General features: G+C 38.4%; 12 protein-coding genes, 1 long non-coding RNA gene and 2 pseudogenes across 13 annotated transcripts; 7 read left to right on the top strand and 8 right to left on the bottom strand.

The window, feature by feature from the left end:
* Nucleotides 1-9,688: 9,688 nt before the first annotated feature.
* On the top strand, nucleotides 9,689-12,438 carry LOC112200509. Its single transcript, XM_024341547.2, has 4 exons — nucleotides 9,689-10,538; nucleotides 10,877-11,117; nucleotides 11,697-11,814; nucleotides 11,918-12,438. Exons 1-4 carry the CDS (start codon nucleotides 9,934-9,936, stop codon nucleotides 12,007-12,009), a joined length of 1,056 nt encoding a protein of 351 aa, XP_024197315.1. The 5' UTR covers nucleotides 9,689-9,933; the 3' UTR covers nucleotides 12,010-12,438.
* A 4,223-nt stretch (nucleotides 12,439-16,661) lies between these two features.
* Nucleotides 16,662-17,605, top strand: LOC112199977 (X-linked retinitis pigmentosa GTPase regulator-interacting protein 1). The gene has a single exon (XM_024340976.2). It carries the CDS (start codon nucleotides 16,796-16,798, stop codon nucleotides 17,492-17,494), a length of 699 nt encoding a protein of 232 aa, XP_024196744.1. The 5' UTR covers nucleotides 16,662-16,795; the 3' UTR covers nucleotides 17,495-17,605.
* Nucleotides 17,606-20,333: 2,728 nt separating this feature from the next.
* On the top strand, nucleotides 20,334-24,348 carry LOC112199569 (annotated as a pseudogene).
* Nucleotides 24,349-29,542: 5,194 nt separating this feature from the next.
* Nucleotides 29,543-32,966, top strand: LOC112200384 (glucose-6-phosphate 1-dehydrogenase 2, chloroplastic). The gene is made up of 9 exons (XM_024341413.2): nucleotides 29,543-29,985; nucleotides 30,220-30,452; nucleotides 30,542-30,636; nucleotides 30,796-30,910; nucleotides 31,126-31,331; nucleotides 31,418-31,688; nucleotides 31,768-31,997; nucleotides 32,103-32,303; nucleotides 32,461-32,966. Exons 1-9 carry the CDS (start codon nucleotides 29,799-29,801, stop codon nucleotides 32,708-32,710), a joined length of 1,788 nt encoding a protein of 595 aa, XP_024197181.1. The 5' UTR covers nucleotides 29,543-29,798; the 3' UTR covers nucleotides 32,711-32,966.
* Nucleotides 32,967-34,421: 1,455 nt separating this feature from the next.
* On the bottom strand, nucleotides 34,422-43,054 carry LOC112199568 (TMV resistance protein N). Its single transcript, XM_024340566.2, has 9 exons — nucleotides 42,561-43,054; nucleotides 40,856-41,966; nucleotides 40,149-40,433; nucleotides 38,801-39,916; nucleotides 38,023-38,709; nucleotides 37,300-37,922; nucleotides 36,195-37,142; nucleotides 34,802-36,115; nucleotides 34,422-34,709 (listed from the first exon to the last, which is right to left on the bottom strand). Exons 1-7 carry the CDS (start codon nucleotides 43,052-43,054, stop codon nucleotides 36,275-36,277), a joined length of 5,184 nt encoding a protein of 1,727 aa, XP_024196334.1. The 3' UTR covers nucleotides 34,422-34,709; nucleotides 34,802-36,115; nucleotides 36,195-36,274.
* A 2,446-nt stretch (nucleotides 43,055-45,500) lies between these two features.
* On the bottom strand, nucleotides 45,501-54,758 carry LOC112199566 (annotated as a pseudogene).
* LOC121052627 lies at nucleotides 48,822-49,954 on the bottom strand. The gene is made up of 3 exons (XM_040517979.1): nucleotides 49,274-49,954; nucleotides 49,013-49,196; nucleotides 48,822-48,908 (listed from the first exon to the last, which is right to left on the bottom strand). The coding sequence occupies exons 1-3, from the start codon at nucleotides 49,628-49,630 to the stop codon at nucleotides 48,835-48,837; spliced, it is 615 nt and encodes a 204-aa protein (XP_040373913.1). The 5' UTR covers nucleotides 49,631-49,954; the 3' UTR covers nucleotides 48,822-48,834.
* Nucleotides 54,759-59,848: 5,090 nt separating the features above from the next.
* LOC112199847 (ACT domain-containing protein ACR4) lies at nucleotides 59,849-63,088 on the top strand. The gene is made up of 7 exons (XM_024340820.2): nucleotides 59,849-60,188; nucleotides 60,399-60,444; nucleotides 60,547-60,661; nucleotides 60,761-60,828; nucleotides 61,373-61,972; nucleotides 62,107-62,211; nucleotides 62,310-63,088. The coding sequence occupies exons 1-7, from the start codon at nucleotides 60,115-60,117 to the stop codon at nucleotides 62,652-62,654; spliced, it is 1,353 nt and encodes a 450-aa protein (XP_024196588.1). The 5' UTR covers nucleotides 59,849-60,114; the 3' UTR covers nucleotides 62,655-63,088.
* A 3,607-nt stretch (nucleotides 63,089-66,695) lies between these two features.
* Nucleotides 66,696-69,611, bottom strand: LOC112197541 (photosynthetic NDH subunit of lumenal location 5, chloroplastic). The gene is made up of 7 exons (XM_024338269.2): nucleotides 69,456-69,611; nucleotides 69,131-69,355; nucleotides 68,884-69,034; nucleotides 68,684-68,772; nucleotides 67,777-67,831; nucleotides 67,358-67,443; nucleotides 66,696-67,163 (listed from the first exon to the last, which is right to left on the bottom strand). Exons 1-7 carry the CDS (start codon nucleotides 69,468-69,470, stop codon nucleotides 67,011-67,013), a joined length of 774 nt encoding a protein of 257 aa, XP_024194037.1. The 5' UTR covers nucleotides 69,471-69,611; the 3' UTR covers nucleotides 66,696-67,010.
* Nucleotides 69,612-69,729: 118 nt separating this feature from the next.
* LOC112197540 (4-sulfomuconolactone hydrolase) lies at nucleotides 69,730-72,793 on the top strand. Its single transcript, XM_024338267.2, has 10 exons — nucleotides 69,730-69,925; nucleotides 70,030-70,101; nucleotides 70,323-70,402; nucleotides 70,941-71,040; nucleotides 71,127-71,180; nucleotides 71,476-71,553; nucleotides 71,660-71,757; nucleotides 71,846-71,903; nucleotides 72,296-72,417; nucleotides 72,500-72,793. The coding sequence occupies exons 1-10, from the start codon at nucleotides 69,755-69,757 to the stop codon at nucleotides 72,651-72,653; spliced, it is 987 nt and encodes a 328-aa protein (XP_024194035.1). The 5' UTR covers nucleotides 69,730-69,754; the 3' UTR covers nucleotides 72,654-72,793.
* Nucleotides 72,794-72,959: 166 nt separating this feature from the next.
* LOC112197539 (protein ESSENTIAL FOR POTEXVIRUS ACCUMULATION 1) lies at nucleotides 72,960-80,243 on the bottom strand. Its single transcript, XM_024338266.2, has 11 exons — nucleotides 79,890-80,243; nucleotides 78,990-79,052; nucleotides 78,796-78,869; nucleotides 77,720-78,553; nucleotides 77,532-77,625; nucleotides 77,306-77,452; nucleotides 76,406-77,197; nucleotides 74,129-76,309; nucleotides 73,964-74,036; nucleotides 73,714-73,856; nucleotides 72,960-73,576 (listed from the first exon to the last, which is right to left on the bottom strand). Exons 1-11 carry the CDS (start codon nucleotides 79,963-79,965, stop codon nucleotides 73,239-73,241), a joined length of 4,815 nt encoding a protein of 1,604 aa, XP_024194034.1. The 5' UTR covers nucleotides 79,966-80,243; the 3' UTR covers nucleotides 72,960-73,238.
* Nucleotides 80,244-90,595: 10,352 nt separating this feature from the next.
* LOC112199841 (BAG family molecular chaperone regulator 6) lies at nucleotides 90,596-91,745 on the bottom strand. The gene has a single exon (XM_024340808.2). The coding sequence runs from the start codon at nucleotides 91,651-91,653 to the stop codon at nucleotides 90,790-90,792; it is 864 nt and encodes a 287-aa protein (XP_024196576.1). The 5' UTR covers nucleotides 91,654-91,745; the 3' UTR covers nucleotides 90,596-90,789.
* A 380-nt stretch (nucleotides 91,746-92,125) lies between these two features.
* On the bottom strand, nucleotides 92,126-95,957 carry LOC112199839 (5-methylthioadenosine/S-adenosylhomocysteine deaminase). The gene is made up of 10 exons (XM_024340805.2): nucleotides 95,427-95,957; nucleotides 95,134-95,306; nucleotides 94,741-94,899; nucleotides 94,480-94,629; nucleotides 94,242-94,385; nucleotides 93,786-93,942; nucleotides 93,525-93,697; nucleotides 93,318-93,373; nucleotides 92,873-92,975; nucleotides 92,126-92,698 (listed from the first exon to the last, which is right to left on the bottom strand). Exons 1-10 carry the CDS (start codon nucleotides 95,635-95,637, stop codon nucleotides 92,609-92,611), a joined length of 1,416 nt encoding a protein of 471 aa, XP_024196573.1. The 5' UTR covers nucleotides 95,638-95,957; the 3' UTR covers nucleotides 92,126-92,608.
* Nucleotides 95,958-100,940: 4,983 nt separating this feature from the next.
* LOC112197970 (protein SMALL AUXIN UP-REGULATED RNA 10) lies at nucleotides 100,941-102,167 on the bottom strand. Its single transcript, XM_024338956.2, has one exon. The coding sequence runs from the start codon at nucleotides 101,692-101,694 to the stop codon at nucleotides 101,191-101,193; it is 504 nt and encodes a 167-aa protein (XP_024194724.2). The 5' UTR covers nucleotides 101,695-102,167; the 3' UTR covers nucleotides 100,941-101,190.
* Nucleotides 102,168-103,900: 1,733 nt separating this feature from the next.
* LOC112195913 lies at nucleotides 103,901-106,024 on the top strand. The gene is made up of 4 exons (XR_002934844.2): nucleotides 103,901-104,133; nucleotides 104,728-105,225; nucleotides 105,317-105,414; nucleotides 105,545-106,024. It is a non-coding gene; the product is annotated as an uncharacterized LOC112195913 (long non-coding RNA).
* The last annotated feature ends 1,183 nt before the right edge of the window (nucleotides 106,025-107,207 follow it).

Below are 107,207 nucleotides of genomic sequence, written 5' to 3'. Positions count from 1 at the left end.
CCATGACCTGTAACGCTAGAGTGCCACTCTCTATGGTGTTGGTGCCATGCCTACCTCCGTGTAGGGTGGCCCTATGTCCTTCCATAAGGACGTCCATCATTGCAGGAATGTTTGTAGCTGATATGTGTGATCTCGTCACTTTAGTGGGGATCGAGATGTGACATAGTGGGGACAAACCACAACAATTCATCTCATTCCTGTTGAACATCCGTGTTCTTATCTCCCTCTAACGAAGGGAATACTGTCTCATCAAAGTGACAATCCGCAATTTTAGCTGTAAAGAGATTGCCTAGCAAGGGTATTAAGTGGCGGACGATTGTTGGAGTCTCATATCCAACGTATTTGCCCATTCGCCTGTGAGGATGCACTGTGGCGGTGCAATAGGCACATAAATAGCTCAATCAAATGTGCGTAAGTACGAGATACTTGTACCCAGTCACTAGTTATAATGTAGAGAGAGATTGAGTGGCAGTGGGTTGTAAATGAATTAGCATAGCTGCATGCGATATTGCATAACCCCAAGCGGATATAGGGAGATTAATGCGCATTACTAATATCCAGACTACCATCGTAGTCATTTCCACGAGACCATTTGGAATATGATGTCCAACATCAGTCCCAGTGATATGCAATGATCATCGAAAGTCTTCGATGTAAACTCTCTAGCATTATTAAGTACAATTAACTAAGTGAGATTATCTGGGGAGTGATCCCGTCGTCATATGATATGTGCTAGGAATGTAGTATAAGCAACATAACAAGTGGACAATGGCACAACACGTGACCAGTGTGTTTGCGTGTCAACCAACATCATGAAATATTTAAACATCCGCAAGTTGGTTGAGTTGGTCCAATGAATCCCCTTAGATTCTATGTAAGAACAGAATGAGTATTTTCGTATCCTTTGCATAGGATGGTCTCGGTCCTAATTTCCATAAGGAACAGGATTTGAAGAACGAGTGAGTGGCCTTAGAAGCAACCAATGAGGATTTTGGTTGGGCCTGAGCATCTGTAACGCTATTAGAAGCAAAGTTTGGTGATTGCAGCATTACTTTGGGCGTCATCACCATGATGGACGCCATCCATGGAGTTATGGATATGGACTGTGCCCTAGGCTGGCGGTGGACAGCAGCAACGGTCGTCATACATAATCCATGAATCAACCTTTGATTCGTGCTTCGTTTCGCTCGAAAGAATGAATGTCTGTGTGAAGTCTTTAGTTGATAGAGCATCATATCATAACTAGGATGACCTATCCTGTAGTGACAAAGCCAATATATTTCTAAATCTAAGAGATCTTCTTTCATAGTTTCATAACTTTATTGGATTTAAGCCCCATTTGGAATTGCTTCGCTTTTAAAAAAATCAGCTTTTGTTCAAAATTTTAGATTTTATTGTGTTTGGTAAATAAATAAAAAGCAACTTTAATTGAAAGTTATAGATCACTGGCAGCAAATTTTAGAAGCAGCCTAGAGGTTGCTTTTAGAAGCTGTTGTGGATCAAAACACACTCTGTAGTTGTTTTATGTACTGGCAGCACTTTTAAAAATATTATTTACCAAACACGAAACTGTTTTAATTCACAGCTGATTATTCTCACAACACAGTTGCAGCAGTTTTTTTAAAAGTCACAACAATCCCTAACTAGCCCTTAATAGTTCGAATAGTGATGACGTAAAGTCCACTAGAGAGACACATAAGTTTCTCTAAGATGAGCATTTATTCGCTTCATTAGAGGTATTGCAAAGAAACTCATTTCCATTATGTACATGCATTTTCGCATGGAATCTTTTGGCTCGAATGGCTCGATAGGGTTCAATTCGCCTTAGGAGAGAGTTTCTGTGACCAAGGTGCCATTTGGCAAGGGAATTTGGGCTATTCTATGTCCTTGAAACTAATCTTGAAGGCCCAGCCATCATCGTCACAGAGGAATATGTAGGCAACATCTCTAATAATGATTGCCTATGGCGGTGAATGGTGTGCGTAATCACACTATCCGCAAGACATTGAATTTCTCTATGATTCATTCCTCAAAAGCTCAGAATTGAAATAGAGTCATAATGAAAAGGACTTGAAATTTATTCATAAGCTAACAGAGTACATCATTGTTTCTGAACCATTAAGAGAATCTAATCCAAGTACTAGCTAATGCAAAATAATGGTAGTAATTTGGCTTCATTCGGAAACTCCAAAATAAATATGACCAGGTGAGTAGAGAGATGTTAGTGGAGCAAAGCTCGCTTAAGTACCACTTATCTCAAAGCCTTCCTAGACATCATACTCACTTTGGATGAGCCTAGTTGAAGAAGAACTAAACAAATGACATTTCGTACAAAATATATGGCAATTGCCTATTACATCGCTTGGAAAAATAAAGACTTAAACAGAATTGGCGATCTATTGATCCCAGTCATATTTGAAGTCTTCAACCCTTCACTCTAGATCACCTTCTTGATGTTCTCTTGCTTCACAATATGTTTTGTAGGCGGTGACAATATCTTCACAAGCTCTACAAATGTGTGCCCAATGACCGGATACTCTACATCGAGAACATACATCTCTTTGCTCAGACTCCCATGATTGAGGTGCTTTGAAAGCATCATTAGAATGGCTCTTAGTATTGGTGGCGCCACCAACATGGCCAAAGGCATTGCTTCTCTCTCTTTCCATGTTGACTTATTCGGTTCCGTGTCTGCCTATTTTGGCGGTTACCTTCCTGAATAGAGCGAGAATATGGACCAGAACGTCCAGAATTGTCCCTAGATTTAGGGTTTCACTCTTGGAGCATTTCCTTAGGGGTGCGACTGTAATTGGACTCCGGAATATGCTATGTTCCCAAAGGTCTCGAATTATAGTTCTTCACAAGAATTTTTTTCATGGTTTTTAGCAACATTCATGGCTCCAATGAGCTCATGAAACCTTGTGATCCATCTTGCAGTAACATCAATTCGATAGTTCTTAGCAACCATCAAAGCAGAGACGGGGAAGGTAGAGAGAGTCCTCTCAATCAACATCACATCTGTGATATCTTTTTTCATAGAATTCTATCAATGATTTAATGCGAAGTGCTTCTCAGTTGTAGTCAAGAACTATCTTGAAATCATAGAAGAGGAGATTATGCCATCTCACATCTAGATCAGGAAGCAGGGAGTCATGGATGTTGCCAAAACATTCTTCGAGTGAGACCCACAGCCTTCTGAGGTATTCTTCATTCATATACTCGTACTGGAGCAAATCATCCATATGACGAGTCATTAGGATGATGGGTTTCGCCTTATTTGCCTCCAAGGTTGTTCTAGTTGGTTCCAAAGCTTGAACTTGCTCAACAGTTAGCACGTCCGGGCTAGGCTCAAGAATCTTATTTAGGATTCTTTGGGCCTTGAGATGCTGGCGGACATCATGAACCCATTTATGATATCCATAGCCAGTTGTTCCCAATGGAGCGAAGTCCAGTTTGTTCAGGTTACTCATCCTAAAAGAGAACAAGAAAAAGGGTTAGTTTCAGAGCGGAAAAAGCTACCACAAAAATAATAGAAATTTCTTAGCATAGTTGCTCCCAAGAAATTAGGAATTTCTTAGCGTAATCGCTCCCAAAAAATTAGAAATTTCTAAGCTTAATCGTTCTCAAGAAATTCGATTCCAAGAGGTATTGGATTAGATCGAAACAATGATGTGTGTGGTCGATCGTATCTTCTCAACAAACTCTAAGTTTGGAGGTCTCAACAAGCTTTAAGCTTGGAGATAGCACGAACCCCCATAGTTCAGCTTAGATCACCCTATGAAAGAAGAATTTGGGGGGGGGGGGGGGGGGTAGAAGAAGAGAGGATGCAAGTCCTGGAGAAATTTTTTTTTTGAAAGTATGGAAAGCGGGAATGTTTGATAAAAAATACCTAAAAATAGGTAGCCGGAAAAGTTTGCTGGAATCTGATTGAAAAACGTTAGCCGGAGGTCGGTCTGGTCACCGGTGGCTGGAGGTGGCCAATCGCTAGTTGGAATTAATTGGAATTGGCCTGAACTGCCCTAAATAGCTTCTGTCCAGTTTTCTGCTTGCCGTTTAGTCACTTAGGAGGCCGGTTCAGTCAATTTTAGACTGGTTTTTGAGGTTCTGCTTCCGTTCCTGAGATTGAGGCGCTACTGCTGACAAAATTTGGTGGCAATCGGAGGTCCAAAAGGCAGTGAACCGGTGGAAAACCTAATTCTGCTTCCGGGGGCCAGTTCAGTACTTTTTGGCCTGTTCTTGGGATTCCGTCGCCGGTTCTGGACTCCTGTGATCAATGTCTTTAAGGTGTGAGTCAGAGGCAAAAAGGGCTTCAAGGTTTTGTATTTGAATTTAGGTTTTGGCTATTTGTTTCAGGATTAGGGATTCATGCTGATAACGTGTTTTAGGAAAACTAAAATTGGAATGCAGAGAGAACAGTGGAGAGAATTGGGAGAATGAGTTGTGCTTTCATTGATAATAGAAGCCTCTTTATATAAAGGATTACAAACATAGAATCAGAGTCTTACAAGGAAACATAATCGTACAATTATTAGGATATCTCCGAGAATAGCTGTAAGACTAATCCTATTACAACTCAGACAAGTAACTAAAGTTTGGGCCAGACACATAATCTAGGTGTCCTTAAACAATTATTAATTTTTATTTTTAATCTAAAGGGTATTTTAGAAATTTCAAAATGATGAAGCTTTTGACACCAAATTTTGACTTCCATTTATAATAGTGGAGATGACAAATGGAATTTGACATTTCTTTGCTATTAATTTCTTGATAATCACTTCAACTCGGTCTCCATGTACTTCCACCATTGCTTCTCAGTTTTTTCCATGTCCAATATATATGAACTAAGATCTCTAACAAATATACCACTCAAACCTAGATCTCTAGCAAATTGTAACCACACTATACCATTATTAACTTTGCTATCGTACAATATATTCATAAAGCTCTGGTCATCTATTCAGCTTGTTGTTTTCTTAGATGAACATGAAGCCTATTCTCATCGGTACTTACATTTACATTTATGCCTCGTTTGGTTCCCGAAATTGAGCGTTGGGAAAGGAAATTATTCATTTCTTAAGTCTGGTAGTGCCCAAGAAATTGAACAACTTTCCTTAAGAAGGGAAAATATGGGAGAAAGCTGTGAGTGAAGGGGGAGGATTCAGTGCACCGACGTCCACTTGCACCGACATAAATGAATGGTTAGATTATATTAAATACACTCTTAGGTTATTAATAAAAATATTAATTATAAATATCAAGGATTGAGATCATCTTATAAGTGTTGGGTCATTTACACTGTCGGTGCATAGAATAATTTCCAGTGAATTCCAGTGAATCCTCCCATCCTTCAAAGGATTCATTTTCTTTTTTACTTTCCTTGCATTAATTGTGCAATAATTACATTATATAAATATATTTATATTCTTATTGAAAATTTTATCTAAACAATTTATGAGACTTGCATAACTATCTATTTTATAGGGGTGTATTCATTTAAGAGTCTACAAGATTTTTTTGTATTTTAAAAGTTATATGGTATTCAATTGAGATTTTAAATAGTCTTTTAAAATCTTGATGTATTCAATTAAGATTTAAAATTATCCATTCAAATTTACCGATATTCAAAAGTATATGGATTTTTAAGGATTTCATTAAATGCTGGATTTTGGAGGATTTTGTAGTGCTTTCTATACATATCAAAACTCAAAAACAATTCAGCCACTTCCTAAGAGATTTTGATGGATTCTTTCTCACTCAAAAAATGAAGAAGCTCTTCACTAAAAAATAAAATAAAATAAAATGGAGAAGCAGGCCCTCAAGGCCTCAATAAATGACACTCATCCATTTTGTCTTAGACCTAGTTTCCCACATACTATCCGCCTCTGCCTCTGCTCTCATCTAATAATTTTTTATTTTATTTTTATCACTATAGCTCTAGAAGCCTTAATTCTTCTAGCTAATTAAGCTCACTTTTAATGGTATTTTTAAGATGATACATACATACATGTTTCTTTTGTTATTTAGATAAGAAATAAATTATGTCTTTAGTTTACTACTTTATTTTTTGTGTAACATTTTGGCTGGTTAGTTTTCTCATATTGTTCATAAATCATTAATAACAAAGAAATAATATGAAATTGTCGCCGAGGCCAGTACTTTCATCCCGTAACCTCGTTATACAAATGACGCGTGGTTTGCGTATACAATATAAAGAATGGTAGATTGCCATACTTTTTTGTCATTGATATAACATTATAGTTGGATCCATACATCCATTGCTTTATTAAAAAAGAAGAAAAAAAAATTAACCTACCAAAAACATCATAAGAACTTGTAAAATCTAAACAAATACTAGTAAATCAATCCATTAAAATCAATCATAGTCCATATAGAATTTAAACAATCTGTGGATTAAGTAAATCCATATATTATAAAAACTTAAACAAAATCTTTTAAAATCTGAATTGAATATACCCCCTTTTTTTTTTTTTTTTGAATAGAAATTGATATCATTAGGATCAATAGTCGGTAAACTGTCAATGGCTAGAGTCTGACTGTACTTACAACAAGATAGCCGGCATGAAGATCCAGAAACTCTATTCTAAGCAAAACAGACCCATTACAAGTCGATGATAAGCTCGCTAAAATTAGCGAACTTATAAACAAAGAAACTCCGTGTCTTCTAGGGCAAAATCATTGACTAGCATCCCCATTAATCAGGCGCACAATTGCGGTACCAACATAAAGCCACTTCCTAGCAAAAAAAATAGGAGCACCTCATTATTTATAAGCCGCTTGAAAAAACACCAATCTTATTTCAGATAATTACCAACTCCCGCAGAAGTCATGATCCGCAAATGATTGGTCATGGACCATATATCAGCCCAACTGCCCAAGAAGGTCCACCTCTGAGGCCAGGCCCACTGTCACCACTAAGTGATAAATGAGGGTGGCAAGGCACCCTCCCTACTAGCCCACAACATAGGGCCCAACAACTCAAACTTGAGCCCGGGCCCAAAGACCCAAGCCCAAACCTGAGCAAAGTGAGCAGAAACCCTAGTATACTTTTGCCCATCCATCACCGCCGCCGCCGTGGCCAAAATTTATGGCGCCCGACCACTCCAACACTGCATCTCCGTCAAGCTCCGGTTCCTCAACCTCCCTCCAGCAACAAAAATAGTCGGAACCAAGAACAATTCCCTGCCAAAACTGGCTGATCCGGGCACATCAACCAGCCCTGGTAGACGATCAAACCCAAATAGCCCTACACAGCGGTCGGAACCAGGGAGATCGAAGCCGATCACCTGCACAAACAATCCCGATGCGTACTGCAATCCAAGCCCGGCGTGCACCAGGTCTTCTACTCTTGGAGCGCTTGGAGGCCCGCCTTGAAACAAGACCTCAATGACAAGAAGCCCCATCTCTGCCAGGTTCGACAGAAACCGCCGCCTCTTTCCCTCTGCTCAGACTCTAGGGTTTCTAGAGCTGCTAGACCCTCTTTGCCGTTTTTCTTTTCCAGAGTCTGACTTGAATATACCCCCCTTAATGATTAGAATATAAATCTATTATATTAAGCCAATTCCAACTTGCCATGGTTAAATTTTTGAAACTCCTATTATGCTTTTTTTTTTTAGAATAACTCCTATTATGCCCTTTATTGATTGAATTGTTTAGAAAATCTATTATATTAAGCAAATTCTCACTTCTCATTATTAAATTTTTAAAACTCCGGTTATGCCTTTCATTGACTAAATGTTTAGAAAATAAAAAAATTATATTAGAAGGCTAAACTAGTAAATAAATCAAATCGGTTATTTCCAAAAAACAACAAATAAAAGATAAGAAAAAAAATCCCACTTTGGTAATCGTAAGTAATATTATGTTGCCTTCAATTTTAATTTCTTTTTCTATTTATTTCACTTATATATATATATATATATTTTGAAATAAGGGTTGTGCGGCTGCCCTCAAGTCTTGGTTAATGAAACTGATGAATACATAAGGGGGGGACATAGAGCCTAAACCCCATATTACAATGCACCTCATGAGGACCTCCCAAATAGTAACAGGAGTCTATACAATGACAATGTATTCCAATATGCACCAAATAACAAAGAGTATCATATTGACTACTCCATTTGCTTTACAAGAATAGTGGCATATCGAAAAGTTAAAGCAATGCCATAAAACTAGTAAAGTAGCTTTTCCAATATGTTGACAACCGAAAAAAAATCCGACGACACATCGTTTCATCCTATCAACAGGAGGTTGCAACCAATTCATGATCCACCGCCTCTCTAGGGCAGACAACACATACTGAGTATGCAGACAAGGACACATACCGAGTATGCAGACAAGGACAGAGCTCACATTTCCTTACCAAGAGTGGGAAAGGATTTATTGTAAATATAATACACTGAAAATTAAACCCAAATATTGAAAAAACATAATACCTAGAACAGAACCACAAGCAAATGCCCAAACCTACAGAAGAGGCCCGGTCCCACATGAGAGGCTTAAACCCATAGGATATGCCCACGACATCGAATTGTCATTAGCCTCCTGCGTGTGCCCTTGGAAACGGACCATTGCCGAAGTTGGAAACTATAGTAATAGCGGCTGGACCACCCGACAACAGAGGTCGGCACCTTGCTTCCACGACCACTTGGAAACAGAGGTCGGAATGCCCGACAATAGATGGTGATCCCCCCGTTGTTGTTGAAATTCAATGGTAGCAAACTACTCCTGTGAAGACATTAACTCCACCGTCGCTCCTTCCCCTGTCGCCTTGGATCCTCACTTATGGACTGACAAATGAAACCTACCCGTCCGACAATGACGTGCGTCGCCGAATGGAACACAAATGCAAGATGTGCAACCAAGTTTTTCTCTTCTTCAGAAAAAGCAGAGCAAACTTCCAGAGCGGTTTTAAGAGAGGTGAGTTAAGAGTTAAAACCAATGAAAGCAAATTGGTAGGAGCGGAGCACATGCTAAGTGGCTAGTAGAATGATTTATTTTCCTTTCCTTACACAAACTAAACACTAAATGGAAACAAACATATTTTTTCGTTGCTTTCCTATAGTTTTCAAACAACAGAAATGAAAGTTAGTGTGAAGTTTATTTTCCTTTCTCATAGGAAATATAAAATTAATTTCTTTTTCTTTTTTTTTTGAAAGGGGTTTATTAATTTCTTTTTCATGAACCGAAGGAGATTTTAAAGAAAATGTTGTTACCGTTAGTATTTTTACTTAAAATGACCTCAATAATCGATATATCATTACCATTTACTCTCTACCTCGATAAATAAATAAAGAAACAATAAGTTCTGTACGATCGCATCGTAGACTCCAATGTACCGTTGCAAACATCATGATTTAAAAAACGGTTTTCAGGTTTAAACGTTTTACTATTCATGAAAATCAGTCACCAATAAGAAGATGCCACGTCATTCACAAACCGTTACATCAAAGCTGAGTTGTCAAACCATAATTGGCTCACAGAACTGGCAGGGAACCAGATCGGCTGAATCCACACGTGTCACACCAACCCCGACGAATTTTCACAGCTGAGCAGCATATGCCAACTACCACCAACGTCTAGTGGGGAATATTATATTTGGGGAAATAAAATATGGCTGACTGGCTCAGGTTCACTCTCCACGCTCCTCCGGCCTACGTTAGCAGTTTAGCACTTCTCTCACGAATGATCAGCATTCTCCTAGAGGTCAAAACCGCCTCCAGATTCCGCCACGTGTCCACATTGTCCCGCTCGTCATAAAATCTATCCGTTAACCCTACTCTCTCTCTCTCTCCCCTCCCCTGCAAGTTCAACGGAAGCGGAAGAGGAAGAAGAAGAAGAAAAGTAAAAATAAAGATAAAAACTGAAAAAAAAAAAAAAAAAAAGATTGGAAATTTTTGGAAGAGGAAAAGGGAAATGGGGAAACTACTATGTGATTCCACCACGGTTGCCGAGACATTCCAGACCTCCTCGCCCACCGTCGCCTGGCGGGACCCGCCGGCCAAGTCGGCCCCGCTTCAGGAGGAGGAAGACCTGATCGAGGCCGTCGATCTCGTTGTTGACCAGTCAACGGCCGACGACGCCTGGGGTGCTGTCGTGGGCCTGGAGGAGCAGCAGCGGCGGCATCTCCAGCGGCTTCACGCCAAGGGCGTTCTCTGGAAGCATCCTGAGGCGGAGGACGGCGACTCCTCGGTCGTCTTCAGACTGTCGCACGGCGGAGAGGTGTCGTCCGACGGTAACTGCCTGTTCACGGCGTCGCACAAGGCGATGAAGGCGGCGCGTGAGGTCGACGCGCGGGAGCTGAGGAGGCGGACGGTGCGGAGGTTCTTGGAGGACTATGGATCTGCGAGCGCGGAGGAGAGGAACGTCATAAACGACGTCATTCGGCATCTCTACGCGCCTGATCTGAGGGCCGGGTGGGGGATACACGTCATTCAGGAGGTCAAACTTCTAGCTAAGAAGGACGAGCGCGTGCGTCTGGACTCCGCCATTGAAGAGCTTCTTCAGCTCGGAATGCAGAGGTAATATTTTCTTGGATCTATTTCTTTTATTGATTTGAAATCTAAATCGTATCGTTGTTGTTTACATTGTTGAATATCATCATCGTTAATCTTGCTTTAGTTCAATAGAAAAATCCAGAAAAAAAATGGGATCTTTCTTGAAATATAGATCTGAAGATTAAATTTGTTGTCCAAAGATTTGTATATTGGGCTTGCTCGATCTCTGTAGGGTGTATTAACTATTAAGTTTGATTAGCATTGTATTTGTTGGTCTTAAATTTTAGGATGTTAGAAAAACTGGTTGTTGGACTGGATTGTCTTATTGATAGTGTTTGGTTTTTGGTTTCTTTTGAGTGAAGGGAGCTGGCGGCAGAGTCTATTTACAAAGAGAGATGTATCTCAGTGAGTGATGGACCGAGTTGGGCCAAATACATGTTGATCTCTGGTTCCCTGGATGATGAATATGATATCATCACGTTGCAATACACGGAGGAAGGCTTATTAACAGTCGATGAAAATAGAGAAGGTCATGCCGCGGCTTTTGGAGATGATATAGCAATCGAGTGTCTTGCAACAGAGTTTAAGCGAGAGATATATGTGGTAAGAAAATTTTTCACTTGGCTTAGATCTGTTTTTGTTTAAACTCTTTGAATCCATGATTTTGATTATTGGGAACTCATCTTCCATTGATCTCCTTCCTGGAAGCTGTTGCATGTTTCCTTGGTCGTTATTTTTTCAGTAGAATCTGTTGGGTGTAATTGTACTTCCTACTTGATTCTTTACTTAGCTACATCGAGTAAGGGTTTAGTGTACTCAAATGTGTAGAAGGTTGTTGATGTTCAAGAGAGTTCTAATGGTGGATGAGGTTTCACAACCAGATCCATGGAGTAGTTTTCCATGTTGTCTAATGGTGAAATCTTATCACATTTTTTGTACTGAGCATGGCACTGTAGTGTCCTCTCTTCGATAGTTCTATGTGGATAAAAAGATAGAGCTATTCTCAGTGCGAGTGTTGGTACAGTTTTATACCTACCTATGTCCATTTGATTAATTTGCCATTTTATTGCTTCATTGGGGAATTGGTACATTGATTGATTTCTGCACAGTTGAAAAGTTTTGAGCTTGTACTAGACTATCCATCATTTTATTAACGTGTCTTGCCTGGATTCACAATTACAGGTTCAAGCACATGGATCAGATGCTATGGTCGATGAGGAAAATTGTGTTTTCTTCCTTCCACACCGACCAAGGACTCGGATTTGTGAACCACCCTTCTTTCTTTTCATGAAAGGAACAGGTAAGAAACAAAGTTCTTTTCCTCTGGAAATATACATGCCAGGCATTTGTGGATTTCTTTATTTTTTCTCTTAGACTACATTTCTGAACATTTCCTCATACAGGTTGGTGTGGTGCTGGTGCTGATCACTATGAACCCCTGATTGCCCATCCCTTGTCCTTTGTTTCCCAGGAGAAGGTGGCTATGGTTCTCTGAGGGCACCTATCCTGCAGTTTTGTGGCTTTAGAGAGATTGAGTAGAAGTAGTTGTTCTATTAATTTGTTCCTTTAGTGCTTGGCATGCAATCTAATTCTCCCGACTCTTCTCTGAGTCACGAGGAGAATTCGATTATTGCATAGCATTCATTTTTTGTTAGCTAGAATTGATCGATTATCTTTGACTCCAACTAGCAGGTTTTGGTTCCTGGTCCTGAGCAAACCCTATGGTACTCATAATGTTTCTACCGGCTGTTTCTTTGTTTTTTCTGTTGTTGTTGTCGTCTTTGAGTTCTTTTCTTTGGAGGGTGCATATATTGCTAGGTGCTATTTCATCGAAGCTGCAATAGTGCCTTTCTGTTGTATCTTTAGCCTGGAGTCTATCATCATTTTAATGAAAGTGACTTGTGCTCTCTCACGTCTTGCCAAACTTCTGTGTTATAACTCATTCTGCGTTTTACAGATATTAAGAATTGAATGTTCCATTTTTGTGAAGCCAAAAATTCTAGGTACTCGGAATTGTAATGATACCTGCAAGGCTGCAACAATGAAGACAGGGTCTGGAGGAAGTTCTTTATTGTTTGATTCCCAATTCTTCAAATCATTCAAAGTAGGTCCGTGCACTGCTCAAAGTTTCTTTTTCAATGTTAACCAACCTCTGGAGGGGCTGAACGCCTAGAGCCTCACGTTTAAAGAGTTCCTAATTTCTAAATCAAATTTGTTCAACATGATTGTTGTGACATAAAAATGATTCAAAAAGACACCTCCCAACTCCTATGGCTTTTTGTTAAAGAGATGCTGGAGTAAGTGTAGCATATCACGTTTCAAATTTTCCCATCACCGTTTGTTTATCTGAATTGGTTAATATTCTAGAGTTCGAAAATAGGAAGCTGCTTTATAGAATGAATCTTTTGCAGAACAATAATTATATATATATATATATATATATCTATCTATCTATCTATACTATTATTAAAAGAAGAGGGTTTGTTAGTCAAAATCTAAAATTTTGACAGAATTGACCCTAGAATATTAATAAACTAATCACATGGATAATTAATACATTTACAAAATATATATATATTTTTTTTGAGTGGTTCTAGTTGGACCTCCAAATTTGATATTTGGACCTTTAATTTTTTTCAGTTATTAATTGACTTTGTCAATTTATATGAAAAGACAAATAAGGACAAAGAGAGAAAAATGAAAAATTAAGTAAGTAAATAAATAAATACTCTTCTTACCTCCTCCAACCAAATATAACATTCAATTAATTTTTTTTTTCCTGATATTTCCTTATATTGCCTATATAGTTTTATAATTTACTTAAAACAATTAAGTAAAAATAATAATTTCTATACATGGCCTATCATTTATTACAAAAGGTAAATTCAAAATAATCTGATTTGAAATTTTCTTAAACTAAATTAATTGAATAATATTACTTGATCTTCCAACCCAAAACCTTTGAAATCTTTCTTTTAGCAAATTTAAAGGGGTTCCAACAACATATCAAGATCGAGAAGCAACCATCAGATTTATTTTAGTGGAGGAGAGACCTACTCATAAGAGAGCAATGTCATGTGATTTTAATTCATTTTTCTTCTCGTGGTTGAAGATGGAGATAAAAAGTAGAATAACAGATTGTTGTATCTCATGTTCAAGGGTGTTTTGGTAAAAATAAGGAGGTCTACTTAGTTTTTCAAGTATTTTAAAAAGTAAATTAGAGGTGTACTAAGTATGAGAGGTCCAAATAGCGAATTTGGAGGTCCAACTAGAACCACCCATATTTTTTTAAATTGAAAGAAAAAAATATCCACAGCCCACTTTTTTCTCTCTCACTTTCTTTTCTCTACAATAACTAACTTTTTTCTTTTTTATTTTCTGAAGAAAAAAAAATTAATAACTTGCACATGCAGAGCGTGTGTGGAAAAATGCTAGTATATGTTAAATTAATCACAATTACAATCGTGGAACTGGAGAAAAGTTTCCTGACTATCAACATGAGTTGAGATTAACCAAGTATGGTTAACGTAAAAATCGAGAGCAAGGCAAACAGTAAAACGTATGGATTGGTTGTTTCTTTACAAAATTGAAATGCACTTCTTCGGAGAAAACTCAAAAAGAAAGAAAAAACAGTACGATTACATGTCTACATGCTGATAATTAAGTCTGTTTTTGTCCAAAAAAATGGGTTGCTCTACTCGCCAAGGTACTTAATTGTGGTTACTTATAGTGACTCAGTGAGACCTTTCAGATGGCAAGTTTATGGGAGCAACTTTACGTGAAGTTGAAAATAGAGAAATTAATTTTAACTCAAATAATAAATAAACTATAAAATTACTATAATATCCTTCATTTATAAAATTTATTTGTTAATGTTGATGAGAATAATTAACCAGCACAGTACCATTTAAGTATGAGGTCGTGAGTGAGATTAGTTGTAAATATGATAAAAATAAAAAATAAAAAAAAACAATTAACCAAGTTAGGGAACGCAAAGCAGAGGCTCTTTAGATATATATTTATATATCGATTTTGGAGTGCATTTCTCCAGTCTTGGACCCTCTTCCCAGATTTGATAGGACATGGCTGCATGAGGCCGGTAATTGGGATTATCGGTAGTTTGCCGCTGTAAAGGAACGCAGGAGGCATCATCTCCAGTCTAGGGTTTTTTTTTACATCAATGAGTCTTGTTCTTTTGCGAATGGGCTTGGGTCCTCAATTGAAGGATCGAAAAAAAAGAGTGACTCCGAATATTAAAATAGTTTAGAGCTTCTCAGCTTTGAATATGTCATCAATGGTACCTGCAAACCCTAATGTTGATCTTTTGTTTTTCCATAATTCCATTGGGTTTGTAGGTTAGGTTTGGTTGTGCTTTATTGTCTTCAAAAATAATGTCTTAGGTAATGATTCTTTTTGATAGCCTCATCCAGGTTGAGCCGTTCTCTGTATAATTTTCTGTATTAATGAATGAGTTGACATTTTTCTTATTATAGAGTAAGTTTACCATTTAACATTTAAGTAGATAATACAGAGAAAATGTACCTCAAAATTAAATCAAATGTTTTGTTCTCGTTATGAAACCCACTTTTTTCTTCTTTTTTTGTTTTGTCAAAACCACTGTTTAGTGTTTGCTAGCCAAGTCCTGTTTAGTGTTTGCTAGCCAAGTCCTGTATACTAAAAGCATTGCTTTTGTCCTTGGTCTTTGCCTTCATTCATCACCAACAATTACATGGACTCCACTCTCTCTCTCTCTCTCTCTCTGTTTTGAGTGAAGAAGTGGAGCTTCTTTTGTATGGAATCTGTTAAAACGTCCATTTAGTAAAAAGCAAATTATGCCATTCATTGAACAATCTTTGTGTTTCCACAAAATCAAAAAGTCACAAGTATATTGTCTCGTATATACTTTGCTACATATGGTCCAAACCCAATTGAATTTGTATATTCACAGAGATATATAGATCTTCAATCAAATAAGGTTGCTTGATAAAATAGCCTTGCTTTTTGCAAATCCACCACCATGCAGATCGTTTTCACCTAGTTAGGTTTAGGCTTAATTTGGAGTTTCCAATTTTTCTTACGCCTTATTATATTAGAGCACTGTGTACTAATTAAGTAGTTCTTCCAAATAAAAAATCTGTGCTCTCTCTTCATATTCGTACGTGGTACAAAATCATACATACAAACACCTAAAACGACAAATGAATAGTCTACGGTCTTGCACTGTATGCATCTCTTTTCAGAAAGTGTCCTTCAAAACAAGTGCGAAGTGCCATATAGCTAGGCGGCTAGGCCTCACTACTCAATTATAAGGAGAAAAGCAAACCAGAACCCTAGCTAAGATGGTATTCTGGGCACTTTTACAGCGAGTCTGTTTCTTTTGTAATGCCCAATTAACACCTTAGGTGGATAGCTAGCAAGTACTCTGTGATGATAATTAATCACTTCTCGAGCTTCTGTTTAGATGTATGGAAATCACTGGTGACAACAGACGAATTACTAGTGAAAAAAAAAAAAGATTTACCATGCAATGATTAATACTAAACCCAGAAAAAATAAAGTGAAAGATGCAAAGTCAAATTTATATCGAATCTCGGATTAAACAATCTAACATACTATGTTAATATGTTATATGCTGACATGCGATCTATATATGACAAAGCTATACATTTGAGAAGGAGGATTGAGTTTATGAAAAAGAAAATGGAACGAGTGATTATGAGAAACAGTATAGTTTTTTATTGTTTATTTTCATTAAGTAGGTGTTATATAACAAAAGATCATGGTTCGAGCGCATGTACGTCACAAACTGGACGTACAATAAACCACCTATGTAGAAAGGCAAAAACCGCTAGCTAGCCCAGCTTACACAAGTCTTTGCTGATGCAAATTCTTTTGTGTTTCTTAGCTGAGAAGAGGAAAATTGAAAACCATCAGCAACTTGGAAAAGGAAATGTGGAAAGCATACGGAGGCTGAAAAACAAAAGCACCCAAATGAACACATTCTCAACCTGCCTGTATGGCTTTTTGCAAAAGCAAACCTTCCCCCCAATACATTATTCATAATAATATTCATAATAAAGTAGCATGAATCCCTTGAATCCCATAACAAAATATCCCACCACCTTCCCCCCACCGCACCACTATATATACCTCATTGTTTCCAGTTCTTTACGTTCAGTCAGATGTGAATCAAAACCTCATTGCCTAATTCAGTGATCTCCTCAATCGGCTCCTCTCAAAGGGTCAGAGATTCATTAATTTTTCAAATCTTTGATTAATTAATGGATCCCATTAAGGCTCAAAAGGTTCGAGCCATCAAGCGCTACAAGAAGAGTGATTCGTTTTTCCAGAGTCTCATTCTTCATTCCCTTCTTGCGCTAGCTTGCAGTTTATTTTGTTCCTACTCTAACTCGTTTCCCAATTCTTTTTACACTATCAAACACCTCTTGTTTAATTCTCTTCCCAATACTTGGTCGTGGTTCGTTAACCCTAGCTGCCTGTTCGTGGTAGTCAATTTCATTGTGGTGTTCCTTATTGGAGAATCGAGGATCAGTGGCAAGCAATCCTCATCTCCGGCCGATCAGGTTTACGATGAGTATGTTGCGAGGACTCGAAGTCTTAGGGGACGTCCTTCCACGACAGTTCAAGAGATCAAGAAAGAAGAGAAGATCGTAGTGAAAATGGATGGCCCGAAGGAGGACAATGCTAATGGGATTGAAGATCGCAAAGAAGTTGATGAAGTACCACTGAAAGAAGAGAGTGATGGTCAGGATGAAGATTTCGAAGAGTGCGAGGAAAATGTTATCGAAAATGAAAAAAATGAAGAAGAAGAAGAGAAAGAAATGGAAGAAGAACACGAACAAGAAGAAGAGGACGCTGTAGGGATACCGGCTGAGGAACTAAACAAAAGGATTGAAGACTTCATTGCAAGGGTTAATAAGCAAAGGTTGCTTGAAGCTAGATTTTTAATTAATTTGTAGTACAAGAGCTTGATCGATATGTTTGGGGTACCCAAAAATAAACTCCATCGGTAAATTAATTAATTGGGCTAATTATTTTGTGGTTTATAATTTACTGGTATAATTTTGTCAGTGATTTGTAATTTGCTTCTCTCTTCTTTTTTTTAACGAATTTATAACGGAATAAATATCATTTTTCTGTGAAATGATGAAATGGGAATTTGTTCCCATATATTCGTGAATTACATACATATACCTAATTAGTAATTGAGGCTGTCTTGGTTACTATTTTTTCCTTATATCTGCTTCATATTTTTCTTGTATGAGGATTTTATCAATAGGGTGGTGTATGTATTTGGCTATTAGCTTAATTAACTCGATGGTGCACAACAAGTAAGCCATGTGCTGTAACCTATAGCTAGCTAGCTGTTAAAAGGGTAGTAGTACTGCACAAGCCAGCAACCCAGAAGCTCGAGCAACTTGGAGGTTCAAAACTGAAAGAACGATGTCATGCCCACCATTCATGGTCACCAAAAGAAAGTCAAAAAATTGACAGAAAGGTATGACGCTAAACAAACACAACTTAAGTACAACAAAAAATGAAAGTTGTTTTTTTTTATTCAAATAAAAAGTGAAAGTTGTTATTAGAAAGAAGAAGATAATTCTTTCTCACCAATATAGTTTTATGCGGGGCAAGAGGTGTATTTTATGTCAATGAACTTTGTTTTATCAGACTTTGCCTTGACCTAAAATAATTCTAACCAAACTTACCTCATTTCACCATTGATGCTCAGATGCTCACTTATTTTCTTCAATTAATTTTTTTATTTATTTATTGTTAATCAAATTCTCTCTAATCACTGTTGTTGTTGTTGTTTTTTTTATTTTTATTTTTTTTATGTTGAACTCTAACCATTGTTGTTCATAAAGATTGTTCATTTACCTTTTGTTGTAATATGTTTCTTCCATAAAAAAATTAAAAAAAAAAAGACTTTTCGTCTACATCTCTCATTAACTTTAGGCAACTTGCAGTTATACAATATATCATATCCTTACGCAAGATTTATACAGTAGGCCTCTACAAGTATCATGAATAAGATCTGAATCAGAGGCACTTTTAACTTCAAAATCTTGGATACCAATTAACTTATTTGGAAACATGTTTTAATATATATTAAAAACATTCTCATTTCCTTTTTTGACATAAATATTTGATAAAATAATACAATAGCTGCATGTATTCTAGAGTTAGGCCGTTAGGGCATGCAGTCGGCCTTGGACCCATTTAAATCTGGAGGAAATAGAGTATTATTATTCTCTCGACTAGATTCGGGAATTTTGCAGGAAATGAAGGACGATGGAACCCTACCACCACTAGCTAGGACCATGCTGCGTCGATTTTGACGTCCAAGTTCCTTAGCACCGAAGGGAGGAGAAGGCGAAAAGCATGCAGTCACTTCCAATAAATTATTACTCCCACCGAACACGCAAAACCAGCATGTGTTCTATATATTCCTCCACACAAATAGTTCAAAAATCGTTTTGTTACTTAATTAATTACTATTTGAATATACAGATGGTTTTATTTTGTCTGAAAATACACAAGTGATTGGTTATAGCCTCCTCGAAATGGTGCATGTGTTTGATAGTTGTTGAGTGTCTTAAAAGATTCTAATATTGAATACATAGATGGCTTTGTTTGGTTTGAAAATACTAGGTGATTGATTATGGCCTCCCCGAAATGGTGCATGTGTTCGATAGTAGTTGAGTGATATTAAAGATTTTAATTTTATTTATTAAGAAAAATTATTAAGTTTTTTGTATTTTGTTTAAAAATGAGTTTCATACTTGAAACTTCATTCACCATTTCACTATTTTGGAGAGATTGAATCAACTAGCTAGGTCTCCTTCAAATCTATTTTAGTCATACACTAGGTGTTTGTATTGTAAAATTGCTATTCAGCGAGCTATGAGATGAAAAAAGTTACAGAAATTCTGAAAACATTACTAGGAGAATTTAAACCCTCCCTTTAAGGTACGATACTCGGACCACAAGCACATTCATGACCTTATAGTACTCTCATAATTTGACATAGATGGTTCTACGTACCTTTATTTACATACCGTACTTAATTTTGTGACATAATATTGGCCATGGGTTTCATGGCCGGCTTCTGATACATTATTACCTTAATTTAATTTCTAATGGTGAGCTACTGAGCTTTCCTTGTATACGTAGGGATCGAGGCAGCTTCTCATGGGCACAGAATCAAATATTCAAGTACAAATGTTGAGACTGATACCATATCATGTTCGTTTTATATCCTTAATTAGAAAAGCATATTCTCCAAATTTTTACTCAAGTTCTTTATGAATTGCTGAATGAGGTTCACATGGTACGCAAAAGTAAAGAGAACCAAGATGTAAATGGAAATAACGTCAACGATTACATTATACATTTTGACCTTACATAGCGATTCCCATTTACGCAAATTGAAAAGCTTTGTAAGTATTGCCTACACCAAGATTGACAGAAAAGCTACATAACCAGTTACCATATGATATCAGCTTCATTCTTGTACACAAGATTCTAATATCCACACACTGAAATGAAATAATAAATTGTTCTTATTGACATAGTAAAGAGTATAAGAGCATTTTTAGCAATACTAGCTATATTTTAGTTAAATTTCAGCTAAACTAACTTTTTAGCTATTTTGATTAGCCACTTTTAAAATACGTTTGCATCAGTTCTCTCTATTTTAGTTAGTTTTGAATTTGTATTATTTTTTGAATGAAGATTAAAGAGTTTAAATGTATTTAACCACTTGGTGTGGTAAGGTTGGTCGAGTTGCCTAATATGGAACCCCCATGTCTAGAGTTCGACTCCCAACTCGCACAAGTTTGTGGCCAGCAGGTTTGAAGGGCCTTCGGGTTCGTGCGCCTACAGTGGGAGATTAGTCTGACTTTACTGGGATACTCTCGTGGACCTTGGTCTAAATACTGACTTGGTGGATGTGTTACTAACTCGCTGACGTAACGTAACCAAGGTGGCTTGTTACCTCACTCCCAATATAAAAAAAAAAAAAGAAGTTTAAATGTATTTATAAATTACATATAATAACTCAAAATAAATGTTTTAAATTATAGAGAGCCTCATCTCGATCTCTATATTTAGGAGCGAGATAACTAAATGTTTTAATAGAGAGTCACTTAGAAGTCTAGTGCAGCTACTAAAATAGATAAAAAGCTAAACATGCTCTCTAAAATAGCTAAGGAATCAAGATAGAGAGTATACTAAGAGCATCTTTAGCAATGCTAGCCATTTTTTAGTCAAATTTTAGTCAAAGTAGCTAAAAAGTCATTTTGGCTAGTCACTTTAGAATTACGTCAGCATCAGTGCTCTCTATTATATCTAGTTTTGAATTTATAATATTTTTTAAAGGAAAGGTTATATAGTTTAAATGTATTTAAAAATTACATAAAATAACTCAAAATGAATGTTATAAATTATAGAGAGTCTCATCTCGCTCTCTATATTTAGGAGTGAGATAGCTAAAAGTTATAATGGAGAGCCACTTAGGAGTTTGGTGTAGCTGCTAAAATATATAAAAAGTTAAACATGCTCTCCAAAATAACTAAGGAGCCAAAATAAAGAGTCTGCTAAAAATGCTCTAACACATATTAACTTATGCAAAAAAAATATAATTCATGAGTTTCTTTACTTTTGCTAAGTTCTAAATGAAAATTTTGCACGGCACATTATGTATTGATTCTTATGTTACATGACATCATCTTAACTATTAGTGTCAAATGTAATTTCATGGCTATAATTTTTTAACTTGTTGATTAGGCTCTGATTAATAATTTATAATGTAAAATTATTTAACTATTCTCAAGATACGTGAAAATGAAAAATAACAAGTTTAAACTTTAAGCTAACTACAATTCATCACCTAACCTCATAACTTTCTCTCCCTCCCACCACCACCACCCCCCCCCCCCCCCAAAAAAAAAAATCTCCGAACCATGATTTTGAGTTCTGACCAAAAAATTGTGAACTATTGGCCTATTGCACATGAACTTTGACCAAAATCGCATATTCTTATTTTAGCACCAAAGTTTTCCTACCATCAAATAATTATTTTAAAGGGTGGTTCTAGTTGAACCTTCTAATTTGCTCTTTGGATCTCCCATCCCAATTTTTTTCAATAAATTTCCTATTTTGTCCTTGTTTGTATTTTACTTTTTTTATATTATATTATTTTTTTAATTTTTTTTTTTATACCTCCTACTATGATACATGCAGTTCCTTTGAACATCAATTTTTTTTATCTTTGTCCGGTAAGGAACTATATACATAGAGAGGAGATCGAGGAAGGATTAATATATAACCACACTACCAAGTTTAAAGTCTAAACTCTATACATGGCATGAAGGGCCATCGACAGTTTCCTCAAAAGGGATAAATACCAGCATATAGTAGAGTATTTAATTGAGAACTATAAGTGCAATTGTGTTGGAGTACAGACGAAGGGCCAAGCTGGAGGCTACGTTCTCAACCCAAAAACCCACAAAAATTTATGGGTTCTTGCATAATTTAAAACCACATGCATATCTCAAGTGATGTAATACGCTCTTTACTCGTTCTTCTTTTCCTCTTTAATTTCTCATGGCTATGGAGTTATGAAGTGCATCACAAATTTTGAATAAAAAAATAAAAACTCTATGATTCATATTTGTCAATTGGCTAAAAACAATTGGAAGGAAGAGAGTATTTTTAGAATAATGACTCTTGCGTATCAATGGTATTCATTCTATATATTCAGTTTTTTTTGTTATAATTATAATAGAGGGTTAAAATAGGGATTAAATTTTGACAAAAATTTAGATAGATCCAAAGAGAAAATTGGGAGGTCTGAATATAACCACCCTATTTTAAAACACTTATTGAATTGATAGAATTCAAGATTCGCGAGACAATTTTTTTTTAATGAATTTTCAAAGTCAGAAAAAAATAAAATTTATTAAAAATATTGTTTGAGATTTCGGTGCGTAGTAAATTGGAACATGTTCTAAAAATAAAACTTTGCAAATGGTGAGCTTATGATATAGGAGAATTTCAAGAAAAATTGTGTTAACAAGATGTAACATGTTTCAACGTGCTAATGTGTTCCACGGGCGTCCTGGGCCATGACACCTCCCTACAGACCCTACGTATCAAACTATGCAAATCCTCATTTCTATTCAAATTGTCACATTTCTGAATCTCACTATCTTTATATTGTGTTCCAATTGATACAATACCAAAATCTCTAATCGATTTTTTTCTTTATGATTTTTCACAGTCAGAAAGTAAGAAACTACATAATAAAAAATAAAAACTCTTTTCAATATGTCAGTGTTCCACAAGTTTAATTATATTTTTAAAGTCATGTTCTCTGAATACTAACCTCATAGTACAAGTAAATTTCAAACTTTAAAGGATATATGAAATTCAAAAGGTGATCTCGTGTCACATCCGCACATGCCAAAACTTGTCAATCTTGATATTTATTTAAATTCATCCATGCCATGAACTTACTGTTGGTAATGCATGATTTTCAAAATGGTATTCCAATCTTGAAAATATCAACACTTTTTTTTTTTTCAAGACTTTCCTAATTTTCTGACTTTGAAAAAAAAAACCTTCTAACGCCAGAGAAAATGATCATTATTTTCTTTCATGATAGATTTGGTTTTTTATTAGTGTTCAGAGAATTTCGAATTTTACCAAATCCTATTATGACTCCTCAGATATGTTGATATTTCTCTTGCCAAGTAACAATTTGACAAATATACAATAGGCGTAAAAACCATACTTATTAATACATTTTTATTTTGGGGAAATGATCGGGGCCGTGACGACTTATCCAATTTCAGCTTCAAAATTGCCCACTTCCTCCACTAAGAGTTTTTTAACCTCATTTACCGAATTTAGTATTAAATGACAATTTTAACCTTCAATTAATTATAAAATTACAGCTTCACTCTCTCTCTCTCTCTCTCTCTCTCTCTCTCTCTCCGGCCGAAGGTAGGAGGTGTGCGAGCAAGCTCCCGCCCACGTCACGTGCAAGGCTGACGATGCAACGCTCTGCGTCACCTGCGACTGAGAAATCCACTCTGCTAACCCCCTCAGCCGCCGACACGACAGTTCTGGTGGCTCCTTTCTACGACTCGCTAAACTCGGACTACTCAACCACCGTCAAATCTGGGGCTGCGGTCAACTTCCTCGATGACCGCTACTTGTCCGACACAGATGGAGACGGGGAGACGACTGAGGTCAGCAGAGAGGAAGTTGAGGCTGCTTCGTGGCTGCTCCCAGATCCTACAGATCTGAACTTGGGGCAGTACATGTTCTCCGACATGGATCCGTATTTGGATTTGGATTACAGGGCAGTGGATCCGAAAGCTCCAGATTAGGAGGAGCAGAACAGTAGCGGTACTGACAGAGTGGTCCCTATGCAAAGCAAGACTGTCCAGCCTCAAAGCTTTGAAATGGAGTTGCCAACTTCCAAGCCTTTCATCTACGGCTACCATGGCCACTATTTAAGCCAGAGTGTAAGACACTTCCTCGATCTTTGTGAATTGGTTACTGCTTATTATCGATTTGATCTAACAATGTCTCTCTTTGTCAAGTATCATCATCCTCTATGGATGTTAGCGTCGTGCCAGATGGCAACATGCTGACGGAGCTGTTAGATCCCTACCCCAAGTCTATCGGCGATCAGTTAACGCATCCGACGGTTCAGATTTCATCGGCGGGACGGGAAGCTAGGGTGTTGAGGTATAGAGAGAAGAGAAAGAAACGAAAGTTCGAAAAGACGATTCGTTAATAAGATTATTGGGAGGCAATAATATGATTATTGGGGGGCAATAATATGATTATAAATTGATCAATTGTGCCTGTAGTGTATTCATTTTGGTTTTGGGAGTTTATACAATTCACTGGACGGTAATAATATGAGTATTGGGGGGCAATAATATGGTTACTAAGTATTATTAGGGGGCAATAAATTTAGACACCGGAATCTGGTTACCAGTCCTGTAGCCGGATTCAAGTGAACGGTCGCCTGATTCCGATCACCTGTCGCGGGAGTCCGCGGCCGGCCACTGGTCACTTGAGCACAGCAAGGTGGAGGATAACTTTTCTCTCTAAGTGAGAAAGAAGGAGAGGGCAAAAAAGTCCCAAAAATAAATAAAAAGAATAAAAAAATTAATTGGGTAGTAGGGAAATAATCCCTTAGAGTGTTTTGGATAAATGTGGTTAAAAAACTGTTAGTGGAGCAAGTGGGCAATTTTGTTGTCACGACCCCTTTTATTTTTGGTTAAACAATTATTGATTGCATTTTGATGTTTCTCCAAGTAAGAATTTGAGTTGTTAATAAAAAAGAAGAATTTGACAGATATGCAATAGACTTGAGACTTAATTACATTCTGATTTTTTAATAATCATTAATTATGTTTCATAATTTAAAGTATATCATTTTTGGGTCTCCATTTAGTAAAGAATGGAGGATATTGTCATGTAGTGCTTGAGATGGACGCCAAGGAGGTAGTAGACTTCCTCAATTCTACATATAAAAGTTGGGTTGTTGATGGAGCTTTTTTGGCTGCATTTAAATATCAATTTTCTTATTTTGTTGTAATTAAGTGTATATTCTCACCCCGTGATTGTAATCAATTAAGCGGCGTTTTTGGTAGCCAAATGCCTAAATATGCACTCATGTCCCTTAACTCTCACGTTTGGGTATGTAATAGTAAATAGTCTATCTTGGCTGAATTATGAACTCTCTACTGAGGTTTAAGTCCCTTATGAATAAATAAAGTCTGTTCCAACAAAATAAGAATAATTTAGTATTTTTGTTAGTGTTCAACCATTAATCTATTTATCCATTATTATTTGAGTTAAATTTAAATTAGTAATATAATTTGAAAGACAGTAAAATTTAATGCCCGAGTCACTAAAGACATTCTCAAACAACAGAAAACTGAATTTACGTAGACCTATGTCAAAAAAAAAAGATGAATTCTCAAAATTTTCTTATAAATTAGACTACAAAAGGAGGGTAGATAATTTCATCTCATTCCTTTAATCCTCGTTTGGTTCATAGAATGGGAAGTTTGGGAAGGGAAACTTTATCCTTTCTTTTGTTTGACATGCCTAAGGAAAGGAACAACTTTCATGCATGAAGGAAGAGTAGGGGACTAGGGGAAAATGGATCCTTCCGCACCCCATGGGCAGGGGCAGAGCTACCCATTAGCCAAAGGGTGCCCTGGCACCCCCCAAACTTTCTGAAAACATGTTAGTTTACTGTGTTGTTAATAGGATTGAAGCGTTTAGCTCTATAATTATAAAGGTTTGGCCCCCCTTTTCCAATAATATTATCATGACACGTTACAACTTACAACTAGTTTGATTTTGAATTATACAATTCTCTTCTCTCGACTGCCATATGTTGGAAATTTGGTCGATGGATGTTATTTTTGTCATCAGATTTCGTTTCCTACAAAATTCCACAAATACAATATTTTATTAATAAATAAATATAATCACATTAATGCCATAACAAGCTGAAAATAGAAGATCAACACTTATTTTTTAGATTTGCGAGCCGCCACCCAATGATTACTTTAAAAAGAGTTTAAGGTTGAGGCGTGTAAACACTGCCCTTAAGAGTAGATTTCACCCCTCGAAGACAATGTCTCGGTGTAGCAGGTTTATGGCGCCCTACCCTCCAGGGTACAACAACCTCAATCCTTGTAGGTGTACACTCACAATACTCGGATCGTATCGAATAGCTTGAAACTTTCTTTTGGTGGAATGTGTAAAGTTATGGTATGTTAACATTTCTCATACATCAACTATTTTTACCCTCTAAGAACTCATGTTATCACTTTGAGGACCAATATTACTATTTTCAGGACTCATATGGTAAAATAAGAAAATTTACCACTTTAAGAACTCATGTTACCACTTTGAGGACTAATATTACTATTTTGAGGACTCATGTGTAGGGCTGTCAATTCCGACACGACCCGATAACACGACTCGAAACCCGCACGAAATAAAGCGGGTTGAACCCGCACGATTAAAAAGCGGGTCAGCCACGGGTCAACCCGCCATGACCCATTTAATAAATGGGTCGGCCACGGGTCAACCCTCCAACACGAAGTGAACCCGTATAACCCGATTATGCTATATTTTATCCTGAAATTTTAGACGTTGGGAGTATTTGATCATAAGATTAGACAATTTGAAATATTTTTCTTTATAATTATTGGATTTAATTATTTATGAATTATATATAATTATTTATATTCTTCGTCTTGTGGAGTTTTTAGCAAATTTAATCAATTTATGCATTTTTTTAGTTAAATGGGTCGCATTGTTAACCCTTAAATGAGTCATTTTGTCAAACACAACACAACCTATTTATTAAATGGGTTAAGCGGGTTGGAAACGGGTAACCCGTTTAATAAATGGGTTGGGTTTGGGTTTAAATTTTTGACACGATTATTAAATGGGTTGGGTTTGGGTTTGTATCTTGTAACACGATAAATACCTTGACCCGACACGAACCCAACCCGACACGACCCATTGACAGCCCTACTCATGTGGTAACTAAGAAAATTTACCACTTTAAGGACTCATGTTACTACTCTGAGGACTAATATTACTATTTTGAGGACTCATTTTACCACTTTTAAGGCAATTGTATGCATGCCATACGTTAACACATTGTAGAATTTTCCTTGGTGGAATAGATAAATTAAAGGAAACACATAAATACTTTGAGCTCGGAAAGGAAACAAAGGAGATTGAATTTCTGTTGTTTTTTTATTTATTTGGAAAGCTAGAGATTATAAAGGACAAAAATGATTAATGCAATAATAATTTGCTAATAGCAATTAAGCATTGTAACTTATGTAACAAAAATGAATATATGACATTGATTAGGAAGAATCAAAACGGAAGGTATCAAATAAGAAATGAACCAATATAATTGCAGAGTTAATTTGACCAAATGAATGGTATATGAATAAAACTGATGAAATCTTTATATCAATCACAATCAAAGAGAGTTAATGACACAAAAAGAATTAATGGCTATTACTAGCTGCAAATAACAGTTCAAAGGAGGTTTCAAAAATAGCAGGTATTAATTTTGAAATATTCTAACTAAATTCCAACACCATATTCATCATCAAAATTTAATCAATTCTAGCTTTTGTGAATTTTATTTGCTTTATATACTATTAGTTCTACATACATTTATATTTAGTCATGCGTCGATACATAATCTTAAATGAAATTTTACAACAGATAGACAACTTTAGAGTTCAAAATTATGCATAAACAAGAAGTTCAATTTCAATTGATACATAATGTTGTCAATCGATTTGAAATTGTTACATTTTTTTCGTACTTTAAATCTCGGCCCCATAAACCTACAGTTTTGGCTGCTCCGCCCCCGGCCCATGGGGTTTCACTTTCTCTCCTACTTTTCTTGCATTAGTTGCACATTAATTGCCTGCTCTAAAGACTACTTTTAGCTATTACCAACTTTATCAAAGAAACTTTTGAATATTGAATTGTTCATATTGTGATAATAAAGATACCATTGGAAATTATTGTTACTTACTTTCCTATTTATGCACAAATCAAACATTGGAAAAGAAAATAAAATACATTTTCCGGTTACTTTCACGGCATTCCCAGACATTGGTAGGGAAATTAGTGGCAAATTTATTTTTTCATGTTCATGGAGAAGACTAAGAAACAAATTTCTTTTCCACGGACCAAACCAGACCTTGGGATTTTGGCTCCAATCCATCATAAGAAGTAAAAGTCATATTAATGGAATAATTTTCATTCCAATCCTAATTACCTTCTTCCCTTGAGATTACCATTGCCATACTTCGAATTTTCTTGTTTACAACAGATATAGTCCCATAATCATCACTTAAGTTGACATATATCAAGAGATAAACATTAAAAAGCCTACTTCTCTCTCTAGCCTCAGCAGCTTCTACCCTTGTCCTCTTCTCTAGTGTTTCAAGAGTGCTCGTCCGGCGGTGACCCAACGTCACTGCCAGATGAGTAGTGGTCTACAGAGTTTAGCGGTGGTTCTTGGGTGTTTAGACGGGGAAGAAACTGACATTGGTTGGCCGACGTTCATCCCTCTTCGATCCGCGTTGGCGGCATAGATGGTTGCGGCAAAATTCTGGGGACGATGGTTGGAGGTTGGGGAGGCATCGTTGGCATCCAGTAGTCGGCGGGGTGTGTTGGGTATCCCATACCCGATTGGCTTGGGCCTTATGGGAATCTAGTCAGTCTCGTTTGCTTAGATGGCAGCGACGATGAAGGTGGTGTTTCCTGGAAGGGAGGCAACGGGGGTCGTGGCCGTTGCTCGGGCATACATGTTGCACGAGGTGGAGATGGGTTTGAGTCGGGTTGGCCTTGTTGGGCTTCGACCTTGGGCTAGGTTCCTTTGGACCATAATTGAGCTGCTGATTGGTCTAGCAAAGTTTATTTTCTGGTAGATCTATAGGCCTTTTCTGGTAGATCTAGTGGGCTTTGTCCCAACCTAGTTCATTTTTTTGCCTGCAATTGGATTTTGGTCTTTGTCTGCTTAATTATTAGTTTCTCTAGTTGTACTCTAGGCGACTATATTAGTATAAAGGAGATTTAGGTTGTGAGGAATTGAGTCCTTTTATTTTTAGGCTCGAATAAGTGAGCTTATTTTGTTTGCAATTAGGGTTATCGGTCAATTTGTTTGGCGACTTGTGTCATCTATGTTTTTAGTATGAGACAACAATTGATGTAACTTGTCTTCTAGTCATGAATAAATAATGAAATTATCTATTCTCTAGAAAAAAAAAAACATATATAATCCCATAGAAATGAATTAAGGCGGCCCATTACCTCTGAAACATTGGGCTAACCAAATCTGCTTACCAACTTCTTCGGCCTACGTTCTTAATACCAAGGATCAAATAAATTAATGACGAGATTAAGACCTAATTAGAATCAGGAATCAAATTCGACTTGTCCTTGTATGGGCATCTGTCTCTTCACATCATAGGATTGCTGGCAGAGACAAACAAGCAGCCTTTCGGAGATCTCAAGGGCCTCACCACAACAACATCGTCGACCCCTCGATGTTTCCCAAGTCCTCCTTATTAACATCTCCTCCTATTCGCCAACCTCAACAAGACCAAACTCCTCCACTCCAATTTGGCCTCTGAATTTCTCAATCAAGAAAACACACAGAACCCAGAAATGGCGACCCTTCCATCCACCCATTGCTGCCGTACTTACTCCTCCTCGTTATCGGAGTCGTATTCTTCCGTACACAGAAGCCTCCAGAGGGTGGCCGTTTCTCCGAGTCCGCAACGTTTCGTCTCCGCCAAGGTTTCTCTGCAGTCTCAATCCGTTTCGCAGCAAAATGTTGTCAGCATGCAAGATGGTTAGCTCATTCACTCTTTTCAATGCACTGGTTTTCTGGGCTTGTCTTGTTTGTATTGCCTGTGTTGACTTGAATGTAAAGTTTCAGTCTTTATTTCTTTAAGTTTGGGTCTTCGATGTGTTATAGCATTTGGGATTTTAGTAAAACTAAGCTGTTGTTGAATTTGGACTTGGAAAGCTTGTGGCTTTAGAATTTAGTGTGTCTTATTTGGACTTATGTTGGTTGTGTGGGCAGTGGCTCCAGCAGTGAAGCCTGTTGAGAATGAAACTGCTTTCAAGAAATTGAAAGACGGGTTGCTGTCAGCTACGTCTGGGTCCGTGGAGGAAAGTAAAGACGCAAGTGGGTTTAGTTTTGAAGAATCTGAGTCTACTGTGAGTATTACTGTGGTTGGAGCATCTGGGGACCTTGCAAAGAAGAAGATATTCCCGGCTCTTTTCGCACTTTATTATGAGGGTTGCCTCCCTAAAGTGTGTGAATTTTTCTCCTTCTCCTGTTTATTATTGATTTGCAGGTTTAGATCAATCGGTTAAAAATGAATGTGTGATCTTTGTTGCAGCACTTTACTATTTGTGGTTATGCTCGGAGTAAGATGACTGATGCGGAGCTTAGAACCATGGTTAGCAAGACGCTTACTTGCAGAATTGACCAGAGGTGAGCACTGCTTCATTCCTGCTTTTGTGGAATGGGGTTGCTTTGCTTCTTATGTACGGTGTGGAAGTTCTTACAATTCTATTACTGTTTTTTATCTTGTTGGTTATGGAATGTGTTTAAGTTAGTTGGTACATGACAAATTGTTTTTCGAAACTTCAGGGAGAACTGTGGCGAAAAGATGGACCAATTTCTTGAAAGATGTTTCTACCACTCTGGTCAGTATGATTCACAGGATCACTTTGCTCAGCTGGACAAAAAACTAAAGGAACATGAGGTAATTTCGGTGTGTCTGAGCTTATTGGTTGGCCATTATGATGAGCTTAGTGATAGAATGTTGGCTAGGCTGTTATACTTTGCATGGACATTCATTAATCGGGACAGACTTGCTCATGATTACATTTTGTTATTTCTCATTTCAATGGCATTCAAGTAAATTTCTCCACATCTTAACTGTACTCTGTTTAGACTGACAGTGAACTGCATGTGTAGGCTGGAAGAATTCCTAACCGCCTGTTCTATCTATCTATTCCTCCAAACATATTCATAGATGCGGTTCGCTGTGCAAGCTTGTCTGCTTCATCTGGTAATGGCTGGACTAGAGTTATTGTTGAGAAACCATTTGGCCGAGATTCAGAATCATCTGCTGCTTTGACCAAAGCCCTCAAGCAGTACCTAGAAGAGGATCAGATATTCAGGTAAATTTTTAACCAAACCAGGTTGGTTTTGATCATGCAATTAGTGTGGGCCATAATCTAATAATTTTTTTTCCTTCAATTAACAGGATAGACCACTATCTGGGCAAGGAGCTAGTGGAAAACCTTTCAGTTCTTCGCTTTTCCAATCTTATTTTTGAACCCTTGTGGTCAAGGCAGTACATAAGGAATGTGCAGTTAATATTCTCTGAAGATTTTGGCACTGAAGGGCGTGGAGGGTACTTTGATAATTATGGGATAATAAGAGACATAATGCAGAATCACTTGCTTCAAATACTGGCGCTCTTTGCAATGGAAACCCCTGTCAGTTTGGATGCAGAAGATATTAGAAATGAAAAGGTAATGAGGCTGGTTTAATGCTATGTATAATATGACTTTCCTCTTTTTTCCTATTTTTGAATTGCTTGCTCCATGCCAGGTCAAAGTTTTGCGTTCCATGAGGCCATTGCAACTTGAAAATGTGGTTACAGGGCAATACAAGAGCCATGTCAGAGGAGGAATTACTTACCCGGCCTACACTGATGACAAAACTGTACCCAAAGACAGTTTGACTCCAACATTTGCAGCAGCTGCACTCTTCATAGACAATGCAAGATGGGATGGGGTGCCTTTCCTAATGAAAGCTGGGAAAGCATTACATAATAAGAGGTCTGTTCAATTAGGTTGAGATCCTGGTTCTTGTTTTTTGTGCTTTGGTTTGCACAGATTGATCTATATGTACATATATAAAATAATTTTTTCTTCTTTTGCCAGGGCTGAGATAAGGGTACAGTTTCGGCATGTTCCTGGAAATTTGTATAATCGAAATATTGGAACAGATCTTGATCGTGCTACAAATGAACTTGTAATCCGAGTACAGCCTGATGAAGCTATCTTTCTGAAGATCAACAACAAAGTCCCTGGTTTGGGAATGCGGTTGGACAGGAGTAATTTGAATCTTCATTATGCAGCCAGGTACTTTAAAAATAGGTTTTCTGGAGCTTTGAGAGTATGAAAATCGTTCGCTGAATATTGTGATGAGTGCTTTTGTCATTCTTAATGACTTTTCCTTTGTTTTTGACTTGGGATGAACAATAAAATGCTTAAAGATAGTGGTTGCCATATTTTGTAGATATTCAACTGAGATTCCAGATGCATACGAGAGACTTCTGCTGGATGCTATTGAAGGGGAAAGGAGACTGTTCATCCGGAGCGATGAACTAGATGCAGCTTGGGCACTCTTCACACCTTTGTTGAAAGAGATAGAAGAGAAAAAGATTATTCCAGAGTACTATCCTTACGGAAGTAGGGGTCCTGTTGGGGCACACTATCTTGCAGCAAGATACAAAGTCCGGTGGGGTGATGTTGGTCTGGATCAATGACTTTGAATCGAATTGTTTGAAATTTTCACTCGGTTAACTTTGTCCATGGTACATAGAATTTGGTGCTAGTAAATCGACTAGCAGTCAGAGGTAGGAATATCCTCCCAGTTTTCGTTGATTCTGCTCTTTGTTAACATCTATTTATATACAAGGTTAAATTAGATGGGTGCAAGTGTTTCTATTGTCATTAACATTCACGTTTTTTCCCCCTATGTGAATGAAAAGAGTTCTTTATTGGAACCTCTATATTTGCTCATATGACCTCCTATTCTCTTTAGACCTCCGATATACTTTTTAAACATCTCTCATGTTCCTAAATTGACTTTCCTCATGTAATTTGCATGTAAAAAACTCTCAATTACTCTCCATCCAAAATTTCCTCACTACGTTGATTAATCTGATAAACGTAGATCAATTGGCCAACCAAAAAATTGTGAAACACATTGTTTTTTATATTCTTTTTCACAAATTCTAAATTTGTAACTAACAGCTCTACTTTTCTTTTTAGACGAGTATGTACAACTAACTCTTTCTACTTTTCAATAGCAATATCTTTTTGAACAAGTATGCACAATTAAAGTGGAGAGCTTAGATTATTTTTTTTAATTGTTGGCTTCTTATTCAGCCAATTTATTGCATGTACTAGCATTTTGATTCGCAAAGTTTGAGTCCAGCTACGATTATGCATCTGACTGCATAATTTTGTTGTGGTATAAATATAGCCAGTTTCTAAAAAAAAAGAAAAAACATGGCGAGCTAGTTTGAATGTAGTTTCCCTTATTTTTGATGCATATTCAAAAGCTTTCATCAAAAACAAAAGTGACGAAAATCTGGGAACTGAAAGTTGAAATGAATAAGAAAAATATTGCATATTATTTTCATTATTAGAGAAAAATAAGGAATATAATTTAATTTCAAAGAAAATGAGGTCAAGTGAGCAGATTTGGAAGTCTCAATAGAAAAACTGGAATGAAAATGATTTTCACTCTTCTAACTAATTGTAAACACTCCTCATTACGGGAACATACTTGGCCTAATGAGAATGAGAAAAATTAATAATAATTCATTATTCCACCAGTACAGATAACAGAAGTAAAAAGGAGATAACCGGCTCCTAGAAACTACACTTCATACTCAAATTGCTTTTTAATCTTTTGATCTCAGGTTGTTGACGATTGTGACTTTGTGAGCAGAAAAATTAACCATAGGTTAGATTCCTCACCAAACTAATACTGAAACGTTTTCTTTAGCATGAACAAAATGGTTAAAAAGTCAAAGAAGTAGGGTTGCAAAGCAAACAAAGTGAGGAAGTTAAATAAGAAGTGAAGTGGCAAAGAGGTCACGTTAGAGAGAGCCGGAGTCCTTATGCTGTACCTGCCTTGCTTACTCCCGAAAAAGAAGAGGCGTATGTGTGAGTTCGGAAAGAAACGAGACACAAGAAAACCTCTTTGATTACGATTAAAAGGAACAATCCGAAAGAGCAAAAGATAAACTCTTGGGTCATTTTTTTGGTGAACATGATCAATCCCTTCGATCCTTGTAGTTATGTGGCAGGGCCAGGCAGGTTGAATAAGAGAGTAACTCGGTGTTTCTTTCCCACTGTTAGCACCGAATGTATTTCACTCATTCTTGTAAAGCCACTCATCAGTACATGTACACAAGTGACCAAGAGAAATGATTAAAACAAATCATGATTTACAGAGTGATTCTGGAAGAAAAATCATTGCATTCAATTGGATTGATAAAAGAATTCAAATTTAATTTGATTCATAGTGTGTCACTATCTGCAGTTTGATATAAGCTAACAGATTTCTCACCGAGTACATGAACAAACCAGTGAAATTTTTAATTTTTCAAGCAATACAGTCCTCAAACTGATCAAATGCACATTTTTATGAGAAAATCGTCTGCAACATGACCCTGCCTGGTGCTCGTTTACTATGCTTCTGGCAGTAGCAAAATTTCTTTCCACGTTTCAGCAAGTCCACAACATTGGAACCTTGAAAAAGAAACATTTAAACACTATATCAGTGGGCAAACTGATCAGCAAAAGTAGTAGGAAGGTAAACAAGGTCTGAGCAAGACAATCACCTAGTAGTAACTTATATCCCAGCAGTACATTTACCAACCAGACACCAGCACTCCTTTACCCTTATCAATTTGGGGTCTTTCTAATATACCACTGTGCGGTCCCCCAATGACACACTTGCTGCTAGTACTAGATGATTCGGTCTCACCCCCAACATCAGGCTTATTTTCTCCATTGTAATGTTCAGACAAGGAGGTCTTGCAGTGCATAATGGTTTTCTTGAACTCTTCCACATCATGTTGATATAGAAGACGAAGCCCACACTTGAGCACCCCCAAGCCTTGATGATCACTTCCAATAGAAGCCTCCAGGTTAATGCACTCATTTGACTGATGACCCAAACTCAATAACCTTTGTGGTATGTAGGATACCCATAAGAATCCTCCTAGATGCAACCATTTGAATTCTTTGTTTTTGGTGATGTAGCAATGGAAAAAGTCCGTACTACCGCTATCAGTTTCCAAATAACATGTAAGGTGGTGATCAAGTTTTTCAGAATCCAAATGATCAAGGCTGGCATTCGAAGGGTCAAGAACTGAAAAGTATGCGCACAGAGCCAGTCCTACCCAATTAGTATTCTCCTTGTATAGATTTGATGGTAGCGGGATTTTTACCGAAGGGCCATTGCTATGATGCCCGAACCACTCTACAATATCACTTGGAGGGAAACAAGAATTGTACGTCAAGGCACGGTCAAAGTCCTGATCCCTGATACCATTTGCACTACTGGTTTCTCCATCATGATTATCGGCCAGTGTTCTACTAGTTCCATCTGCCTCATGGTCTTGCTTCTCCTCATAAAGATCCAACAAAGCGGTCTTGCAAAGCATTAAGGTCTGCTTAAGCTCTTCTTCATCTTGCTGATATACAAGCCGGAACCCACACTTATCCACATTAAATGCTCCATGACCACTTACAATTGAAGCCTCCAGGCAACCACATTCATTCAGCTGATCTGAAAACCATGTTCGTGGTATATAGGAGAGCCACATAAATCCTCCTAGATGCATCCATTGAAATTCTTCATTGGTGGTGCAATAGTCATGGAGAGATTCCAGACTACCTCCATCATCCTTTTCCAAATGACATGTAAGGTGGTGAGGAAGTCCTGGATCCACATTATTGGCAAAGTTGGCACTTGAATTCTTCAGAGCTGCAAAGGATGCACAGAATGCCAATCCTATCCAATTAGCATCTCTAGATAGATCTGGTGGCATCAGGATTGTTATTGAGGGTCCATTGCTTTGAAGCTCGAACCATTCTGCAATCTCGTTTGGAGGGAAACAAGAATTATAGATTGAGCATCGGTCAAAGTCCTGAAAAAAGGAGACACATCAAACATGGTGTCCCAGAAAAAGAGAGAGAGAGCAAAGACTAATTATTATTATTTTTTACCTGGAGCTGATTCTTATACAATAGTATGTTCGCGGAGGGATCAAAGTCCTGTTGTTGAAAACCCTTCAAAAAGCTTGTGACTATTTGTTTAAGCATGTTGCTTCGGAGATGGTTTTCAAAAGAGCGATCAAGGTCCTGTTGTCGAGAACCCCAAAAGATCTTGTAATGCTAAAAGAATGTCTCTCATCTTCAATGAATTGGCGAATATGATCCTCATTGTCGTCAAAAAAGGAAGTGAAGCACTGCACTGTTGCTTTCCAGTATTTTTGGACCTCTTGGTCATATAGGATGCGGAATCCGCATTGCTTTACAGCCAAGGCTGGGGAATCACTCGTAAATGAAACCCCTAACTCAGGGAGTTCATTCAAGTGATCCTTAAAATAATGACCCGGTATGTACTGCAGCCAGACAAACCGTCTAAGATATAACCACATAAATTTGTTCTTGGGACTGGTCCCAGGCAAGCTGCCAACCTCTAAGCTACACGGTATTTCAGGGCTCAAATGAAAATTGCAAGCAAGTCTGGGATGGTGTCCTGAATACAAATATTTGAGGACGTCAGCTCGAGACGGCTCAACTGAAAAAACCGCGCACACAACAAATCCCAGGAAACTCTTATCCTTTCTGAGATTTGTAGGTACTGGGGACACCAGAGTCTCAGATGATTGTTGTTCTGTGAACCACTCCGGAATTTCCTTTTGATAGAAAATACCAGAATAGCGTTTTGAGCAAGAGATTATGTTTCGACTGAGACATACAGTGACCGATAGTTCAACAGGAAGCCTAAAGAAAAATTGAAGCAAAAGGTCAAGGTTTCTTTTCCACTTGATCACTGAATGTTTTTTCTTAGGTGGATTGACTGGAGTTTCAGAAAGTATCATCAACTCAATTTGTTGATCAGTGATTACCTTTGAACCTGTTGAAGAATTTTGCCAATCTTGAAGCATCCTGCGATCATTCAAGAAGGCAATATGAAAAAGAAAACAAATACAGCTAGCTAGCATACATTAATTAGGCAGAAAGACTCCATGTATGACAATGACATTGGCCACAAAGAAAATATGTGTCTGAAGTTTTGAAGTATCATTGTTAGAGTTAATGGTACCTGTCTTTTGCTTGTTGAAGCAAACTTTTCTCCATGGTCAAATGTACGCCAATCTTATTTTCTTCCAAAATAAATGTTTTGTCATCTTGTCCGAAGTAAGCAAATGGACTGCGTATAGTGCAGTGAGTAATAGTTTGGATTAAGCCATTCAAATCTTGCCGGTATACTAGACGAATCCCAGACATTTGAACCTCCACACCTGGAGTGAGGGATTCAAAAGAAGCTTGAATGCGATCACCGAGGTCTTCTGGAAAATGTTTTCGAGGTATATGAATAACAAGAACTCGCTCTGACCCCATAAAGTTGTCTTCACCGGGGAACTCTAATGTTAGGTTATGCTGCGGACCCATTATTCCTCTGGAGGTAAGCAAACGACAGTTAACGGAAGAATACTTTACAGCCAAAACACCTGGAGGAGGCAGAGTGAAGGCCACAAATAGGGAAAACCCTACCCATTCGTTATCGCTATGTAAAAGTGGCGGAAGATACATGCCTACTACTCCCCCAATGCTTTGGTCGTTTAGTGAAAGGACTACACTGCCGATGCTTTGATGAGTAAACCACGGTAAAATTGCTCTAAGAGAGAAAATGAAACCATAATCATAGCTACGTGCCGATTCCAGCTGCAATACACAGACATGCATGGTATATTGGTATGTACTCATATCAGTAATTATATTTAAGTGAGTGATTTTGTGTGTCGACAGAGAGAGACGTACGTACCTCAAATATTTCTTCAAGCAGCAATGCCTCTACCCTTGTTCTCACTTCATGGCCTTCCATCCTGGTTGAACTTAAATTTCTGAAAATCTGGCGTTCAAATTCAATCAAGAAACTTGTTTCTGAAGCAAAAGGATAAACTTTTGACTGATCAGTGCACTTGCTCGATGATGGATTTGCCAGATGCCCCACTTGTTCATGATTCCAAAGGTGAACCAGAGTCCCGACAAATTCTGGCACGTCTGCCGAGTACAATAGCCTCGCTCTACATGCTACCACTTCCACCCCTGTTCTTTTGATGTTGATTTTAGCCTCGATGAAGCATTTATTCAACCTTTTCACGAAATGATCTGCTGGTATATAAAGCAAATGCTGATATGTCTCACGACCATCGCGATCCGCGAGTGGATACTTTAGGGGAGGATCTTCATCATTTGTGAAGATGTCACAACTGTAATTTCTCTTGTTGAAATATTCGGATTGAGGATCTTCTTCTGAATCCACACTGTCATGCACCTCCGATTCAATAAGAAACCACAGAGCAAAACCAATCCATTGACTTTTCCCATCCAAGTCTTGAGGTAATGGAATTTTTATTGACGAATTAGTACTTTGACGACAGAACCATGAAGCAATATCAGTTTCAGCCCCAAAAAAAAATTGAAAACAACCACCCTGAGAAAATAGCTCCTGAAGAAAGAACATGAGAGAGAAAAGGTTCAGAATTATATAAGAGAGACTGGCTAAATAAGAAAATGAAAGTCTAGTGAGAGAGAGAGACCATTAAAAATCTTCGGATATTTTGCTGGTTAAGGTGCTGATCCGCTGTCGGAAGGGGATAAAATTTGTTGTATTTGCAATTTATAAAGCTAAATCCCAAAGCAGTTGAAGTCCATACTATTTCTTGAAATGTTTCATCCAGGAGAGGACAATTATCTGAAAATATACCTCGTATACTTATAGGAAGTGATGTTGGCAATGATTTTAGGTTTCTACAATCATTTAAATGAAGGTCTTCAAGCTGATAGAGTTGAGAGATGCTTTGGGGTAATGTCTCAAAGTTGTTTCCACTTAAATCCAGATACTGCAACGAGGATATGCAGCCAATGTCATCAGGGATTGATCCTTCAAGCAGATTGCAATCGCTTAAAATTAATTTTCTTAAGGAGCACAAACCGGAGAATGAAGCAGGCAACTGCAAACCACTGGAATTGTTGGATGCTAAATCTGGTGGCAAGAAGCAAGAAATGAAGGTCGGCAAACACCATGAACTGCGTTCAGCAGGCAAATCTCGACATCCGGCGCAAGATAGTCCTGTAAGATTTTTCAGAAATTGAATGGAGGGAGGTACCTGCCTTATAGCACTTCTGCTTATGTCAAGCACCTTCAAACACTCTAAGCTCCCCAAGTTTTCTGGCAACTGGCATAAATTTGAGCAGCCTTGAAGGATGAGAGTTTGGAGTGATGTAGACGTACAAATTACGTCTGGAAGACTCTGAAGGAGCTTGCAGTCTTTTAAATTGAGCAGAGAGAGGCTAGTCAAATGCTTAATTGATGTTGGTAGCTCTACTATAGCTGTCCCATCTAAATGAAGTTCCAGTAAATTTTTCATGTTTTCTCCAATTTCCGGAAACCTTTTCAGTTTGGAACATCCTGAAAGTATGAAAGTCATGAGAGATCCCAACTTGATACTGGGGGGAAGAGTGGTAAGAGATTCACAACCCTGTAGATTCAAGGAAATGAGCCCTTTGAGATCTCCAATTGATGGGTGAATATCAGACAATCTTTTACAACCTTTAAGGATTAGCCTCTCCAGCTTCGGGACTTGACTGAAGTCAAGGGTCTTGGTCAAGAATTCACAGTCACTAAGGTCTACAATTACCAACATTTCCAGAGGCTGTAAACAAATTAAAGAAAATTAACATACAACTCATAAAAGGAAGAAAAGTTGTCGTTCTCGCAAACTTGAAAATTATCAGTCTTGTTTGGTGTTCTTTGGCATAAATCCCCTTGTTTACTTTCTTTATTTCACTCAGAGGTTTCCCGCTATTAGTCTAAGGTTTGCCCCAAGATAAGATCTATATCAATGTATAAGAAATAAGCCTGAGGTGAAGGTGAAAAGTCCATACCTGCTTGATATTTTCCTCCCATAGTCGCTCTATTTGGCTTTGAGGCAAGTGCAATTCAACAAGTTTATCCGGTCTAAAACTTGAGGGCAGAAATTTTAAAGGATATCCATGCCATTCGAAGAAGCTTAACAGATCCGAAAGAGTGAACTCAAGGCATCCAGACAATATCACATTCTTAATCTTCAGCAGTCTTAAGTTGCGCATCTCTGAGAAAGGGTCTGCCTTCAAGTGCACTCTGGCTTGTTGAGGTGAGCTGAGGAAAATACCTTTAACAAGTTCTGTCCCCTGACGGCCAAAGGCCAAATATAATAACTCAACATATTAATTTTTATCAAAATAATAATATAAAACCTACAGATCTTTGTAAACAATACATGTTAGATTTTAAAGATAGGCATGCATTGCATTTTCAGATTTTTTAAATTCATTTTTTTTTTTTTTTAATATGTGAAAGATTAGTTTGCCCATCAGTGCCATATCAGTAGACAACAAATTCAAACCATCAATGAAAATGTATGAAAATTTATGATGGAGGTAGCGTCAAGTTATAATAAGTAGTATATGCGTGCGTACAGGTATTGTCACTAATTACATCTCAAATCAAAGCTCCTTATGATATATTAGGAAACAAGACCAAAAAAAGAAAACTAATTATCAATCAGAAGTTCAGAACCATGCAAAAAGTAACAAAGTTTAACTAATATTACCTTATTGTTCTGAAGGACAGGAACAATATCTGTATGATCCCACAACCTGCTGCGTTCCCCTAACCATTTGGATTCTTCACGGACTATTTGCTGGCCAGTTTGTTGTAGTAACTCGTGCATCCACAATTTTCCTCCTACAATAGTTATCAGGGATTTCTCAAGAAGGCTTGGTATACAACACTCTGGATAGAAGCCACAACTTTCAAATATCCTTCTTACATCAGTTTCATTCTCTCCTTTGAAGAAACAAGCAATGTCCAAAAATATCTCCTTTGCTGCCATGTCTAATCCAAAAAAACATAGTTTTAAAATATTGAATATTTTTTCTGGACCAGAAAAGTTGCTATCTCTTAATTTTTTCAGTTCATCAGACCATCTTTTCTTTTCAACAGACCAGTCTTTCGCATTTCTTCGGTATAGGTATGAACCCAAAACTACAAGAGCCAGAGGAAGGCCATTAGCGTAATCTGTAAAACTGTAAGACAACTCAAGAAAATCATCAACAGGATGATCTTTCTTAAAGGCTTTCTGACAGAAGAGGAGAAGAGACTCACTTTCAGTAAGCTTTTCAACCTTGTGTATTTTGGACCCATAATTCTCCAACAACTTTTCATCTCTTGTGGTTATGATGATTCTACTACCTGCACCGAACTCTTCACTAGAGCCCTCTCCAACTAGGTCCACTATATGTTCCAACTCCTTCACGTCATCAAGAATGATAAGCACCCTCTTGTTACGCAATCTCTGCCTCACATTATTGAGAATCGCCGTGGTTACTTTGGTCTTCAACAAGTCATCAAAAAGTTGTTTCTGAAGATGGAACAAACCTTTCTTTTCATAGTCCTCTCCAACATTAGCAATGAAACTGCTAGCTTCAAATTTCTGGTGAATATTTTCAAAAACAACTTGTGCAATGGTTGTCTTACCAATTCCAGGCATACCACAAATGCCAATAACACGAAGTTCATCCAACTTGCCTACACCTAGGTCTGATTCAATTTCCCTCACACGATGCATCCCAACAATATTTTTGGAGTGACAGGTTGGGAATGTGAAATTCAGATGACTAGAAATATGTTCCACGATTTCTTCAATGACCTTTGTCTCATGCCTACAAAAAGGTGTAGCACATCAGGAAAAACAAAAATGACTCTCAGAGAATTGCTTTTTCAAAAAGAAAGAAAAAAGAGAATAATAGTAATAAAATTTTATTGAAGAAAATATAGAAATGAATAAAAAGAGGTCTTGGAGATAAAAGTCAGCATGACTTTGAAAGTATGAGACAATATCAGTCAACAAGATAATCCATTCTACTAAATCTTGGATAACCTTTGTTTGCTCTCTGACAAAAATAAGTAGAACATCATGTCATTTTCCTATGCGCATATTTTTTGACAATTTTTTTGAGCCAGTGAAACCAATACAAAAACAAAGAAAGAAAGAAACGCGAAATCTATGATGCATAATTCCAGCTATGCCATGCTCATATTTAACTAACTTATACTCTCTCTCTCTCTCTCACACACACACATGCCATACTCATATTTAACTAACTTATACTCACACACACACACACACACACACACATGCCATACTCATATTTAACTAACTTATACTCTCTCTCTCTCTCACACACACACACATGCCATACTCATATTTAACTAACTTATACTCTTACACACACACACACACACACACACAGTACCTGTCTTTTAAATCCCATCCAGAGAGGTTTGCTACTTGAGTCAAAGCTTGCCTCCATGTTTTCACCTTCTCCCTGTTGTCTTTGGAAAGTTCATGTCCAGCAAACGCTGCCTCAAAATTTCCTGTCTGCTGTCGTACATCGGTTGGTCGCAGGTCATAGAAGATTGGCAACACAACAAGTCCAGAGCTATTAGCGCAATCAACAATCTTGGCAAGTTCATCCAAACACCAGGTGGAAGAAGCGTAGTTTCTTGAGAATATGACAACTGCGATTCTTGATTCTTCAATTGCTTTAAAGAGTTCTGGTGAAATGGCTCTCCCCCTTTGGAGTTCTTCATCATCCTTGAAGGCGAGGATTCCTTTCTGATGTAAAGCTGTGTATAAATGATCAGTAAAATTTTTGCGAGTGTCACTGCCTCTAAAACTCAGGAAGACATCAAATTTGCATTGATTGGTCGAAGGAATAGGTAAGCGTGAGGAGCTTGGGGCTGCCATTGAAAACAGACCAGTTAATCGCCCTATTTGTGGCAGCTCTGTCAAGATACTAGGTAATATGCACTAGATATACAAGGCTTGTATTCAGTTACATGGAAATATGCTCCCGGATTATGGCGGACAGAACAAGGACTATGAACTACATAGAACATATAAAGAATCCAAGATGTAAAGCTGGCAGAATCACGACGATTATTATGGATTACAAAAGACCAAAAACAGTAGCAGCAGTATGGCGTGATGTTTAAACAATGAAAGCGGCAATGCTGATTAGTAGAGAGAAACAGAACTGGACAAAGTGATGCATTGGATGAAACAAACTTTATTATCTAAGGCTACAACAAAACCGAAGCTAATTTTCTAGTTCATAAATACAACCTATCACATTCTCAAATGATTTGATAAATTATTTTCCAGAAAAAAAAAGGGGGGGGTTTTGGCTGGCCGGAGAATACAAACATTTTCATTGCTGCTCTCTGGGGTTTGTGGATTAACATAACTCCAATTACTAGTGTACATAATTGGATAGTGATTTGCCTGCTGGATATTCCTTTGGAGAAACCAGAACAGTCGTGGTGATCAAAGTCGAATTACCTCTTGGGTTTCTTCAGTGAGTTGAAGAACCAGTGCAGTTTGGGATTGAAATTCACCGCTTCACTGTAGATGGGAATTGGGGTCGGCTCAAATTCCAGATGGGAAGGTTTGTGGTGGAAAGGGTCTCTGTTTTGAGGCTTCATCGTCAGAAGAAACATTTCGCATTCCCAAAGGGTTTTATGAGAAACAACTGGAGGAAGCTGCGATTCTTGTCTCGGTTGCAAAGCCGGAAACTCACATCACTGACACTTGTGCAGCCAGACTCTGTTTGAGCATTTGTCAAGGCCCAAACTTTTGCAGCGATTCTCCACCTGTCATGTGAATCAAGGATACCCAGGTCCAATCCATTTTTTTTAAGAATGGCAGGAATTTTCTACGGCATTTCCAACGATATGAATTACTTTTTAGTTAAATTTAGTTAAAGATGTGAAACATAGTTATTAATTTAACAATGTTGCTCTAGCAGCAGTAGCTAAACTGACATGTGGACAAAAAAAATATATATATATAACTTTTGCTTTAGCTATGTAAGATTTTCTAGCTAAAATATAGCTAGCCATTTTAGTTAAAACTAAATTTAACTTGACTATAGCTAGTCTATTGGAGTTTATTTTTGTTTTAAAAATAGTTATATATAACTAAAAATTGAATTTAGCTAGTCTGTTAGAAATTAGGCGGTCAGATCATTAAGTTGTTACAAATTAGATATCACTCCTCTCATTACATGTGGGGTCTAAGTATACCCACTAAAGTTCTAAATGTACCCAGCAAAGTTCCAAGTATACCCAGCATTATTATTTTTTTTTCTTTAATTTATGACTGATTAAACCAACCAATTTCCCCAAAATGCCCTGGAAGACAATGTACCCAGCAAAACAAAAATCGTGCTCGTTCATCCCCATCATGCCCTACCCAGATTTCTGCACAAGCTCAACGGTAGGCAATGAAAATTCAATTTCAACGGTGGATAAGATTGGACAAAGAGAGAACAAAGAAGTTGCTCAAAGAAAGGAATGCAATGCTGGGTTTGCAGATGAAGGAGATTGAAAAGAGATGTCAAATCCAGAAGATGATTAGATGGTTGAGATTGATGCTGATCGGGTGTTCAGATTGAATTAGCTCTATTATCAAACCATTGTAAGCTCCAATTTCTTTTACATTTCTGTTTCATTTCTTAGTTTCATCTTTTGCTTATGCCTCTTGGATTTGAAACAGAGATTTTCTCCGATTCAGTCTCTCAGAGAAAAGGAGTAGCAAAAGAAGGCCACTGGTACACCACCAGTTAAGGTAATTCATACATCCCCAAATCTCATTGTTTATCTTCTAAGATTTGAAATGAGATTGAAACTGAAATCATACATCCCCAAATCTCATAGTTTATCTTTTAAGATTTAAAATGAGATTGAAACTGAAATATGAGTTCTTTGTTTCTTGTCTTTCAATTTTTCAGATAGAGAATTTTGAGGAGAAAAGTGGCATCAGTAGGTGAAAGCACACCACAAGCTAAGCTCCGTATCAATCGATTCCAAAATTGTTACAACAAGGGATATTGTGATTACCAAATCTGTTTAATTTCTCTCAAGAGTGTAGCACTTGATGATATTTGAGAAAGAGAATAGAATAATACCTCATTATGTTTATGTTCAGGTTCGTGAAATTTGCAATTGAATGTTTAAACAATAGTTGGGAAAATGAGTTTGTTTAATTAGACATAAATTAAAGATAATAAAAAATATATATATTTTACTGGGTATACTTAGAACTTTTTTTTTTTTAATACATTTAGAAAAACCCTTACGTGTAGTTTCAATTCTCTAAATTATAATTTGTATATCAGCCGTTCCGTATAAACACTCCTGATTACAGGACATACTTAGCCTAATAAAATTGAATGAAAAAAAATCATTATTCGGCTAGCACAGCTAACACAAGTTACTAAATCCAATCGAAAGTGCCAAAATTTTAGTCACAAGTATATTGGAGACAGGTGATGTCCTTCCCTCTCATTGTAACACGCTCAAAAATACATGGACATTAGTACTGCTCGAACAATTATTGCATCAAGTTGATTCGAATGTAATAAAAGAACAAATTCCTCCTCACCGAAAAAAAAGAAGGGAATGTAACACACCAGTGAAGTTTTTAAAGCTGTAAGCCTGTAACAGAGCAAATGCGCTCACAGCAATGTCACAAGAGAAATCAATAGCCACATCGTCCTCCCTGGTGCTGATAATCCATAAGCAACTTTGAACAATTTTACCCCCAAACCACAAGACGGTTTAATCTGCTTCGTTTCATGTTGAAGATTGTCGATGAGATCGGAACCTTCAAAAGTAAATAAAAGATATGGCCCATATCCATAGAACATTAAAATCGCATCTAATTAAAATCTACCATAAAAATTACTATTTCGGAGACATTTTGGTTCATGTCCTGATGTCCCCCTCTTCTTTTGTTTTCTCGTTTTTAATTAATGAAATCTACCGTGATTGAGACATTTTTACCGAAAACAAATCAACTGTGATACCTTTAAGAAGAGCATAATATGAAGGAGAACTATATAAGCACCTGTAGTTTATTCCAGCACTCCTTTACCCTTCCTATCAGTTAGGGGTCCTTCCAAACTTCCATTTTGAGGGTCCTCAATGACAATATTGTTGCATCCAGTTCTACCCGATGATCCAGCCTCGCCGCCGATTTTCAGGGTATTGCTTACTCTTTATGTTGTCATGTTCAGACAAAGAGGTCATGCAGTGCATTGCATTATGGTCTTCTTAAACTCCTCCACATCATGCTGATATACACGACGGATACCACACTTGCGCACACTAAAGGTATCGCTTGCGATTGAAGCTTCCAGCTTAATGCATTCATTCAACTGGGGTCTAAAAACATGCACGCGGTATGTAGAAGAGCCAAATGAATCCTCCTAGATGCAACCACTGGAACTCATTTTTAGACGTTGAATAGTCATGGATTGATTCCAGACTAGCTACCTCCATCTGTTTCAAAATAACAAGTAAGGTGGTGAGGAACTCCAGGGTCCGAATTGTCAAGGCTGGTAGCTAGCTAGGCGATCCAGGACTTCAAAGTATGCACAGAAAGCCACTCCTATCCAATTAAGAGTATCGTCTCCATATAGATTTGATGGTAACAGCATCATTGTCACTGAGGGGCCATCGTTGTGATGCCCGAACCACTCTGCAATATTATTTGGAGGGACTAAAAGTTGTGTATCGAGCCACGGTCATACTCCTCGTCCTTGTAACCAATTGTAGTATTCCACTAGTTCCGGCTGCCTCTCCATCATGCATGGTCTAGCTTTTTATATCATTATCTGGCAAAGAGGTCATGCATGCAAAGCATTATGGTCTGCTTAAGCTCTTCCTCATCCTGTTGATATACAAGCCGGAATCCACACTTCTCCACGCTGAATGCTCCATGACCACTTACAATGGAAGCCTAGCCTCCAGGCGACCACATTCATTCAGCTGATCCGCAAACCATTTTGGCGGTATATAGGAGAGCCAAATGAATCCTCCTAGATGCAACCACTGGAATTCTTTGTTGGTGGGTACAATAGTCATGGAGAGGTTGTAGACTACCTTTGCTTGTTTCAAAAAAACACGTAAGGTGGTGAGAAATTCCGGGGGCCAAATTGTTGGCAAGGTCGGCAACTGCATTCTCCAGGACTGAAAAGGACACGTACGTAGAAAGCCAATCCTATCCAATTAGTGTCTCCATCTAGATTAGGTGGTAGCGGCATTGATATTTCAGGGCCAAAGCAGTGAGACTCGAACCACAGTGTAATCTCATTTGCAGGGAAACAAGAATTATAGGTCAAGAAACAGTCAAAGTCCTGCAAAAGAGGAGACACATTAGAAATGGAGTCTACAGAAAAGAGAAAGGGAGGGAGACTAATTTCTTTTGTTCTTTACCAGGAGCTGATTCTGATCCAAGAGTATGTCTTTGCGATTTCCATCGGGTGATGTGTTTCTATGATGGTCTCGGAAAACATCACTGAAATATTGGCGAATGAGATCCTCCTTTTCAAAAAAGGAGGTGATGCAGGGTATTATTGTTTGCTTCAATTCGTCCACGTCTTGCTTGTATAAGATACGCAAGCCACATCTATGTACCCCCAAGACTTGGGGAGAATTACTCGTAAATGAAGCCAAGAGTTGGTGTTTTATATTCAATTTACTCTCAATATACTGGCGGGATATGTAACAAAGCCAAATGAACCCTCTACGATACAACCACATGAATTTAATCTCGGGAGCAGTGCCACTCACCTGGGCACGACAGAGAAACAAATTGTCATGAAGTTCACAACATTGGTAGTGGCATGTAAGCTCAGGACAGACATCTGAATCCAAATAACTGTGGACATCATTTGGAGACGCATGAACTGTAAAACTAACGCACACAACAATTCCCATCCAATCCTCATTATTCCAAATTTGGAGGAAGTGGGAACATCAACTTACTTGAGTGTGCATATTTCTCTGTACCGAACCACTCGGGAATTTTTGTTACAGGGAAAGTAGTTGAAAACATAGAATAAGGATCAAAACTCCCCAAGGAATAGTTGTCCTCTCTTCCAAGTCTGAGGGTTATTGATACTCTGGAAACCCTTAACAAAGATTGAAGCAAAAGGTCAAGGTTTCTTTTCCACTCAATTACTGAATCTCTATTCTGATTGAGTGGTGTGTAAGCCACTATGGATAAATGAATTTCTTGATCAATACTAATGAACCCTGAAGGCTGTGGGAAGGTTGAAAGCGACCTGCAATCATCCAAAAATAAAATGAATAAATGGAATAGCCGAGAGAGCACACATTAACTAATCAGACAAACAGAACCTTTCGAGTATATTTTATGTAGGATATAAGAATTTAACCTTTGCAATGGGAAAATACCACATTTCTCCAACAATGGCTTGGAGTAGTTGCGAGATTTAGCAATTTTAACCAAACTTGCCTCCATAATTGTAATTCCAGTACTAGTGCCGCTAGGTTGCATCTTCTCTGTTCTGTTATCCCGTCCGCAGTAGACAGGCGGGCGGACTGCTTATAGTGCAGTCGGTAATGGTTTGGATTAGCCCTTTCAAATCTTGCTCGTATACCAGACGGACCCCACACATATCAGCATCCTTTTTTCTACCTGGAATAAGGACATCAAAGCTAGCAAAAACTTGACCACACTGAATCCATTGTTCTGGGAAACGTGCACGCGGTATATGGATGATACAGATTCTCTGTGATCCAGAAGATTCATCTTCAACAATGCATGTTGCTAACAAACGTACCGAATATTCTCCAGTGACGGTAATCAAGTAACAAGCACAGGAAAATGTTGAACCTGGAGACACAGTGAAGGCAGCATAGACAGATAATCCTAGCCATGTCTTGTCCTTGTACAAATCCGGAGGAGAATGAGGTAGTAGTACTTCGCCCCCTAGGCTTTGATCACTAAACCACGGCAAAATTGCTTTGAGTTTAGGAGATACAGTGAAACCATAATCATAGTAACCTGCATTGCCTCCCTGTAATATAGATAAAAAATTTCAGGAAGTATAAGATCAAGAAAGAGAGACACAGAGAGCTAGAGTGGGACACGTACCTCAAAGAGTTGGTGAAGAACTAACTCTATGTTTCTTCTCAGTTCACCGACAACCTTGGTTGAACTTGAATCATATCCGGGAGGTTCATTTTCAATGAAGAATGGAGTTGGTTCATGAGAAGGAATTAGCTCTGCAACTTGTTTAAGTAGTTCCAGCTGATCAGTACTGTTCTTTTCTTTTTGGAAAATTCCGCTAGGTCCAGAGAAGAAGCACTCTGTGCTGATACTTTTGTCCGGGTTTCGCAACTTATAATCACCAATAACATCATGGTCCGCGGGACTGTACTGCTGGAGTAGACTCTGAATAAAGTTGGGCACATCGTCAGAGTATATTAGTCTCGCCCCACACTCTTTCATATTCACCTCTGGTATTATTTCAGCTCGGATGAAGCCTTTATTCAACCTTTTTGCTCACTCCCGTCTTGGTATGTAGAACCAATATTGGTATGATCCAGGTCTAACAATACGGCAATTATTTAGTTTACGCACCAGGGGACTTTCAAAAGAATCATCATCATTTGTGTAGATATGACAACTGTATTGGTAACTGCTCTTTAATATGCCTTCCCTTGCCTCTTCCCATTCCCGTTGGTTTTCAGTTTCATCCACATTGCCATGCAATTCATAAGAAACAAACAGAGCCAATCCCATCCATGTACTGTTGCAGTCGAAATCTGGAGGTAGCGGAATTCTTATAGCAGAGCCACTACTCCGACGGAACCATTTTGGATTGTCAAATTTTTAGTTTCAGCAATTATAAAATAGTCAAATCCATAATCGCGGTAGATATAATCCTGAAAATAGAACCGAGAGAAACTCATCAAAACGAGAGAGAGAGAGAGAGAGAGAGCAAAAAGATTTTTGAAGTATTGCCGGAAAATATGTTCTTCAGATAAGGGAGGAACTGGAATTCTGTCTTCTCCTTCACCGAAATGTAAATAAGTAAATCCATGGGAAGCTGAAGTCCACCGCATTCCATCTTTTGTTCCAAGGAGAGGACACCCTTGTGCAGATACACTTCGTAGTCCTGATGGAAGTTGTGGCAATGCTTTTAGGTTACTACAGTCTTTCAATCTAAGCTCTTGAAGCTGAGAAAGTTTAGAAATACTATCAGGTAGGCTCTCAAAATAGTGTCCACTTAAATTCAGATAGTTCAACAAGGGTAAGTAGCCAATATCATCAGGGATTGCTCCTTCCCATAGATTGCAATTCCTTAGATCTAATCTCTCCAAAGAGCATAGTCCTGAGAATGAAGTCGGAATTTGCAAGCCAATGGAATTGGAATTGCAATTAGAGTGTGCTGAATCTGATGGCCACAAGCAACAACTGATCAAAAAGGAGCACCATGAATTCGGTGGAGCATGCAGATGATCACCTTGACATCCAGCAAAAGATAGTAGTTTAAGGTTTTTCAGAAGTAGAATGGAAGAAGGTATTTGTCTTATACCACTTCTGCTTGCATCAAGCTCATTTAAACATTCTAAGCTCCCCAAGTCTTCAGGAAACTCTTGAAGATTTGAGCAGCCTGGAAGGTTGAGAATTTGAAGTGATAACAAAGTACAAACGGCATCTGGCAGACTGGAAACATTTTTACAGTCTTTTAGATTGAGAATCGTAAGGCCAATCAAATGCTTAATTGATGTTGGTAGCTCTTTCATAGCTGTCTCGTCTAAATGAAGTTCTGATAATTGTTTCATGTTTTCCCCAATCTCTGGAAGCCTCTCAAGTTTACAACATCCCGAAAGAATGAAAACTTCAAGATATTTCAAGCTGATACTGTGGGGAAGAGTAGTAAGGCATTTACAACGTTCCAGATTCAAAGAAATGAGCTGTTGCAGAACTTCAATTGATGGGTGAACCTCATACAATCTTGTACAACCTTTAAGGATTAAACTCTCAAGATTTGGGACTGCATTGAAGTCTGGGGTCTTGGTCAAGTATATGCAATCAGTAAGGTCCATTATCACCAAGTTTTCCAAAGGCTGTACAGAAATGAAAAGTAACATGTGAAATGAATGAAGGACTAATAAGCATTCTCTATACATGATAATATTAATTAAAGAAGAATGGGCAGAATAATAGTTACCTTCTTAGTTTCCTTCCATAATGTCTCTATTCTGCTTTGAGACAGGTTCAAAGTAACAAGTTTATCTGGGTTAAAACTTGAAGGCAGAGATTTTAAAGTATATCCTTGCCATTCAAACAAGCTCAAATCATCTGAATAAATGAACTCAAGGCATGTTCTTAATTTCCAACAACCTTAGCGTGTACATCTCTGAGAAGCGGTCTGCCTTCAAGTGAACGTTCTCTTGTTGAGGCGAGCTTAGAAAAATACCTTTAACGGCTTCTGTTCCCTAAAAGCCAAAGGCCTAATGGACAAGCTAAGGTGCACAAACTATATTATTGTCAACTCATAAGAAATATTCACAGTACAAAAAAATGAAACTACAGTACTAGACATACACACATGAAACAGAAGCAACAATGTCTCATATATGCAAGTGCCATATAAATATATATATATATATATATATATATTTAAAAGCAACTATAGTATTGTGTCTTAGCTCAAAAAGAAACCGCAGTATTACTATCACAGGAAACGAACTATCCTGATTTAATTTAATGTTTTAAAAATTTTAATTTTATCCTTCCTGATGTCATTTTTTGCCAACATTAGATTCGACATCTTGGTCCAAAGATAAATAAACATTTAGATATGAATTGAAAATGAAAATAATGAACAATGCTGCACAGAACCCCTTTTCTGAACAAAAATAAAAAAAACCCGATTATAGAGATCACATCATATGAGAAAATTTAGAAATTAAAAAAAAAAAAAAAAGTGGGAGGGAGAGTTAGATATAGGTCTCAAATTAGGCACTGAAATAAAGCAACAGACTAGATTTTTTTTTTTGCATTCTCTTAAGCAGTATAGATATTATTAGGTTGCAGCAGTTTGACAAATTAAAGTGCCATGGCCTAATCTACAGTGTTTTTTTGATAGATATACAAGTATATTGCATGCCAACTCCTTCTTTGGGCTTCATTTGAATATGTTTTTCTTCTCTTTCTTTTAGGCTGGTTGAGAATATTCATCTTCAGCAATTATGTGCTGAGTATGCCAAGGAAGCCCAGCATCTAAAGAAAATATAGGTGGGCAAACAGCTCTCACTAGGAGTTGAGCCACCTCATATCAGCTTCTAGGAATGGAACACCAGCTACACTGATAAGAAAAAAAACTCAGCAAATACCTCACCTGAGCCTTCAGCACATTAGACTGAGCTATCTTGACACTGTCTTCACATTATCTCCTATATATGAACTAATGTGATGTTGGTCGAGTGACTGGGTCAAATATACTAACTTTAAACTATGTGAGTGCAACATAAACACAGTAATATAGCAATGCAACTATGAATTTGTGAAAATGCTCAAATATTGTTTTATCACATCAATCGCCTTCACGTAAGTGGAGGACACATTTTTATTCCCAAAAACGATAAGGTACATATACTGAAGAAAAATTCAATCCAACTAAATATAAAACACAGATAGTAGTTATGAAGTTGCAAATTATGAAAATGACTGGATCAAATTAATCTAGGTATTGAATGTATGGTTCTACTAAATTTCTTACCTTGTTATTCCCAAGTACAGGAAGAGCCTCTGTACTAAGCCACAATCTGCTGCGTTCTCCTGGCTTTCTGGATTCTCCACGAACAATATCTTTTCCCATTTTTTGTAATAAATCATGCATCCATAATTTTCCACCTGAGATACTTACCAAAGATTTCTCAATGAGAATATTCACACAAATGCCTGGACAGTAGACACAACTTTCAAATATCCTTTTTACTAGTGATGCATTATCTCCTATGAAAAAGCATGCAATGTCCAGAAAGATATCTTTCTCTGCTAAATGTAATGCATCAAAACCTACCTTCAGAATTTCTGAAACTTTGCTCTCACCAGAATAATTGTTATCTTTTAATCTGCCCAATGCACTCGACCATTCTTCTATGCTTCTGTGCAATAGGAATGAACCCAAAACTACAAGAGCCAATGGAACATCATCAGCATAATCTACAAAACTGTAAGACAACTCAGCAAAACCATATATAGGATGGTCTTTCTTGAAAGCTTTCCTGCAGAAGAGCAGAAGAGAAGAAGAGCCTCATTTTCAGTAAGGTTATCAACCTTGTGTATTTTTGCTCCATAATTCATCAACAACCTTTCATCTCTTGTGGTTATAATGATTCTACTACCTCAACCAAACCTATCATATAATTCTTTACCATCCTTTCCGGCTACAGCCTCTATTTGTTTCTAACTCATTCACATCATCAAGAATGATAAGCACCCTTTTGTAACGCAATCTACTCCTTATCAGATTGACATTCTGCATTTTCACTTCGCTCTTCAACAAGTCTTGATAAAGTTGTTTTTGTATATGGAATAGGCCTTTCTCTTTAGACATCTGTCCAACATTAACAATGAAACTGCTGGCTTCAAATTAATCCCAGATTCTTTCAGAAACAACTTTTGCAATGCTCGTTTTACCTATACCTAGCATCCCGCAAACTCCAATAACACAAACTTCATCCAACTCCATACTCAACTCCAATTCAATTTTCTCCACACGATCCAAACCAACAAAGTCCAGGTAGTTCAGTTCACTAAAAATATGTTCAACTATCTCTTGAACAAGTTTCGTCTCATGCGTTCACAAATATTAATTATTTGAGTCAGTGAAACACATGAAAGAAAAAGAAATGCAAGATAAATGGTATTTTCTTGGTATACTGTAGTGGTATATATGTCTAGAGAGTCCACACTGTTTCTTTGGGAACTTTAACAACCTCCGCTCTATCTATCTTTCATTGACCCCATGAGGTGATTAATTTTCTTACTACATGCCTACAATCAAATTTCTCTACAATTCTTCTCATAAGGACTATTAATCAGTGATCCTATAGACAGGTGACAGTTTTTATCAATAATAATATACTATGCCAACATACAAATTCAAAGTAAAACAGGAAATGAAAAATTATGTATAATCCAACTAGTGGTTACAACCATTCACCTACATTCATTTTATTACTTCCACCTGGATTTTAACAATTCAGTCCCTAAATAACAAATGGGGATAAATGTGGCTAATTGTATGCCTCAGAGTTTTTCACTCTGGGAAACTGGGAAACTGGGAAACTAGTCAAGCATATCTCTTAACATATATATATACATATCACCCATAAGCTGACTATTTGAATCATTAATCATTTCAAACAGACACTAGCAAATGAATGACAAAGTTTTAACTCCCATCCTGAGATGTTAGCTACTTGTCCACTTTTCCTTTCTCGTCTTTGAACTTTGGTTCATGCTCAGCAAAGTACTTTCCGGTGTGCTGCTGCTTTCGAACCTCCGATGATGGCTCCACACGGTAGAACAGAGGCAAAACAAGCAACCCAGACTCCATGCAATCAACGATCTTGGCGAGTACGTTCATCCAAGCACCACGTCAGTTCCTAGAGAGAATGACGACTGAAATCCTCCATTGCCTTTTAAGAAATGGACTTTCCCTTCTTGAGTTCCTCGTCGTCGATCTCTGAAAGTGACGATTCCTTTCTCGCATAGAGCTTTATACAATTGGTCTGTGATACCTGTGCGGCTGTCCTCTCCTCTGAAAACTTCCATCGAGGGGATCGATTAGGAACTATAGCAACTAGCTGATTCGGAAGTGCTTGATAGATTTCATGCAACGGTGGTTTATGCTGCATGATTGCTCTATTCATTAGTTTGTAACTATTTTAGCTCAGTGCTCACTTTGAGTACTTTATTTCATTTTGTTCAGAGAGGTTTTGGTTCTTGTCCCCCTCTCTTTTCTTGTGTTTTCTTTTCATTTTTTAATAAAATAAAATAGCGGGATGGGCGGTGGGTTCCCGGTTGCGATGGCCCCCTTTCTTTTAAGATTGTGGGTGGGTGCCAGTCACCCCAAATCGGCTGTGTCAGAGGAACTAATATCGCCTAATCTTCTATTTAATTTATAAAAAAATAAAAAATAAAATAAAAAGAAGAAGATCCAGAGAGGCAGAATGTTTGATTCTAATTCAAAATTTCAAATGATAGATACTAAAACCATCATCCGACCCGCCCAAAAAAAAAAAAACCATCATCCGAAAATGACTCCATGACTCGTTGTAGGCTGTCAACCCAAGTCAAACGCCCATTGGGTCCTTCAACTTCAGTCTATCATGAAAACCTTAAAGCAAGCCAAAGCCCAATTCCAATTGCGGTCTGCAAAATTCATACCATGGCAGCATGTTGACGTCTATCTCTTCCTCTCAAAATGATGAGAAATTGTGGAGCCTTTTGTGCACCAAAACAGAAGTCGGCTATTCAGAATATCAGACAGTGGCGACGATGATTCGATTTTTTTTTTTTTTGGTTTGGAAGACTAAAAAGAGCGCATGCCTGAGTTCCAAACTAATTATGTAGAAAGATGATGCTGCAGTGCACCACGTACTCAACTCCGGAGGTTTTGCTTGCTCTTCGTGAGTGGGATTTGCACAAGCCCACTGCCAATGGAATTGGATGACGAGCTCTGCTTTGTGCTAGCTCCTGATGTTTTTAGCTTTCTCTTTTTGAGAAGAAAGAAATGTATCTGAACGTGCATCAAACCATTAGCTAAATCTATTGGAAAGGCAAATGGGGATTGCATAAACAAAGGCCCAATACTACTATATATGTGGCTTCATGTAGTTGCTTGATGAGTGATGAGCAAAGGTAGTTGAACCTTCACTTTAAACTTTTAAACCTTCACTCCAATACTATATATTTGCCTTCATGTAGTAGTGTTTTTTTTTTTTTTTTTTTGCCAATACATCGCTCAAGTAAAGCCATTTATATGAGGAAGACAATAATTAATATTGAATTAGTAAACTGAGCAGCTTTGTTTCTGTCACGACCTCATCATTGCAGAAACGCGAAAACACGCGCCTCTGGTTTGTCGTGTTCCCCCACACTGGAAACTAGTAGAGCCAAGCCATGCGTTCGTCAAGCTCAAACAATAACTCCTAGCTTGATTCCACATCCACCAGTGCTCCCAAATCACTGACCACAATCCTGGCGTAGCTTTGCATATTGCTAAACCCGATAGCTTCGACGACGACGTCAGCATTTGCTTCTCTGAGCTTGAAATTAGAAATCGAAAATTGATAAATGATTAATAAGAAAGCTTTAGAGATACTTATAACTTCACCGAGTCGTGGCAAATAGTTTTATACGAATTGAGCACCATCTATGTGTTTTATGATATGTGCATGAAAATCTGTAGGAGCTGTACTAGCCTAGTTACAAATTGTTACGTTAATTGTGTAATGATTATAATTTTAAAAGACATGATATCATGCACCTCACCTTATAATTACCGATTCCATCCATTCTAAAGTTTGATTCAGAGAAAAATAATACAATTGAGTTCTCTACTATTAATTTTTTACTCTCAATGTTTTTAAGTTTAGGTATGTATATGAGGCACTGAACTAGATGCAAAGAGTTGAAGTTTTTTTTTTTCTAAATTTTTCCGGAACTTTTTAAGAAATTGATGTGTACAAACTCCTCATCTAAATAGTGTAAAGAGGTATTTTCTTTCCCATCAGCATTTGAAATGAAGTTTCTATGAATCCTATGCTGGTAGCGTACTCATCCACAACTCTTTGAGCAAATGCAGCTGAAAATGAAATGCACATGATCCCCAGCAAAACACACCAATAATGCAGCACCACTCACAAGTGTCATGCTATGAATCAACCACCACCAAAAGTGTACCCAACAACTCTATTTCCATTTTCAACCCCCAAAGGTGAAAAAAAAATGTCAATGCCATGCTATAGCTCCATAGCTCTATAGCTCTTCATCATGTGTTGAAAAAACAAAGCCCTGCAGGCACATGGAGCTGTTTGCCTTGGTTGGTGAGTCTACTGTCTACCCATCTTTTCATTTCCAGGTACGGACATTCTGTTCCCCCCTGTGATTTGATTTTCTGGTACTTGAATTTCAATTAATACCCTTACTGTAACTATAATAACAAATATATAATAGATACCAAAAGGCACCTAGAACAAGATCTGAGATATTGGCCTTAATAATTATTAAGAAATTATTGTTATTTTTGCAGAGGAAGTGAGAGACCCACTGAAACTGGGTTTATTAAAGCCTTTGTTCTTCTTCTGCCGGTGCAGCTGTTGTGATTGCTCTTTATTTCTGTGTGGTTACATGGGTGTATCATGTGCTGGATAAGTTGGTTATGGCAAGTGGCTTTGTTCCAATATGGCCCTGACCTCATTTATGGGGTTCCTCATAATTATATATGTCCAAATCCCAATCTGCTGTCTCCCTTGATTTGAAGATCTATGAGATTTTGACTACCACACCAAACACTTCTGCACTTTCTTATCAATAACTTGATTCCGTCTAGATTTTCTTTTTCTTCCTCTGATCTGTTTAGCTCCTAATTCTATTATATATACTCTGAAAGTATTTCAAGTTGTCAACATGAGAATGACATTTTTTTTATCCGGTTTAATTGATTTTATAATTTTGACTATTCTTGTTGTATCAACATTAGAATAACTTAATTTTATCGATCAACGTTGTATATCTTTTAATTGAAAGTTGAAAGTAAACTAACTTATTTATAAAAAACACAAGTTAACATTTGAGTGGCGAGAATGACCAATAATAAAAAAAAATTGCAAGATTCATGAACTAAAGTAGCAAAATTCAAAACGAGTGTATAATATATTGACCGATCTTCCAAAATCCATTTGTTCCATAGCAAATAATAGACTCTAAGCCTATATTTCATTATTTCCCAAGTGTTCAGCGTGGAATCGGATCAACGGTGGGTGTGCCATGTAGGGGAGTGAGAGAAAAGTTTGGCATGGTATTCCTGTTATATCCCATAGACTGATAATGATTTCATAACTCATGCTCTATTCTATAAACTATATGCACTAGATCTGTCCCACTTATCACATACATTAGACAACAATACCATAACAGCCCACACTTTTATTATATTTCTTATGCCAAAGCTAAGCAGTCAGCTGGATGCCCATAAATGCAATATTTAAAAGGGTTGGATCATGAAAAGAAGTTTCACAAATGGAAGACTTTGAAAAAGTTTCTTAAAATGTTTATGCACGGGGATTAATATTCGGTAATCTCTCTATAATTTTATATTATTTATCCTTTTTGAAAGATTTTGTAAAACACATTGCACTTATGGCATCTTTAGCAAACTATTTAATTTGACTCTTTAGCTATTTTCATTTTAGATAGCGTGTTTAGCTTTTTATCCATTTAGCAGCTACACCAGACTCTCAATTAATTGACTCTTCATTATAAACTTTTAGTTATCTCGCTCATAAATATAGAGAGTGAGATAAGACTCTCTATAATTTAAAACATTTATTTTGAGTTATTTTATATAATTTATAAATACATTTAAACCATTTAATCTTCATTTAAAAAAAAAATATAAATTTAAAACTAGCTAAAATAGAAAGCATTGATGCAGATATATTGCTAAAGTGGCGAGCTAAAATGACTTTTTAGCTATTTTGACTAAAAAATAGCTAGCATTGCTAAAGATGCCCTTAACATACCATTTACATCCACGAGATAGAATTAATCATGTTATGTGTAAAAAGATCTTAAAATTAAGCTTTTATACATATAAAAAAAAATGCGTTTTTGAAGTATGCACAGTTATATTTATGTGCTTAAAATGAATCGACAATTTTATTGTCTCCGTATGAACACTGTGAAAGGAAAACTACATATGACAAGAAGATTTTGTTTTAGTATAGAACTAAGACTATTTCAAAAGCAATAAACCTAAAAAAAGAAATCTTTTGGTTTTCAATTGCTTTCACTCTGCCTACTTGGAAATGGAAAGCAAAATCTACAGGTCATTATGAGTAGCAGATTGGGTGGTGACACTGCATTTGGAAGTAGCCAAGAAAATCATATCCGAGATCTGAATACAAAATGGAGGCAGATTCTTGGTAACAAAATAGAGACACACAAGGGTCTCCCTACAGCTTAAGGATACCACCCTACATTTGGAAACCTCTTTATTTTTCTCCCAAATGACCGAGATTCATTTATTTTCTTTTATGTCAGTCTAATTCGACCAATGACAGAGTGATCAGTCTTGTTGAAGCTAAAGGGCACCAGAATCCTCCCACATTTAAAACGAGAATCCATGAAGGGTGCCCAGAAAGGCCAGCAAAATCCTACTAGATTTCCACTGTATTATTGAGATAAGAGACTGAGAAGGTCTAGCAGCAGGAGAATCCCCCCTTATTGAAAAGCACAGCGTCTACAAAATCCTCACTAGATTTCAATACATGTGTGTCTTGTGTCCCTTTATTTCTAGGGCATCCTATGGAAGAGTGAAGAAGGAAGAAGACCGAGTTCTAGGGAGGGAGTGTGGGGTCCAGTTGATAGTCGCATGCGCTTTTTTTTGTTTTCTTTGATTGATTTTATAATAAAATCATTTTTGTTGTTGTTGTTGGCGTTGTTGTTGTTATGTCCCTCCAAAACTCTTCGTCCAGCTCAAGAGGCACCACCACCCAACCAACACTAAACACAAGAGCCACAACAACTTAGGAGACCCTCTTTCTCATTTTCCATTTCCAAACCTTGAAAGAAGCTACCAGAGACTACTGGGAGAGAACAGAGGCCCGAAACTAGAACACCCTTTTAGCCAGAAAGCTCAAATTTTGATTCTTTCTTTGTTTTGTTCTGGTTCTGAGCCCACAAATATGGATTGTTGGTCTCCTTCTCTTTCTGTTGACGACGAGTTTCAGAAGCTGGCGTTGCGAGTGAACCCTCCAAGGTGATTGAGTCTCCTCTTGTGTTTGGTTTTGGTTTTCTTTTGTTTTTTGTCTCTGGGGTGGGGGGGTTGAAGTGTTCTTGGTTTTTGTCCAGTAAAATTGGGTTTGTGTTTGTTATCTTTGAAAGTTCGATGCTTTTTGAGCTGGAATTGTGTCTTTTAGAGTGTTTTGGTGGCATGGTTTTCTGATTTGGTTTCTTGTGGATGTTGTAGGGTTACAGTTGATAATGGCTCAAGCAGGAAAGCCACTTTGATTAAGGTGATTGAATTTCTTGAATTGTCTCTGCAAGCATTTCAAAAAGGGTCGCCCTCTGAACATTTGGTTCTTTGTCTCTTTCTTTTTTTGGGGAAATTTTTACAGGTAGATAGTGCAAATAAGCGTGGGAGTTTGCTAGAGGTGGTTCAGGTTCTGAATGATTTGAATCTCATTATAAGAAGAGCTTACATTTCTTCAGATGGGGAGTGGTTTATGGATGGTAGGCTTTTGAGTACCAATTGCTGTAATTGAGCTCTCAAATTTTTGTTCTTTTTTTTTTCCGGACTGATTTTCTTGTTTTGAATGGTCTTTTCTGCAGTGTTTCATGTCACTGATCAACAGGGGAATAAGCTCTGTGATGATGGAATAGCTGAGCGCATTCAACAGGTAAATTCTCGAAATTAACCCCCTTTTCGTCTAATTTATGAAATCTGATTTACAATAAAGATCTTTATGAGAATCTCATTGCTATAGCAAAATGAATGAGGGGTTTAGATTGACGTAGTGAACTTATTCATTCATTCTTTTTTGAAACGTTCATTCATTCTTTTCTAGCTGTATTGCGGAAACAATTGCTTTAGTACAGCTGCATTTAGGAGGCTTGCTTCGTTCTGTTTTAGTTGATTATAGAGTCTTCTAAACCTGCTTAGTGATCAATTTGTATATGTTCACATTAGAAAAGGTGGTGCAAAATGTTATAGATCTATCCAAGGGGATAACCCCTTCGCCTCCCAAATAAAAATTTGTGTATATAGAGTGTCTTGTAAAGTACTCTAGGTTTTCAATTGTATCTCGTTGAAGTATATAAATGAAAGCAAAGACATGTGCATAAGCTACTTCACATGTATCTCCTTGAAGCGTCTCACTGGAAGAGTTACCAGTTGTATTCTGAATTCTAAGTGATTTTGATAATCATATTTTATTTTTGCAGTCTCTAGGACCAAGAGCTCGGAGCTTCCGTGCCTTGAGAAGTTCAGTGGGCGTCCAAGCTGCCACAGAACACACTACTATTGAATTGACTGGAAGGGACAGGGCAGGCTTGCTTTCAGAGGTTTTTGCTGTTCTTGCTGAGCTCAGATGTAATGTGGTTGCCGGAGAAGTATGGACCCATAATTCAAGAATGGCATCAGTTGTTTACATCACCGATGGGCAAACTGGGAGGCCTATTGATGATTCTGAGCGTCTTTCTGAAATTAAAGAGTTTCTCCTTAATGTGCTCAAGGCAGACAAAGATATGCGCTCTGCCAACACTGCCGTTTCTGTAGGTTCTACACACAAGGAGAGGAGGCTTCACCAGATGATGTATGCAGATCGTGATTATGATCTACACAGTGCAGATTCTGGATCAGCCAGTGATAGAAGCAAACCCCTTGTAACTGTCGAAAATTGTGCAGATAAAGGATATACTGTTGTGAACTTGAGGTGTCCAGATCGCCCTAAGTTGCTCTTTGATACAGTATGCACCTTAACAGATATGCAATATGTGGTATATCATGCAACTGTGATTGCTGAAGGACCAGAGGCTTATCAGGTTTGTCCTTCTTTCTCTCAACGGAGTGGTTTTTGTCTGGTTTGATTTAGTAATGCCAGTTTCATGTAAAGTACAGCTTTCTGAGTCACAACTAGCATTTCTAATTTTGGCAACATTTTGCATTTGTGTAACAGGAATATTATATAAGACATACTGATGGCTGCCCTATAAGTTCTGAAGGAGAGAGGCAGAGGGTAATCCATTGCTTGGAGGCTGCTATTCGAAGGCGAACTTCTGAGGTACAAACACACTCGAAACCTGGTTACATTCAAATTGATATTCTTTTCCCAACAATCTCATATAGCATTTGAAGTCTAATGCATTATTTCTGATGCAGGGTATAAGACTAGAACTCTGTGGTGATGACAGAGCCGGTCTTCTTTCTGATGTGACTCGCATATTCAGAGAAAACAGCCTTTCAGTCACCCGAGCTGAGGTTATGACCAGGGGTTCCCAAGCTGTGAACGTCTTCTACGTGACTGGTGCATCTGGAAATCCAGTGACGAGTGAGACAATTGAGGCAGTTCGGCAAGAGATTGGCTTGACAATACTGCGCGTAGAAGAAGACATGTACTCAAAATCTCCACCACAGGAGAGTGGGAGATTCTCTTTGGGAAATCTATTCCGGACGAGATCAGAGAAATTCCTTTACAACTTGGGTTTGATAAAGTCGTGTTCTTGAGCGTATCCAATTAGGTAAACTAGGTACTGTTGTCCAATGCCCCTGTATATATTAGGATGCTTTCCGGTTAGCTGTAAATCGTGCTCTCTGAAACTGCCAATGCAAAAGCGTCTGGTCAATCCCCTTGTTGATCTTGGTCTAGGCCTGCAACTTCCATATCCGATTTGCCCTTGTACATACATTTCCTCAGCTTCATATTTCAGTCTCCGAAGGTATCCTATATCCAACGTACTGTACCACGCGACCAGAAGTATCAATCTAGTCCCTGCATTAGGGAAAGAATCTGACTGTAATCCACCAAGATTGACTAGTTGAAACGTGGTTGAAAAAATATGCTGTATGACTAGCTGGCAACTCAGGCTGATTAGACCTAATTGCCGAAGTAGCAGGATTCCATTCCATATATCAACGTTGTTTTCATTCAGGTCATTTTACTCTGGGTGTGCCACATATTTTTACCAAGTGCTGTGAGTAGATAAGGTCACTAAAGGGAACATTTTTCTTCAAAGAAGCAGCCTCTATCATAGAGAATATCTTGCGTAGGGTAGCCTTGTCGTATGACAGGTCCCTCTGCAATCCGCCTAAATTAAAACGTCATTTTCAAAACTTCATACATTTATTATCTATGTTAGTTCACGTAACGCATAATATACAAGATATTGTGACATTTAAAAATTTACACATAATGAACTATTATTAAGCGATCAAATAAATCTGATATTCCAATCGTTGCATTGAAAATCTTCTTCGATTAGTCCCCGTCGATGTGACTCATTTGTTCATACATTGTTCTTGAGTTGCATCTCTAACCTAACACGTAACTTGACAAAGCGAATTATGACGAAACCGATCATCATCATTATGTAACTAATAGGAGACTAATTAATGGATGATGATGGAGATGATACCCTAATCATTTTGTTGACGACGACTAAAATAAAAAAAGTCCACCGACAGAATCTCTAACGGGGAGAGGTCCGTCACGCATCCCCACGCGCACATGATCCGTCGCTTTCGTCTTTTCTCCCTGTCCTAAAAAGCCCCCACCTCCGACCTGGTTGGGTCATACGACGTGGCGTTAACTCATCCCCTCATGCAAAACCGAGCCGCCGGTACGGCGTGGGCCCCGGTCGAGCCATGGACCATTTAAAACGTGGCAGGCTGCATGTGGGCCCCACTAAGTCAGGAGGCAAGTTGGGAATGGTCCACCGGCGAGGGTCACGTGGTCGGGGATCGCATCGAATCCACCGCGAGGCGCGTGCGGCGAGTGGGCGTGTGTGTCCACACTCTCACGGAGCACCAAGCAGAAAAAAGGCAGGGGATTTTTTTTTTTTTTTAACTTTTGGGATGGAGGAGAATGTTAACCCTTTTTTCTTTTTTCTTTTTTCTGGCAGGGACGGGTTTCCGCTTGTTATTGACTCACCCTAGGATTTACTATTCACAGACCCTAGGCATCTGTAAAAAGAGGGTTTGGCACTACCGTTTTTGGTCTGGCTTTTCTGTGATGGTTACTCTTCTTTTGTCCGGATGCTTCTTTCTGTCAAAAGCCTAATGAGATATTGTTTTTCTAATGCAAAAAGATATTCTTGGATTTGATCTAGCTAAAAAATATCTAACTTATATAATGTAATAGTAAATATCAATCAACTGACACTAAATAAGATGTATAGTAACAGAACTTTTGCTAATGAGTCATAACTCATAAGGAGATTTATTACTCAAGACATATCATGGAAGCACGAATAAAAGAGTAGTGTGTCGGTATATATCATGACTGGTTAAGTTTAAAATGATATTTGAATTTTAATTAACTTATCAGATAAATTGATACCGATAACTATAAAGTATCCAAATGAAAGCACGAATAAAAGAGTAGTGTATCGGTATATATCATGACTGGTTAAGTTTAAAATGGTATTTAATTTATCAGATAAATTGATACCGATAACTATAAAGCACATCAACTTTATATACTTGCTTGAACGTTTCAATCATTTCAAGAATATTTTGAACAAATCACCAATGGTGGTTTATAGAAATCCAATAATATTTGAAGGAAAAGTGAGCACATATGCTAAATTGATTTTTATTTCGAAATTTGGGTACTAGTTTAACCAATGGGATAGAAATAGTTTAGGACCACCTTGGATGTAGCAAGAAAGAAAAAATAAGAATGACTATATAAGAAGGGTGGTGCTATTCACACAATTTTTCTCTATTCACACACCTCTTCTAATTTTTTATTACTTTAATTTAATTTTTTTTTTTTAAATTATCCTTATGTTTCTTTTTCTTTTTTTCTATTTTGCAATTCAATCATGAATCAAACATCATCATACAACAAATCAAAATTTTTTTACCTATAAATGAAGGAAAAATAATACGTTTATTAAGTGGAATGACCTGTATTATTAGACAAAGAATATGTTTCCCAAGTAATCACTTTCACCCAACTGAATCCAAATTGTAAAGCTAGTCCTCATACTTTGCATAATACCAAACTCAATGCTTGTCTATTATGACTCTTAATCAGGTGCATCATCCTCAAATAAAACAATAAAATAAAATAAAATATGGAATCAACGTTTTATCCACTTCAGCCACAAGTTTCCACACTGCAGTTGATGATGTACACAAAATTTAGAGATGCTCTACATAATATTGAATGCAATGAGTTGCAAACTTCGTGTGGGGACAAAATTATGTTCTACTAGCATAATATAGTAGACCAAATCATGTTTATAATCATAAAGCCATCATTATTAGGCTGTTGTAAAGTTTTATAGTTGCTCAATGGATTCAAATATGCCAAATAATTTTAGTTAGAATCTTAACATGAATAATGGATTCAAAGGTGCTCGAATGATTACTGAACTCTTTTTTTTTTTTTCCATGTCTCCATTGCAAATCAAATGTAAAATTTTCTCAAATGATGGGTCTAAAGTTTCTTATTCTACCATGATTAAACTTCAAAGCATCATATTAGAGAGATAGAATGACTATGCTACATAAGTTTTTGATGAAAAAGAAAAGAGGGAATCGAAAATAGTTTTGAAGTCTTCTGTGTCTGCGGAAAAATAAGGGTTTAAGATTTGAGGATGACTGACTTGCCAAATAGAAAAAGAAACATAATTATAAGGAGGGGTAGTTAGGGTGATTTTTTAAAAAAAATTGGATTAAAGTAATAAAAAAATAAAAGGGGTATGTGAATAGAAAAAAAAGGGTGTGTGAATAACACCGCCCTATAAGAATCTCTATATGAATGATGGTTTGAAAGGTTATTAAAGATGATCAAGGCATCAGTATTCACTTATTGTTAGGTACTTAGGTTGATGAACACAAGCTCTTCCATTATCTTTCACTAAACGAATAACAACACTTCAACTAATTCAGCACCAAACTTCAACTAGGGAGTTTTATTCAATGGGTTTTGGATAAGGGTCCTTAACCCATAGTGATGGACCAATTGATATCTAATTTCTAATCATTATGATTGCATTCATAAAATAATGAGATACTTCCGGATCTTGTGGGAGGCTTAATCATTGGTGTGCTCACTAAGTAGTTATCCGTTACCGACATACCCTACCGTACTGCAACTATTCTTATTATTTCATTTGAAACCCTTTTTGCTCATAAGTAAGTAAGCGTTGGTAGGAGCGGCGGGATGACGACGAGTATATAAATCACTAAAGAGCAAAAATAAGAAATGGCAAGATAAATTTTATATCGATGGAGGAAATAACCCGATTCGTATTTACAACTCACAGCTATGCGAACGGTCACTGCAGATTTGCGTACTTGTTGTTGCACTGGGCCTCGTCAGTTCCCTCCTTTGAACTGATTTGGGCCTTGTTTTCTGATATTGGCGTTGGACCTGACATGGCTAAAGCCCATATGTTCCTGAACTGACATTAATAGCTCAATGCCCAACCCAATGTTTGTCGTTCTTGTTTGGAATCTGGGTGCCGCTGCTCTGAGCTTCCATAAGAAACAGAAACCAAAAGATATAAGGACGACAAGAACAAAGTACAATAGATCTATATAGCAAAAGATGGATTCACATTTAACAGCGAAGTTATTCATACACCAAGTTTTAGTCCATCATCAGTTCATTTGACTCTCACATCCGCGGTTCTAAAACATCCTTCAGCATTCATTCGGTAAACAAGTTTTCCTAATCGGCTACAACTCCCAGTTCTCAAAACTCTACCATCAGGAATACAGATACAAAGAAAAAGTTGACGTTCCACGCAGGACGAAATCTGAAACAAAAGCCTCTGACTGGGTAGATACTAGATAGTACATAAGCCCAAAAAGATGCAGAAGGGAAAAACAATCTAAAAGTGATCTTCATCAGGCTACTGGAAGTTCTCCGCAGTCAGCAATGACTACCTTCTTTGTAGGACGGTCACCTCTATCTGTCTCCTGCGACTCGATCAGCCTAACAATTTCCATGCCTTCCAAAACTTGCCCAAACACAACGTGCCTCCCATTTAGCCATGGTGTCTGAAACCAAGCAATTATAGGTTAACATATATCGTCATAAATAAGCTATAACCACATTCTGAAAAGAAACTTAGAATTGATGTGTAGCTTCCACATTAGAAATATCACAGTTCCTCTGTGTGTTTTCTTTCTTTGGACTGCACTAATAATGCAATATAATATTTTCTATTCAGATTTTTATGTTGAGGTCTTACCTGTACTGTGCATATGAAGAACTGACTTCCATTGGTATTGGGGCCTGCATTCGCCATGCTAAGAACTCCTGGTCCAGTATGAAGCACTGCAAAATAAAACACATTGCACGATTATGAGTGCAGTGATACAGTCATGTAACATATCATAATCAATATCCGAAAAAGACGCAACCGTATTCAACATCCTCATATTATAAGAGAAAGAAACTATGGTGTCAATAAAAATACATTCACAGGACTGCTGGAGTAAAATTCCTGCTGAATTCTAACTTCCCGGACTACATGAAAGGTTACTAAATCCTGGTCAAGTTATTATGGTATTATCTTTTCTTTCTGAACATTAAATATCTTAGGAAGGGATTTATCCAGCAAGTCAGTCCTACACAAGGCATAAGAATAAAGGAAAGAGGAACACTTACACTTAAAGTTCTCATCTTTAAATGTACGCCCATAAATGCTTTTGCCTCCAGTACCCTGCAATACATGTCCGGCTTCCAAATATAAGCACACCAACCTTATTCTAATTTCATTTTTATCTCTAACCAAACAAAGAATCTCAAACACAGACAAACAATATTATTTCTCAGAAAAAAAAAATTATATTTGTAAATTTCACATTGATAAAGGGAATGCATAATGTGAAACAAAAATTCCTGGGAAAGTAAGTGACAAAATAAGTTAGAAATACAGACCATGAGGGGTACTTGTAAACTCCCTTGACAGCTAATTTCCTAGTTTAGCAAGGCATTCTAGATGGTCATACCTTCAAAATTTAAAATGCTAAGGAATCAACAACCTTTTTTACTAGCAGACAAAGATGCAACTGTCATTACTCATTAGTAGACATTCAGAAAACTTCACAGAACTCTGAACAAGAGTAGACATATGCTATACCTTATACTGAAAAAAAAAAAAAAAAAAAAAAACCTTAGAATCTCAAGTTCAAAAGGCAATGCTGGCTTGGCAAACAGAGCGATCACAATCACCAATTAACAAAAAGTATATGTAACAGAGGACATAATGACACCGGCACCATAAAATTGGCAATATCTAGTCCAAACTTGTCGAGTCATAAGTACTGTGCTGGAGAAGAAACCTATTCAAGCTACCATGGCAATCTAAACTAACAAAGAAATCCCAATTGGCTTTCTGTTCACTACTATTTTAAACTTGCAACCAAACTATTTAGCATACAGAAAATCATCTCCACTCTTCCATTCGATTTACCAAAATCTGAAACTAAATCCTGAACAGAAATCTATTTACCGCTAAACAATGATAAGACAAAAAAAACCATGAATCTTGAAAGAACGGAAAAGCACCCACATTGCCCTTATCGAAGTCCCCTCCTTGAATCATGAAATCCTTGATCACACGATGGAAGGCAGAACCCTTGTACCCAAAGCCTTTCTCACCTAACAAAAACACACACACACACACAAAACAGTTCACCCGAAATGAAAATACATCCAAAAGGCCAGTCAAATCACTCAAAAATCAGACTACACAAGAAACAAGCTATAAACCTGTGCAAAGGGAACGGAAATTCTCCACAGTTTGGGGCACATCATCACCAAACAACCCAATCACAATCCTTCCGGCCAGCTTCCCTACCGGATTACCAATGCTAACATCAAAATACACCTTGTTGGTCACTTTCGCCTGCAATGCTGGTTCCTACAAATTCCAAATTCAATTCTCAAGCTAAATTACAAGATTAAAAAACCGCAGCAAACTATGAAGAAGAAACAATCGGTTTTAGTTTTTGTTGACCTCAGCGCTGGCACGGACCGAGCTAACAGTCCTTCTCTTCGAGCTAGGGCTCAATGTGAGGGGGGACAAACGCAGCAACCTGGAGAAGAAGCTGGACGACGACGACGGCGCCGTTTTGGCGGAAGAAGAAGACGGAAATGCTGCAACCGCGGATGAGTTACACGGAGGGGCCAAAGCTCTAATCTGAGACACGCTCACACAGCCCGGAAGCGATGCAACATTTGACTGCCAACAAATCACCCCAAAAAAAAAATAATCTTTAGTTTATCACAGTAACATGGATTTCGTATCGGAAATGGAGAGAGAGAGAGAAGAGAGTTGTTACCAAAGAAGCTGCCATTGAAGAATGAAGAAGAAGAAGAAGAAGATGGGTCTAGTGAACTAAGCTCCTTTCTGCTGATAAAGCCCCAAAAAGTTTTATGGATAAATATTTAGTCCTTGGTTGCACGAAGCGATGAGTTCGAGAGCGGCCAGGAGGTCACCAACCAATGAGAGTGTGAAATTACGGATGTATTGTTCAGCTTGTGAGAAAATGCCAACTGAGTCCTCCTGAAATGGGCCGGGTCGGGGTGTGTTTTTGTTATATGGAAATCTTATACTCTGAGTGTGACGCCAGTAATCCAAATGGCAATGGCAGTGAGGCTAACACCTGTTCTGGCTCGGTTTAAACACTTTGCCTTCAGTTCAAGAGAAAACCAGTTCAGGGTCTCGGCTGCGGCAATGGCTACAGGTGGACCACAGAGCAGAACAAAAGTCATAGATTCACATCTCCATGTGTGGGCTTCACCTCAAGAGGTAAAACCCAACTGAGTTTTCCAGAATTTTGCTAGTATAGACACTTTTTTTTTTCTTTTTTTTTTTGGTTAAGCTAAAATGGGATTGGAATTTTGGGTTTTCAGGCTGCTGATAAATATCCTTACTTTCCTGGGCAAGAACCCACTTTGCCTGGAGATGTCGATTTATTGCTTAAGGTATGAACTTTCATGAAGCTCTCTGTGCGTTGTGTTCCTTGCTTGACTTGAAATTCTGTGGTTTTTGCAATGCACAGAACTTGAAATTCTGTGGTTTTTGCAATGCACAGAACTTGGTCATTGCCATCATTTTTATTATTGTGATCACGTACTTTGATTGGATAGATTACCTCAGTTCTTGTAAGTTGCCATATAACAAGGTCAGGTTTCCTTTTTCCCAGTGCATGGAAGAAGCAGGTGTTGACGGTGCACTTATTGTGCAGCCTATTAATCACAAATTCGATCACTCTTTGGTGACAAGGTGCGTATGAAGAGGATCATGTCTCGGTACCAATGTCAAAGTTACTTTTCTCCATTTTATTGTTAGTATAGTTTACGCAAAATACAGTATTAGCATTCATGTTGAGCTAGAAAGCTACATGAAAATGTAGGTGGAACGGGCAAAATAATCATACTAGTTCAATTTCATGTTTTGATATTGACTGTTGAACCCAGAGTCCCACACATCAGACCGAAAATGCAAAAATCAAATGTGCTGAAATAGGAAAGCTTCAATAGTGATGGCTTACAGTTTTTGTACCACATAGTGACCTCTGGTTTAGACTTTGAGTTTCAAACTAGTCAGAAAAGGTAAATACTGATAAGTTCAGTAGGTGATGATGCCTTACAATGTTTACCCATGCTCCATCTAAGTGGTGGTCGTATGATTATGTAAGCAAGTGAAAGTATGTAGTTGAACAGGGTACATGACTACTTGATGTATGTGATAGGAAGTATTTCTTCCACACTTGAAGCCTAACCAGATAATGTGTCGTCTTACACTTCGTATCTTTGGACAGTGTGTTGAAGAAGTATCCATCTAAATTTGTTGGTTGTTGCCTTGCAAATCCAGCTGAAGATGCAAGTGGGGTTAAGCAGCTTGAACATCTTATTTTAAAGGTTTTTGAAAACTTTAACATGATGTTAATCAGGTTTATCTTTGGTGCTTTCAAGGACCTACTTGACAAACTTTTCTTTCATGCTAGGATAACTATCGTGCTGTTCGCTTCAATCCATATTTATGGCCTTCTGGTCAAAAGGTGATTTGTATTTTCATGTTTCTCCATGTTTTAAGAGATATTAAGAATACCAGGTGGGAAACTTTCTCTGCCTCATTTTTTCCCCCATGCATTGAATTGCGGGATTGTAAGGGAAAGTTAAATAGGTGGCTTCCTCCGGAAACTGTTAAAACATAAAATTGTACACATCCTAGTGAAACACCATGAAATGCTGATGGAGTTCCTCCTAGAGTAAGTGCAAGGGAGTAAATGAGAAAACCAGAACTTCTATTCACCTATATCAATGTTATAAATGTCTCATTGACGGTTTCTGCAGATGACCAATGAAGTTGGAAAGGCAATGTTCTCCAAGGCGGGAGAACTTGGAGTACCAGTTGGCTTTATGTGTATGAAGGTATTGTTTTCTATATTTATCTTTCCCAAACTAATGTCCAGCTAGAACCTATATATTTAAGGTGATTTCTATGAAAGCCTTATTCATTCAAACTATGGAAATTCAGGGCCTCGGTCTGCATATTTCAGAAATTGAGGAACTATGCACAGAGTTTCCTTCAACACTTGTATTACTTGATCATTTGGCTTTCTGCAAACCACCAATGTGAGCTTTTTTGTGATTTACATTTCTAGAAGGAGCTTTTTGATATATCGTTAGACCATTTGCACTCTTCAATGATCTTATTCTGCAGAAATGATGAGGAAAATGAGGCTTTCTCTGCACTTTTAAAGCTATCCAGATTTCCACAGGTAAAAGTCTCCCTATTCCTGAATATCTTCCAAAAACTGCTTCATACTCGGTTGGTTGGTTGCTTACTTCTCCCTCCCTCATTAATGCCACCTGGAGAAAGACAAGGCTGTTATATATCCGTTGGCCTACACCCCTTGAGCTTATATTTTCATGTCCTCATCTGAGGACTATTAAAATGAGATAGGCGGTTCAATCTGGTCATCTTACAAGAAATCAAGCAACTTGAATGTTTTTTTCTAGCTGACAAAGGGCTTCCAACAGCATTTGAATCAGAATCCTTGCATTCTCTCTGATATCTCTTTCCATTGCTGATACATTGATCTTTACGTTTGTTCCCCAATATATAATTCACTTTTCTTGTCTGATTTTAACGTGTAATCTGAACTGGCAGGTCTATGTAAAAGTAAGTGCACTTTTCAGGGTGTCAAGAATGCCATTTCCATATGAAGATGTATCTCATACACTGTCCCAAGTTGTGTCAAGTTTTGGTGCTAACCGGGTCATGTGGGGCAGGTAGCTCTTTTCTCAATCCAAACCAAAAATGCTTCTCTTTGACTAGCGCACGGAGAAGATGCTAATTATGTGTTTGTTGCAGTGATTTTCCATTTGTTGTTGCTGAGTGTGGTTATGAAGGAGCAAAAGAAGCCGTTTCTTTGATTGCCAGTAAAATACCTCTCTCATCTTCAGAGTTGGAGTGGATCATGGGTGGAACAATCTTGCAACTCTTCCAGAATCAGTGGCTTCCATAAGCAAGGGTAGATACCCGGCAGTGTATATTTTCGTAAATTGAAATTATAAGTTATGGCGAGACAATAAAAAAAACAGAGATTTTAAGTTATGGTTGCCCTTTCATGTTATTCTGATCAATGTTGAAAACCCTTTACAACTCCATATTCTGGAATAGGGTTTGTTTAAATGTGCTCTTTTCACTAGAAAGATGATAAAATCACAAAGGACTTCAAGGCTTGTTGTGGTTCCGACAATGAAGCACAGGAAAATTTTACCCATGTTTCCATAATTCAAACAGTTGGATGTTCTGTAAAATCAACTCGCAGTTTCTAATAAATCTAAATAACTCTTTATTTTGAACAATATACAGATATATCACCAGATCACTTCCCTTGTAAACCAAACCCTATCGATCCTACAAAACTTTTCTACCATCCTGTTGCTACCGACTCAGATTCGCAAGTGATGCCATCTTTACCATCTTTCAGTATGTCAACCGTCGAGCACTAAAAGAATTTCCACCCGCAGATGCTTTAAATCAACTGTTCTAAATCTATACAACAGTAGAGAAATTATATGATTTATACAGAAACTATAGAAATGGCCTAATCGTCGATTCGTTGAATTTCACCCATCATTATACGATTGCTGGTGACTTTAAAACCAAGGAGGGCAGGATCAATTTGCCTCCCTTTCTTTCCTTTCTTTTTGCCACTCCGGCCACCTTGCATTGCTTCTGATGATTCTGCAAATCCAGCTGTGGCGTGGGCATCCATGGGAGCAATCTTCTTGGTATTACTCTTAAGCATATCGATAAATGATGCCTCTGATACATCAGTATCACTGGCGGATGATGTACGGCGGAAATGCATTTCTTTTTTCGAAGATGCCATGACATCAGAACCTTGGTTTACTGGATTAACCACTGCGTCTCGCCTTGCCCCTGAGGTTTCAGAAGACACATGTTTACTCATCCACAAGTATAATTTGATAATTTGATTGAAACGTCAGTCACCACTCCCCCTCCAACAAAATGTAATCATACAAGATAAGAAACTAGTAGAGTAAGAAATAAAATACCATCTGAAGCAGCACTCGAATTTTTTCCTCTAAGAACTGGATCTGATATCAGTTCTGATAATCCTTCTTGCGATGCTGAAGCACTTGGGACAGAAGGTCGTCTCAGCAGAATATTTTCTTGCCCTTTGGATGGGATGGGAGCCCTGTGGGATTTAGGGGGGGAAAGAATATTACTTCTACACATGCTCGGAGGACAATATAAGCAATTTGGGTTATTGAGACAAGGGATAAAGGTTATATATGAATATACCGATCCTTGCCAGTTTGTTCGACAAATGAATTACTTCCGCCAATCTTGTCACCATAAAAACCAGCATTCCCACCTGAGAGAGCAATTTTAGATTAATTACAACTCTCACACAAACAATCTCAAACATAATGCAAGGCACCAAAAGAAAACAACAAAGGGCAATACCTGAAACACCGGAGGAAGAATTCATGCTATGAGCGTGTTTTGACATCTCCTCAAAATTTGTTGCAGACAACCCTGCTTGTTCAACCATTCGTTCTTGAGTCTCAAAAGATCGACCCATAATTATCCCCTCACTTTTGGACCCCCGCTTCCTGCCCTCCAACTCAGAAAGTTCTTTACCTATAGAAGACTTACTTATCATGTTAGAATTTGTGTAAAGTGACTGGCTCGTTGCATTCATTCCTGCCAGAAATGACTCTCTATCAGCCAATGCTCCAGAATTAGATCCATACATCAACTTTTCATTGCTTTCCACACTGCTGGCCTGCTCTTCCTGTAGGAGTTCACCTGGATTAGAACCAAATGACCCTACACGAAATGAGTTATTTAGACCTGCTTCTTGGTCTGCATGGAGATTGAACAGGTGGTTTGAGGAGCTTGATCCAGAGTAGTGGCCAGATGGCAGTCTTTTATCAGAGAACATCCCATTGCTCATCGCATTCAACGACTCGCTAGGTTGATGGCCAGATTTTTGATGGAGTAAATCCATTAGTAGTCTCTTTGAGTTCTCATCATTAATTCCATCTGACATCCATAAATTTTGATCCTGAGAAGTATTCTTGATCTCTGATTCCCTTTTCTGCCTCTCAGCATTAATATGCAGCTGCTGAAACCGAGCATCCATCCAGTCATTCTCAAGCTGATCATTCTTCTCAGGCCAGTGTCCCTCAATTGCATCCAAATGTGAAACATGAAATTGGTTAGGAACATGAGGATGATGAGCACTGTGGGAAGGGATTCCAGACGAAAATTGACCCGACTGGCCAGCCGACTGCATACGTCCAATGGAATCCTGCATATCTAAACCCTGGGCACGAGCCATAGCATTTACTACATCCAAGTTCATCCCTGGTGCACCAGCAGGTAATGACATTGACCGCTCAAACGGCAGTGAGCCAGGCTCATAAAAACCTTGCTGAAGTCGATCCTGTAATGAAAGATTCCGGTCAAGGTGATTCAGCTGCTCCTCATGAGATGGCCTCTGCTGCCTCTGATAAAAATCTAAAGGATTAAAGCCAGAAGAGTGCCCTCGGTGACCATGATTACCAGCATGGGTCCTGAAAATCTGATTTGATTCCTCAGCTGGCCAGACAGAACCGATATGCCTCTCTTCTTCCATTCGCTGCCTTATTCCCATGGGTAACTGCCTGGCATGCATCTGATGTTCCAGCGACTGAATCTGTTCATGCTGTGCACGAGACAGTAGCTCAAACAAATCTGTTTGATGTCCTTGAGGTGTATGACCAAACTTTGCTTGAATTAACTGCTCTATAGTTGGATCAACATGCCTTGGAAGATGGTGAGACCGTTGCTGAAGTTCACGTAGAAGCTGCTGCTCTAATAGAACCTGATCAATAACATTGTTTGCTCTTACAGGATCAACATGTGGCTGCCTAAGTGTAGGATCATGCATTTGACCACGCAACAATTGTTCAAAAAGCACCTGTTGTACTTGTGATTGCTGTTGCTCCTGTAAAAGCTTCTGCTGTTGATGAAACTGCTGCTGTTGTTGCAGTTGATGTTGCTCGAGCTGAGCCTGCCTCTGAAGTGCCAAAAGGTGATCCAGATCTGCTGCAGAATGGTTGGCTAACTGTTGATGGTGAATAAGATTCTGATTTTGCAAAGGATCTAATACATTGTCATTCAAGTGTGCAAAACCAGACAACATATTTCGCTGTTGGAGTTGCTGCTGCTGTCGAATTTGCTGCGACATAAGCTGCTCTGCTAAATCATAATGACTGGGTTCCTGTTCCATGTGCGATAATTGGCGAGGAGTCAACATTTCCTGATACAAGTTCGGATCAGAGACTGAACTTTTTCTATGAAGATCAGACCACGTCTCAGCAATTGCTGGATCAGGATTTGCACCAAATGGAACAGCCCTCCCCTTACTAGATGGCATATTGGCCGACTTGGAATGCTTTGATTGGCCGCTTTCTAGCTCAGACCATAGCAAGCCAAAGGGATGCAACTTATTATCATTCTGAATAGGCACACCAGATTCTGTCATTTCAGTTGGGGGAGGAAGGTGATTAATAGAGTTTGCCATAGAATCGTGTATGCTCCCAGAAGATCGTGCAGTAGAATAGGCAGCGGTTCCATGTATTCCAGGAAACACAATATCTGGAAAAATACAGATGAAACAGAATGAGATAATGAAAAAAAAAAAAAAAAACAGATGTAGTCCATGAACCAAAATGAACTATAGTAATGACAAACCTTCATCTTGTTCAACAAAATCATTAAAGCTTTGACCCCTTGAATGTAGTTGTAGTGGAGCTTCAGGCTCGGAAATTCTTGGCTGAATATGCTGAGCTGAAAGGCTGTTTAGTTCAGGCATGGGCCGCTGATGGTCATTTCCCAGAAATGCATAGTTACTGTCTGAAACTGCTGCAGAAAAGGGTAAACTGGACTCCAGACTCCCTCCTAAGCCACCAGATTCTTCTAGCTTAGAACTTGGATTTATGATACTGCCATTCTCATCCCAAGATTTAAGATATGGCATGAACTCCCCCAACTCTTTGAAAGGTGTTCCTTCAGGAGCATCCTCCAAGCGAACAAGCAAGTCTATCCCAAAGAAACCTTGTTCAAACCATGAAATGATGTCTAACCCCTGATATGGCCCTTGGGTCACCCCTTGAGGATCAAGGTAGTAGTAATACAAACCCTCAGGATGAACACCCATTTCTAACTCTTTCACTCTAGGGTTGCTATTCTCATTCTGCTCAGAAGAGGCCAAACCATAGAGAGTATTTGGAACGTCGGGAAGGTTGGATCTTATTTCGGAATAATTGGCAAACTCAATGTCATCAGATACAGGATGATTTGAAAAGGCAGGATCTCCAATTTTCCTATTGCCACCAAGATGAAGCTGATTTGCACTATCGTAAGAACCATCAGTCTCAACATCACCATAGATACCATTACTTTTTTGAGTTGATAGGGAAACTCCATCAAGGTCCTTTCCTTCAGTAGCTCTGTTATCATTTTCTTTATGACCAACATCTTTTCCTGCAACAAAAAAAATTAGGATCAATCAGATGTTAAATTCAGTCAAAGATCCTCGCATTCAATTTAATATATTGCATAACATGCTTCCTAATACAAACTGCAACTCACCATTTATCACATTCCTCTGTGAACCATAATTCCACAAAGTCCCATAGTCATCAGCATTTGCAGCCTCCTGAAAGGTGCTAGTCTCTTGAGTGACAGTCGAGGGCAAATTGCCCAGAACTCCATCAGCAGCTTCTAAGTCTCCCACACCTAGAGAATGAGTGATTAGAAACTAGATTAAAATTTTGAACAGTGGGCAGAAGCTGGAAACCATTGAGCTGAAATATACCTGTAATATTTTCAGTTGATCTCCCCTTTCTGAATGAATTGTATACTACCCCACTACTTGTAATTTTTCCCTTCCATATATCGCTAAGGATGGCCTGTTAGCATCATTATGAATCAGTTAGAACAATTAAAGAAATCAGTCAATCAAAGAGGAATTCCTAAGATGATGCAAAAAATCCCATTTCTTACCTCCTCATCAGCATCAGGGGCATGAAAAGCCAATGGTTCAACAAAATCAACTTGAGTTAGTGAGGGGGCCTCCTCCATCTCATCTGGCATGGTATCAAAAGAGAGTTCAGGCTTTCGCTGCCGATAAATATCAAGAAGCTTTCCCCTCGGGTAGCAAAAACCATCAGCTGAGTGCCTTGGTTTCCCAGGGACACCTTCACTCTTTCCTGAAAGAGCAGAGCCAATAGTGCCTGCGGATCTCCCAATACCACTTGACCTTCCTCGCCCCAGGGTAAATCCCAAATTCGAACCCTCCACCCGTCCTCTTTCTTGTCCAAATCCAGGTGCAGCACGGTAAGTAGCTGACCCCCCAGTTTGAACCTCCATTCTATGTCGTGGCCTCCATTTATCCCGAGAATCTGACTCAGCAGCTGAACGGTTGTTAGCTCCAAGAGATTGACTCTCACTGTTACTGTGAGCATCATCCTTCTCCACATCTGTTCTCTTCTCACTTCGGGGCTCCTTTTCTTTGTCTTCAGGACCCCACCTAGACGACCATTTGCTATCACGCCGTACTTCATTGCGGCCATCATGCCACCTGTCAGTTGTAGGCAATGCTCTACTGTCAGCTGTGTCCCTCAATGAAATATTGTCAGCACGGCGTTCTGTTTTCCTACGATCTCTTCTACCACCAAGCAAGCTAGTTTCTCTTTCCTCTTCACGCCAACGACGGCTACTTTCACTTTCAGTAGCAGGTCGCCTCCAATCTTTCTTGTCCTCAGATCCTTCCAATCGCCAACCGTCCTTCTGGTTGCTGTCAGTGGAGTTTCCAATTGAAGTTGGACCACGCATTTCCTGCCATATATTAAAAATTTAGTGACCAGACAGCTTGGCACTAACTTGCAAGAAAATACAGAGTCAAATAGTAGATTGTAGATTATAGAAGCAGTTGAACAACTCCACAAGCGATAAGTTTCTTGCTACATCAAGAGGATTTAATTTACTACAGTGAATTCTGAGTCAGAAACATAACGAATAATGCCTATAATAAAATTTGGTTATTAATACTAACAAAATCCATTCTTTTCAGCACATACCAACTTAGACTCAATCGGCTTGGCATAAAGCCACTGGGGTGACAAAGGTATGCTGCTATCCAAGGCTGCTGGATCTACAAATATTAGCAGTATAAAATCAGATAAGACAAAAGGAAAAAAAAAATGGATACTACTTAATTGATCCTCCAGTTCCAAAAAAAAAAATACAAAAAAAAAAACAAAACAAAGCTTACCTTTCAACTCATCAGATGACCCCATAAGCACCTTTTCCTCATCATTTCCTCCAGAAACTTCAACTGCCATAGCATAAAAAAGTTAAAAGACCAGCGTATGGAATTACCAACCAGTGCCAGACATAAAATTTTCTAAGACGTTGTCCGCTACTCAAAGGAAACTGTTAACATTTGTAAATTACAGATAAATTTAATAAAAGCACTGCAACTCAACTAGCATTTACAAACAAGAACAAAACTGAAAACAGCAGTTGATAAATTCCAATAGAACAATCAAAATCTTAATAGCTCAATAACAATGAAGACACAAGCTGCTTCAATAACTAGTTTCCTAAGCAAGTTTCACACCAGAATAAGTCTAAAGCCTATGAGATCCACAGCTTTACTATTGCTAGCAAAACAGTACAAGTCCTCTCTTCTATTCATTAAGTCAACCAATAGTGAACTGTAAACCAACCTTGTCATGATAATCCAAAACGAAAGAAAATACATATACAAGCCTACCTATGGACTGCAGATATGCAAATAAGTAAATTCAACTAACACAACAACTAATCAACAGTAACATGGCACAGTGATAGAAGTTCAATTCAAACTATCATAAGCACCGGTATTAAATATCGAAATATAACACTAGAAATACAAATGCAACACTGATCTGAGAAACATCCAATGCGCGAAATTAAAAAACATGGAATTCGAATAGCTCGAGATGCACGAAGCCATAATCAAATAACTTGATGCTGAAAGAAAACGAAAATGAACTACTCCACAGTATACTTAAACGCTTCAGATCAGTAATATTCTACCTAAAATTAGCTCTACATGGATCAAATCCATTCAATACAACAAATCGAATTACTGAGGGAAAAAAATGCAAAAACGAAAGCGCGGAAGCACCTTTGGAGGTCCAGGACTGATCGGAGGGTTTGGAGGAGAGGAGATCGTCGGGGAGATCGAGCTTGCGTTCCGCCATAGAAAAAGGTCGAAGAGTGACGAAGCCGGAGATCGAGAAAAGGAGAAGAAAGCTGCGGATTGAAGCTCCGGTGCTACAGAGCCAATAGAGAGAGAGAGAGAGAGAGAGAGAGAGCGAGAGGGTTAGGGTTTGGATTGGTTGTGAAATTTCAGAGAATCTAGGGTTTCGGAAAATAGTTTGTACAACAACACTGAGCAGAGAGAGAGAGAGAGAGAGAGAGAGAGAGAGAGGGTCTGGTAAAAGAAAAGGGTGAGGGTTTGGGTGGTGGTCAGAACAGCCAAATCAACTAATCAAGTACGAGATTTTCAGGTAGCTTGTTAGTAAAAAATCAAAAATTAATAAATTATTTAAGTTAAATATACAAAAGATTTCTTTTCGGGTTTTTTCAAATGACAAAAAAGCTCCTTCCTTTTTCTTTGTTTTGCATTTCCGCGTTTATTGACGGTCAACTGGACCGAAACGCAATAGCGTCCATGGGTCGGGTACTCGGGTTCGTTTCTTGATTCCAGTATTGTACTTTTGTCTAGTCCCAAAGTCCACACCAGCCCAATATGGATAACGAATCTTTGAGCTAAACCTAAATTTTTTATATTGGAATTGTGTCAATTTTATAAATCATACTTACACATTATCGGGACAAAAAATTAATTAAACTGAAGACGATATATATATATATATATATATATATATATATATTTTTTTTTTTTTTTTTTTTTTTTTTTTGAGAATGGTAAGACAATATATTAGTTATTGTTTAAGGAAAACTGAATTGGGAGAGAATTGAGTTGTACTTTCATTGATAATAGGGGCCTCTTTATATAGAGGATTACAAACATAGAGATAGAGTTATACATGGAAACATAATCGTACATTGATTGGATATCTCCTAAGATTATCCGAGAATATCTCTAATATAAACCTTATTTCAACTAGAGCAAGTAACCTCTAGTTTGGGCCAGACACATATTCTGGATTTACTTGAACACTCCCCCTTGTGTCGCCCAAACGTGGTGCTTCTCTCGCTGCTTCATTAAAAACCTTGCCGAGTAACAAAAACTCAGTGGGACAAAAATAACCTCGGTCGAAGGGGAAAAAGAGCACAACACACCCTTCACGTTTCGAGACCATACATGTAGACACCTCCCCCTGATGTCTGCATCTCCCCCTGACGACTACGGTCATTGGAATTCGGATAACTTCCGCAAACGATGCTACCAACATGTTTCTCAAAAGTGGAATTAAGGCAATGACTTAGTGAGCAAGTCTGCCATATTGTCCTTAGATAGAACCTAGTTCACTTTGATATTGAGGAGAGTTTGTTGTTGCTGATTATACTTAGTGTGGTCGCTTTTGATGTAGCCTTACTTCAAAACAAGCAGCATTATCCTATATACTCGTAGGCTCATCTGTGGTAGACTTCAAACCACAATTGTTCGAACATGCGTAACTATGGATCCAATCCATATACATTCACGAATCACTTCGTGAAGAGCAATAATCTCTGCATTGTTCGAAGATATAGCGATTAGGGTCTGTTCTGTAGACCTCCAAGATATCACGGTCTTTACTCATGGTGAACACTTAACCAGTTTGGGAATGACCTTTGTATGGGTCAGAGAGATACCCAATATCAGCAAAACCTTCCAAAATACATGTCGTTTTGGGATGGGGATAGAGGACGCAGGCTAGTGTTGGCAGCGTTCCTGGTGTGTGATGAATCCGAATCCATCATCTCTCTGTAGGGATAGAACAAGCCCATATCAATCGTACATCTCAAGTACTGAAAGATATCTTTTACACCAGTCCTAATGGCGTCGCGTTGGCGCAAAAATATATCTTAGCTAACAAGTTTACTGCAAATGAGATGTCCGGTCTTGTGCATTTAGCTAAGTACAATAATGCGCCTATTGTACTAAGTAAGGCACTTCTGCCTCTAGCACATCCTCGTCATCATCCTTTCGACGAAGAGGATCCTTTTTAGGATCAAGACTACGGACGATCATGGGGGTGCTTGAAGGCTTGACCTTGTCAAAATGCCTAAGCATCTATCGACACGATGCTCAAGTTCCAAACCGAGACATAATCGTGTTTTCCCAAAATCCTTCATCTCAAACTCGGATTTCAAATGTTCAGCGGTTTCCCTTAACTCTTTAAGGGCTTCCAATGAAGATCATGTCTAACATGAACTGCGATAGAATCCGAAACTTGTTATAGAAACGCGTGGGCATATCCCGTCCCAATCAAGTAGTCACTTTAGTGAGCGTTTCAATCTTATTGTAAACGCGCTCTGTGGTCTAGAGCCATTTGACTTGGGTAGACGAAGTTCACCAAGAACCTTCATGTATATTCCGTATCTAGATCCCCATAGAGATACGTAGTGACCATATTTGTAAGCTGCATGATCAGTTACTCGGTAACTACCAAACTGACAAGGTAGTGGAGTGCAATGACATCCATTACGAGAGAATATGTCTCATCGTAGTCGATTCCAGGGCGTTTTGAGAGAAGCCTTGCGCCATAAGGTGAGATTGCCATCTCTTTTTCTCATCACATTTTCTAACGAAGACCCATTAGTCAATAGGTTTTATGTTAGGAGGTGTTGGCATCACTGGCTCAAAAACCTTCCTCTTCGTTAGAGAATCCAAGTTAACCTGGATCGCATCTTTCCATTTAGGCCAAATCTCTCTACATTGGCATTCATTCATCAACGGAGCGTTGTTCGATATCATCTGACTCAACAAACTCATGCGCAACGAAATGCTCAACTACATCATCAATTATGATGGAGTTTCTATCCCACGTCTCATGTACACTAGTGTAATTTTCATAGAGCTCTATATTTTCAGGAATATGTTCTGACGTTGAGGCGTCCCCCAACGATAACCATAACCCGGAAGATACTCATGAGACGGATTTTGAGTCTTGATGATCAAAGGATTGGGTTGTGCCAAACTATCCTTCAAACTCACGGGCCTCCCACGCATCCTAGCTGGGGCCATGACCTGTAACACCAGAGTATCACTCTCTTTGGCGTTGGCGCCATGCCTACCTCCGTGTAGGGTGGCGCTACGTCCTCTCATAAGGACATACTTCCTTGCAGGCATATTTGCAGCAAATGTGTGATATCGTCACTTTAGTAGGGATCGAGATGAGACATAGTGAGGACAGACCACGACAATTCCTGTCATTCCTGCTGAACATCTGTGTTCTTATCTCCCCCTAACGATGGAAAGACTGTCTCATCAAAGTGACATCCGCAAATTTAGCGGTAAGGAGATCGCCTAGCAAGGGCATGAAGTGGCGGACGATGGTTGGAGTCTCAAATCTAACGTAGTTGCCCATTCGTCTGTGATGACCCATCATAAAGCGTTGTGGCGGCGCAATTGGCACATAAATGACACACTCAAATATGCGTAAGTATGATACTTGTACCCAGTCACTAGCTGTAACGCAGAGATAGATTGTGTGGCAGTGGGTCGTAGACGAATTAGCATAGCTGCATGCGATATTGCATCACCCCAAGCGGATATAAGGAAATTAGTGCGCATTACCAATGTCCAGACTACCATTATAGTAGTTTCCGCGAGACCAATTGAGTGTGTTTATGGGAATATAATGTCCAACATTAGTCCCAATGCAATAACCATCGAAAGTCTTCGATGTAAACTCTCTAGCATTGTCAAGTCCAATTGACGGAAGAGGATGATCCGGGGAGTGAGCCCGTTGTCATATGATATGTGCTAGAAGTGTAGCATAAGCAGCATTTACAGGTGGACAATGGCACAACACGTGACCAGCGTGTTTGCGTATCAACCAATATCATGAGATATTTAAACGTCCGCAAGTTGGTTGAATCAGTCCATAGAATCCCCATAGATTCTGTGTAAGAACATAATGAGTATTTTCATATCCTTTGCATAGGACGGTCTCAGTCCTAATGTCCCTAAGGAATGGGCTTTGTAAAACGAGCGAGAGGTTTTAGAAGCAACCAATAAGAATTTTGATTGGGCCTGAGCGTTTGAAACGCTATTTGAAGCAAGTTGGTGATTGCAGCATCACCTAGGGCGCCATCACCATGATGGACGCCATCCATGGTGTCATGGATAAGGACTGCGCCAGCCCTAGGCTGGTGATGGATGGAGGCGGTGCCCTAGGCAGCTGCGTCGGTCACACTTAGTCCAGAAATCAACTTTTGATGCATGCTTCGTTTCGCTCAAAAGAAATGATGTCCATGTGAAGTCTTTAGTAGACGGATCATCATATCATGACTAGGATGATCTATCATGTCGTGACAAAGCCAATATGTGTCTAAATCCAAGAGATATTTTCTTATAACTTTATTGGATTTTATAGCTCGAATAGTGACATAGAGTCCACTAGAGAGACATATAAACTCTCTAAAATGCGCCTTTGCTTGCAATCATTAGAGGTATTGCAAAAGAACTCATTTCCGTTCTCTACATGCGTTTTCGCATGGAATCCGTTGGCTATTCATAGGTGCGATTGGCCCTAGGAGCGTAGAGAGTTTCTGTGACAGTAATTAAGGTGTCATTTGGCAAGTGGAACTTGGGTTATTCCATGTCCTTGAATTAATACTGATGGCCCAGCCATCATAGTCACAAAAGTCATATGCTCAGAATCAAATGGAGTCATAAAGAACTCGAAATTTTATTCATAAGCTAACAGAGTTACATCATTGTCTCTTTGACCAAAGAAAATCTAATCCAAAATGCTAGCTAATGCAAAACAATGGTGGTCGTCTAACTTCTTTCGGTAATTCCAAAATAAATGTGACCAGGTGAGTAGAGAGATGTCGGTGGAGCAAGGCTCGCTTAAGTACCACTAATCTCATAACCTTCCTAGACATCACACTTATTTTGGGTGAGCCTACTTTGAAGAAAAACTTAAACCATTGGCATTTACTACAAAGTATATGGCAATTGCCTATTACATCTCTTGGAAAAATAAAGACTTAAACAGAATTGATGATCTATTGATCCCAGCCAGATTTGTAGTCTTTAACCCTTTACTCTAGATCATCTTCTTGATCTTCTTGTTTCTTATAGTGAGCTTCTCTTGCTTCACAATATGTTTTGTAGGCGATGACGATTTCTTCACGAGCTCTAAAAATGTGTGCCCAATGATCAGACACTCCACATCGAGAACATATATCTCTTTGCTCAGACTCCATTGATTGAGGAGCTTTGAAAGCGTCATTTAGATAGCTCTTAGTGTTGATGGCGCACCAACATGGCCAGAGGCGTTGCCTCCCTCTCTCTTTCCACGTTGACCTCTTCGGTTCCGCGTTCGCCTATTTTGGAGGTGACCTTCCCAAGTAGAGTGATTATATGGACCAGAACGTTCAGAAGTATCCCTAATTAGGGTTTCGCTCTTGGCGCCCTCTCTTAGGCGCCCGACTATAATTGGATTCCAGAATAAGCTATGTCTCTACGGATCTCGAATTATAGTTCTTCACAAGGATGTTGTCATGCTTTTCAGCGACATTCATAGCTCCAATAAGCTCATGAAACCTTGTGATCCGTCCTGCAGTAACATCGATTCGATAGTTCTTAGCAACCATCAATGCAGAGACGGGGAAGGTAGAGAGAGTCTTCTCAATCAACATCGCATTTGTGATCTCTTTATCACATAATTCTATTAAAGATTTAATGCGAAGTGCTTCCAAGTTGTAGTCAAGAACTGACTTGAAATCACAGAAGTGGAGGCTATGCCATCTCACTTCTAGGTCAGGAAGCAGGGAGTCACGGACGTTGCCAAATCTTTCTTCGAGTGAGACCCACAGCCTTCTGGGGTCTTCTTCATTCATACACTCGTACTGGAGCGAATCATCTATATGACGAGTCATTAGGATGATGGCTTTCGCCTTATTTGCCTCTAAGGCTGCTCTATTTGCTTCCAAAGCTTGAGTTTGCTCAACAGTTAGCACGTCCTGGCTAGGCTCGAGAATCGTATCCAGAATTCCATCGGCCTTGAGATGCTGGCGGACATCACGAACCCACCTGTGATATTCAGAGCCAGTTGTTCCCAATGGAGCAAAGTCCAATTTGTTCAGGTTACTCATCCTGAAAAAGAACAAGACATTATGGTTAGTTTCGGAGCGTAAAAGGCTACCACGAAAACATATAAAATTTCTGAGCGTAATCGCTTCCAAGAAATTCAATTCCAAGAGGTATTGGATTAGATCGAAACAATGACGTAAGTGGTCGATCATAAATTCTCTACAAACTCTAAGTTTGGAGATCTCAACAAGCTCCAAGTTGGAGTGAGCACGAACCCCCACAGTTCGGCTTAATTAGGTCTCCCCTATGATGAAGAAAGGGAGGTAGAAGAAGGGAGTTTGCAAGTCCCCGAGAAAAAGAAGAGAAATTGAATTTAAAAACTCTAAAAAAGGGGAACTTTTAGGAAAAAAAAAAAAAAAAACCTCGAAATAGGTCGCAGGAAAATTTGGCAGGAAAAGTCGCCGGAAAGTTGACCGGAAAAGTCGCCGACGGTGTTGACCGTGGACTGACGTGGTAGTGGGGTCCGAGTGATGACGTGGCGGAGGGTCCCTGATGCTGACTTGGCAGTGGGTCCCTGATGCTGACGTGGCTGTGGGTCCCCTTGCTGACGTGGCAGTGGACCTGCGTCAGTGGGCCTTTACCTTGGGCTTGGTCTTGGGCTTTTGGGCTTCTTTTCCTTTCCCCTTTTTTTTTCTTTCTTTTCTTTCTTCTGCCGGTTTTTGGCAGGCCAGTTCACCTATTTCCGGACCCATTTTTTGGGGGTTTGCTTCCGGTTCCAGAATCCTGGGGTTGAGGCGCTACTGTTGGAAAAATTTGGTAGCAATCGGAGGTCCGGAAGGTGGCAGGGATCCCTCTTTTTTCTTCTTGGAGGGCTGGTTCTATACTTCCGGTGGCCAATTCGGTAGTTTTCCGGCCGGTTCTGGTGGTTCCGCCGCAGGTTCTGGAATCCTGGGATTGAGGGCTTTAATATATGCAGCTGTGGTGGCTAGGGTTTGAAGGCTACGAATTTAGGGTTTCAGGGTTAGGGTTTCGTGCTGATAATGTGTTTAAGGAAAACTGAATTGGGAGAGAATTGAGTTGTACTTTCATTGATAATAGGGGCCTCTTTATATAGAGGATTACAAACATAGAGATAGAGTTATACATGGAAACATAATCGTATATTGATTGGATATCTCCTAAGATTCTTCGAGAATATCTCTAATATAAACCCTATCAGCTAGAGCAAGTAACCTCTAGTTTGGGCCAGACACATATTTTGGATTTACTTGAACAGTTATCTAATTGTATCGAGCAAATCAGGACTGTTATAACAAATGACTAACGGTTGAAATGGTAAATGATGGCAAAGTATTTAAAATTTTTACACATTCATATTTGTATAATTAATTTAGTTAATTAGTTCACATGCTCATTCAACTCAACTCAATTTAGATCATGTGAGAAAGACTTGGAGATTATTTTTTAAGGAATACGGACTAACTAGTTCTTTTTTATATTAAATTAGACTTCGACTTTTATAGTTCTATACTAAAAACTTATGAATTGTTATTCTACTTTGAATGAGCATAAAATAGGAAAATATTGGTGTGTTTAGTAATCATAAAAAATGTAAATAAAATTTCTATGACCAAGATGTCACTTTCCCGTGACTAAATTTTTGACATTTAATTCAAATTGCACCTTTGTCAAGGAACTTAGAGTGTGTTTGTTATGGCTGTGCTTTTAAGAAAAGCTAGCTTCTACTTATTTCTGAGAATAAGTGGCTAAAAAGCAAAGCAGCTGAGTGTTTAGTAAACTGACTTTTTATAAGTGTTGTCAATGGCAAAAGCAGTGACAAAGTGTTTGGTACACTCAAAACTAGCTTGTGCTTTTTGTTTGTGAAATGACCAATGTGTGGTAAATACATAAATTCGAGTTGGGAGTTGAACAGGTAACAAAGTTGAGGGAACATAGCAAAAACTTCTTTGGAGGCCATGAATATTCATTCTGAAATAGGTTATGCGTCTGAATAAAAAAATGCAAATTTGGGACACTTCAACGCAGTTCTATCATGGAAAGTATCAAGATTTAATATGAAATTGTAATAAAAAAGCAAAAACACAAATTGGGTAAGCTCTGAAGGAAGCACAGAAGTCAGAAAAGTAGTGATTTTGTTTTGAGAATTGAGAGAAACAAGAAGCGAGGTGTTACCTTTGGAAATACCGAAAGGCTTCTCAGAAATAACGAATTTGCTAAGACTATGAAAGCAATAAGAGGGAAGCTGGAACCTGAAATAGGAAAGTAGCATGACTGGCTTACCTAGATTGCAAACCAATCCAATCTCTTCCAAGCAACCAAACTTGGAAACATTGCAAACCTGAAAGGGTATGAAAAGAAAAAGAAAACCCCAAGATTCAAAATTAGTCCAATCTCTTCCAAGCAACCAAACTAGGAAAGAAGGTACAAAAATAGAGAAAAAAGGTGAATTTTTATTGTTTTGGCATTTCAAATACAAGACCCAGAAGCTCACTTTTTCTCAAAACTAGCTTACCTAGAAAACACAACGGCATAAGAACTCTGTTAGCTAAATACATAAAATCAAACTAGCAGCTAGCTCATGAACAAACCCAATTAGTCCTGACCCAACCCAAATAACTAGCAGCGAGATATTCGAGGACAGCGAAGAGATAGACCAAAGCGCCGGCACCGACTCGCTCGGCGTACTTGTCAGATTTGAGGAAGCAAGCTATACAGCCGAAGGGAAATTGGAGGCCGGCCTTGGAGGACCTGGAGACCGATTTGGTGGCTTTAGGTTGCCTCTGCAATTGGATTTGAAGAAAGCTGCGATCGCAAGAACCTGGACTGAGGAAGGCCATGTGTAATTTCTTCAAGAAAGGGAGGGAATCATTGGTATTATGAAAGTGTCATTAATCTCCAGTAGATTATGCTACAGTAGGCGCTGCTGCTTCTGCTTCTAAAAGCAAGGGTGCCCTGACTTCTGCTTTTCCAACTTAAAAGCCATGGCTTCTGGAAGAAGCAGGCGTGAAGCTGATTTACCGAACACTATTGTTGTTGTTGCTTATAAGCGGGGGAGCTAAAAAGCCCCCCCAAACGCACCTTTAGCGCCTCTTGGGCTTCATGTCTCTAAATTATCCTACATGGAGAAACCTTCCGATACCAGCAATGATGTCGTCGCCTTTGTCTTTCTCGATCACCCGATGCGATTCGATATTTTCTTTTCTCAGCCATGAGACTATATAGTGTTGCTGGGCAGCCTTTTGGCTTGGCTAATCGGATCATTCTCTAATCCGTTTTCTCTATCCCTGTTTATGGGTGAGTGGCGATCTAGTCGGGGTTGTCCAATTGCTTTATAAGATCTTATGGTGCCGCTACAGCGAAGGGTGTGTGATCTGCAACTTTAGATTTGGGATGTCGGAGGACAAGGATTGGTCAATCTGCTTTGTTTTGGGTCGGATAGGATTGTAAGAGTAATGGCCTTGAATTGGGGGAAGTTTGCAGGTGTGCCAACGCAAAGTGGTGCTTGGCAGTATGCGTACTGCATCTTCGACATCCCTGATAGAAGTGACGACAATGTATATTGATTATGCTCTTGTTCTCTTTACAGTGACAGTCGCAAGTGCGACGGTGGCTATAGCAGCGGTGGTGATGTGTTCTATGAGGGCGGCTATAAGCTTACGGTGGTGGAAGACAGAGTTAGTGGCTGGACTGGCTGGGCTACGACATCCAAATGGGCTGAATTTCAAGCTCTAAAGGTTCATTGTTTTGGGTCCATTGGGCTAGGATTTCTTGTGGACTGGGTTGGCTGACTTTGATATATCAAAGCCAGTATTTGGAGTACCAAAGTTGAAGAAGAAGTAGAAGTGATTTCCCAAGAAGGTCGCTAATAAGGTGCTTGAGGAAGTAGAGGGTGCAAATGGGGAAACTGCTGAGGATAAGGAGGTAAAAGGAGGAAGCAGTTGCTGTGGAGGTTGTGGAAACTGAAGAAAACTCAGTTTTGGATCATGTTAAGGATAGGGCTAATTTGTTGATTGAGTTGGCACCATACTCAAGTCAGGCTTGAGGAAGGGAGCTAACTTTTGGTCTTAGAGAAAGGAAGCTACCTAGTGATCTCGGGCCTTGAGGGTGTCTTGCGGTCTTGCCACTCTCATTAATTACGTAATGGTTAGGGTTATTTACCTACATTTAATGCATAGTTGTTACACTTAGTTAAAAAAAATTCCGGGTACCAGGCGAAGAGATTCTCACTAAAATTTAATTTTTGTATAAGAGAAGGAAATTTGAGGAAATCATTATTATTTCTCATGTTAATATATTAGAGTTTACAATCTTTTATGTATTTCTTGAAGAATGAATTTGTTAAGGAGTTTTTTTTTTTTTTTTGAAAGTATTCAGCTGGGGAGTTTTGAAAGTAAGAAAGCTTCCTCTCTTGTGGGAATGATCTTTTGGTGAACGAGGAATCTTTCACATTTGGTCAACCAGATACATGTTTCAAGTTTCAACATAACAAGGCTTCATTAGGTCAAAAACAACAATCCACATATGTTACAAACATGTTTCAAGTTTCAACATAACAAGGCTTCATTAGGTCAAAAACAACAATCCACATATGTTACAAACATGTTTCAAGTTTCAACATAATGAGGCTTCATTAGGTCAAAAACAACTAGTGAACATAAACAACACATATGTTACAAAAAGCTGCGTGAGTCAGGTGCTCTGTCGCAACATAAGGCCAGCAGAGACCAGTTATTTCAGCCTTCAGTGGAGAAAAAAGAAATAACAACTAAACTTTTTTCAGAATCTAGAAGAATCCTTCCCTGCAATCTACAGTATGTCTCCTCTTCTTCCTCCTCAATCTCTGATTGATGAGAGCCCTCTCCAGCTGCTCCACCCTCTGCGACAGCGACCCCAGCAGCCGGGTTTGCTTTTCATTCCGGTGAACCAGCTCCGTCACCAGACCCACCATCCTCTCATTCTCCTCCACCATCTTCTCTATTAGCTCCTCTTTCTTCTTGCTCTCCGTTGAATCGCTAGATGATTCCCTCTGATTCACAACCGTCTGGGCGTTTTGTTCCGAAGATTGCAAGCCCGAATTGGTTTCAAGCTCAGCAGATTCATGCCCACCAGGCGTTTGATGATTTGCCGCAGAGGCCTCCACTTTCTCCTGCAGAGCAATCGCCTTCTTAATCACCGCCCTCCTAAAATCCCTAACCCCGCAGTCGACTCCCTTGACGGAATCCAATTTCAGGAGCAAGCTCATCAGAGTCTCGACCACCTTCAACCGCTCCTTGGCGTCGGTTCTGACCAAATCTTCCGTTTCCTTCTTCGAGATTCGATTCGAAATCTCATCCACCTCGCGTTTGATCCCGGCGATCTTGCTCACGCTTTTCCTCACCAAATACCCTCTGAAGACCTTCTGGATCTTCAGCGCCGCATCGGAGCGTAGATCAGACCGGCTACGCTCCGACCCGGCGTGTTGGACCGGGATTGAGACCACCTTGGGAGCCCGGGCCGATTGGGGCTGGACTGGGACGTCTCTGTTTCTGAGTGAATAATTGCGAGGGTAATCTGGGCGTTGGATTGGGACTTCTCTCATGCTCGGTGAACGATAGTGAGAGCGGGGAGTGTAGTCGTACCAGGGATTACCGAAGAATGGGGATTCCATGATAGATAAGTAGATTGGGGAATTTGTCGAAAAAATTGGAAGTAGATGATGAAAGATTTTGCTTTTGAGAATTTTTTTGATTTGATGGAGGAATGAAAGTGGGAATTGGATATTTATAGGGAGGGGTTGGATCGGCATCGAGAAGGAGCGCGAAGGATCCCGAAGTTTCCTTTTCCTTGTGGGAGAAGGCGTGGGACTAAAACGGAAAGAAGTTCTGGATCTCTGTGGATTGTTCCTAGTGGGCCACGTGGACCCTGGCAAATTTGCAACTATCAATTTACATTTTTGACCAAACATCAAGTCAATTTACTTTGGTTTTTGCTTGATCTAGATCTAAAGTCTCTGTTGTACAAGTGGTAAAGTTAACTTTTGCAATGTAATTTTTTATTATACAAGGTACATAACCTCTCATTTATAAGAGTTAAAACTAACGTTAATAAATAGTTGATTTTACAATCCAGGCGCACAATTTTGCAGGAAGTAGCAAACAAGAAAATATGTTGCCTTCTTCCCTTCAATTCTCACATTTTTGTGGCCTGACAAGGCCAAAAGCCCAAAAAGGAAAGCAAAATCAAAACAAAACAACACTAACTGTAGCAACCGTAGGCCTTACAAGGCCATATTAAGGACAGCTTGAACATTTATGACCTGATATTTTGAGAGTACAGTTGCACAAAAAATCTGTGTCGTCCGACTGCTCTCAGAAAGTATACTTTGCAACTAAAAAGTGGATATAGCTTTCACTACAACGATACAAAGGTGACATTTTTACATCGCATCCATAAAAATGAAGGTAAATAACAAACGGTCACTAGCTCTGGGTGGCTTTTGGTAGCTAATAACAGTATAACACCAACAACTGCAACTGTTGTAGTCTCTTATTCTTTCTTTTTTATGGCACGATTTGCTCTTTTAGGAGATCCAGACAAGCAGGGAATCGTTTGTAAGTCGGCCATCAAACAAAGTTCATCCTGTCTGGTATTTTGATGCCTGCTCTCTTTACAATTTCTGCCGAAGCTTGCTTTGCCATTGAAATAACGTGTTCCTGCCCAGTCACAATTCGCACCAGTAAGTAAACCGTGAACTCTTGGGTGGACGAGGCAGACATTAGTTGCAATTAATATACGGCATTGGCATAGAAAAATTTGCGGAGCAATTCATGGAAAATGGAACAACAGAGCAGAGCACATCCACGGTAATCTACAGTATGAGAGAATACCTCATCCACATTCAGAATCTTCTTATCCTGCATAATCCACTTGCCATTGCACATTACAGAGACGATATTTTCAGTTCGCATAGAATACACAAGGCTCGAAATGCTGCATATTCAGAAAAGCAAGAGAACCGACATACAGAAATAGCACATCTACATTAGATTGGAAATATTCCAACTGATTGAACAGACAAAAGTATTAGCTAGTAAAGTATAATCTTCACTAATGACCATAAAATGTAAAGCATCGAAAGTCCAAAGTCCTTAGGATAGTAGACATACAAAATTTATCCAACAAAAACTAACAGCATGCAACTTGGATAAGAAATCTAACAAGCCAACTAGACTATAGTTCTTCATATACGAATTTTGAGGATAATTTTTTTTTAAAACTTGACATAAATGAATAAAAGTACTGCATATGATCCTGTTGGGGAGGGTTTCTTACCAGTCATGGAGAGGAATCATTGTCCAAGTGGAAGGATTGATAACGACCAGGTCAGCCTACCACATCATGGAAGAAACAAGCTGATAAGCATGCATAATAATTTTTTTGGATGATAGGCCGGAGATAACAAAATAAAGTAGAACTTTTAACAACAAAAGAGATGAAGCAGAAAATGAGAGGAAATAATCTCAGCCAAAAAGTTGAAACCTTTTTCCCAACTTCAAGGGACCCTATTTCATTATCCCAGAGTACAGATTTTGCACCATTTATAGTCGCCATCTTGAGAACTGTTTCAGAAGGAAGAGCAGTAGGATCAGTGGTTCCATTCTTGTAAACTTCCCGTCCTTTGTTAATCAGAGAGGCCAGGTACATCTCATCAACTGCGAGGAAGTAAATCGATGCATGAATTTCCATTCCACAAACCAAAATATGAAAAATAGTATGCGCTGGAAAACCAGGAATTTGAACCTAAGCTCATTCTATTATTTGATGGGGCCCCATCTGTTCCCAAGGAGACACAGATTCCAGCACCAATCATCTCTCTAATAGGAGCAAATCCAAGCATTCGCATTGCAGCAGCAGGACAGTGAGATACTTTTACCTCAGCCCTTGAAAGACAATCAATCTGAAGATCCAGTTAAAACAGACAATCAATCTGAACAAATATTTTCCATACCAAAAAAAAAACAAGAAAACAGTTAAAATATATGAATAATCAGAAAAAACCAAACCAGTTATTTTTGAACAAGTAATGACATAAAATACAAAATGTCCGCAGGCTTGAAAGCTATGATATTGTTTAATCATGAACACACAGCTTCATCCTACTTTTACGTTTTTATAAATGATAGTACAAGCAAGAACAACCCTGCAAGATTTACATATATTCAATGAATTCACAATGAACTAGAATAAGCAGTTCACCTCAGAATCGTTGACCCAAACTGTATGAGCTGCTAGCAAATTGTTATGGAGAAAATCTATCTGCTCCAAGTGTGTGACTGTTCCATGGTTAACTTTTCGCGTATTTGTCACAAACTGATTCTCATATGCTATCTCTGCAACATGCTAAAGATTGAAAAGCTGACAAGTTACTTACTAACTTAAAGTCCATAAACAAGACTGATTGGTAGAAAAGTTGAGAATACAGACAGATGAGTACCATGTGGATTCCAGTTTCGAGTTTTTTGGCAATGTCCCTTGTTGCAAGTAGTAAACCATCAGTTGCATTCATGATCTGCCTAATTCCTAACCACACTCTGATGCGCCCATCACCTGTATTATGGTGCTTCTTGTAAAGCTCTTTCTGAGACTGCCCTTAAAAAGTGTGAGAACATGAGGACACTACATTCAGCGCAAACAAAACAAGCCAAAACCAAGTACATTAGCTTAAGAAGTCAAGTTTAAGAAGCATATGCTCAACCTGAATACAATCATCAGTACTCCGAGCAGCCCAAGTTGTGGGCAGGCCGTCGCCAGAGTCCATGATGGACTCGGCTAAACATGCCCGTATACCCAATAACTCAACCGCCCTCGCCATTCCTGACACATGTTGCCCTCCTGCTTCAGCAAAGCAAGTTACCTAATTCAATCAGAGCAATCAACTGTAACATACAGCATTGTAGTTTGCACTAGTCACCTAGTCACCAAATTTGCTTTGCTAAAAATACACATGATGTTTATGTGTGACAGTGTGTGTATGCTTCCCAAATCCGAATAAATGAAATACTGTCGATTCGTTAAACAGATTTGGTGAAGGTAGCAATGACTTTATAGTAAAACCAAACTTCAAAGTCTGAGAAAACAAAAAACTTACACCAGAGTGAATGAGCTCAATTCCACAAAGCAGAGTAGAAATGTATGAATCTTCCTCAGTCATGTTGGATTCGTAAGGCCAAATCCGTTCGTGCAGCCACGTCATCAAATCGACGTCATCGGCTATCCCCCTCGCTAGTTGTTGAGATGTGTGTACGTGTGTGTTGATGAATCCTATATTTTCCACATAATTCCGAACATTAAAAATAAAAGTTGAATCGCAGAAATAAAAAGAATACCAGGAATGTAACCAAAATATATATATATATATATATATATATATATATTATATACCAGGAAGTATGATTTGGCCGTTGAGATCGAGAAGCTGATGGGCTTGAGCAGAGAACTGGTGAAGAATAGCCGACGATTGACCAACGGCTCTGATAGAGTCATGCTCGATGACGACGGCGCCGTTGCGGAAGACCCGGCCGTCGGGGTCCACTGTGACGATGACGGCGTTGTGAAGTATAGTCACCGTTGAGTTGGTCTGACGATCTGCCATCGCTTTCTGAAACTGTATGGTCCTTCTTCAACTCGTCGATAATTGAGAGGCTTGGGTATGATTATGAAGTCTACGGACTGTGTTGCAAAAGGTCAAAGTAAACTTAAAGTGAAAACAACACTATCTTCAATCCTTTGAATCCGAGCAGAATCTGAAACTAGCACTTTTTCTTCGTGATAAAGAGATTGGATAAGATGTGTACTTTGAATCCGAGCAGAATCTGAAGCTAGCACTTTTTCTTCGTGCTAAAGAGATTAGATAAGATGTGTACTCTTAATTTCACGCTGCTCCAGAGTATTGAAACGTTTGTTTGCTCTTTTTTTAGTGAGACTATTACTTATTTTGTCCTGGAGAATGCCGATCAAATTTTCTTGTGTTTTGATCCCTGTTATTTGTGTGATTGTATCCTCGATCAATAGTTTGTGTTCTCTTTTATGTTTCAGCTAGGAATGGTTGCTGGCTTTCTACAATGTCTAAATTTTCTATCACTATAGTTTGTGGTTTTGTCCCTTTCCTGCTGGGCTCCCCTGACTACTGGTTGGGCCGGTTCCATCATCATGTTTCGTAGATTCTTCCGTCAAAGGAGTACACGCGGAAGGTTAAATTTCGATTAGGGTTTGCGACGTTTGCATTTTTGTTTCATTAGTCAACGATGAGCGGAAGGTCAAAATTAATTTTCATTTTGTGTGGTCATGACCATTTCAAGCGGCCTAATTATGTTAATCTCATTAATTGCTCTTGAGGTTTGCTGGCTTCTTTAACAAATTAACTTTACATGCGATTGTTCATTATCTATATTTACTAGAATAACGTTCGAATAAGTGAAGATCCGAAATAACGATTTAATGGAGAAGTTCTTTTCGTACCTCCTTGAATTTCAACACTTGAATCTCAACTACTCTTCTAGGAATGAATTTGACATTCTATCCTCTCCGGCTGTAATAGTTAGACCTATCATGTGCACGAGCTTGTATCTTTAAATTATTGAAAGTTTGATACATTATGAAGTATAATTGTATAAATTTAGATACAAAGTATACTTGAACATTCAAGTATAATTTGTAACTTATAAAATAACTATTATTTCTCATAGCTCTACGCCCTAGCTCAACCCATTGGCTCCTTTCTGGTTTCTTCTTTGATTGTGAACAAAAGCCGAGCAGCATCATGAATGATATCATGTATTGAGGCAAGCTAGGATGGTGTTGATCTAAGAAAAATTACGGCCGTGGACAGGACTGAAGGGAATATTGGCTTGTACCAGGGGTCAGCACTGAACAGGGAGAAGAAAAAAAAAGTTGGGTTCGTATTTTAACGACAGATGCAGCGACAATGCTATACCCACTAAGGTCTTGGATGCACCTTTCCCCCATGATAATGGGCTCCGTCGTGCGCCCCTTGGACGGAGGACGGGAGGAGTGACACCTGTGGCGAACGAAATGAGAAAAAGAGGAGTGGTAGTCGATCCGATAGGGTTGGTAAAACTAGCTAGCTAACGTGATTAAATTCATAAATAATAATTCAGTTAAGGTTAGAGAGAATGATAGGAACGGTTGGGTTGTTGTTTATGAAGTTAGAGTTTATATGGTGCCTTTTATATTGTAAAATTGTAGTCATTAAAATAAATTAGTAAATGTATATTTATATTATAAAAAATAACTAATATAAATTAATATATATATAATATTAAAATATATAAAAATTAAATATATGTATATATTATTGGGACAGGTTTGGGGATGGGGATCACAATACTATCCCCGCCCTATTTCCAATCTTAGATAGCGGGGATTAGCAATCCCCATCCCCATTCCCAATCTTAGATAGCGGGGATTAGCAATCCCCATCCCCATTCCCCATTTGTCCCCAAATCCTTCCCCCATTAGGGGCGGGTATCCAATGGAGTTTCACCCCACTGGGGATTTTTGTCATCCCTAGTCGTATAAGGCATCAAAATGTCAATGCTGATCTAGAATTCTGGATGCAAACGAATACAAGATAGAACTAGTGTAATTTCTCTATTTGGGTTACAAAGTTACAATATAGTAGTCAATATTTGAAATCTAAGGCAATTCCGGCCTGCTAAAAACAATGGCATTATTGAAATCTAGTTTCATTAAATAATCTAGTACCAACTTTAAGACTTGAAGACTCCAAGTTTATTCTATCACAACCAAACAAAACTAGAAGAAGATGATGAAAAGGAAATAAAGAAAACCCTAATGTCAACTTTGATGAATGGCATGCGGTGGTAGTGACATAAGAAAAACTAGATTGTGTATCAGTCGGTTGCTATATATAATTGCTGATTAAAAATTAAGAAGAGAAGTTTATGACAAGTTTATAAACTATATAGAACGACAGCAAGCATGTTAAACAACTTTTAATTTGTGGATTGGATCGATCGCCAGACTTGTATATTAAATCGAAGTCTGTTGGAGAAGATTCTTCATTTTAGGTTTTATAATTCAAATGGCCTGCCATCCCCTCTCATGCATTTACCGTTTCCTTCACGTACGTGCCCGAGAAGAAAAAACGAACATGGCATCATCACGATTTGATTGAAGAAGTAAACGGGAAAGTGTTGTGATTAAAATACTTGGTTCTGCTTTTATCCTGCACAAGTTCACAACAATTAAAATGGTCACCAGTGCCGGCTAGCCGTCAACGGTTTCTCCAACCCGCACCAGAACATAGGGTTACTATAGCTCCTTCCAGTAACAGCCCTCCTGTTACTAGCCTCTCATACTGCACATGGTTTATTATTAATTTATATAAATTAGAGATCAGATCCATATAACCTCCTACTCTAATTGCTTTCAGTCGCTATGTGAGGTAATTTAATTGTCCAAACCATTCATTGTTTATGTATAACCAATGTCATCCACTGAATATTTTTGACCGCATTGCTATTTCAATGATCCAATTGCAAAGTTAAAAACCTTTACGTCTTGTATATCAACCAATAGTGGTAAACTCAGCTAGTAATTAAAAGAAAAGGGCTGTGACCACTTACCCAATTATAACAAAAAAATTGCCCACTTGCTCCACTAAGAGTTTTTTACTCCCATCTACCCAATTTAAATGCAAGTGACATTTTTACCCTCAAACTAATTAATAAATTACAAAATTCTCTTTCTTTCTCTTCGCCGTTCCTTCACTCACAGTCAAGCAAGACCAAAACTGACCTGCCGGAGAAGTCAATTAACCCTTACAGCAACCGCAACGTCGTCACCGCCGAGTTCTTGGGTTTCGATTATGAGCGGGATGTCGTCCGGGTTCTGGGGTTTGGGATTTGCAGTCGGTGTCGTCGCAGCAGAGTTGGGATCTGCGTCCGGCTTGATTTCGTTTTGATTCCGAAAGCGTCGTCCGGGTTCTCGGGTTTCGATTATGTGCGGGATGTCGTCCGGGTTCTGGGGTTTGAGATATGCAGTCGGTGTCGTCGCCGCAGGGTCCGGGTTCTGAGTCCGGCTTGATTTTTTTTTTTTTTTTTTGGTAAATTTGGCAGAAGAATGGAAAAAAAAGTTTTATTGAGTAGTTATTCATGTCTATTGCGGGGCAATAATAAGATTATTGGAAGGCAATAATATAAGTATTGGGAGGCAATAATATGGGTATTGGGAGGCAATAATATGCATATAAATTGATCAATTGTGCTTGTAGTGTATTTATTTTGGTTTTGGGAGTTTATGCAATTCACTGGAGGGTAATAATATGATTATTTGAGGCAATAATATGATTATTGGGAGGCAATAATATGAGTATTGAGGGGCAGTAATATGGTTACTGGGGGGCAATAATATGATTAATGGGGGGTAATAATATGGTTACTGGGTATTATTAGGGAGCAATAAATTCAGACGTCTGAATCCGGTTAACAGTCCCGTGGCCAGATTCCGGTCATCGTTTGCCGGATTCCGGTCACAGGATTCCGATCACCGGTGGCCGGAGTCTGCGGCCGGCCACTGGTCACCGGAGCACAGCAAGGTGGAGGATGACTTTTCTTTCTAAGTGAGAAAGAAGGAGAGGGCAAAAAAGTCCCAAAAATAAATAAAAAGAATGAAAAAATAATTAATTGGGTAAAGGGGAAATAATCTCTTAGAGTGTTTTGGGTAAATGGGGTTAAAAAACTGTTAGTGCAGCAAGTGGGCAAATTTTAAGTTAAAATTATATAAATGAGCATTTCCCCTAAAAGAAAATAATGAAATGTAAGAATGTAACTATACTCAGGTGACACGTATGCCACCTAATCACCTATAAATCTATCTACCCGGGAGCCAATAATCTTAATTAATCAGTAAATTCAGCATACGTAATTAGGTGGGCAGCTAGTTTATGTTAATTAAAGAGACATTATTTCCATCCTAGCCTGATGTTAGTTTTAATCGTTTGTAATTTAGCAATTAAGAAGTCGATTAACGTAGCATTCAACATTTCAAACCCACCCGACAATTACTTGCTGTAGGCTCATAGCTCTACGTCCTCAACTCATCATCTTATCTGTTGCTATTTCAAATCACAAGATGACGCATATGATTATGAGAACCCTAGATCTCAAATTTATCATGAAATGGTTCCTATAGTACTACAAATCATCTCATAATATGGTGGTTAAACTATACTGCGGAGATCGATCATGCTGAATAAAAAATACCTCGATCAATGCCAAGATGATATTGTCGTCTCACATACTTCATCTTTGTTCTTATCTATAACCTAAAAAATCTCATCATGATTTTGAGAACTCGATCTTATAATTAAGTTAAGGGTCCTTGATCCGTGGTTAGAGCACCAACTACTTATGTACGAAGTTATGGGTTCGGGTCACCATGGAGGCAGGAGTAAAACTCTTTGATCCTCTTAAAAAAAAAAAAAAAGTCCTTGATCCAAAACACAAAATCCAAAATTAGCCAAATAACACTTTTGCTCTTGACTTAATTAAGTAATTACATGTGCCCTCTCTCTCTCTCTAGATGCTGCTTTTCTTTGGGCATTGAGGGCGAGGTTTTCAGATAAATCCGATGGATGGCGGCCGGTGACCGGAGTCCGGCGAAGTCTCCTATGACTTCTCTCTCTTTCTCTCTCTCTCAATATATATATATATATATATATATATATATATATATATAAAACAAAGGGGTGAGGGTAAAATAGTCTAAAAAAAACTTAATTGGGTACTAGGGAAGACCTTATTAGAGTCTTTATGGGTAATGATGAATTAAAAACCTTAAGAAGGTAAGTGGAAAAAAATCTCCAAAATTAGGGTAAATAGACAAAAACTCTTAAGTTGGGGTTAACCAAAGTTACAAAAGAAAACAAACACTCAATTAACTATAATTAAGAGCTATAATAATACAACGATAGCTTGGATCTTTGTCCTGCCTAGTGTTTATCCTCTCCCATTATCCCATCCTAATTTAACAAGGCTATTGCAGGACTAAAGACAACTTAAATCCCACAGATCATGTACATAAACCAAACAGATACACATAATCAACCCAAGCTTGAGCATACATACACATGATGACAGATTCATAGACTATACACAATTAGCTAGAACTGATTAATGGCAACCATACGAGACGGGCTGAGAAGATGATAAGACCCATAACGCTTAGCAAATCCGCAACCTCGAGAAATCTTCTGATCATCACCACCGCAATCCTCCATTTCCAGCAGCACCTTGTAGAAAACTTCAACGTGACAAGGAAGCACGAGAGGACCTTTACTATAGTAACCGAATTCGGACTCGGCTTCTTCAAGCAGCAACTTGAAGAGAGGATGGTTTGCGTACTCGGTTTTCACCACAAACCTTTGCTTTTCAGGTCCCACGTAGACAGAGAAGCAGCCTTCTGGTGCCACCTGGCGGCGGTGATGACGACGATGATCATCATCCGTCGTGTAGAGGTCGATGTGAGGACAGGATTTGCTCTTCTTTGTAAGAGCAGGCACGACCGCAGACGAAGTAGTATTGCTAGTACTACTACTCTTGCGGCCGATGGATTTGCATCGCTCCCATGTTTTGGTGATCAAGCCCTTCTTACCTTTCTCCTTCATTACTTACAATGAATAATCACTACAAAAAAAAAAAGAACAAAAAAAGAAGAAGAAGATGTATATGGAAGTTAGGCTCAGAAACCACACACAACACCACCCTTCATACTTTTATTATGAATAGAGTAGAGGCTTAATTCAAGGATCAGATCGATCGGCTGGGCGCTAACCCCTGTCATAGACCAAATAAACCATGACTTTCACCCTGGGCATCATTGTATTACTCATACTTTCTGAACAAGCAAATAAATTATGCAGAAAAAGACTAGCTCCCGGAAAATTAGAATGGGGAATTTATGAATAAGAGGTGGACTGGTGGAGTAGGTGTTTTCGGAGATGTGTAATGAAGAATGGTGGTAGGAGGAGGATAAAAAGGAAGAGGGAATTGGGTAAAAGCCTCACGAGATAAGCTCTAGCTCTGTGAAGCCGTAGCTTGCTTTGCGTCTTTGCTGGGCAAACTCTCAGCATGGGAAGGAGGTATATATAAAGCCCACATGTACCATATTTTATTCTTAAATTGATCGACCCCTCCACTTGTCTCTACTCTTTAGTGATGCTCCCACTTGTCAAAGCCAGAGAGCTGCCAATTTAACTATGTCTCCCTCTACAATTTCTAACCTAGTTTTGGGTCAACCCTATTTTACTTCCTTAGACCTTAGGTTTTACGTGAACTTTTATAGCAAAAAAGAGGTTCTGGTGAAGAATTTACTGTGTGAGAGGCTTTATCGCATTCACACAATCACAGACCAGCATCAACGTACTCATCGTTCCACTGTGTCTTCGCTGGAGTTGGTTCGTTAGACTGATCCAGCAAGAAAGAGAAAGGGTCTGAGCTAGGGATATACGAGCGATAATTAGAAAATGTGAAACGTAAGGATGAAGGAAATTCTTATGCAAAAATAAAAAGTAGGTAAAAATAACATCAGAAATTCGCAATCTTCAGTCCGAATATTGACTGAGTGGGTGTGTTACTAACTTGCTAATGTAACCGAAGTGACTTGTTATCTCACTTCCAATAAAAAAAAATCGCAAGCAATACAAATAGTGAAACAAAGGGAGGAATGAATCTTTACATTTTATAACCTCAAAGTGCTATTTGTTGTGAGTGAAAGTTAAATTTACAGCAAAATTAAAATTTAACGAAATGTAATTAACCCTTAATATTTGTGTGGTTGGTAAATTTTTACATAATTTTGAACAACATGAATGAGAAAGATCGATAAGAAGTTTAAAAAAAAATTGTGGTCAATGAGCTCACATTAGTTGACAAAATAATGAGATCCATGTGACAGACCTAAGGCCGCCACATTAACGTACGCTACTTAACGAAAAAGCATGCATGTGTCCGATCATATTAAAAAAATCGAAACAATTGAGTTGTTAATATTGAAAAGTAAATTGTGGAAATGTAATATGCATGGTTTGAGATAGGCGTCAATAAAATGGAACATATTTTATAGATAATTTTGAATGCAATAATCAAAACCCCAAGCTATAGGCCTATAGCTATGTCATACTGTGGAAATTAGGGAGCCATCATAAATACAAACAGATCATTTTCAACTAAGATCAAGTTACCCTGTCAATTTCCATGGTCTTCAATTTCAACGGCCAAGTAGCCAAATTGACATATATCCTCCTCCAGCTAATGAAATTTTAGGAAATAAAGAGAATATCGTGGGTTTCAGATCGTGCTAGCAATCAACTAATCACCATTCGCCCCACGTAAATCCGATCTATATAATAGTACCTCTCATTATTGATTTTGTTGAAAGTTGAAACCAGCAGACAGATCGACAATTACGTTTGGGTTCAGCCTATAGTACGTACGTAGTGCATGCATGTGACGGCTCGGAAATTAGTCTTCGTTATAGAAGCAGAAAACGAAAACCTGTAATTCAAGATCCCTAGCCAACCCCGTACGATCTGTATTTCACGTGAAAACTACGTATACAAACCTAGTAGTATAGCATGGTTAACTCACCAACAGTCTGTACGTTACTCCTTCAGTACATATTTACTATATATTAATTCTCAACGCACTGTTCATCGGCTTATGAACAATGCCGGCTCCAGCCGAGCCGTATTGTCAAAAGTCTATTGTACCCCTGCCTCCTGTCTCTTGCGTCGACACCTGGGTGTTCTCAGTGCTATCGTGTCTTTGCTTCTTCGGTGCAGAGAGGTGGAGAGAGAGAGAGAGAGAGAGAGAGAGAGAGAGAGAGAGAGAGAGAGAGAGAGAGCGAGGAAAGTGGTGATTTCTTGGACAGTTGGGTTGTTGCTCAGCAGTGTGTGTATTTCTTGCTTCAACACCTGGGTGTTCTCAGTGCTATCGTGTCTATGATAGTCCAAAGTCCAAACTCATCCTCTCCTTACAACATAGCAAGAGTTTTCATCACTGCTTTAAGCTATAGCTTCAGCATCAAGAAAATCGGAAATCACTTGGTGTGTTTTCATTTCTCACTGTTTCCGGCTCAGGGTTTTGATTTGATTGAAAACCCTTTATTTTCTTTGGAGAAAAATGTTGTCAGTTTTAGTTTTCTTGTCTATTGCTTATGTATGTGTGGGAAAGTTTGAATCCTTGATGGGTTTTAATAGAGATGAGCTCGAATTTTGATTGAGATTGGAGATGGATGAGCTCGAAATGCAAAACCCAAAGCAGAGCACTCTGTTTTTTTCGTGGTTGCTTTATATAGCTGAAATAATTATAATACTGGGTTAACGGTGGAGGCTTTACTAAGGAAATGAAGGAAACAATATTAGACATCGGTTTTTTGCTTTTTAAGCTTCTTCTGCTTTGTTATGGGGGTTTAAATATCGTTCTTTTCTTCCCTGGTGAACAAATAATTAAATTAGCCATGAATATTTGTTTAGATTGAGATGCTTAATTAGCAGACAGTATTGTGTAAACAAGAGTGATTAATTAATTTAGAAGCCTGCAGACAAAGAAGTGGGTCTTCTATTGCTGAAGTGTCAAAATCTTGAAGGTAGTGGTAGGTCATGTGCGATCTCTCTAATTATTTTTGCATCTTTTTGCAGTTTTTGTGCCCGTGAGGCATAAGCGCCTCCAGCGGTTGCTGCTTCGATTCGGATTGTGAGAGAGAATAATTACTGTGCTTTTTGTTTAGGTAAAGATGGATGACCCTAATTGTGTTAGAGAAAAGAACAAGAGCTGCTAGGGATTCCTTGCCAAACTTTTGGCATCATTTGGCAATAGGTCCAGAAGAGAATGTAAGGAAACAATTAAGGAGGTGTATTGCAGCCTAGGTCTAAGTTATGGTTTGGGTTAATTAAGAGGTCCAATGCAATTTCATGTCCAGTTTCGACTTCATGTTTAATTCCAGCTTTACAGAAAAAAAAAGCTCCTTTCAATCACAAGTTGGACTAGAATCTCTCATCTTTGATTATTATACATAGTGGAATAAATTTTCTTTTCTATTACTTATGTATGTGTGTGAAAACGTTTATGACTATCAAATGATTCACCTACAAGATCCACAAAAGTTGGAAGGAGTTCTTTCTCCTTCTCATTTAGAGGTATCTTCTTCCTGAACAATCATCGATGCATTTATGTTTCAACAGTACATCAACACCATTACTAATCTATAATAGTTCTGTTGCTATTCAGGACATGGAATTTGCTCAATCTCTAGGCAGAACAGAGTGAACATAAAGAAATGTCAGTTTATTTGCTGGGTTATTTTTAAGTTCTCTCAGTATGTGTAAGTAAGTACCTTCTTTTCCTTGGTCAATTGTATGTCCAGTATTCCTATGAGCTTCTGCTACAATTTTTGCACAACTTATATATTTTTATAATTAACCAATTTCTGTATCGATGTTTTTATTCATTTTGCAGTTTCTCCTGGACAACTTAGCTCAATTACCAATGATGCTGGGTTTCATTAAATAAACTTTTAGTTCAAGTCTCAACTGTGAAATGGTAATGTGATTGAGGTATAAAAGCTATTATAGCATCATTTTGCTAATACATCCCATCAGCCAATTTTTATTGAGGAAATCAGTTTCCTTATAGTTTAACACTTTAATGAGTTTTGCTTGAATTGATGGTTAGAGAACCAGCGGATTGAAAAATAGAACCAAAGTAGTTTAATGATTATTTTTCCCTCTCTCTCCATGCATTATCGTTACTGCAATCTGAGATTAGTGGGATGCATAACTTTATTCAAGAAAGTATATATTAGTATTGCTGCTATAACTATTGATGGTTATTATTACTTCAAGTTTCTCATTGCAAACCCTTCTTTTTGTATTAAATACCAGTTTATCACTATTTCCTCAAGTATTTATCTATCCACCCGATCTAGAATTTATTTTCTAAAGACCTATTTTTGGATTGGTAGCAGCATTAATCTTATTGCACATTTTCGAGGCTATTTGCAATGGAGCAGTTCATCAGAATTGTAACATTTCGGTACTCATTCTGCAAGGTTTTGATAACATTCATCTAAGTTTTTCTGATGATTAGCTTTCTGAGATTTCATTTCTGTCTTCTTAATTTCACCCTGCATCTGGATTTTCCAGAATATGAAGAAAAGGTACTTATGCTTTTACAAGGAAGGCTTCAATTCAGTTTCTGCTTTCAAGCTGAGACGTGTTACTCTATGACATTGTCTTGGTTGCCATCAGTCGAATACCGCTAATCGAAGACAAAGTTTGGTTATGTCAAACTCTCATCCAAACTTTTCACATTTCACTTGGAATGTTGCTGCTTAGGCAGACAACGAAGTTAGTAGTACTTGCATTGTTGATGATCATGTACTATTTTTTATTCTAATTAGCAATCTTGATAGGAAAATCTGTAGTTCACTTTTTCAACCACAAATCTGAAAGAAGGTTGTTGCGATAATGGCATCGGGTTGCTCTTTAAAATTTACTGGAATACTGCTATGATTTTTTGTAGCTGCAAAACCCAATCAATGTTTTAAGTGTAATCCAGCTATTAAAATGTAATGAGTAAATTGATTAGAGTAGGCTCAGTTGATAAATTTCCTGAAATATTGTTGATTAAGTAAGGTTGTTGCTGGCCATGTTTGATGCATTCTAATAAACTGAAAACTAAAGACCCCGCAGCAAAGCGCGGGCTGTTTATCTAGTGTATACCATTAGTTAATCAACAGATATATCTAGAAGCAATGATTCAATTTAATCTGTAACCTCATTAAAATCATCAAGGACAAAGTACTTGTTCCAAGTCCATGATTCGTGACCGAAACGCTTATGTGCAGGAGATGCTAGTTGTTTTCTATACATATATATATATATATATATATATATATATTGTTTAAGGAAAATCAAAATTGGGAGAGAATTGAGTCGTGTTTTCATTGATAATAGAGGTCTCTTTATATAGAGGATTACAAGACATAGAAGCAGAATTGTACAAGGAAAGATAATCGTACAATTAATCGGATATATATGAATATCTCTAATTCAAAATCCTATTACAACTAGGTCAAGTAACCTAGAGTTTGGGCCAGACACATATTTTGGATTTACTT

This window comes from Rosa chinensis, chromosome 4 (genome assembly GCF_002994745.2).
Source record: "Rosa chinensis cultivar Old Blush chromosome 4, RchiOBHm-V2, whole genome shotgun sequence".
Classification (NCBI taxonomy): Eukaryota; Viridiplantae; Streptophyta; class Magnoliopsida; order Rosales; family Rosaceae; genus Rosa; species Rosa chinensis.
Note: the sequence above shows the minus strand (reverse complement) of the source record. Positions and strands in the feature narration are given on the sequence as shown.

What these genes read in the sequence shown, in the direction of transcription:
- LOC112199841 (XM_024340808.2), bottom strand. Translation starts at nt 91,653, where the DNA reads ATGGAATCCCCATTCTTCGGTAATCCCTGGTACGACTACACTCCCCGC.
- LOC112199847 (XM_024340820.2), top strand. Translation starts at nt 60,115, where the DNA reads ATGGATTGTTGGTCTCCTTCTCTTTCTGTTGACGACGAGTTTCAGAAG. An exon ending in AAGGACCAGAGGCTTATCAG is followed by an intron (nt 61,973 to 62,106) that starts GTTTGTCCTTCT and finishes TTTGTGTAACAG; the next exon opens with GAATATTATATAAGACATAC. An exon ending in TTCGAAGGCGAACTTCTGAG is followed by an intron (nt 62,212 to 62,309) that starts GTACAAACACAC and finishes TTTCTGATGCAG; the next exon opens with GGTATAAGACTAGAACTCTG.
- LOC112197540 (XM_024338267.2), top strand. Translation starts at nt 69,755, where the DNA reads ATGGCAATGGCAGTGAGGCTAACACCTGTTCTGGCTCGGTTTAAACAC. An exon ending in GATCACTCTTTGGTGACAAG is followed by an intron (nt 70,403 to 70,940) that starts GTGCGTATGAAG and finishes ATCTTTGGACAG; the next exon opens with TGTGTTGAAGAAGTATCCAT. An exon ending in AACCGGGTCATGTGGGGCAG is followed by an intron (nt 72,418 to 72,499) that starts GTAGCTCTTTTC and finishes TGTTTGTTGCAG; the next exon opens with TGATTTTCCATTTGTTGTTG.
- LOC112200509 (XM_024341547.2), top strand. Translation starts at nt 9,934, where the DNA reads ATGGGGAAACTACTATGTGATTCCACCACGGTTGCCGAGACATTCCAG. An exon ending in CTTCAGCTCGGAATGCAGAG is followed by an intron (nt 10,539 to 10,876) that starts GTAATATTTTCT and finishes TTTTGAGTGAAG; the next exon opens with GGAGCTGGCGGCAGAGTCTA. An exon ending in TTAAGCGAGAGATATATGTG is followed by an intron (nt 11,118 to 11,696) that starts GTAAGAAAATTT and finishes TCACAATTACAG; the next exon opens with GTTCAAGCACATGGATCAGA.
- LOC112199977 (XM_024340976.2), top strand. Translation starts at nt 16,796, where the DNA reads ATGGATCCCATTAAGGCTCAAAAGGTTCGAGCCATCAAGCGCTACAAG.
- LOC112199839 (XM_024340805.2), bottom strand. Translation starts at nt 95,637, where the DNA reads ATGGCAGATCGTCAGACCAACTCAACGGTGACTATACTTCACAACGCC. An exon ending in TCGAAACTGGAATCCACATG is followed by an intron (nt 94,386 to 94,479) that starts GTACTCATCTGT and finishes TTCAATCTTTAG; the next exon opens with CATGTTGCAGAGATAGCATA. An exon ending in TTTGGGTCAACGATTCTGAG is followed by an intron (nt 93,943 to 94,241) that starts GTGAACTGCTTA and finishes CTGGATCTTCAG; the next exon opens with ATTGATTGTCTTTCAAGGGC.
- LOC112197970 (XM_024338956.2), bottom strand. Translation starts at nt 101,694, where the DNA reads ATGAAGGAGAAAGGTAAGAAGGGCTTGATCACCAAAACATGGGAGCGA.
- LOC112200384 (XM_024341413.2), top strand. Translation starts at nt 29,799, where the DNA reads ATGGCGACCCTTCCATCCACCCATTGCTGCCGTACTTACTCCTCCTCG. An exon ending in ACTTGCAGAATTGACCAGAG is followed by an intron (nt 30,637 to 30,795) that starts GTGAGCACTGCT and finishes TCGAAACTTCAG; the next exon opens with GGAGAACTGTGGCGAAAAGA. An exon ending in AAGATATTAGAAATGAAAAG is followed by an intron (nt 31,689 to 31,767) that starts GTAATGAGGCTG and finishes GCTCCATGCCAG; the next exon opens with GTCAAAGTTTTGCGTTCCAT.
- LOC112199568 (XM_024340566.2), bottom strand. Translation starts at nt 43,054, where the DNA reads ATGGCAGCCCCAAGCTCCTCACGCTTACCTATTCCTTCGACCAATCAA. An exon ending in CTGTCCTTCAGAACAATAAG is followed by an intron (nt 40,434 to 40,855) that starts GTAATATTAGTT and finishes TTTGGCCGTCAG; the next exon opens with GGGACAGAACTTGTTAAAGG. An exon ending in ATATCCGAAGATTTTTAATG is followed by an intron (nt 38,710 to 38,800) that starts GTCTCTCTCTCT and finishes TTCTTTCTTCAG; the next exon opens with GAGCTATTTTCTCAGGGTGG.
- LOC121052627 (XM_040517979.1), bottom strand. Translation starts at nt 49,630, where the DNA reads ATGAAAGAGTGTGGGGCGAGACTAATATACTCTGACGATGTGCCCAAC. An exon ending in TTCTTCACCAACTCTTTGAG is followed by an intron (nt 49,197 to 49,273) that starts GTACGTGTCCCA and finishes TCTATATTACAG; the next exon opens with GGAGGCAATGCAGGTTACTA. An exon ending in TGCCTTCACTGTGTCTCCAG is followed by an intron (nt 48,909 to 49,012) that starts GTTCAACATTTT and finishes TCTGGATCACAG; the next exon opens with AGAATCTGTATCATCCATAT.
- LOC112197539 (XM_024338266.2), bottom strand. Translation starts at nt 79,965, where the DNA reads ATGGCGGAACGCAAGCTCGATCTCCCCGACGATCTCCTCTCCTCCAAA. An exon ending in TTCTTCCTCCGGTGTTTCAG is followed by an intron (nt 74,037 to 74,128) that starts GTATTGCCCTTT and finishes TTGCTCTCTCAG; the next exon opens with GTGGGAATGCTGGTTTTTAT. An exon ending in GAACAAACTGGCAAGGATCG is followed by an intron (nt 73,857 to 73,963) that starts GTATATTCATAT and finishes TAAATCCCACAG; the next exon opens with GGCTCCCATCCCATCCAAAG.
- LOC112197541 (XM_024338269.2), bottom strand. An exon ending in CGGTCCGTGCCAGCGCTGAG is followed by an intron (nt 69,035 to 69,130) that starts GTCAACAAAAAC and finishes TGGAATTTGTAG; the next exon opens with GAACCAGCATTGCAGGCGAA. An exon ending in TAAAGATGAGAACTTTAAGT is followed by an intron (nt 67,444 to 67,776) that starts GTAAGTGTTCCT and finishes TTTATTTTGCAG; the next exon opens with TGCTTCATACTGGACCAGGA.